This window comes from Coregonus clupeaformis, unplaced genomic scaffold, assembly GCF_020615455.1.
Source record: "Coregonus clupeaformis isolate EN_2021a unplaced genomic scaffold, ASM2061545v1 scaf0536, whole genome shotgun sequence".
Lineage (NCBI taxonomy): Eukaryota > Metazoa > Chordata > Actinopteri > Salmoniformes > Salmonidae > Coregonus > Coregonus clupeaformis.
The window spans coordinates 1-129,932 of record NW_025533991.1 but is presented as its reverse complement, the minus strand read 5'-3'; the positions used below and the strand labels follow the sequence as shown (position 1 = coordinate 129,932).

The 129,932-nt window shown below is 46.4% G+C and overlaps 1 protein-coding gene and 1 pseudogene across 5 annotated transcripts; both read left to right on the top strand.

The window, feature by feature from the left end:
- The first annotated feature begins 50,742 nt into the window (after nt 1-50,742).
- LOC123485026 lies at nt 50,743-61,058 on the top strand (annotated as a pseudogene).
- A 21,443-nt stretch (nt 61,059-82,501) lies between these two features.
- idh3a (isocitrate dehydrogenase (NAD(+)) 3 catalytic subunit alpha) lies at nt 82,502-117,430 on the top strand. 5 transcript variants are annotated; one of them, XM_045215855.1, is made up of 12 exons: nt 82,502-82,617; nt 83,057-83,139; nt 84,137-84,185; nt 84,361-84,444; nt 84,536-84,650; nt 93,673-93,860; nt 104,935-105,068; nt 107,695-107,797; nt 107,894-107,958; nt 108,128-108,212; nt 116,933-117,085; nt 117,316-117,430. In XM_045215855.1, exons 1-12 carry the CDS (start codon nt 82,594-82,596, stop codon nt 117,397-117,399), a joined length of 1,167 nt encoding a protein of 388 aa, XP_045071790.1. In that variant the 5' UTR covers nt 82,502-82,593; the 3' UTR covers nt 117,400-117,430. The 5 variants fall into 5 exon arrangements, with proteins under 5 accessions (XP_045071790.1, XP_041692664.1, XP_041692667.1 ...); XM_045215854.1 differs by having other exon boundaries at nt 82,514-82,617; nt 83,057-83,125; XM_041836730.2 differs by lacking the exon at nt 84,137-84,185 and having other exon boundaries at nt 82,505-82,617; nt 83,057-83,125.
- Nucleotides 117,431-129,932: the final 12,502 nt, after the last annotated feature.

Below are 129,932 nucleotides of genomic sequence, written 5' to 3'. Positions count from 1 at the left end.
AAGACTGGAGAGAGACTAGAGAGTGACTGGAGAGAGAGTGGAGCGAGAGACTGGAGAGAGATCAGAGAGAGAGAGTGGAGAGAGAGACTGGTGAGTGAGACTGGAGAGAGACTGGAGAGAGAGACTGGTGAGAGACTGTAAAGAGAGACTGGAGATAGAGTGGAGAGTGACTGGAGAGAGAGACTGGGGAGAGACTGGATAGACAGTGGAGAGAAAGACTGGAGAGAGAGACTGGAGAGAGACTGGAGAGAGAGACTGGAGAGAGATTGGAGAGAAAGACTGGGGAGAGAGACTGGAGAGAGTGACTGAAGAGAGTGACTGGAGAGAGAGACTGGATAGAGACTGGAGAGACAGTGGAGAGAGCGAATGTAGAGGGAGACTGGAAAGAGACTGGAGAGTTAGACTGGAGAGAGACTGTAGAGAAAGACTGGAGAGAGACTAGATAGTGACTGGAGAGAGAGTGGAGCGAGAGACTGGAGAGAGATCAGAAAGAGAGTGGAGAGAGAGACTGGTGAGTGAGACTGGAGAGAGAGACTGGTGAGAGACTGTAAAGAGAGACTGGAGATAGACGGGAGAGAGACTGGAGACAGAGACTGGAGATAGAGACTGGGGAGAGATTGTAGAGACAGACTGGAGAGAGACGAGAGAGAGACAGGAGAGACCCTGGAGAGAGAGACACTAGAGATACTGGAGACAGTGACTGTAGAGCGAGACTGGAGAGAGAGACTGGTGAGATACTTTAGAGAGACTGTATTGAGACTGTAGAGAGAGATTGGAGAGAGAGACTGGAAGAGAGTGGAGAGAGACTGGAGAGAGAATGTAAGAGATGCTGTAGAGAGAGAGACTGGGGACAGACTGGAGAGAGACTGGAGAGAGAGAGACTGGAGACAGACTGGAGAGAGACTGGAGAGAGAGAATAGAGAGAGACTGGAGAGAGAGAATGGAGAGAGAGAGACTGGAGAGAGATAGACTGGAGACAGACTGGAGAGAGACTGGAGAGAGAGAATAGAGAGAGACTGGAGAGAGAGACTGGAGAGAGAGAGACTGGAGACAGACTGGAGAGAGACTGGAGAGAGAGAATAGAGAGAGAGACTAGAGAGAGACTGGAGAGAGAGAGACTGGAGACAGACTGGAGAGAGAGAGACTGGAGACAGACTGGAGAGAGACTGGAGAGAGAGAATAGAGAGAGAGACTGGAGAGAGAGACTGAGAGAGACTGGAGAGAGACTGGAGAGAGAGAGACTGGAGACAGACTGGAGAGAGACTGGAGAGAGAGAATAGAGAGAGACTAGAGGCTGGAGAGAGAGACTGGAGACAGACTGGAGAGAGACTGGAGAGAGAGAATAGAGAGAGAGACTGGAGAGAGAGACTGGAGACAGACTGGAGAGAGACTGGAGAGAGAGAATAGAGAGAGAGACTGGAGAGAGAGACTGGAGAGAGAGAGACTGGAGACAGACTGGAGAGAGATAATGGAGAGAGAGAGACTGGAGAGAGAGAGAGAGAGACTAGAGGGAGAGACTAGAGAGAGAGACTGGAGAGAGCATGGAGAGAAACTGGGTAGCACTACGCTGTGCAAGTTGAGAGTTCAGAGAGACTGTTGTTGGGATGCGTGTGCTTCTTTGCAGAGAGTGACTACTGGAATCTTTGTGCTTTTTCCTGAGTGACACAGTGTTGTAACAGTTGTGGCCAAAACTAGGCCAGCTCTACTGTGTGCAAAGAGTGACTCACTAACACGGTCCCTTGTTTCAGTCCCTTGTGGCCAAACACAGGACAATACTGTACAGAAAGAATACTGGGGTGGCTCTTCTCACTCAGAGAGAGAGAGAGAGACTATGGGATGCTTGCTAAGTGATGCAGTCCCTTGTAACAGAAGCGATGTCATGTTGGCTCTCCAGCCAATTATACGCTCAGCTGCCCATGCTGTTGGAGCTTTAAACTCTGTCTGCCAAGGGTGTAATCTCTCTGTTCCCCTGGTAATCTCTCTGTTCCCCTGGTAATCTCTCTGTTCCCCTGTTAATCTCTCTGTTCCCCTGTTAATCTCTCTGTTCCCCTGTTAATCTCTCTGTTCCCCTGGTAATCTCTCTGTTCTCCTGGTAATCTCTATGTTCCCCTGGTAATCTCTATGTTCCCCTGGTAATCTCTCTGTTCCCCTGTTAATCTCTCTGTTCCCCTGGTAATCTCTATGTTCCCCTGGCAATCTCTCTGTTCCCCTGTTAATCTCTCTGTTCCCCTGGTAATCTCTCTGTCCCCCTAGTAATCTATCTGTTCCCCTGTTAATCTCTCTGTTCCCCTGGTAATCTCTCTGTTCCCCTGTTAATCTCTCTGTTCCCCTGTTAATCTCTCTGTTCCCCTGGTAATATCTCTGTCCCCCTAGTAATCTATCTGTCCCCCTGGTAATCTCTATGTTCCCCTGGTAATCTCTCTGTTCCCCTGGTAATCTCTCTGTTCCCCTGGTAATCTCTCTGTTCCCCTGTTAATCTCTCTGTTCCCCTGTTAATCTCTCTGTTCCCCTGGTAATCTCTCTGTTCTCCTGGTAATCTCTATGTTCCCCTGGTAATCTCTCTGTTCCCCTGTTAATCTCTCTGTTCCCCTGGTAATCTCTATGTTCCCCTGGCAATCTCTCTGTTCCCCTGTTAATCTCTCTGTCCCCTGGTAATCTCTCTGTTCCCCTGGTAATCTCTCTGTCCCCCTGGTAATCTCTCTGTTCCCCTGTTAATCTCTCTGTCCCCTGGTAATCTCTCTGTTCCCCTGTTAATCTCTTTGTCCCCTGGTAATCTCTCTGTTCCCCTGGTAATCTCTATGTTCACCTAGTAATCTCTCTGTTCCCCTGTTAATCTCTCTGTTCCCCTGGTAATATCTCTGTTCCCCTGGTAATCTCTCTGTCCCCCTGGTAATCTCTATGTTCCCCTGGTAATCTCTCTGTTCCCCTGTTAATCTCTCTGTTCCCCTGGTAATCTCTCTGTCCCCCTGGTAATCTCGCTGTCCCCCTGGTAATCTCTCTGTTCCCCTGGTAATCTCTCTGTTCCCCTGTTAATCTCTCTGTCCCCCTGGTAATCTCTTTGTCCCCCTGGTAATCTCTCTGTTCCCCTGGTAATATGTCTGTCCCCCTGTTAATCTCTCTGTCCCCCTGTTAATCTCTCTGTCCCCCTGTTAATCTCTCTGTCCCCCTGTTAATCTCTCTGTCCCCTTGGTAATCTCTCTGTCCCCCTAGTAATCTCTCTGTCCCCCTGGTAATCTCTCTGTCCCCCTGTTAATCTCTCTGTCCCCTTGGTAATCTCTCTGTCCCCCTGGTAATCTCCCGGTCCCCCTGGTAATCTCTCTGTCCCCCTGGTAATCTCTCAATCTCTTTGTCTCCCTCTTTGTCTCTCTCTCTCCTCTCCCTTCCCCTCTCTCTCTCAATTCAATTCAATTTCAATTTAAGGGGCTTTATTGTCATGGGAAACATATGTTAACATTGCCAAAGCAAGTGAAATAGATAATAAACAAAAGTGAAATAAACAATAAAAAACATACAAAAGTTCCAAAAGAATAAAGACATTTAAAATGTAATATTATTTATATATACAGTGTCATAACGATGTGCAAATAGTGAAAGTACAAAAGGAAAACAAATAAACATAAATATGGGTTGTATTTACAATGGTGTTTGTTCTTCACTGGTTGCCCTTTTCTTGTGGCAACAGGTCACAAATCTTGCTGCTGTGGTATTTCACCCAATAGATATGAGAGTTTATCAAAATTGGATTTGTTTTCAAATTCTCTCTCTCTCTCTCTCTCTCTCTCTCTCTCTCTCTCTCTCTCTCTCTCTCTCTCTCTCTCTCTCTCTCTCTGTCTCTGTCTCTGTCTCTCTCTCTCTCTCTCTCTCTCTCTCTCTCTGTCTCTCTCTCTCTCTCTCTCTCTCTCTCTCTCTCTCTCTCTCTCTCTCTCTCTCTCTCTCTCTCTCTCTCTCTCTCTCTCTCTCTGTCTCTCTCTCTGTCCCTCTCTGTCTCCCTCTCTCTCTCTCTCTCTCTCTCTCTCTCTCTCTCTCTGTCTCTGTCTCTGTCTCTGTCTCTGTCTCTGTCTCTGTCCCTCTCTGTCTCTCTCTCTCTCTCTCTCTCTCTCTCTCTCTCTCTCTCTCTCTCTCTCTCTCTCTCTCTCTCTCTCTCTCTCTCTCTCTCTCTCTCTCTCTCTCTCTCTCTCTCTCTCTCTCTCTCTCTCTCTCTCTCTCTCTCTCTCTCTCTCTCTCTCTCTCTCTCTCTCTCTCTCTCTCTCTCTCTGTCTCTCTCTCTCTCTCTCTCTCTCTCTCTCTCTCTCTCTCTCTCTCTCTCTCTCTCTGTCTCTCTCTCTCTCTCTCTCTCTCTCTCTCTCTCTCTCTCTCTCTCTCTCTCTCTCTCTCTCTCTCTCTCTCTCTCTCTCTCTCTCTCTCTCTCTCTCTCTGTCTCTCTCTCTCTGTCCCTCTCTGTCTCCCTCTCTCTCTCTCTCTCTCTCTCTCTCTCTCTCTCTGTCTCTGTCTCTGTCTCTCTCTCTCTCTCTCTCTCTCTCTCTCTCTCTCTCTCTCTCTCTCTCTCTCTCTCTGTCTCTCTCTCTGTCCCTCTCTGTCTCTCTCTCTCTCTCTCTCTCTCTCTCTCTCTCTCTCTCTCTCTCTCTCTCTCTCTCTCTCTCTCTCTCTCTCTCTCTCTGTCTCTCTCTCTCTCTCTCTCTCTCTCTCTCTCTCTCTCTCTCTCTCTGTCTCTCTCTCTCTCTCTCTCTCTCTCTCTGTCTCTCTCTGTCCCTCTCTGTCTCTCTCTCTGTCCCTCTCTGTCTCTCTCTCTCTCTCTCTCTCTCTCTCTCTCTCTCTCTCTCTCTCTCTCTCTCTCTCTCTCTCTCTCTCTCTCTCTCTCTCTCTCTCTGTCTCTCTCTCTCTGTCCCTCTCTGCTCTCTCTCTCTCTCTCTCTCTCTCTCTCTCTCTCTCTCTCTCTCTCTCTCTCTCTCTCTCTCTCTCTCTCTCTCTCTCTCTCTCTCTCTGTCTCTCTCTCTCTCTCTCTCTCTCTGTCTCTCTCTCTGTCCCTCTCTGTCTCTCTCTCTCTCTCTCTCTCTCTCTCTCTCTCTCTCTCTCTCTCTCTCTGTCTCTCTCTCTCTCTCTCTCTCTCTCTCTCTCTCTCTCTCTCTCTCTCTCTCTCTCTCTCTCTCTCTCTCTGTCTCTCTCTCTCTCTCTCTCTGTCTCTCTCTGTCTCTCTCTCTCTCTCTCTCTCTCTGTCTCTCTCTCTGTCCCTCTCTCTCTCTCTCTCTCTCTCTCTCTCTCTCTCTCTCTCTCTCTCTCCCTCTCTGTCTCTCTCTCTCTCTCTCTCTCTCTCTCTCTCTCTCTCTCTCTCTCTCTCTCTCTCCTCTCTCTCTCTCTCTCTCTCTCTCTCTCTCTCTCTCTCTCTGTCTCTCTCTCTCTCTCTCTCTCTCTCTCTCTCTGTCTCTCTCTCTCTCTCTGTCTCTCTCTCTCTCTCTCTCTCTCTCTCTCTCTCTCTCTCTCTCTCTGTCTCTCTCTCTCTCTCTCTCTCTCTCTCTCTCTCTCTCTCTCTCTCTCTGTCTCTCTCTCTCTCTCTCCAATGAAAAATGAACAGTGAACATTACACTGAGCATTACACACAGTATGGCGGTATGAAGATGGCGGTGCAGAATGCCTCATGAGAAATCGCAATATTCATTTTTTCTAAAAGTATGTCACGCCCTGACATAGAGATCTCTAGTTGGTTTGGTCAGGGTGTGAATATCTAGTATGTGAATATCTATGTGATTTTCTAGAATGTGTATTTCTATGTTGTCCGGGTGTGGTTCCTAATCAGAGGCAGCTGTCGATCGTTGTCTCTGATTGGGGATCATTCTTAGGCAGCCATGTTGCCTACCTGTTGTGGGATCTTGTTTCTGTGTGTTTGGCTTGTTTATGTGTAGCCCATTAGAACTTCACGTTACGTTGCTTTTGTTGTTTTGTTCTGTGTTTCTATAATAAACGACTATGTACGCATATCACGCTGCACCTTGGTCCAATCCTTTACACGACGAACGTGACAAAGTAGCACTACACTGATCCATTTACTCATTGGCAATAACATTCAAGCTGGATAATAACCCCCTTGTTACTGGAGGGGGTCGCAGTTCCGGAGCGACCCACTAGGTGTCATCCTTAGGCACCTCCTCACTCACAGTCTGGACTAATCATCATCCTATTGGTGTCACCTGGGTCTACCTGTTCACCTGTGTCTACCTGTTCACCTGTGTCTACCTGTTCACCTGTGTCTACCTGTTCACCTGTGTCTCCCTGTTCACCTGTGTCTCCCTGTTCACCTGTGTCTCCCTGTTCACCTGTGTCTACCTGTTCACCTGTGTCTCCCTGTTCACCTGTGTCTCCCTGTTCACCTGTGTCTCCCTGTTCACCTGTGTCTCCCTGTTCACCTGTGTCTACCTGTTCACCTGTGTCTACCTGTTCACCTGTGTCTACCTGTTCACCTGTGTCTACCTGTTCACCTGTGTATTTATGCCCTCACTTCCCTGTGTTCCCTTGCTCAGTTTTCTCTGCTAGTTTCTCTATGTCCAGCAGTACTACTCAGTGTCTGATCAGAGACCTGTGTACAGGTACTTGAGAAGTGTTCTCCCTGTTTCGTTATTTGTTTCTGTCTTAGGTAGTATTTCGTATTTTGGCTGTCAGACGGTTTTTTGGAGACTTATTTGCTCCAGCCTTTCTTTTATCGTGATAAGTCCATTATTTTGTATTTTGGCTTCGTGACCACCAGTAAAGATCCTAGTTTCACCATCTCTGCCTACTGCCTACTGTCTATCCTGCACCGCACCTGGGTCACACAAGTATCAAAAGGGAAAATAAATAAATATATATATATATGGGTTGTATTTACAATGGTGTTTGTTCTTCACTGGTTGCCACTTTTCTTGTGGCAACAGGTCACAAATATCTCTCGCTCTGTCTCTCTCTCCATCTCTGTCTCTGTCTGTCGCTTTCTCTCAATTCAATTCAATTTAAATTCAAAGGGATTTATTGGCATGGGAAATGAAGGTTACATATGTAACCACGGTTATGTGAGCTTTATGGATCACTCAAATATATTGGTATCACTCCGCTGCGGAGGGATACATCCGAGGTGAGGATTTACAGATTTACTCCTGTGTACACCTGTGTCACGGCTGGGGTACGCCCATATATACAGTTGAAGTCGGAAGTTTACATACACCTTAGCCAAATACATTTAAACTCAGTTTTTCACAATTCCTGACATGTAATCCTAGTTAAAATTCCCTGTCTTATGTCAGTTAGGATCACCTTTTTATTTTAAGATTGTGAAATGTCAGAATAATAGTAGAGTGAATGATTTATTTCATATTTTATTTATTTCATCACATTCCCAGTGGGTCAGAAGTTTACATACACTCAATTAGTATTTGGTAGCATTGCCTTTAAATTGTTTTAACTTGGGTCAAATGTTTTGGGGAGCCTTCCACAAGCTTCCCACAATACATTGGGTGAATTTTGGCCCATTCCTCCTGACAGAGCTGGTGTAACTGAGTCAGGTTTGTAGGCGTCCTTGCTCGCAAACGCTTTTTCAGTTCTGCCCACAAATGTTCTATAGGATTGAGGTCAGGGCTTTGTGATGGCCACTCCAATACCTTGACTTTGTTGTCCTTAAGCCATTTTGCCACAACTTTGGAAGTATGCTTGGGGTCACTGTCCATTTGGAAGACCCATTTGCGACCAAGCTTTAACTTCCTGACTGATGTCTTGAGATGTTGCTTCAATATATCCACATAATGTTCCTTCCTCATGATGCCATCTATTTTGTGAAGTGCACCAGTCCCTCCTGCAGCAAAGCACCCCCACGGCATGATGCTGCCACCCCCGTGTGTCACGACTTTGGCCGAGGCTGCCTCCCCTCCTTGTTCGGGCAGGCTTCGGCGTGATTGTTTATTGTGAAGGTTAGTGAACCTCGGTGGAGCGCGTGTATTTTGTTAGATGGGAGTATTTTCCCGTGTGCCTGTTTTGTGCCCTGGAGTGTGTTTGACGCAGTTCGGCGTAAACCTGTATTTTGCGGATTAAAGCCTGTTATTCTGTGATTTACCCTCCTGCGCCTGACTCCTTCATCACCACCACATCACACCGTGCTTCACGGTTGGGATGGTGTTCTTCGGCTTGCAAATCCCCCCTTTTCCTCCAAACATAACGATGGTCATTATGGCCAAACAGTTCTATTTTTGTTTCATCAGACCAGAGGATATTTCTCCAAAATGTACGATCTTTGTCCCCATGTGCAGTTACAAACCGTAGTCTGGCTTTTTTATGGCGGTTTTGGAGCAGTGGCTTCTTCCTTGCTGAGTGGCTTTTCAGGTTATGTTGATATAAGACTCGTTTTACTGTTGATATAGATACTTTTGTACCTGTTTCCTCCAGCATCTCCACTATCTTCACAAGGTCCTTTGCTGTTGTTCTGGGATTGATTTGCACTTTTCGCACCAAGGTACGTTCATCTCTCGGAGACAGAACACGTCTCCTTCCTGAGCGGTATGACGGCTGCGTGGTCCCATGGTGTTTATACTTGCGTACTATTGTTTGTACAGATGAACGTGGTACCTTCAGGTATTTGGAAATTGCTCCCAAGGATGAACCAGACTTGTGGAGGTCTACCATTTTTTTTCTGAGGTCTTGGCTGATTTCTTTTGATTTTCCCATGATGTCAAGCAAAGAGGCAATGAGTTTGAAGGTAGGCCTTGAAATACATCCACAGGTACACCTCCAATTGACTCAAGCCATGACATCATTTTCTAGAATTTTCCAAGCTGTTTAAAGGCACAGTCAACTTAGCGTATGTAAACTTCTGACCCACTGGAATTGTGATACAGTGAATTATAAGTTAAATAATTTGTCTGTAAACAATTGTTGGAAAAATTACTTGTGTCATGCACAAAGTAGATGTCCTAACCAACTTGACAAAACTATAGTTTGTTAACAAGAAATGTGTGGAGTGGTTGAAAAACGAGTTTTAATGACACCAACCTAAGTGTATGTAAACTTCCGACTTCAACTGTATCTAGCTAAATAATACCTTCTCTGAACAAGTCTGTCTGATAGGAACGGAACAGAAGGAAAGAGAGATATATGATCTGTGGGCAGGTGGTTAATGTGAGGCTGGACTGGAGTAGCTCCTATAGAGAGAGCAGAATGCCAGAGGCGCCACTTACCGGAGGATCTCTTTCCGTGTGAAGAAGGTGCAGTCCTATGAGGAAAAGAAGAAAAGCATTATAGTGTTTTTCATTGGTTTACATTGAGGTCAAATATTGTTAAGAGCAGCACGCTATCGTAGCCCATACTTAGCACTTATGTGAGAATGAAATAGACTACAGAAAAAATGTATTTATTTGACCTAAATCAACCCTAAGGTCTTGGGAGTATTAGTATTTATTTGACCTAAATCAACCCTAAGGTCTTGGGAGTATTAGTATTTATTTGACCTAAATCAACCCTAAGGCCTTGGGAGTATTAGTATTTATTTGACCTAAATCAACCCTAAGGTCTTGGCAGTATTAGTATTTATTTGACCTAAATCAACCCTAAGGCCTTGGGATTAGCGCTCCTGAGACAGCCTAATGGACACCCTTCTGTGTAACCTAAATCACCCCCTGCTGTGACACCACTCATGTTTCTCTGGAGTGATGTCACTATAGACCTATAGGTTGTCACCTGTCTCTCGCCAAACAGAACGGTGAGTTGAGCCAGCCAGGGGAAGGAACATGATCAGCTGGTGCTGTGATCATGTCACATGATAGATCCAGATACACCCTACCATCACCTACTAGTCTAGATACAATGTACCATCACCTACTAGTCTAGACACACTGTACCATCACCTACTAGTCCAGATACACTGTACCATCACCTACTAGTCCAGGCACACTGTACCGTCACAGGACAGAGCGATAGGAAGGGAACAGGTCTAGAGAGATGGGAAGGGAACAGGTCTAGAGAGATAGGAAGGGAACAGGACAGAGTGATGGGAAGGGAACAGGACAGAGTGATGGGAAGGGAACAGGATAGAGTGATGGGAACATGGACATCAGAACTGGTGAAATGCTAAAAGGTAACAGTTAAGAACAGCAGAGGAGAGAAGCTTCCAGAGAAGTAACCAGAGTCGGTCCTGGTTAGTGTAACCTAAGGTATCTGAGGTTAGGATTAGGGTTAGTGTTGAGGTATGCATGAGGTATCTTCTGAGGAGGGTAAGGTTTCCAGCCATGCTGCTATCAGACTCCTCTGGCATCCATTATTAAACAGGCCAGTATCACCAGTTAAACCTGTGCAGAATAAGACTGGTTAGGGTTAATGAACAACACAGGCACCCCAGCAAACCAAAATTGGTTCTGTGAAAGTTCCCAGAACATTTAAGTTACAGCAAATGTTCTCATAACACGAATACTGTCCAGTTGTGCTGATGATTATACAATGTTTGTATAAAACATTCACATTTTGTCCGTTCTGTACCTAGAAACCTAATGAGAGCGTTTTGGGAATGTTCTGTGGTGCGTGCTCAGCCCACTCCTGTACTCCCTGTTCACCCATGACTGAGTGGCCAAGCATGCCTCCAACTCAATCATCAAGTTTGCTGACGACACAACAGTGGTAGGCAACTTCGCAGCACCTGAAATAACATCTGTAGTTCTGATCTGATCTGGGGATCTGGGGATCTGGGGATCTGGGGATCTGTGGATCTGATCTGGGGATCTGGGGATCTGATCTGGGGATCTGGGGATCTGATCTGGGGATCTAGGGATCTGATCTGGGGATCTGGGGATCTGTGGATCTGGGGATCTGGGGATCTGATCTGGGGACGCGACCGATAGAATTTGATTTGATTTGGTAGTTGTACAGATGTTGCGCAAAACATTTCAGTGAATGTTAGGAGAACATTCCAAGGATATTTAATTTAAAATATTTCAACAACAAAAAAATAGTGTTTTGTTATCAAAAACATTTTTTCAATGTTTTCGGAATGTTATCATCCTGATGTTAGATAAAACCATTACTAATGTTCTGTGAATGTTCTCGGTTTGCAGTGACTACTGTTACTAGGGAACAACACACAGGTCTTCTCATATGTTAGCACAAACAGAACTATCCCCCAGTCTGGGATACAAAACCCTCCTCCATTTCTCAGCTCTCCAGTTAGACAGCATACCAGATCATAGTGAACACAGCGCCTTCAGAAAGTATTCAGACCCTTTGACTTTTTCCACATTTTGGTAAGTTACAGCCTTACTCTAAAATTGATTAAATAAATAAAAATCCTCAGCAATCTACACACAATACCCCATAATGACAAAGCAAAAACAGGTTTTTAGATTTAAAAAAAAATGTATTACAAATAAAAAACAGAAATACCTTATTTACATAAGTATTCAGACTGTTTGCTATGAGACTCGAAATTGAGCTCAGGTGCATCCTGTTTCCATTGATCATCCTTGAGATGTTTCTACAACTTGATTGGAGTCCACCTGTGGTAAATTCAATTGATTGGACATGATTTGGAAAGGCACACACCTGTCTACATAAGGTCCTACAGTTGACAGTGAATGTCAGAGCAAAAACCAAGCCATGAGGTCGTAGGAATTGTCCGTAGAGCTCCGAGACAGGATTGTTTTGAGGCACAGATCTGGGGAAGGGTACCAAAAAATTTCTGTAGCATTGAAGGTCCCCAAGAACACAGTGGCCTCCATCATTCTTAAATGGAAGAAGTTTGGAACCACCAAGACTCTTCCTAGAGCTGGCCACTCGGCCAAACTGAGCAATCGGGGGAGAAGGGCCTTGGTCAGGGAGGTGACCAAGAACCCAATGGTCACTCTGACAGAGCTCTAGAGTTCTGAAGAGACCTGAAAATAGCTGTGCAGCGACGCTCCCCATGCAACCTGACAGAGCTTGAGAGGATCAGCAGAGAAGAATGGGAGAAACTCCCCAAATACAGGTGTGCCAAGCTTGTAGCGTCATACCCAAGAAGACTTGAGGCTGTAATCGCTGCCAAAAGGGGCTTCAACAAAGTACTGAGTAAAGGGTCTGAATACTTATGTAAATGTCACATTTCCATTTTTCATAAATTAGCAAACATTTCTAAAAACCTGTTTTTGCTTTGTCATTATGGGGTATTGTGTGTAGATTGATGAGTGGGAAAAACAATTTAATCAATTTTGAATAAAGCTGTAACGTAACTAAATGTAAACAAAAGTCTGAATTATTTCCGAAAGCACTATATATAGTAAAACATACAGTATGATATAGGATATATACAGTATGATATAGGATATATACAGTATGATATAGAATATATACTGTATGATATAGGACATATACAGTATGATATAGGATATATACAGTATGATATATACAGTATGATATAGGCTATATACAGTATGATATAGGATATATACAGTATGATATAGAATATATACTGTATGATATAGGACATATACAGTATGATATAGGATATATACAGTATGATATATACAGTATGATAAGGGCTATATACAGTATGATATATACAGTATGGTATATACAGTATGATATAGGATATATATAGTATGATATAGGCTATATACAGTATGATATAGGCTATATACAGTATGATATAGAATATATACAGTATGATATATACAGTATGGTATATAGAGTATGATATAGGCTATATACAGTATGATATATACAGTATGGTATATACAGTATGATATAGGCTATATACAGTATGATATATACAGTATGGTATATACAGTATGATATAGGATATATATAGTATGATATAGGATATATACAGTATGATATAGGCTATATACAGTATGATATAGGATATATACAGTATGCTATAGGATATATACAGTATGATATAGAATATATACATTATGATATAGGATATATACAGTATGATATATACAGTATGAAATATACAGTATGATATATACAGTATGATATGGATACATACAGTATGATATAGGATATATACAGTATGATATAGGATATATACAGTATGATATAGAATATATACAGTATGATATATACAGTATGATATATACAGTATGATATGGATACATACAGTATGAAATATGATATATACAGTATGATGTAGGATATATACAGTATGATTTGGATATATACAGTATGATATAGGCTATATACAGTATGATATAGAATATATACAGTATGATATAGGATATATACAGTATGATATAGGATATATACAGTATGATATGTACAGTATGATGTATACAGTATGATATAGGATATATACAGTATGATATAGGATATATACAGTATGATATAGGCTATATACAGTATGATATGTACAGTATGATATATACAGTATGATATAGGATATATATACAGTATGATATAGGATATATACAGTATGATATATACAGTATGATATGGATACATGCAGTATGATATAGGATATATACAGCATGATATCGGATATATACAGTATGATATAGGATATATACAGTATGATATATGATATATACAGTATGATATAGGATATATACAGTATGATATAGGATATATACAGTATGATATATACAGTATGATATAGGATATATACAGTATGATACAGTATGATATATACAGTATGATATAGGATATATACAGTATGATATATACAGTATGATATATACAGCAACTCCAGTGTATATTTGGCCTTGTGTTGTAGGTTATTGTCCTGCTGACAGGTGAATTTGTCTCCCAGTGTCTGTTGGAAAGCAGACTGAACCAAGTTTTCCTCTAGGTTTTACCTGTGCTCAGCTCTATTCCGTTTCTTGTTACCCCCCCAAAAAACTCCCTAGTCCCTGCCGATGACAAGCATACCCATAACATGATGCAGCCACCACCATGCTTGAAAATATGAAGAGTGGTACTCAGTGATGTGTTGTGTTGGATTTGCCCCAAACATAAAGCTTTGTTTTCAGGACATAAAGTTAATTTCTTTGCAACATATTTTGCAGTTTTACTTTAGTGCCTTATTATTGCAAACAGGATGCATGTTTTGGAATATGTTTTATTCTGTACAGGATTCCTTATTTTCCCTCTGTCCTTTAGGTTAGTATTGTGGAGTAACTACAATGTTGTTGATCCATCCTCAGTTTTCTCCTATCACAGCCATTAAACTCTGTAACTGTTTTAAAGTCACCATTGGCCTCTGAGTGATTTCCTTCTTCTCCAGAAACTGACTTAGGGCGCCTGTATCTCTGTATTGACTGGGTGTATTGATACACCATCCAAAGTGTAATTAATAACTTCACCATGCTCAAATGGATTTCAATGTCTGCTTTTTTTTTTACCCATCTACCAATAGGTGCCCTTCTTTGCGAACCATTGGAAAATGTCTCTGGTCTTTGTGGTTGACGAAGAAATGTGCCCATGCTACAAACTGTTAATACAGGACTAGTAAAGGCCCAGTGTTACAGACTGCTATATAGGTCCACTAATACAGGACTAGTAAAGGCCCAGTGTTACAGACTGCTATATAGGTCTGTTAATACAGGACTAGTAAAGGACCAGTGTTACAGACTGCTATATAGGTCCACTAATACAGGACTAGTAAAGGCCCAGTGTTACAGACTGCTATATAGGTCTGTTAATACAGGACTAGTAAAGGCCCAGTGTTACAGACTGCTATATAGGTCTGTTAATACAGGACTAGTAAAGGCCCAGTGTTACAGACTGCTATATAGGTCCACTAATACAGGACTAGTAAAGGCCCAGTGTTACAGACTGCTATATAGGTCCACTAATACAGGACTAGTAAAGGCCCAGTGTTACAGACTGCTATATAGGTCTGTTAATACAGGACTAGTAAAGGCCCAGTGTTAGAGACTGCTATATAGGTCTGTTAATACAGGACTAGTAAAGGCCCAGTGTTACAGACTGCTATATAGGTCTGTTAATACAGGACTAGTAAAGGTCCAGTGTTACAGACTGCTATATAGGTCTGTTAATACAGGACTAGTAAAGGCCCAGTGTTACAGACTGCTATATAGGTCCACTAATACAGGACTAGTAAAGGACCAGTGTTACAGACTGCTATATAGGTCCACTAATACAGGACTAGTAAAGGACCAGTGTTACAGACTGCTATATAGGTCCACTAATACAGGACTAGTAAAGGCCCAGTGTTACAGACTGCTATATAGGTCTGTTAATACAGTACTAGTAAAGGACCAGTGTTACAGACTGCTATATAGGTCCACTAATACAGGACTAGTAAAGGCCCAGTGTTACAGACTGCTATATAGGTCTGTTAATACAGGACTAGTAAAGGCCCAGTGTTACAGACTGCTATATAGGTCTGTTAATACAGGACTAGTAAAGGCCCAGTGTTACAGACTGCTATATAGGTCCACTAATACAGGACTAGTAAAGGCCCAGTGTTACAGACTGCTATATAGGTCCACTAATACAGGACTAGTAAAGGCCCAGTGTTACAGACTGCTATATAGGTCTGTTAATACAGGACTAGTAAAGGCCCAGTGTTAGAGACTGCTATATAGGTCTGTTAATACAGGACTAGTAAAGGCCCAGTGTTACAGACTGCTATATAGGTCTGTTAATACAGGACTAGTAAAGGCCCAGTGTTACAGACTGCTATATAGGTCTGTTAATACAGGACTAGTAAAGGCCCAGTGTTACAGACTGCTATATAGGTCCACTAATACAGGACTAGTAAAGGACCAGTGTTACAGACTGCTATATAGGTCCACTAATACAGGACTAGTAAAGGACCAGTGTTACAGACTGCTATATAGGTCCACTAATACAGGACTAGTAAAGGCCCAGTGTTACAGACTGCTATATAGGTCCACTAATACAGGACTAGTAAAGGCCCAGTGTTACAGACTGCTATATAGGTCTGTTAATACAGGACTAGTAAAGGCCCAGTGTTACAGACTGCTATATAGGTCCACTAATACAGGACTAGTAAAGGCCCAGTGTTACAGACTGCTATATAGGTCCACTAATACAGGACTAGTAAAGGCCCAGTGTTACAGACTGCTATATAGGTCTGTTAATACAGGACTAGTAAAGGACCAGTGTTGCAGACTGCTATATAGGTCTGTTAATACAGGACTAGTAAAGGCCCAGTGCTACAGACTGCTATATAGGTCTGTTAATACAGGACTAGTAAAGGCCCAGTGTTACAGACTGCTATATAGGTCTGTTAATACAGGACTAGTAAAGGCCCAGTGTTACAGACTGCTATATAGGTCTGTTAATACAGGACTAGTAAAGGCCCAGTGCTACAGACTGCTATATAGGTCTGTTAATACAGGACTAGTAAAGGCCCAGTGTTACAGACTGCTATATAGGTCTGTTAATACAGGACTAGTAAAGGCCCAGTGTTACAGACTGCTATATAGGTCTGTTAATACAGGACTAGTAAAGGCCCAGTGTTACAGACTGCTATATAGGTCTGTTAATACAGGACTAGTAAAGGCCCAGTGTTACAGACTGCTATATAGGTCTGTTAATACAGGACTAGTAAAGGCCCAGTGTTACAGACTGCTATATAGGTCTGTTAATACAGGACTAGTAAAGGCCCAGTGTTACAGACTGCTATATAGGTCCACTAATACAGGACTAGTAAAGGCCCAGTGTTACAGACTGCTATATAGGTCCACTAATACAGGACTAGTAAAGGACCAGTGTTACAGACTGCTATATAGGTCCACTAATACAGGACTAGTAAAGGACCAGTGTTACAGACTGCTATATAGGTCCACTAATACAGGACTAGTAAAGGCCCAGTGTTACAGACTGCTATATAGGTCTGTTAATACAGGACTAGTAAAGGCCCAGTGTTACAGACTGCTATATAGGTCCACTAATACAGGACTAGTAAAGGACCAGTGTTACAGACTGCTATATAGGTCCACTAATACAGGACTAGTAAAGGCCCAGTGTTACAGACTGCTATATAGGTCTGTTAATACAGGACTAGTAAAGGACCAGTGTTACAGACTGCTATATAGGTCTGTTAATACAGGACTAGTAAAGGCCCAGTGTTACAGACTGCTATATAGGTATGTTAATACAGGACTAGTAAAGGCCCAGTGTTACAGACTGCTATATAGGTCCACTAATACAGGACTAGTAAAGGACCAGTGTTACAGACTGCTATATAGGTCTGTTAATACAGGACTAGTAAAGGCCCAGTGTTACAGACTGCTATATAGGTCTGTTAATACAGGACTAGTAAAGGACCAGTGTTACAGACTGCTATATAGGTCCACTAATACAGGACTAGTAAAGGCCCAGTGTTACAGACTGCTATATAGGTCCACTAATACAGGACTAGTAAAGGCCCAGTGTTACAGACTGCTATATGGTCTGTTAATACAGGACTAGTAAAGGCCCAGTGTTACAGACTGCTATATAGGTCCACTAATACAGGACTAGTAAAGGCCCAGTGTTACAGAATGCTATATAGGTCCACTAATACAGGACTAGTAAAGGACCAGTGTTACAGACTGCTATATAGGTCTGTTAATACAGGACTAGTAAAGGCCCAGTGTTACAGACTGCTATATAGGTCTGTTAATACAGGACTAGTAAAGGCCCAGTGTTACAGACTGCTATATAGGTCTGTTAATACAGGACTAGTAAAGGCCCAGTGTTACAGACTGCTATATAGGTCCACTAATACAGGACTAGTAAAGGACCAGTGTTACAGACTGCTATATAGGTCCACTAATACAGGACTAGTAAAGGACCAGTGTTACAGACTGCTATATAGGTCCACTAATACAGGACTAGTAAAGGCCCAGTGTTACAGAATGCTATATAGGTCCACTAATACAGGACTAGTAAAGGCCCAGTGTTACAGACTGCTATATAGGTCTGTTAATACAGGACTAGTAAAGGACCAGTGTTACAGACTGCTATATAGGTCCACTAATACAGGACTAGTAAAGGCCCAGTGTTACAGACTGCTATATAGGTCTGTTAATACAGGACTAGTAAAGGACCAGTGTTACAGACTGCTATATAGGTCCACTAATACAGGACTAGTAAAGGCCCAGTGTTACAGACTGCTATATAGGTCTGTTAATACAGGACTAGTAAAGGACCAGTGTTACAGACTGCTATATAGGTCCACTAATACAGGACTAGTAAAGGCCCAGTGTTACAGACTGTTATATAGGTCCACTAATACAGGACTAGTAAAGGACCAGTGTTACAGACATCTATATGGGTCCTCTAATACAGGACTAGTAAAGGACCAGTGTTACAGACTTCTATATAGGTCCAGTAATACAGGACTAGTAAAGGCCCAGTGTTACAGACTGCTATATAGGTCTGTTAATACAGGACTAGTAAAGGCCCAGTGTTACAGACTGCTATATAGGTCCACTAATACAGGACTAGTAAAGGACCAGTGTTACAGACTGCTATATAGGTCCACTAATACAGGACTAGTAAAGGCCCAGTGTTACAGACTGCTATATAGGTCTGTTAATACAGGACTAGTAAAGGACCAGTGTTACAGACTGCTATATAGGTCTGTTAATACAGGACTAGTAAAGGCCCAGTGTTACAGACTGCTATATAGGTCCACTAATACAGGACTAGTAAAGGACCAGTGTTACAGACTGCTATATAGGTCCACTAATACAGGACTAGTAAAGGCCCAGTGTTACAGACTGCTATATAGGTCTGTTAATACAGGACTAGTAAAGGCCCAGTGTTACAGACTGCTATAGGTCTGTTAATACAGGACTAGTAAAGGACCAGTGTTACAGACTGCTATATAGGTCTGTTAATACAGGACTAGTAAAGGCCCAGTGTTACAGACTGCTATATAGGTCCACTAATACAGGACTAGTAAAGGCCCAGTGTTACAGACTGATATATAGGTCTGTTAATACAGGACTAGTAAAGGCCCAGTGTTACAGACTGCTATATAGGTCTGTTAATACAGGACTAGTAAAGGCCCAGTGTTACAGACTGCTATATAGGTCCACTAATACAGGACTAGTAAAGGCCCAGTGTTACAGACTGCTATATAGGTCTGTTAATACAGGACTAGTAAAGGACCAGTGCTACAGACTGCTATATAGGTCTGTTAATACAGGACTAGTAAAGGCCCAGTGTTACAGACTGCTATATAGGTCTGTTAATACAGGACTAGTAAAGGACCAGTGTTACAGACTGCTATATAGGTCTGTTAATACAGGACTAGTAAAGGCCCAGTGTTACAGACTGCTATATAGGTCCACTAATACAGGACTAGTAAAGGCCCAGTGTTACAGACTGCTATATAGGTCTGTTAATACAGGACTAGTAAAGGCCCAGTGTTACAGACTGCTATATAGGTCTGTTAATACAGGACTAGTAAAGGCCCAGTGTTACAGACTGCTATATAGGTCTGTTAATACAGGACTAGTAAAGGCCCAGTGTTACAGACTGCTATATAGGTCCTCTAATACAGGACTAGTAAAGGCCCAGTGTTACAGACTGCTATATAGGTCCACTAATACAGGACTAGTAAAGGCCCAGTGTTACAGACTGCTATATAGGTCTGTTAATACAGGACTAGTAAAGGACCAGTGTTACAGACTGCTATATAGGTCCACTAATACAGGACTAGTAAAGGCCCAGTGTTACAGACTGCTATATAGGTCTGTTAATACAGGACTAGTAAAGGCCCAGTGTTACAGACTGCTATATAGGTCCACTAATACAGGACTAGTAAAGGCCCAGTGTTACATACTGCTATATAGGTCTGTTAATACAGGACTAGTAAAGGCCCAGTGTTACAGACTGCTATATAGGTCCACTAATATAGGACTAGTAAAGGACCAGTGTTACAGACTGCTATATAGGTCCACTAATACAGGACTAGTAAAGGCCCAGTGTTACAGACTGCTATATAGGTCTGTTAATACAGGACTAGTAAAGGCCCAGTGTTACAGACTGCTATATAGGTCTGTTAATACAGGACTAGTAAAGGACCAGTGTTACAGACTGCTATATAGGTCCACTAATACAGGACTAGTAAAGGCCCAGTGTTACAGACTGCTATATAGGTCTGTTAATACAGGACTAGTAAAGGCCCAGTGTTACAGACTGCTATATAGGTCCACTAATACAGGACTAGTAAAGGCCCAGTGTTACAGACTGCTATATAGGTCCACTAATACAGGACTAGTAAAGGACCAGTGTTACAGACTGCTATATAGGTCCACTAATACAGGACTAGTAAAGGCCCAGTGTTACAGACTGCTATATAGGTCTGTTAATACAGGACTAGTAAAGGCCCAGTGTTACAGACTGCTATATAGGTCTGTTAATACAGGACTAGTAAAGGCCCAGTGTTACAGACTGCTATATAGGTCCACTAATACAGGACTAGTAAAGGCCCAGTGTTACAGACTGCTATATAGGTCCACTAATACAGGACTAGTAAAGGACCAGTGTTACAGACTGCTATATAGGTCTGTTAATACAGGACTAGTAAAGGCCCAGTGTTACAGACTGCTATATAGGTCCACTAATACAGGACTAGTAAAGGCCCAGTGTTACAGACTGCTATATAGGTCTGTTAATACAGGACTAGTAAAGGCCCAGTGTTACAGACTGCTATATAGGTCCACTAATACAGGACTAGTAAAGGCCCAGTGTTACAGACTGCTATATAGGTCCACTAATACAGGACTAGTAAAGGCCCAGTGTTACAGACTGCTATATAGGTCTGTTAATACAGGACTAGTAAAGGCCCAGTGTTACAGACTGCTATATAGGTCCACTAATACAGGACTAGTAAAGGACCAGTGTTACAGACTGCTATATAGGTCTGTTAATACAGGACTAGTAAAGGCCCAGTGTTACAGACTGCTATATAGGTCCACTAATACAGGACTAGTAAAGGCCCAGTGTTACAGACTGCTATATAGGTCCACTAATACAGGACTAGTAAAGGCCCAGTGTTACAGACTGCTATATAGGTCTGTTAATACAGGACTAGTAAAGGCCCAGTGTTACAGACTGCTATATAGGTCCACTAATACAGGACTAGTAAAGGCCCAGTGTTACAGACTGCTATATAGGTCTGTTAATACAGGACTAGTAAAGGACCAGTGTTACAGACTGCTATATAGGTCCACTAATACAGGACTAGTAAAGGCCCAGTGTTACAGACTGCTATATAGGTCTGTTAATACAGGACTAGTAAAGGACCAGTGCTACAGACTGCTATATAGGTCTGTTAATACAGGACTAGTAAAGGCCCAGTGTTACAGACTGCTATATAGGTCTGTTAATACAGGACTAGTAAAGGACCAGTGTTACAGACTGCTATATAGGTCTGTTAATACAGGACTAGTAAAGGCCCAGTGTTACAGACTGCTATATAGGTCCACTAATACAGGACTAGTAAAGGCCCAGTGTTACAGACTGCTATATAGGTCTGTTAATACAGGACTAGTAAAGGCCCAGTGTTACAGACTGCTATATAGGTCTGTTAATACAGGACTAGTAAAGGCCCAGTGTTACAGACTGCTATATAGGTCTGTTAATACAGGACTAGTAAAGGCCCAGTGTTACAGACTGCTATATAGGTCCTCTAATACAGGACTAGTAAAGGCCCAGTGTTACAGACTGCTATATAGGTCCACTAATACAGGACTAGTAAAGGCCCAGTGTTACAGACTGCTATATAGGTCTGTTAATACAGGACTAGTAAAGGACCAGTGTTACAGACTGCTATATAGGTCCACTAATACAGGACTAGTAAAGGCCCAGTGTTACAGACTGCTATATAGGTCTGTTAATACAGGACTAGTAAAGGCCCAGTGTTACAGACTGCTATATAGGTCCACTAATACAGGACTAGTAAAGGCCCAGTGTTACAGACTGCTATATAGGTCTGTTAATACAGGACTAGTAAAGGCCCAGTGTTACAGACTGCTATATAGGTCCGCTAATACAGGACTAGTAAAGGACCAGTGTTACAGACTGCTATATAGGTCCACTAATACAGGACTAGTAAAGGCCCAGTGTTACAGACTGCTATATAGGTCTGTTAATACAGGACTAGTAAAGGCCCAGTGTTACAGACTGCTATATAGGTCTGTTAATACAGGACTAGTAAAGGACCAGTGTTACAGACTGCTATATAGGTCCACTAATACAGGACTAGTAAAGGCCCAGTGTTACAGACTGCTATATAGGTCTGTTAATACAGGACTAGTAAAGGCCCAGTGTTACAGACTGCTATATAGGTCCACTAATACAGGACTAGTAAAGGCCCAGTGTTACAGACTGCTATATAGGTCCACTAATACAGGACTAGTAAAGGACCAGTGTTACAGACTGCTATATAGGTCCACTAATACAGGACTAGTAAAGGCCCAGGGTTACAGACTGCTATATAGGTCTGTTAATACAGGACTAGTAAAGGCCCAGTGTTACAGACTGCTATATAGGTCTGTTAATACAGGACTAGTAAAGGCCCAGTGTTACAGACTGCTATATAGGTCCACTAATACAGGACTAGTAAAGGCCCAGTGTTACAGACTGCTATATAGGTCCACTAATACAGGACTAGTAAAGGACCAGTGTTACAGACTGCTATATAGGTCTGTTAATACAGGACTAGTAAAGGCCCAGTGTTACAGACTGCTATATAGGTCCACTAATACAGGACTAGTAAAGGCCCAGTGTTACAGACTGCTATATAGGTCTGTTAATACAGGACTAGTAAAGGCCCAGTGTTACAGACTGCTATATAGGTCCACTAATACAGGACTAGTAAAGGCCCAGTGTTACAGACTGCTATATAGGTCCACTAATACAGGACTAGTAAAGGCCCAGTGTTACAGACTGCTATATAGGTCTGTTAACACAGGACTAGTAAAGGCCCAGTGTTACAGACTGCTATATAGGTCCACTAATACAGGACTAGTAAAGGACCAGTGTTACAGACTGCTATATAGGTCTGTTAATACAGGACTAGTAAAGGCCCAGTGTTACAGACTGCTATATGGGTCCACTAATACAGGACTAGTAAAGGCCCAGTGTTACAGACTGCTATATAGGTCCACTAATACAGGACTAGTAAAGGCCCAGTGTTACAGACTGCTATATAGGTCTGTTAATACAGGACTAGTAAAGGCCCAGTGTTACAGACTGCTATATAGGTCCACTAATACAGGACTAGTAAAGGCCCAGTGTTACAGACTGCTATATAGGTCTGTTAATATAGGACTAGTAAAGGACCAGTGTTACAGACTGCTATATAGGTCCACTAATACAGGACTAGTAAAGGCCCAGTGTTACAGACTGCTATATAAGTCTGTTAATACAGGACTAGTAAAGGACCAGTGTTACAGACTGCTATATAGGTCTGTTAATACAGGACTAGTAAAGGACCAGTGTTACAGACTGCTATATAGGTCCACTAATACAGGACTAGTAAAGGCCCAGTGTTACAGACTGCTATATAGGTCTGTTAATACAGGACTAGTAAAGGACCAGTGTTACAGACTGCTATATAGGTCTGTTAATACAGGACTAGTAAAGGACCAGTGTTACAGACTGCTATATAGGTCCACTAATACAGGACTAGTAAAGGCCCAGTGTTACAGACTGCTATATAGGTCTGTTAATACAGGACTAGTAAAGGCCCACTGTTACAGACTGCTATATAGGTCCACTAATACAGGACTAGTAAAGGCCCAGTGTTACAGACTGCTATATAGGTCTGTTAATACAGGACTAGTAAAGGACCAGTGTTACAGACTGCTATATAGGTCTGTTAATACAGGACTAGTAAAGGCCCAGTGTTACAGACTGCTATATAGGTCCACTAATACAGGACTAGTAAAGGCCCAGTGTTACAGACTGCTATATAGGTCTGTTAATACAGGACTAGTAAAGGCCCAGTGTTACAGACTGCTATATAGGTCCACTAATACAGGACTAGTAAAGGCCCAGTGTTACAGACTGCTATATAGGTCCACTAATACAGGACTAGTAAAGGCCCAGTGTTACAGACTGCTATATAGGTCCACTAATACAGGACTAGTAAAGGCCCAGTGCTACAGACTGCTATATAGGTCTGTTAATACAGGACTAGTAAAGGCCCAGTGCTACAGACTGCTATATGGGTCCACTAATATAGGACTAGTAAAGGACCAGTGTTACAGACTGCTATATAGGTCTGTTAATACAGGACTAGTAAAGGCCCAGTGTTACAGACTGCTATATAGGTCCACTAATACAGGACTAGTAAAGGACCAGTGTTACAGACTGCTATATAGGTCCACTAATACAGGACTAGTAAAGGACCAGTGTTACAGACTGCTATATAGGTCCACTAATACAGGACTAGTAAAGGCCCAGTGTTACAGACTGCTATATAGGTCTGTTAATACAGGACTAGTAAAGGCCCAGTGTTACAGACTGCTATATAGGTCTGTTAATACAGGACTAGTAAAGGACCAGTGTTACAGACTGCTATATAGGTCCACTAATACAGGACTAGTAAAGGCCCAGTGTTACAGACTGCTATATAGGTCTGTTAATACAGGACTAGTAAAGGACCAGTGTTACAGACTGCTATATAGGTCTGTTAATACAGGACTAGTAAAGGACCAGTGTTACAGACTGCTATATAGGTCTGTTAATACAGGACTAGTAAAGGCCCAGTGTTACAGACTGCTATATAGGTCCACTAATACAGGACTAGTAAAGGCCCAGTGCTACAGACTGCTATATAGGTCCACTAATACAGGACTAGTAAAGGCCCAGTGTTACAGACTGCTATATAGGTCCACTAATACAGGACTAGTAAAGGACCAGTGTTACAGACTGCTATATAGGTCCACTAATACAGGACTAGTAAAGGACCAGTGTTACAGACTGCTATATAGGTCTGTTAATACAGGACTAGTAAAGGCCCAGTGTTACAGACTGCTATATAGGTCCACTAATACAGGACTAGTAAAGGCCCAGTGTTACAGACTGCTATATAGGTCCACTAATACAGGACTAGTAAAGGACCAGTGTTACAGACTGCTATATAGGTCTGTTAATACAGGACTAGTAAAGGCCCAGTGTTACAGACTGCTATATAGGTCCACTAATACAGGACTAGTAAAGGCCCAGTGTTACAGACTGCTATATAGGTCTGTTAATACAGGACTAGTAAAGGACCAGTGTTACAGACTGCTATATAGGTCTGTTAATACAGGACTAGTAAAGGACCAGTGTTACAGACTGCTATATAGGTCTGTTAATACAGGACTAGTAAAGGACCAGTGTTACAGACTGCTATATAGGTCTGTTAATACAGGACTAGTAAAGGACCAGTGTTACAGACTGCTATATAGGTCTGTTAATACAGGACTAGTAAAGGCCCAGTGTTACAGACTGCTATATAGGTCCACTAATACAGGACTAGTAAAGGACCAGTGTTACAGACTGCTATATAGGTCCACTAATACAGGACTAGTAAAGGCCCAGTGTTACAGACTGCTATATAGGTCCACTAATACAGGACTAGTAAAGGACCAGTGTTACAGACTGCTATATAGGTCTGTTAATACAGGACTAGTAAAGGCCCAGTGTTACAGACTGCTATATAGGTCCACTAATACAGGACTCGTAAAGGCCCAGTGCTACATACTGCTATATAGGTCCACTAATACAGGACTAGTAAAGGCCCAGTGTTACAGACTGCTATATAGGTCCTCTAATACAGGACTAGTAAAGGCCCAGTGCTACATACTGCTATATAGGTCCACTAATACAGGACTAGTAAAGGCCCAGTGTTACAGACTGCTATATAGGTCCACTAATACAGGACTAGTAAAGGCCCAGTGTTACAGACTGCTATATAGGTCTGTTAATACAGGACTAGTAAAGGCCCAGTGTTACAGACTGCTATATAGGTCCACTAATACAGGACTAGTAAAGGCCCAGTGTTACAGACTGCTATATAGGTCTGTTAATACAGGACTAGTAAAGGACCAGTGTTACAGACTGCTATATAGGTCCACTAATACAGGACTAGTAAAGGACCAGTGTTACAGACTGCTATATAGGTCCACTAATACAGGACTAGTAAAGGCCCAGTGTTACAGACTGCTATATAGGTCTGTTAATACAGGACTAGTAAAGGCCCAGTGTTACAGACTGCTATATAGGTCTGTTAATACAGGACTAGTAAAGGACCAGTGTTACAGACTGCTATATAGGTCCACTAATACAGGACTAGTAAAGGCCCAGTGTTACAGACTGCTATATAGGTCTGTTAATACAGGACTAGTAAAGGACCAGTGTTACAGACTGCTATATAGGTCTGTTAATACAGGACTAGTAAAGGCCCAGTGTTACAGACTGCTATATAGGTCTGTTAATACAGGACTAGTAAAGGCCCAGTGTTACAGACTGCTATATAGGTCCACTAATACAGGACTAGTAAAGGCCCAGTGCTACAGACTGCTATATAGGTCCACTAATACAGGACTAGTAAAGGCCCAGTGTTACAGACTGCTATATAGGTCCACTAATACAGGACTAGTAAAGGACCAGTGTTACAGACTGCTATATAGGTCCACTAATACAGGACTAGTAAAGGACCAGTGTTACAGACTGCTATATAGGTCTGTTAATACAGGACTAGTAAAGGCCCAGTGTTACAGACTGCTATATAGGTCCACTAATACAGGACTAGTAAAGGCCCAGTGTTACAGACTGCTATATAGGTCCACTAATACAGGACTAGTAAAGGACCAGTGTTACAGACTGCTATATAGGTCTGTTAATACAGGACTAGTAAAGGCCCAGTGTTACAGACTGCTATATAGGTCCACTAATACAGGACTAGTAAAGGCCCAGTGTTACAGACTGCTATATAGGTCTGTTAATACAGGACTAGTAAAGGCACCAGTGTTACAGACTGCTATATAGGTCTGTTAATACAGGACTAGTAAAGGACCAGTGTTACAGACTGCTATATAGGTCTGTTAATACAGGACTAGTAAAGGACCAGTGTTACAGACTGCTATATAGGTCTGTTAATACAGGACTAGTAAAGGACCAGTGTTACAGACTGCTATATAGGTCTGTTAATACAGGACTAGTAAAGGCCCAGTGTTACAGACTGCTATATAGGTCCACTAATACAGGACTAGTAAAGGACCAGTGTTACAGACTGCTATATAGGTCCACTAATACAGGACTAGTAAAGGCCCAGTGTTACAGACTGCTATATAGGTCCACTAATACAGGACTAGTAAAGGACCAGTGTTACAGACTGCTATATAGGTCTGTTAATACAGGACTAGTAAAGGCCCAGTGTTACAGACTGCTATATAGGTCCACTAATACAGGACTCGTAAAGGCCCAGTGCTACATACTGCTATATAGGTCCACTAATACAGGACTAGTAAAGGCCCAGTGTTACAGACTGCTATATAGGTCCTCTAATACAGGACTAGTAAAGGCCCAGTGCTACATACTGCTATATAGGTCCACTAATACAGGACTAGTAAAGGCCCAGTGTTACAGACTGCTATATAGGTCCACTAATACAGGACTAGTAAAGGCCCAGTGTTACAGACTGCTATATAGGTCTGTTAATACAGGACTAGTAAAGGCCCAGTGTTACAGACTGCTATATAGGTCCACTAATACAGGACTAGTAAAGGCCCAGTGTTACAGACTGCTATATAGGTCTGTTAATACAGGACTAGTAAAGGACCAGTGTTACAGACTGCTATATAGGTCCACTAATACAGGACTAGTAAAGGACCAGTGTTACAGACTGCTATATAGGTCCACTAATACAGGACTAGTAAAGGCCCAGTGTTACAGACTGCTATATAGGTCCACTAATACAGGACTAGTAAAGGCCCAGTGTTACAGACTGCTATATAGGTCTGTTAATACAGGACTAGTAACGGCCCAGTGTTACAGACTGCTATATAGGTCTGTTAATACAGGACTAGTAAAGGCCCAGTGTTACAGACTGCTATATAGGTCTGTTAATACAGGACTAGTAAAGGCCCAGTGTTACAGACTGCTATATAGGTCCACTAATACAGGACTAGTAAAGGCCCAGTGTTACAGACTGCTATATAGGTCTGTTAATACAGGACTAGTAAAGGCCCAGTGTTACAGACTGCTATATAGGTCCAGTAATACAGGACTAGTAAAGGACCAGTGTTACAGACTGCTATATAGGTCCACTAATACAGGACTAGTAAAGGCCCAGTGTTACAGACTGCTATATAGGTCCACTAATACAGGACTAGTAAAGGCCCAGTGTTACAGACTGCTATATAGGTCCACTAATACAGGACTAGTAAAGGCCCAGTGTTACAGACTGCTATATAGGTCCACTAATACAGGACTAGTAAAGGCCCAGTGTTACAGACTGCTATATAGGTCCAGTAATACAGGACTAGTAAAGGCCCAGTGTTACAGACTGCTATATAGGTCCACTAATACAGGACTAGTAAAGGCCCAGTGTTACAGACTGCTATATAGGTCCACTAATACAGGACTAGTAAAGGCCCAGTGTTACAGACTGCTATATAGGTCCACTAATACAGGACTAGTAAAGGACCAGTGTTACAGACTGCTATATAGGTCTGTTAATACAGGACTAGTAAAGGCCCAGTGTTACAGACTGCTATATAGGTCCACTAATACAGGACTAGTAAAGGCCCAGTGTTACAGACTGCTATATAGGTCTGTTAATACAGGACTAGTAAAGGCCCAGTGTTACAGACTGCTATATAGGTCTGTTAATACAGGACTAGTAAAGGACCAGTGTTACAGACTGCTATATAGGTCCACTAATACAGGACTAGTAAAGGCCCAGTGTTACAGACTGCTATATAGGTCCACTAATACAGGACTAGTAAAGGCCCAGTGTTACAGACTGCTATATAGGTCCAGTAATACAGGACTAGTAAAGGCCCAGTGTTACAGACTGCTATATAGGTCCACTAATACAGGACTAGTAAAGGCCCAGTGTTACAGACTGCTATATAGGTCCACTAATACAGGACTAGTAAAGGACCAGTGTTACAGACTGCTATATAGGTCCACTAATACAGGACTAGTAAAGACCCAGTGTTACAGACTGCTATATAGGTCTGTTAATACAGGACTAGTAAAGGCCCAGTGTTACAGACTGCTATATAGGTCCACTAATACAGGACTAGTAAAGGCCCAGTGTTACAGACTGCTATATAGGTCTGTTAATACAGGACTAGTAAAGGCCCAGTGTTACAGACTGCTATATAGGTCTGTTAATACAGGACTAGTAAAGGCCCAGTGTTACAGACTGCTATATAGGTCCACTAATACAGGACTAGTAAAGGCCCAGTGTTACAGACTGCTATATAGGTCTGTTAATACAGGACTAGTAAAGGACCAGTGTTACAGACTGCTATATAGGTCTGTTAATACAGGACTAGTAAAGGACCAGTGTTACAGACTGCTATATAGGTCTGTTAATACAGGACTAGTAAAGGCCCAGTGCACTGCTTTTGTGAGAATATTTTTTTGGGGGGCTATATTTTGTTGGAGTTTTCAGCGGGTGCCTCAGCACCCCTACTTCCCACGGCTTTTCTTCTAGCAGACAGTTATCTATTCTTCTAGCAGACAGTTATCTATTCTTCTAGCAGACAGTTATCTATTCTTTTAGCAGACAGTTATCTATTCTTCTAGCAGACAGTTATCTATTCTTCTAGCAGACAGTTATCTATTCTTCTAGCAGACAGTTATCTATTCTTCTAGCAGACAGTTATCTATTCTTCTAGCAGACAGTTATCTATTCTTTTAGCAGACAGTTATCTATTCTTCTAGCAGACAGTTATCTATTCTTCTAGCAGACAGTTATCTATTCTTCTAGCAGACAGTTATCTATTCTTCTAGCAGACAGTTATCTGTTCTTCTAGCAGACAGTTATCTATTCTTCTAGCAGACAGTTATCTATTCTTCTAGCAGACAGTTATCTGTTCTTCTAGCAGACAGTTATCTATTCTTCTAGCAGACAGTTATCTATTCTTCTAGCAGACAGTTATCTATTCTTCTAGCAGACAGTTATCTATTCTTCTAGCAGACAGTTATCTATTCTTCTAGCAGACAGTTATCTATTCTTCTAGCAGACAGTTATCTGTTCTTCTAGCAGACAGTTATCTATTCTTCTAGCAGACAGTTATCTATTCTTCTAACAGACAGTTATCTATTCTTCTAGCAGACAGTTATCTATTCTTTTAGCAGACAGTTATCTATTCTTCTAGCAGACAGTTATCTATTCTTCTAGCAGACAGTTATCTATTCTTCTAGCAGACAGTTATCTATTCTTTTAGCAGACAGTTATCTATTCTTTTAGCAGACAGTTATCTATTCTTTTAGCAGACAGTTATCTATTCTTCTAGCAGACAGTTATCTATTCTTCTAGCAGACAGTTATCTATTCTTCTAGCAGACAGTTATCTATTCTTCTAGCAGACAGTTATCTATTCTTTTTAGCAGACAGTTATCTATTCTTTTTAGCAGACAGTTATCTATTCTTTTTAGCAGACAGTTATCTATTATTTTAGCAGACAGTTATCTATTCTTCTAGCAGACAGTTATCTATTCTTCTAGCAGACAGTTATCTATTCTTCTAGCAGACAGTTATCTATTCTTTTAGCAGACAGTTATCTATTCTTTTAGCAGACAGTTATCTATTATTTTAGCAGACAGTTATCTATTCTTCTAGCAGACAGTTATCTATTCTTCTAGCAGACAGTTATCTATTCTTCTAGCAGACAGTTATCTATTCTTTTTAGCAGACAGTTATCTATTCTTCTAGCAGACAGTTATCTATTCTTCTAGCAGACAGTTATCTATTCTTTTAGCAGACAGTTATCTATTCTTCTAGCAGACAAGATATCTATTCTTCTAGCAGACAGTTATCTATTCTTTTTAGCAGACAGTTATCTATTCTTCTAGCAGACAGTTATCTATTCTTCTAGCAGACAGTTATCTATTCTTCTAGCAGACAGTTATCTATTCTTCTAGCAGACAGTTATCTATTCTTTTTAGCAGACAGTTATCTATTCTTTTAGCAGACAGTTATCTATTCTTCTAGCAGACAGTTATCTATTCTTCTAGCAGACAGTTATCTATTCTTCTAGCAGACAGTTATCTATTCTTCTAGCAGACAGTTATCTATTCTTTTAGCAGACAGTTATCTATTCTTTTAGCAGACAGTTATCTATTCTTTTAGCAGACAGTTATCTATTATTTTAGCAGACAGTTATCTATTCTTCTAGCAGACAGTTATCTATTCTTCTAGCAGACAGTTATCTATTCTTCTAGCAGACAGTTATCTATTCTTTTAGCAGACAGTTATCTATTCTTTTAGCAGACAGTTATCTATTATTTTAGCAGACAGTTATCTATTCTTCTAGCAGACAGTTATCTATTCTTCTAGCAGACAGTTATCTATTCTTCTAGCAGACAGTTATCTATTCTTTTAGCAGACAGTTATCTATTCTTCTAGCAGACAGTTATCTATTCTTCTAGCAGACAGTTATCTATTCTTTTAGCAGACAGTTATCTATTCTTCTAGCAGACAAGATATCTATTCTTCTAGCAGACAGTTATCTATTCTTTTAGCAGACAGTTATCTATTCTTCTAGCAGACAGTTATCTATTCTTCTAGCAGACAGTTATCTATTCTTCTAGCAGACAGTTATCTATTCTTCTAGCAGACAGTTATCTATTCTTTTAGCAGACAGTTATCTATTCTTCTAGCAGACAGTTATCTATTCTTTTAGCAGACAGTTATCTATTCTTCTAGCAGACAGTTATCTATTCTTCTAGCAGACAGTTATCTATTCTTCTAGCAGACAGTTATCTATTCTTCTAGCAGACAGTTATCTATTCTTCTAGCAGACAGTTATCTATTCTTCTAGCAGACAAGTTATCTTAGCAAAGTGCTGTGTGTTCTTTATTAAAGAGAGGGACAAAGCAAAACAGCTATTTACCTGACATGACCTTGCTACATGTAACCACTCTACCATTATAATATAAGCCCTTGCTTTTTAGCGTGGGGGAGTTATCCAGCCTTGCAGTAGACCTACAGATCTATAACATACCCTGGGTTGGAAAAACTGATAGGTAGCTTTTCCCTATGCATTACAAAGTAGCTAAATGGTATAAGATATTTTAATATGAAGCAAACTGTCAATCTGAGCAGTAAACTCAGCAAAAAAAGAAATGTCCTCTCACTGTCAACTGCGTTTATTTTCAGCAAACTTAACATGTGTAAATATTTGTATGAACATAACAAGATTCAACAACTGAGACATAAACTGAACAAGTTCCACAGACATGTGACTAACATAAATGGAATAATGTGTCCCTGAACAAAGGGGGGGGGGTCAAAATCAAAAGTAACAGTCAGTATCTGGTGTGGCCACCAGCTGCATTAAGTACTGCAGTGCATCTCCTCCTCATGGACTGTACCAGATTTGCCAGTTCTTGCTGTGAGATGTTACTCCACTCTTCCACCAAGGCACCTGCAAGTTCCCTGACATAGGCGACGTTGTTGCCAGTGATGTCTGGTGAGTACCTGCCTTACAACAGGCCTACAAGCCCTCAGTCCAGCCTCTCTCAGCTTATTGCGGACAGTCTGAGCACTAATGGAGGGATTGTGCGTTCCTGGTGTAACTTGGGCAGTTGTTGTTGCCATCCTGTACCTGTCCCGCAGGTGTGATGTTCGGAAGTACCAGTCTTGTGCAGGTGTTGTTACACGTGGTCTGCCACTGCGAGGATGATCAGCTGTCCGTCCTGTCTCCCTGTAGCGCTGTCTTAGGCGTCTCACAGTACAGACATTGCAATTTATTGCCCTGGTCACATCTGCAGTCCTCATGCCTCCTTGCAGCATGCCTAAGGCATGTTCACGCAGATGAGCAGGGACCCTGGGCATCTTTCTTTTGGTGTTTTTCAGAGTCAGTAGAAAGGCCTCTTTAGTGTCCTAAGTTTTCATAACAGTGACCTTAATTGCCTACCGTCTGTAAGCTGTTAGTGTCTTGACGACCGTTCCACAGGTGCATGTTCATTAATTGTTCATGGTTCATTGAACAAGCATGGAAAACAGTTTTTAAACCCTTTACATTGAAAATCTGTGAAGTTATTTGGATTTCTACGAATTATCTTTTATAGACAGGTTCCTGAAAAAGGGAAGTTTCTTTTTTTGCTGAGTTTATATGTATTTGAAGCTGACCTATGTGTCCTTATTTATAGAAGCCTATGTGAAAACTAGATGCTGTCTCATAGGCAAGTTAAGTGAGCAGGAGTATTTCATAATATCCTTCCTAATATTTGTGTCCACAATCGAAAATAGGACTTTCTTCTCTATAGGGTAAAAGAAGCAATACATTACATAACCCAATGCATTGCTGTGTTATTAAGCATTTTCATAAACTGGTATATATATTTTTCATTACATCAATGATTGATCTACATTTATTCTGGAGGGACAACAACAGGTTGATAATTTTCATCATTGATCACAGCGGAATTTCTGAACATAAAGATGCATTGCAATGATCAAACTACATGGCAAAATAAATGTAAAAATGTGTCCGCACGTACGGGCTCTTTCTTACCTGGTAAGCATCTAGCTGTTCATCAGTAAATATCGTTTGCTTATTACCCATCTTAGTCTAGTAATTTTCCTCTTGTACAGATTCATCACATTGGAAGTTCGATACGTTTTCTCAATTCTAGTCATTTAGGGCATTTACACGACGTGATCAGACTATAATTACGACTCCGCATAGATGTTCAGTGTCCAAAGAATTACAAGCTCTGAAAGAGTTGGTGTATTCGAGGGAGATGTTGTAATCCATAAATACTCCGAAAAAAAGTATTGAAATGCAGAAGAAGTAGAAAAAGGAGGACAATGCTCAGTGCTGTCAGTTGTTGAAGCAGCAGAAGTAGCCTACAGACAGACAGAAGTCCGAATAGGTCCGAAACTCAGAAGCTGCCGACGCATTCGGCCGTTTCAGTTTCAGCACCGGCTGCTGTCCACCAACGATGAGAGAATGAAACCGACAACAACATATAGCTACCACCAGGTGGCGGCTGTCTCACACCCACGCAAGCGATGAAAATTCAGAGAACACCTTTCATTCTGACCTAAATATTGTTCCTGTTTCATCTGCAGAAAAGCTAAATCGTACTTTCCCCATGTATTAGTAGAATTCCAAGATATCATTCGTAGCCTCCGTTTTCTAGTTCCAGAAAGTGGCCGTGAATTGACAGCGTGTGTTGAAAAAACATTTACGATTTGCGTGAAATATCTGTGTAAACTCCTTGGAATTATAATCTGTGTGTGTCACTGAAAAGGCTTATACCCCATTTCATGGGTGCACACTCCATACGTAAGGCTGTGCAGTCCAGTATGAATGTCCAATACACACAATAGACTGACTGAGGAGGTAATTTGCCACAGTCAAAGTCCTGCAATAAGAGCTATGACGCTATTTGTGTAAACTCTTTGACATTTCTAATCTGTGTGTGTCACTGAAAAGGCTGATACCCCATTTCATGGGTGCACACTCCATAAGTAAGGCTGTGCAGTGCATATATGTATTCCCAAAAAGTTATTATGCAGTCTAATACATCCACAGTGGGATTTGAACTGTTTAAAAAATATTTTTGTTTATTGTCAAATTAATTAATTATTGTATTTATTTTTTAAGTTATGTAACAACATTCCGACCTTGTTTAGCATTATCTAATCCAAATATGCCATTAGTCCACTATGGATCCGTTTGAAACTGGGCCTTTTATTTTGAAGGCGAACCGCAAATTCCAATGTTGCGGCTAATCCTTATTGTGGCTATTTTCGCACAGGTCATGACTTCTGGGAGTCTTCTTCCACAGAGTCAGGTCACAGAGTTTCTAAATCCAGAGGCGCAACATCTTGAGACTTCCGGGAACGCTTTGGAAACAGACAGAACGGCCCAGGCTGGGGTTTGGGAAGTGAAAAAAGGATTCCTTATAGTTGTTAATTTTCTCGAAATCTAAAGGCACAACCTAGATTCGAGACAATGTCTTAAGTAGTTGATCATGTTATTACTCCAACCTCGTGAAAGTGACAAACTGACACGTTTTCATTTTCGTCAAAAACAACTTTATATCGAAGGAGTGCCTTTGATTTGACGTGTTTCTACGCATGACATCGCCATGACATCGCCTACAAGTGTGATCGGGGGATATGTATTGGACTTTTAGCCTATCTTCATACTGTACTGTCTTTGGTCAGGTCAACGTTTTTTTATTTGGATTTCGCATATTGGAACACAATAATACAATGTATTGTGTTTCGCTTCGGTTATAACTGAGTAGCTTCGTAGTATGCGGATTCCTTTGTGGCATTGTTAGCCACCGTGCTATGCTAAAACCCTAACTGAGCTCTGTACTGGCTAGCAAGCATAACTTACCGGCAAATATTTTCTATAATTGTTCTGTGATACCGTCGTCAGCTGTCCTGCAAAATTAAGGACCGATTACAATTTCCCTCAAAATTCCCAAAGAAATCATTATCCAGTTCTATGTTCAGTACAATACATGAGCTAACTAACCTAGCTATAGAAGGATGGATTCAAAGAGAGACATGAAAGATCAAGGTAAGTTCATAGATGGCTGGCTACTCCGTGGTAGCCTGCTGACGTTATGCTACTGCACCACCATCAGATAAGCCAAGCAAGCTAAGGTATTTCGTTTACATTAGCTAGCTACTGTACATTTGCTGAACCATCATGGACTTAAAACAACATGTTCTTGGTTAACGTTAGTTCAATATTATGCCATCAGGGATATATTCGTCCACCGTCACTCATTGATCATTCATTAATTCCTCTGTCTTTGCTTGGTAATTTTGTTACATTTAACCAAGCTACCTGCTACCTACGCCCCCGAGTCAGAATAGTCACCACTCTCTTCTGGAGCCATTACATTCAGTTAGCTAGAAAGCTAAATAGTTAAGAGACATCACTTGTTGAGGAATCAACAGCAGCCACAGGGTATGAAGACAGATGGGTAGATATCAAGTCAATTGAATAAGTACATTTCCATTTCATAATGTAAAATGGTATGTCTGGCACACCAATGCCAACACAAGGACAATCACGAATAACTCCTCTGAGGAATATTCAGATTTCGCACAGCTGCCCCCCTACGACCTGTTAGAGAGATGGAATGGTTGGGACCCCTCAGACACCGAGTGTACGTCCCAAATGGCACCCTATTCCCTATATAGTACACTACTTTAGACCAGAGCCCTATGACACCCTATTCCCTATATAGTGCACTACTTTAGACCAGGGCCCTATGACACCCTATTCCTTATATAGTGCACTACTTTAGATCAGGGCCCTATGACACCCTATTCCCTATATAGTGCACTACTTTAGACCAGAGCCCTATGACACCCTATTCCTTATATAGTGCACTACTTTAGATCAGGGCCCTATGGCACCCTATTCCCTATATAGTACACTACTTTAGACCAGAGCCCCTATGACACCCTATTCCCTATATAGTGCACTACTTAGATCAGGGCCCTATGACACCCTATTCCTTATATAGTGCACTACTTTAGACCAGAGCCCTATGACACCCTATTCCTTATATAGTGCACTACTTTAGATCAGGGCCCTATGACACCCTATTCCCTATATAGTGCACTACTTTACACCAGAGCCCTGTGGACCCTGGTTATAAGTAGTGCACTGCATAGGGTTTAGGGTGCTATTTTGGAAGCAGGCCTATTGGTTCTCCCCTGCTGATTCATTTAGACAATGTGACAACTCACAGTGAGACAACTCAGGCAAGGGTCAGGCTTCCTAGGATGTAGCTGTCTGGTGGCTACAGACAGAGAGGAACCTAATACAGTCACAGTAGCAGACAGAGGAACCTAATACAGTCACAGTAGCAGACAGAGGAACCTAATACAGTCACAGTAGCAGACAGAGGAACCTAATACAGTCACAGTAGCAGACAGAGGAACCTAATACAGTCACAGTAGCAGACAGAGGAACCTAATACAGTCACAGTAGCAGACAGAGGAACCTAATACAGTCACAGTAGCAGACAGAGGAACCTAATACAGTCACAGTAGCAGACAGAGGAACCTAATACAGTCACAGTAGCAGACAGAGGAACCTAATACAGTCACAGTAGCAGACAGAGGAACCTAATACAGTCACAGTAGCAGACAGAGGAACCTAATACAGTCACAGTCACAGTAGCAGACAGAGGGAACCTAATACAGTCAGAGTAGCAGACAGAGGAACCTAATACAGTCACAGTAGCAGACAGAGGAACCTAATACAGTCACAGTAGCAGACAGAGGAACCTAATACAGTCACAGTAGCAGACAGAGGAACCTAATACAGTCACAGTAGCAGACAGAGGAACCGAATACAGTCACAGTAGCAGACAGAGGAACCTAATACAGTCACAGTAGCAGACAGAGGAACCTAATACAGTCACAGTAGCAGACAGAGGAACCTAATACAGTCACAGTAGCAGACAGAGGAACCTAATACAGTCACAGTCACAGTAGCAGACAGAGGAACCTAATACAGTCACAGTAGCAGACAGAGGGACCTAATACAGTCACAGTAGCAGACAGAGGAACCTAATACAGTCACAGTAGCAGACAGAGGGACCTAATACAGTCACAGTAGCAGACAGAGGAACCTAATACAGTCACAGTAGCAGACAGAGGAACCTAATACAGTCACAGTAGCAGACAGAGAGGAACCTAATACAGTCACAGTAGCAGACAGAGGAACCTAATACAGTCACAGTAGCAGACAGTCTGTATAACCCTGTTTAGTAGTAGCACCCTGTTCCTTAGATCATGCAGGCAGGACAGCGCAGTAGCAGTGTTCTGACTCGGAGTGTTGTGGGATATTATTATTAAAATGAGTGCAAACTAAAGACGTGGTTTGCCACCTCGTTCATGGCTAAGCAGAAGAGACAGAGGCCTTGGTTCCTCAGAATCTCAGCCTCATGCAGCTGCTACTTCTGCAGTAATGACTAAGACTCATTGACTGCAACCCAAATGGCCCCCTCTTCCCTCTGGGCCCTGGTCTAAAGTAGTGCACTATGTAGGGAATAGGGTGCCATTTGGGACTCAGCCGAGGGGTTAGATGTCCATACCTTCCTACGCGCCTGTGCCATCCTGGGCCATCCTGGGCCATCCTGTGCCATCCTGGGCCATCCTGGGCCATCCTGTGCCATCCTGGGCCATCCTGGGCCATCCTGTGCCATCCTGTGCCATCCTGGGCCATCCTGGGCCATCCTGTGCCATCCTGGGCCATCCTGGGCCATCCTATGCCATCCTGGGCCATCCTGGGCCATCCTGGGCCATCCTGGGCCATCCTGTGCCATCCTGGGCCATCCTGGGCCATCCTGGGCCATCCTGTGCCATCATGTGCCATCCTGTGCCATCCTGGGCCATCCTGTGCCATCCTGTGCCATCCTGTGCCATCCTGGGCCATCCTGTGCCATCCTGTGCCATCCTGTGCCATCCTGGGCCATCCTGTGCCATCCTGTGCCATCCTGGGCCATCCTGGGCCATCCTGTGCCATCCTGGGCCATCCTGTGCCATCCTGTGCCATCCTGGGCCATCCTGTGCCATCCTGGGCCATCCTGGGCCATCCTGGGCCATCCTGGGTCATCCTGGGCCATCCTTTTTACGTTTTTAGAACGTAAAAAAAGTCCCAAAAAACGGCACTTACCAGAATGCTAACAAAATGCTAACAAGTACTAAGGTATCCTCATAGCAGATGCTAGGTAAATGGTAATGAGCGCATGCAAACATTTACTATTAAGACAGACAACCCAGCTCATAAAGTTATGCAAATATCTCAAAACGCAGCACAAAACACATATTAGACAGCAGGGATCTTAATCCAGTAGGGGATTGTCTTTGCTGCTCTTACCAACACGCTTGAGCTTGCAAGCTAACGTTAGCCACTTAGCTAACATTAGCAATTTAGCAAAACCCAGCTGGAGAGAATTTATTTGGCTTAGATAATTAAATTAATAGTTATAAGATATATAGCTGGCAAACATCAGGATAATTGTAAGTGTAACTTGATCACCTCACCTTGTGCTTCTTTGTAAACACACGTGACTGGCTCAAACTGCTGTTTTGGGAAACTGGTACTGGTAAACTTGAAAAATAATCTAACAGGCGAAATGATGAACGCGATCTGCTTGGTCTATTATCTAGTGCACAAATTGACTGCAGGTATTGGAAAATCATACTGATGGGATTTTATACGGTATACTGCCCAACCCTATAACTAACCCACTTGGACAACAGGAACACCTACATGAGAATGCTGTTCATTGACTACAGCTCAGTGTTCAACACCGTAGTGCCCTCGAAGTTCATCACTAAGCTAAGGTCCCTGGGACTAAACACCTCCCTCTGCAACTGGATCCTGGACTTCCTGACGGGCCACCCCCAGGTGGTAAGGGTAGGCAACAAGACATCCGCCACGCTGACCCTCAACACAGGGGCCCCTCAGGGGTGCGTGCTCAGTCCCCTCCTGTACTCCTTGTTCACCCATGACTGCATGGCCAAGCACGACCCCAACACCATCATTAAGTTTGCCGACGACACGACAGTGGTAGGCCTGATCACCGACAACGATGAGACAGCCTATAGGGAGGAGGTCAGAGACCTGGCCGTGTGGTGTTTCAGGAAGACAAAGGAGCTGATCGTGGACTACAAGAAAAGGAGGACCGATCACACCCTCATTCACATCGAACGGGGCAGTAGTGGAGCGGGTTGAGAGCTTCAGGTTCCTCAGTGTCCACATCACTAAGGATCTATCATGGTCCACACACACCAACACAGTTATGAAGAGGGCACAACGATGCCTCTTCCCCCTCAGTAGGCTGAAAAGATTTGGCATGGGCCCTCAGATCCCCAAACATTTCTACAGCTGCACCATTGAGAGCATCTTGACTGGCTGCATCACCGCCTGGTATGGAACTGCTCTGCCTCCGACCATAAGGCAATACAGAGGGTACCTGCACTGACTCTCTTGCACTGACTCTATGCACACACACTGGAGTCTACCTACACACTCACACACACTGGAGTCTACCTACACACTCACACACACTGGAGTCTACCTACACACTCACACACACTTACACGGACACTCCAACACACACACACACACACTACATACACCCACACACACATAACATGCACACACATGCATACTGACGCCACACTCACAAACACTTTCACAGTCAACATATACGCTGCTGCTAGTCTCTTTAACCCTACCCACCTATATGTGCAGGGCATGCCTTCAGAAAGTATTCACGCCCCTTGACTTTTATTGTGTAACAGGCAGCCTGATTTTAAAATGGATTACATTTAGATTTTTTTTTAACTGGCATACACACAATACCCCATAATGTCAAAGTGGAATTATGTTTTTCTAAATTTCAACAAATTAATAAAAAATGAAACGCTGAAAAATCTTGAGTCAATAAGTATTCAACCCCCTTTGTTAAGTTCACGAGTAAAAATGTACACAAGTCACATAATAAGTTGTATGTGCAATAATAGTGTTTAACATTATTTTTTAATGACTACCTCATCTCTGTACCCCACACATACAATTATCTGTAAGGTCCCTCAGTTGAGCAGTGAATTTCAAACACAGATTCAACCATAAAGACCAGGGAGGTTTTCCAATGACTCACTATTGGTAGATGACAAAAACCAAAATAACCCTGAATAACCCTTTGAGCATGGTGAAGTTATTCATTACACTTTGGATGGTGTATCAATACACCCAGTCCTTCCTAAATCCGTTGCCGAAGAGGAAAAAAACCACTCAGGGTTTTCACCATGGGTTCTAAGCTATATGGAATCTCAGGGTTTTCACCATGGGTTCTAAGCTATATGGAATCTCAGGGTTTTCACCATGGGTTCTAAGCTTTATGGAATCTCAGGGTTGTCTCCATGGGTTCTAAGCTATATGGAATCTCAGGGTTGTCTCCATGGGTTCTAAGCTATATGGAATCTCAGGGTTTTCACCATGGGTTCTAAGCTTTATGGAATCTCAGGGTTGTCTCCATGGGTTCTAAGCTATATGGAATCTCAGGGTTTTCACCATGGGTTCTAAGCTATATGGAATCTCAGGGTTGTCTCCATGGGTTCTAAGCTATATGGAATCTCAGGGTTTTCACCATGGGTTCTAAGCTATATGGAATCTCAGGGTTTTCACCATGGGTTCTAAGCTATATGGAATCTCAGGGTTGTCTCCATGGGTTCTAAGCTATATGGAATCTCAGGGTTGTCTCCATGGGTTCTAAGCTATATGGAATCTCAGGGTTTTCATGGGTTCTAAGCTATATGGAATTTGGTATTTTGGCCCATTCCTCCATGCAGATCTCCTCTAGAGCAGTGATGTTTTGTGACTGTCGCTGGCCAACACAGACTTTCAACTCCCTCCAAAGATGTTCTATGGGGTTGAGATCTGGAGACTGGCTAGGCCACTCCAGGACCTTGGAAAGCTTCTTTACGAAGCCACTCCTTCGTTGCTCATTTGTCTGCCACGTTTCATCTTCAATGCCCTTGCTGATGGAAGGAGGTTTTCACTCAAAATCTCACGATACATGGCCCCATTCATTCTTTCCTTTACACGGATCAGTCGTCCTGGTCCCTTTGCAGAAAAACAGCCCCAAAGCATGATGTTTCCACCCCCCATGCTTCACAGTAGGTATGGTGTTCTTTGGATGCAACTCAACATTCTTTGTCCTCCAAACACGACAAGTGTTTGGCTTAAGCAGGGGGACACGTCTGGCACTGCAGGATTTGAGTCCCTGGCAGCATAGTGTGTTACTGATGGTAGGCTTTGTTACTTTGGTCCCAGCTCTCTGCAGGTCATTCACTAGGTCCCCCGTGTGGTTCTGGGATTTTTTGCTCACCGTTCTTGTGATTATTTTGACCCCACGGGGTGAGATCTTGCGTGGAGCCCCAGATCGAGGGAGATTATCAGTGGTCTTCCATTTCCTAATAATTGCTCCCACAGTTGATTTCTTCAAACCAAGCTGCTTACCTATTGCAGATTCAGTCTTCCCAGCCTGGTGCAGGTCTACAATTTTGTTTCTGGTGTCCTTTGACAACTCTTTGGTCTTGGCCATAGTGAAGTTTGGAGTGTGAATGTTTGAGGTTGTGGACAGGTGTCTTTTATACTGATAACAAGTTCAAACAGGTGCCATTAATCCAGGTAACGAGTGGAGGACAGAGGAGCCTCTTAAAGAAGAAGTTACAGGTCTGTGAGAGCCAGAAATCTTGCTTGTTTGTAGGTGACCAAATACTTATTTTCCACCATCATTTGCAAATAAATTCATAAAAAATCCTACAATGTGATTTTCTGGAGAAAAAAAATCTCATTTTGTCTGTCATAGTTGACGTGTACCTATGATGAAAATTACAGGCCTCTCTCATCTTTTTAAGTGGGAGAACTTGCACAATTGGTGGCTGACTAAATACTTTTTTCCCCCACTGTATTTAGGGCAGCAGCCTCTAAGGTGCAGGGTTGAGTAACCGGGTGGTAGCCGGCTAGTGATGGCTATTTAACAGTCTGATGGCCTTGCGATAGAAGCTGTTTTTCATTCTCTCGGTCCCAGCTTCTGGATGATAGCGGGGTGAACAGTCAGTGGCTCGGGTGCTGTAGGTGTCCTGAAGGGCAGGCAGTGTGCCCCCGGTCAGCTTTTCACCTTCTCCACTGCGGTCCTGTCGATGTGGATGGGGGCGTGCTCCCTCTGCTGTCTCCTGAAGTCCACGATCAGCTCCTTCGTTTTGTTGACGTTAAGAGAAAGGTTATTTTCCTGGCATCACTCCGCCGTCTGTAGCGTCCGAATGGTTTGGACTACAAACTAGTTAAACTATTAACTATTACCCCTCTATGGAAGGATGATACTCTCACGAACACAATGGTTTTCTCTGTTTTTCTCTACGACCCCCACAAGCGTTTTGGGACTCGTCTGAAGTCGGTACAGCCGATCTGCTAACTTCTGTCTGTAGCGTCCGAACAGTTTGGGCTAATTGCAGCAAGCCCCCCCAAAAGGGGTCTTTAAATTCAAAATCAAATAGCAAAATGATCCTTGGTACCTTCTTACGAGATTCCATATAGCTTAGAACCCATGGAGACAACCTGAGATTCCATAAAGCTTAGCCCATGGAGACAACCCTGAGATTCCATAAAGCTTAGAACCCATGGGAGACCCCCTGAGATTCCATAAAGCTTAGTACCATGGAGACAACCCGAGATTCCCATAAAGACTTAGAACCCATGGAGACAACCCTGAGATTCCACATAGCTTAGAACCCATGGATACTCCTGAGATTCCATAAAGCTTAGAACCCATGGTGAAGCTTTATGGAATCTCAGGGTTTTCACCATGGGTTCTAAGCTATATGGAATCTCAGGGTTTTCACCATGGGTTCTAAGCTATATGGAATCTCAGGGTTGTCACCATGGGTTCTAAGCTTTATGGAATCTCAGGGTTTTCACCATGGGTTCTAAGCTTTATGGAATCTCAGGGTTTTCACCATGGGTTCTAAGCTTTATGGAATCTCAGGGTTTTCACCATGGGTTCTAAGCTTTATGGAATCTCAGGGTTTCACCATGGGTTCTAAGCTATATGGAATCTCAGGGTTGTCTCCATGGGTTCTAAGCTTTATGGAATCTCAGGGTTGTCTCCATGGGTTCTAAGCTTTATGGAATCTCAGGGTTGTCTCCATGGGTTCTAAGCTTTATGGAATCTCAGGGTTTTCACCATGGGTTCTAAGCTTTATGGAATCTCAGGGTTGTCTCCATGGGTTCTAAGCTATATGGAATCTCAGGGTTGTCTCCATGGGTTCTAAGCTTTATGGAATCTCAGGGTTGTCTCCATGGGTTCTAAGCTTTATGGAATCTCAGGGTTGTCTCCATGGGTTCTAAGCTATATGGAATCTCAGGGTTTTCACCATGGGTTCTAAGCTTTATGGAATCTCAGGGTTGTCACCATGGGTTCTAAGCTTTATGGAATCTCAGGGTTGTCTCCATGGGTTCTAAGCTTTATGGAATCTCAGGGTTGTCACCATGGGTTCTAAGCTTTATGGAATCTCAGGGTTGTCACCATGGGTTCTAAGCTTTATGGAATCTCAGGGTTGTCTCCATGGGTTCTAAGCTTTATGGAATCTCAGGGTTTTCACCATGGGTTCTAAGCTTTATGGAATCTCAGGGTTTTCACCATGGGTTCTAAGCTATATGGAATCTCAGGGTTGTCTCCATGGGTTCTAAGCTTTATGGAATCTCAGGGTTTTCACCATGGGTTCTAAGCTTTATGGAATCTCAGGGTTGTCTCCATGGGTTCTAAGCTTTATGGAATCTCAGGGTTTTCACCATGGGTTCTAAGCTTTATGGAATCTCAGGGTTGTCTCCATGGGTTCTAAGCTATATGGAATCTCAGGGTTGTCTCCATGGGTTCTAAGCTTTATGGAATCTCAGGGTTGTCTCCATGGGTTCTAAGCTTTATGGAATCTCAGGGTTTTCACCATGGGTTCTAAGCTTTATGGAATCTCAGGGTTTTCACCATGGGTTCTAAGCTATATGGAATCTCAGGGTTTTCACCATGGGTTCTAAGCTATATGGAATCTCAGGGGTTGTCACCATGGGTTCTAAGCTTTATGGAATCTCAGGGTTTTCACCATGGGTTCTAAGCTTTATGGAATCTCAGGGTTTTCACCATGGGTTCTAAGCTTTATGGAATCTCAGGGTTTTCACCATGGGTTCTAAGCTTTATGGAATCTCAGGGTTTTCACCATGGGTTCTAAGCTATATGGAATCTCAGGGTTGTCTCCATGGGGTTCTAAGCTTTATGGAATCTCAGGGTTTTCACCATGGGTTCTAAGCTTTATGGAATCTCAGGGTTGTCTCCATGGGTTCTAAGCTTTATGGAATCTCAGGGTTTTCACCATGGGTTCTAAGCTTTATGGAATCTCAGGGTTGTCTCCATGGGTTCTAAGCTATATGGAATCTCAGGGTTGTCTCCATGGGTTCTAAGCTTTATGGAATCTCAGGGTTGTCTCCATGGGTTCTAAGCTTTATGGAATCTCAGGGTTGTCTCCATGGGTTCTAAGCTATATGGAATCTCAGGGTTTTCACCATGGGTTCTAAGCTTTATGGAATCTCAGGGTTGTCACCATGGGTTCTAAGCTTTATGGAATCTCAGGGTTGTCTCCATGGGTTCTAAGCTTTATGGAATCTCAGGGTTGTCACCATGGGTTCTAAGCTTTATGGAATCTCAGGGGTTGTCACCATGGGTTCTAAGCTTTATGGAATCTCAGGGTTGTCTCCATGGGTTCTAAGCTTTTATGGAATCTCAGGGTTTTCACCATGGGTTCTAAGCTTTATGGAATCTCAGGGTTTTCACCATGGGTTCTAAGCTATATGGAATCTCAGGGTTGTCTCCATGGGTTCTAAGCTTTATGGAATCTCAGGGTTTTCACCATGGGTTCTAAGCTTTATGGAATCTCAGGTTGTCTCCATGGGTTCTAAGCTTTATGGAATCTCAGGGTTTTCACCATGGGTTCCTAAGCTTTATGGAATCTCAGGGTTGTCTCCATGGGTTCTAAGCTATATGGAATCTCAGGGTTGTCTCCATGGGTTCTAAGCTTTATGGAATCTCAGGGTTGTCTCCATGGGTTCTAAGCTTTATGGAATCTCAGGGTTTTCACCATGGGTTCTAAGCTTTATGGAATCTCAGGGTTGTCTCCATGGGTTCTAAGCTTTATGGAATCTCAGGGTTGTCTCCATGGGTTCTAAGCTTTATGGAATCTCAGGGTTGTCTCCATGGGTACTAAGCTTTATGGAATCTCAGGGTTGTCTCCATGGGTTCTAAGCTATATGGAATCTCGTAAGAAGGTACCAAGGATCATTTTGCTATTTGATTTTGAATTTAAAGACCCCTTTTGGGGGGCTTGCTGCAATTAGCCCAAACTGTTCGGACGCTACAGACAGAAGTTAGCAGATCGGCTGTACCGACTTCAGACGAGTCCCAAAACGCTTGTGGGGGTCGTAGAGAAAAACAGAGAAAACCATTGTGTTCGTGAGAGTATCATCCTTCCATAAAGGGGTAATAGTTAATAGTTTAACTAGTTTGTAGTCCAAACCATTCGGACGCTACAGACGGCGGAGTGATGCCAGGAAAATAACCTTTCTCTAACGTCAACAAAACGAAGGAGCTGATCGTGGACTTCAGGAGACAGCAGAGGGAGCACGCCCTATCCACATCGACAGGACCGCAGTGGAGAAGGTGAAAGCTGACCGGGGGCACACTGCCTGCCCTTCAGGACACCTACAGCACCCGAGCCACGACTGTTCACCCCCGCTATCATCCAGAAGCTGGGACCGAGAGAATGAAAAACAGCTTCTATCGCAAGGCCATCAGACTGTTAAATAGCCATCACTAGCCGGCTACCACCCGGTTACTCAACCCTGCACCTTAGAGGCTGCTGCCCTAAATACAGTGGGGGAAAAAAGTATTTAGTCAGCCACCAATTGTGCAAGTTCTCCCACTTAAAAAGATGAGAGAGGCCTGTAATTTTCATCATAGGTACACGTCAACTATGACAGACAAAATGAGATTTTTTTTCTCCAGAAAATCACATTGTAGGATTTTTATGAATTTATTTGCAAATGATGGTGGAAAATAAGTATTTGGTCACCTACAAACAAGCAAGATTTCTGGCTCTCGCAGACCTGTAACTTCTTCTTTAAGAGGCTCCTCTGTCCTCCACTGCTACCTGGATTAATGGCACCTGTTTGAACTTGTTATCAGTATAAAAGACACCTGTCCACAACCTCAAACATTCACACTCCAAACTTCACTATGGCTAAGACCAAAGAGCTGTCAAAGGACACCAGAAACAAAATTGTAGACCTGCACCAGGCTGGGAAGACTGAATCTGCAATAGGTAAGCAGCTTGGTTTGAAGAAATCAACTGTGGGAGCAACTATTAGGAAATGGAAGACCACTGATAATCTCCCTCGATCTGGGGCTCCACGCAAGATCTCACCCGTGGTCAAAATAATCACAAGAACGGTGAGCAAAATCCCAGAACCACAGGGGGAACTAGTGAATGACCTGCAGAGAGCTGGGACCAAAGTAACAAAGCCTACCATCAGTAACACACTATGCTGCCAGGGACTCAAATCCTGCAGGTGCCAGACGTCTCCCCCCTTTACGCCAAACACTTGTCGTGTTTGGAGGACAAAGAATGTTGAGTTGCATCCAAAGAACACCATACCTACTGTGAAGCATGGGGGGTGGAAACATCATGCTTTGGGGCTGTTTTTTCTGCAAAGGGACCAGGACGACTGATCCGTGTAAAGGAAAGAATGAATGGGGCCATGTATCGTGAGATTTTGAGTGAAAACCTCCTTCCATCAGCAAGGGCATTGAAGATGAAACGTGGCAGACAAATGAGCAACGAAGGAGTGGCTTTGAAGAAGCATTTCAGGTCCTGAGTGGCTAGCCAGTCTCCAGATCTCAACCCTCATAGAACATCTTTGGAGGGAGTTGAAAGTCTGTGTTGGCCAGCGACAGTCACAAAACATCACTGCTCTAGAGGAGATCTGCATGGAGGAATGGGCCAAAATACCAGCAACAGTGTGTAAAACCAACGTTTGACCTGTGTCATTGCCAACAAAGGGTATATAACAAAGTATTGAGGAATTTTTGTTATTGACCAAATACTTATTTTCCACCATATTTAGCAAATCAATTCATTAAAAATCCTACAATGTGATTTTCAGGATTTTTTTTCCTCATTTTGTCTGTCATAGTTGACGTGTACCTATGATGAAAATTACAGGCCTCTCTCATCTTTTTAAGTGGGAGAACTTGCACAATTGGTGGCTGACTAAATACTTTTTTTCCCCACTGTACATAGACATGGAATCACTGGCCACTTTAATAATGGAACACTGGTCACTTTAATAATGTTTACATACTGCTTTACTCATTTCATATGTATATATACTGTATTCTATTCTACTGTATTTTAGTCAATGCCACTCCGACATTGCTCGTCCTAATATTTATATATTTCTTAATTCCATTCTTTTACTTTTAGATTTGTGTGTATTGTGAATTGTTAGATACTACTGCACAGTTGGAGCTAGGAACACAAGCATTTCGCTTACACCCACAATAACATCTGCTAAATATGCTGAACAATAACATTTTATTTTAATTAGATTTTGTGAGAAGACCTATTTTTGGGATGTCTCATGGTCTGACAAACATCGTCGCATCTAGCTTAAACTGACATATCTCTAGCTTAAACTGACAGATATCTCTCTCTCTCTCTCTCTCTCTCCTCTCATATATATATATATATATATATATATATATATATATAATCTTAAACTTCTCTAGCTTAAACTGATCCATCATCTAGATCTCTAGCTTAAACTGACAGATATCTCTAGCTTAAACTGACAGATATCTCTAGCTTAAACTGACAGATATCTCTCTCTCTCTATATATATATATATATCTCTAGCTTAAACCGACAGATTTTTATGGGGATGTTTTTGTTATGCTAATTAGAGTTCCGCAGGGGCGTGGACATCGACTATAGAGGGTTAAGATAAGCAGAGTAAGAAGTTTACATCACTATTGCATAATCTGCCTACTGCCTTAATCAGTTAAAATCCAATTATTCCTGTGCATGGAAACAATTCTAAATTGATTAAATTGTTTTGTGGTGGCTTACATTTATGAATTTTATTTTATTTTATATTACATACTGATGCTATATGTCACATTAAGAACTCTGCCCATTTACAAGACAATCATCAACAACCAATTTGACAGAGCTTGAAGAATTTTGAAAAGAATAATGGGCAAATGTTGTAATCCAGGTGTGGAAAGCTCTTAGAGACTTACCCAGAAAGACTCACAGCTGTAATCGCTGCCAAAGGTGCTTCTACAAAGTACTGACTCAGGGGTGTGAATACTTATGTAAATGAGATATTTTTGTATTTCATTTTCAATAAATGTGTAAAAATGTCTAAAAACATGTTTTCAAATCAAAATCAAAATCGGATCAAATGTTATTTGTCACATACACGTGTTTAGCAGATGTTATTGCGGGTGTAGCCAAATGCTTGTGCTTCTAGCTCCGACAGTGCAGTAATATCTACCAAGTAATATCTAACAATTTCACAACATATACCCAATACACACAAAACTAGTAAGGAATGGGATTTAAGAATATATACAGTGGGGAAAAAAAGTATTTAGTCAGCCACCAATTGTGCAAGTTCTCCCACTTAAAAAGATGAGAGAGGCCTGTAATTTTCATCATAGGTACACGTCAACTATGACAGACAAAATGAGGGAAAAAAAATCCAGAAATCACATTGTAGGATTTTTTATGAATTTATTTGCATTTGGTTGACAGAGAGTTAGATAGCTGGGAGATGGGCCTGGCTCGAGGCTAGCTCAAGGCTCACTGAGGTTAGCTTCACGACAGTGGTGATTAGCCAACAATGACAACAGCCATTCAATTGCAGCTAGCTAGTTGCGATGGTCCGGTGTTAAGGTCCAGTGATTCAGTGATTCTGGCAGAAAATCCGATATTCTCTGGCTCGATAGCGCGATGTGCAGACTGGCCGACAATTGAGCTGGCTGGTAGGTAGTGCCACGGCCACAGACAATGGTGAAGACCGCTAACAGTGGGTAATAGCAAGTAGCTAGTTAGCTGGCTAGTTTCAACCAGAGGTTCTGGATAAAAATATATGAAGAAACAACAGAATCTGTTCCACATTGGGTGAGGCCGGTTGCAGAAAAGTATATTTAGTTAAAGGATGGAAAGTGAGATTGAGAAATATATACAAAAAAGACAAAAAACTGGATATTTACACGAGGACACTACAGAAAACACGACCGCACTGCTACGCCATCTTGGAATCAATATTGTGTGTAGATGGGTGAGGAAAAAATATTTAATCCATTTAGAATTGGGCTGTAAGTCGAGGGGTATGAATACTTTCTAAGGCACTGTAGATACCCTCAATTACCTCCTACCTGCACATTGACTCAGTACTGGTACTCCTGTATATAGCCATGTAATTACCTGGTACCCATGCAAATCGACTCAGTACTGGTACTCCCTGTATATAGCCATGTTATTACCTGGTACTCCTGTATATAGCCATGTAATTACCTGGTACCCATGCAAATCGACTCAGTACTGGTACTCCCTGTATATAGCCATGTTATTTTCTACTCCCTGTATATAGCCATGTTATTTTTACTTGTTATTTTTATTCATTATTCACTGTGTCACTATTTCAATTTTTTTAATTTAAAAAAATATCTAATTTTTAACTCTGCATTGTTGGAAAAGGAGCCGTAAATAAGCATTTCACAGTTAGTCAACACCTGTTGTCCACGAAGCATGTGACAAATAAAATATGATTTGATTTTAAGAATAAAAGAGGTGTTCCAGTGCAGACATCCTCTCTTTCGCCTCACTCACCTCTTCTTCTTCTTCTTCTCCTTCTCCTTCTCCTTCTCCTTCTTCTTCTTCTGCTTCTTCCAGAATCAGAAAGAGTCTCCAAGGTGACGAGCTGTGCTACTGAAGTCCCGGACCGGAGAGTTTGATCTGGAATCTATTCTGTTCCTGAAGCTCAGAGGTCTTGGTAAGATCAGATGACATCATCAGCTTCTAATCTTTCTCTCTAGATAATAATACAAGACAGAAGTAATACTTCTAGCTTCGTCTTGGTCATGATTGAGGCTTGCTAGCTTGTTGTTTAACCAGCAGGGCTGTCTTATGTCTGGGTTCTCCAGGGATCTATGATCTAGGCTGTATCGGGAGTGTGTCAATCTGGAGAGACTGGATCTGTCTGGTAACAACATCACTAACCTGGGTCCTCTCTCTCTCTGAGACTCACTAAAGATTCTCAATGTGTCAGCCAACAGGATCTCTAACTTAGGTACAGATTATTACCGTACAGATACTCAATGTGAAACTGTCATGGGATGCATTTGCTTCACTGTTTGCGTAGTGTTGGTAGCCCACTGTTTGATGGTATGTAAACAGTGTCCCTCTAGCCTAAATGTCTTTCTGATTGGTCTGTTTTTAGAAGCCATTTCCATCTGTGATGGTTTACAGAGCCTAAATGTGGCTGGGAACCTCATATCCAGGTAAACATGTATTTACTATGTAATCCATACTGTGGACAGGAACAGTGTCTAATAACAGGTCTATTAACAGGTCTATTAACAGGTATATTAACAGGTATATTAACAGGTCTATTAACAGGTCTATTAACAGGTCTAATAACAGGACAGGTCTAATAACAGGTCTAATAACAGGTCTATTAACAGGTCTATTAACAGGTCTAATAACAGGTCTATTAACATGTCTATTAACAGGTCTATTAACAGGTCTATTAACAGGTCTAATAACAGGACAGGTCTATTAACAGGTCTATTAACAGGTCTAATAACAGGTCTATTAACAGGTCTAATAACAGGTCTATTAACAGGTCTAATAACAGGTCTATTAACAGGTCTAATAACAGGTCTATTAACAGGTCTATTAACAGGTCTAATAACAGGTCTATTAACAGGTCTATTAACAGGTCTAATAACAGGACAGGTCTATTAACAGGTCTAATAACAGGTCTAATAACAGGTCTATTAACAGGTCTAATAACAGGTCTATTAACAGGTCTAATAACAGGTCTATTAACAGGTATATTAACAGGTCTATTAACAGGTCTATTAACAGGTCTAATAACAGGACAGGTCTATTAACAGGTCTATTAACAGGTCTATTAACAGGTCTAATAACAGGTCTAATAACAGGTCTATTAACAGGTCTATTAACAGGTCTATTAACAGGTCTATTAACAGGTCTATTAACAGGTCTATTAACAGGTCTAATAACAGGTCTATTAACAGGTCTATTAACAGGTCTATTAACAGGTCTATTAACAGGTCTATTAACAGGTCTATTAACAGGTCTAATAACAGGTCTAATAACAGGTCTATTAACAGGTCTATTAACAGGTCTAATAACAGGTCTATTAACAGGTCTATTAACAGGTCTAATAACAGGACAGGTCTAATAACAGGTCTATTAACAGGTCTAATAACAGGTCTATTAACAGGTCTATTAACAGGACAGGTCTAATAACAGGTCTATTAACAGGTCTAGGACCTCGGCGTTACTCTTGACCCTGATCTCTCTTTTGACGAACATATCAAGACTGTTTCAAGGACAGCTTTTTTCCATCTACGTAACATTGCAAAAATCAGAAATGTTCTGTCCAAAAATGATGCAGAAAAATTTATCCATGCATTTGTTACTTCTAGGTTAGACTACTGCAATGCTCTACTTTCCGGCTACCTCGGATAAAGCACTAAATAAACTTCAGTTAGTGCTAAATACGGCTGCTAGAATCCTGACTAGAACCAAGAAATGGATCATATTACTCCAGTGCTAGCTTCCCCCTACACTGGCTTCCTGTTAAGGCAAGGGCTGATTTCAAGGTTTTACTGTTAACCTATAAAGCGTTACATGGGCTTGCTCCTACCTATCTTTCCGAGTTGGTCCTGCCGTACATACCAATACGTACGCTACGGTCACAAGACGCAGGCCTCTAATTGTCCCTAGAATTTCTAAGCAAACAGCGGGAGGCAGGGCTTTCTCCTATAGATCTCCATTTTTATGGAACAGTTTGCCTACCCATGTGAGAGACGCAGACTCGGTCTCAACCTTTAAGTCTTTACTGAAGACTTATCTCTTCAGTAGGTCATATGATTGAGTGTAGTCTGGCCCAGGAGTGTGAAGGTGAACGGAAAGGCTCTGGAGCAACGAACAGCCCCCTTGCTGTCTCTGCCAGGCCGGTTCCCCTCTCTCCACTGGGGTTCTCTGCCTCTAACCCTGTTACAGGGGCTGAGTCACTGGCTTGCTGGTGCTCTTTCATGCCGTCCCTAGGAGGGGTGCGTCACTTGAGTGGGTTGAGTTACTGACGTGATCTTCCTGTCTGGCTTGGCGCCCCCTTGGTTTGTGCTGTGGTGGAGACCTCTGTGGGCTATACTCGGCCTTGTCTCAGGATTGTAAGTTGGTGGTTGAGGATATCCCCTCTGGTGGTGCGGGGGGCTGTGCTTTGGCAGAGTGGGTGGGGTTATATCCTTCCTGTTTGGCCCTGTCCGGGGTTTCTTCGGATGGGGCCACAGTGTCTCCGGACCGCTCCTGTCTCAGCCTCCAGTATTTATGCTGCAGTAGTTTATGTGTCGGGGGCTGGGGTTAGTTGGTTATACCTGGAGTATTTCTCCTGTCTTATCCAGTGTCCTGTGTGAATTTAAGTATGCTCTCTCTAATTCTCTCGTTTCTCTCTTCTCTCTGAGAACCTGAGCCCTAGGACCATACGTCAGGACTACCGGGCATGCTGACACCTTGCTGTCCCCAGTCCGCCTGGCCTTGCTGCTATTCCAGTTTCAACTGTTCTGCCTGCGGTTACGAAACCCCTACCTGTCCCAGACCTGCTGTTTTCAACTCTTAATGATCGGCTATGAAAAGCCAACTGAGAGACCTGAGCCCTAGGACCATACGTCGGGACTACCGGCCGTGGTGACTCCTTGCTGTCCCCAGTCCGCCTGGCCTTGCTGCTATTCCAGTTTCAACTGTTCTGCCTGCGGTTATGGAACCCCTACCTGTCCCAGACCTGCTGTTTTCAACTCTTAATGATCGGCTATGAAAAGCCAACTGAGATTTATTCCTGATTATTATTTGACCATGCTTGTCACTTATGAAAATTTTTTGAACATCTTGGCATGGTTCTGTTATAATCTCCACCCCGGCACAGCCAGAAGAGGACTGGCCACCCCTCATAGCCTGGTTCCTCTCTAGGTTTCTTCCTAGGTTTTGGCCTTTCTAGGGAGTTTTTCCTAGCCACCGTGCTTCTACACCTGCATTACTAGCTGTTTGGGGTTTTAGGCTGGGTTTCTGTACAGCACTTCGAGATATTAGCTGATGTAAGAAGGGCTATATAAAATAAAATTGATATTAACAGGTCTAATAACAGGACAGGTCTAATAACAGGTCTATTAACAGGTCTATTAACAGGTCTATTAACAGGTCTAATAACAGGTCTAATAACAGGTCTATTAACAGGTCTATTAACAGGTCTAATAACAGGTCTAATAACAGGTCTATTAACAGGTCTAATAACAGGTCTATTAACAGGTCTATTAACAGGTCTATTAACAGGTCTAATAACAGGTCTATTAACAGGTCTATTAACAGGTCTATTAACAGGTCTAATAACAGGTCTAATAACAGGTCTATTAACAGGTCTATTAACAGGTCTATTAACAGGTCTATTAACAGGTCTATTAACAGGTCTATTAACAGGTCTATTAACAGGTCTATTAACAGGTCTAATAACAGGTCTATTAACAGGTCTATTAACAGGTCTAATAACAGGTCTATTAACAGGTCTATTAACAGGTCTAATAACAGGTCTATTAACAGGTCTATTAACAGGACAGGTCTAATAACAGGTCTATTAACAGGTCTTAGCAGTGGGTTAGCAGTGGGTTAGCAGTGGGTTAGCAGTGGGTTAGCAGTGGGTTAGCAGTGGGCTAGCAGTGGGTTAGCAGTGGGTTAGCAGTGGGTTAGCAGTGGGCTAGCAGTGGGTTAGCAGTGGGTTAGCAGTGGGTTAGCATTGGGTTAGTATTGGGTTAGCAGTGTATGTGCACATTCTTAAAATGTGAATGCTCTGGTAAACATAATTTGTATGCATTACATTTGCAAATAAACTAAATGTATTGTCTTAACCTCTCACTGTAGAATGATCAGTCTAGAGACTGTTTGAGGTATTAAAAGTTGTCTGTTTTTAATTATCAACAGCATTGACAACATCCACTGCCTTCAGTCGTTGAGGAAGCTGGAGAATATTCGCCTGAAAGACAACACCTATAACTACACCAACCCAGGTCAGTCATCCCATTACATTTAGGTGGTTTTTTAATTACTAATGCTTGAAGTACAGATGGTTTAATAATGTGTTGTTTTTGTTTTTCAGTCTGTAAGAACTCATCGTACAGAAACATTCTGCTGGAGATGTTCCCTAACATCAGAGTGTTGGATGGTGAGACATTTATATTAATAACATTCTGCTGGAGATGTTCCCTAACATCAGAGTGTTGGATGGTGAGACATTTATATTAATAACATTCTGCTGGAGATGTTCCCTAACATCAGTGTTGGATGGTGAGACATTTATATTAATAACATTCTGCTGGAGATGTTCCCTAACATCAGAGTGTTGGATGGTGAGACATTTATATTAATAACATTCTGCTGGAGATGTTCCCTAACATCAGTGTTGGATGGTGAGACATTTGTATTAATAACATTCTGCTGGAGATGTTCCCTAACATCAGTGTTGGATGGTGAGACATTTATATTAATAACATTCTGCTGGAGATGTTCCCTAACATCAGTGTTGGATGGTGAGACATTTATATTAATAACATTCTGCTGGAGATGTTCCCTAACATCAGAGTGTTGGATGGTGAGAACATTTATATTAATAACATTCTGCTGGAGATGTTCCCTAACATCAGTGTTGGATGGTGAGACATTTATATTAATAACATTCTGCTGGAGATGTTCCTAACATCAGAGTGTTGGATGGTGAGACATTTATATTAATAACATTCTGCTGGAGATGTTCCCTAACATCAGAGTGTTGGATGGTGAGACATTTATATTAATAACATTCTGCTGGAGATGTTCCCTAACATCAGTGTTGGATGGTGAGACATTTGTATTAATAACATTCTGCTGGAGATGTTCCCTAACATCAGAGTGTTGGATGGTGAGACATTTATATTAATAACATTCTGCTGGAGATGTTCCCTAACATCAGTGTTGGATGGTGAGACATTTGTATTAATAACATTCTGCTGGAGATGTTCCCTAACATCAGTGTTGGATGGTGAGACATTTATATTAATAACATTCTGCTGGAGATGTTCCCTAACATCAGAGTGTTGGATGGTGAGACATTTATATTAATAACATTCTGCTGGAGATGTTCCCTAACATCAGAGTGTTGGATGGTGAGACATTTATATTAATAACATTCTGCTGGAGATGTTCCCTAACATCAGAGTGTTGGATGGTGAGACATTTATATTAATAACATTCTGCTGGAGATGTTCCCTAACATCAGTGTTGGATGGTGAGACATTTATATTAATAACATTCTGCTGGAGATGTTCCCCTAACATCAGAGTGTTGGATGGTGAGACATTTATATTAATAACATTCTGCTGGAGATGTTCCCTAACATCAGAGTGTTGGATGGTGAGAACATTTATATTAATAACATTCTGCTGGAGATGTTCCCTAACATCAGAGTGTTGGATGGTGAGACATTTATATTAATAACATTCTGCTGGAGATGTTCCCTAACATCAGTGTTGGATGGTGAGACATTTGTATTAATAACATGCTTCAATAGAGGTTTTAAAGTCCAGTGTTTGTCAAGTTACAATGATCTGTCCTGCTCACTGTTGTGTTTTAGGTGAAAGAGTGGTTGGACGTGGGAGCGATTTATATCAATTATGCAAAGACATTGATGAAACTATCAAAGGTATTTCTTACTAGCTTGCAACTATTTTACATTTTCAGAACAGAGAAGAACTAGATTGGACTTTTGAGCAGCCAAATGTATTGAAATGGAGTGACCATATGGTCTTTGCTGAAGGTATATTTGAAAACTGTAAAATAGTGTTTGACCCAGAATGTCCTCTTATGTCCCTGTTCAGATGGTTTCTATAGGAATGGCCAGCTACCAGAGCTGCCTGACTGTAAGCCCTGGGTCGACAACGACTTCTGGGAGATCAAGAGATCCAACAACGCCATTATAGACGAGGCCTACAAACAATTCAATGGTGAGAATACGTCCATATTGTGTTATTATAAATGTTACATACATTAACGTTACATGAATATTAAATAGACTGTACTTAACTGGAACTAATACAATAATGTACGTTTGAATAGCTTCCCATCTTCCTAATGGGTCATTCCACTCAAAAAGCACAAGAAAGTGGATTTCGAGCACCCCACCATCTCAGATTGTTCTGACATTTTTTCTGTTTTTAGAAACAGATAAGATTAGCATTCCTGCAACATTCTTTTGTTTAAATATTATTTGATCTCTGAAAAATTAAGCTAATTGATTGCACCCAAATTCACCATTTTAATTTATAGGATTCATATAATATTCAATAAATATAGTACCTAACATCCAATTTGGACCAAACATTTTTCTAACAATGAGTTAGAGTAAAAAAATAGATAAGTTACAAAAATGAAAATGAAAAAAAGAAAAAAAAGAAATAATTAAAGAGCAGCAGTATTGTTTCTTCATCCAATGTAATGTATTGGGGGGGACAGCACCATCTAGCAGTCAGAACCTTGTAATAATATGGAGCTGCTGCTTGGAGTATTGTTTCTTCATCCTATGTAATGTATTCTCAGTGAATTTGGTGGTTTTTTTTCCCCCCCTGTTCAGAGAAATTAGTCATTGAAGTTATTAGGTTTATGTCCATTCCTACATCCTGATATTACAAGGTTCTGACTGCTAGATGGTGCTGTCCCCCTCCCCATGTTAAAGGGATAGTTCACCCACATGACAAAAACACGTTGGTTTCCTCACCCTGTCAGCAGTCTATGGACAAGGTATGACAGCAATCCATGGTTCGGTTTAGTTGTTTACTGTTTCAAATGCTAACATTTTAGCATTTGTGGCACTAATCCAATGCAAGTCAATGGTACCTACACTGAGCATACAAAACATTATGAACACCTGCTCTTTCCATGACAGACTGAACAGGTGAATCCAGGTGAAAGCTATTATCCCTTATTGATGTCACCTGTTAAATCCACTTCATCGGTGTAGATGAAGGGGAGGAGACAGGTTGAGACATGGATTGTGTATGTGTGCCATTCAGAGGGTGAATACTAGGGGTGTGTAGAACATGGTCCTCTGTAGAACACGGTCCTCTGTAGAACACGGTCCTCTGTAGAACACGGTCCTCTGTAGAACACGGTCCTCTGTAGAACACGGTCCTCTGTAGAACAGGGTCCTCTGTAGAACATGGTCCTCTGTAGAACATGGTCCTCTGTAGAACATGGTCCTCTGTAGAACATGGTCCTCTGTTGAACATGGTCCTCTGTAGAACATGGTCCTCTGTAGAACATGGTCCTCTGTTGAACATGGTCCTCTGTAGTACATGGTCCTCTGTAGAACATGGTCCTCTGTAGAACATGGTCCTCTGTAGAACAGGGTCCTCTGTAGAACATGGTCCTCTGTAGAACATGGTCCTCTGTAGAACAGGGTCCTCTGTAGAACATGGTCCTCTGTAGAACATGGTCCTCTGTAGAACATGGTCCTCTGTAGAACATGGTCCTCTGTAGAACATGGTCCTCTGTAGTAGGGCTGTGCCGACATGGTCATACTCATATTCCTAATTGTATCCGTAAATTGACAGTTGATAGTCGGATCGGATGATACTCTGAAACATCTTAAGTGTTTTAATATGCCTAAGTAGATGTTCGCAAAATACCTCCCTGCACGTTCTCACTGCAAAAAAAGCTGCAGATTAGAGCAGCGCGGCTGAGGGGTTAGGGGGTGTAGCCTGTGTGTCCTCAACTTGCAGCCAAGTCAAGTCAGCCAAGTTAGCTGTCACTCACTGGATTTAACAGGTGACAGCAATAAGGGATTGGAGCTTTCACCTGGATTCACCTGGTCAGTCTATGTCATGGAAAGAGCAGGTCTTCTTAATGTTTTGTATATTCAGTGTAGGTACCATTGACTTGCATTGATTTGTGCCACAAATGCAAAAAAGTTAGCATTTGAAACAGTACAACTACAATGACTAATTTCTTGAACAGGGGAAAAAAACATCACCAAATTCACTGAGAATACATTACATAGGATGAAGAAACAATACTCCAAGCAGCAGCTCCATACAGTGCCTTGCAAAAGTATTCATCCCCCTTGGCATTTTTAAAATTTTTGTTGCATTACAACCTGTAATTTAAATTGATTTTTATTTGGATTTCATGTAATGGACATACACAAAATAGTCCAAATTGGTGAAGTGAAATTAAAATAATAACTTGTTTCAAAAAATTCTAAAAAATAAATAACGGAAAAGTGGTGCGTGCATATGGATTCACCCCCTTTGCTATGAAGCCCTAAATAAGATCTGGTGCAACCAATTACCTTCAGAAGTCACATAATTAGTTAAATAAAGTCCACTTGTGTGCAATCTAAGTGTCACATGATCTCAGTATATATACACCTGTTCTGAAAGGCCCCAGAGTTTGCAACACCACTAATCAAGGGGCACCACCAAGCAAGTGGCACCATGAAGACCAAGGAGCTCTCCAAACAGGTCAGGGACAAAGTTGTGGAGAAGTACAGATCATGGTTGGGTTATAAAAAAATATCTGAAACTTTGAACATCCCACGGAGCACCATTAAATCCATTATAAAAAAATGGAAAGAATATGGCACCACAACAAACCTGCCAAGAGAGGGCCGCCCACCAAAACTCACGGACCAAGGAGGGCATTAATAATTTTGGGGGTGGAAAATTTACCAAGGGGGGTGAATAATTTCACAAGCCACTATACTACTTGTCAGACATAGAGAACTGATACTGTATACTCGTTGTTGGGGTGGTGTTGGAGTGGAATGTGGGGGGGTCCTTAAGTGGCTTTACTTTGGATTCCTCATGTCTAACTCATTGTAAGAAAAATATTTGGTCCAAATTGGATGTTAGGTATGATATTTATTGAATATTATATGAATCCTATAAATTAAAATGCCCAATTTGGGTGCAATCAATTAGCTTAATTTCTCAGAGATCTAATTATATTCCAACAAAATAATGTTGCAGGAATGCTAATCTTATCTGTTTCTAACTACAGAAATGATTTCAGAACAATCTGATATGGTGGGTGTCATGGCTTGCTGAAATGACACGGAACGACTCTGATGCCTGATTTAGGTTTTGACGATCTTGGAGAAAATGTAACTAACTAACTAAACAATCTGATCATTCTGGTCTCCCTACAGATGTGCTTCATGAATGCAGACTGCTAAACAACAGAGCAGCACATGTGATCTCACAGACAGAGAGATCTCTGAGCCTCAAGAACCAGCCAAAGCAGTATGCTGTTTAAAATACAGTTTAAAATGGGCACTAAAGCAGTACGCTGTTTAAAAAACAGTTTAAAATGGGCACTAAAGCAGTACGCTGTTTAAATGCTGTTTAAAATGGGCACTAAAGCAGTACGCTGTTTAAATGCTGTTTAAAATGGGCACTAAAGCAGTACGCTGTTTAAATGCTGTTTAAAATGGGCACTAAAGCAATACGCTGTTTAAATGCTGTTTAAAATGGGCACTAAAGCAGTACGCTGTTTAAATGCTGTTTAAAATGGGCACTAAAGCTGTACGCTATTTAAATGCTGTTTACAACAGGCAACATTGATTGTGAAGTGTGTTTGTGATATGTGTTACTTACATGAAGCAATGTCATGGCTTCATGTATAGTTGTGTTTGTATTAAAGATGTTGTTTTATATCTGAATGCTTGACCCAGCACCCGTGCCAGAACCTTCACATACTCAGAGTTACTCTTGTCTTGTGTAGGCAACATTGAGCCTTCTAAACCCTTGAGTCTTGTCTTGTGTAGGCAACATCGAGCCTTCTAAACCCTTGAGTCTTGTCTTGTGTAGGCAACATTGAGCCTTCTAAACCCCTGAGTCTACCTACTGAGTCCTGTGTAGCCTACAGAGGGTACAGGCTAGCCTGGAGGCTACAGACCACTACCCGTGAGTCCTGTGTAGCCTACAGAGGGTACAGGCTAGCCTGGAGGCTACAGACCACTACCCCTGAGTCCTGTGGAGCCTACAGAGGGTACAGGCTAGCCTGGAGGCTACAGACCACTACCCCTGAGTCCTGTGGAGCCTACAGAGGGTACAGGCTAGCCTGGAGGCTACATACCACTACCCCTGAGTCCTGTGTAGCCTACAGAGGGTACAGGCTAGCCTGGAGGCTACAGACCACTACCCCTGAGTCCTGTGGAGCCTACAGAGGGTACAGGCTAGCCTGGAGGCTACAGACCACTACCCTGAGTCCTGTGTAGCCTACAGAGGGTACAGGCTAGCCTGGAGGCTACATACCACTACCCCTGAGTCCTGTGTAGCCTACAGAGGGTACAGGCTAGCCTGGAGGCTACAGACCACTACCCCTGAGTCCTGTGGAGCCTACAGAGGGTACAGGCTAGCCTGGAGGCTACAGACCACTACCCCTGAGTCCTGTGTAGCCTACAGAGGGTACAGGCTAGCCTGGAGGCTACAGACCACTACCCCTGAGTCTGTGTAGCCTACAGAGGGTACAGGCTAGCCTGGAGGCTACAGACCACTACCCCTGAGTCCTGTGGAGCCTACAGAGGGTACAGGCTAGCCTGGAGGCTACAGACCACTACCCCTGAGTCCTGTGGAGCCTACAGAGGGTACAGGCTAGCCTGAGGCTACAGACCACTACCCCTGAGTCCTGTGTAGAGGGTACAGGCTAGCCTGGAGGCTATAGACCACTACCCCTGAGTCCTGTGTAGCCTACAGAGGGTACAGGCTAGCCTGGAGGCTACAGACCACTACCCCTGAGTCCTGTGGAGCCTACAGAGGGTACAGGCTAGCCTGGAGGCTACAGACCACTACCCTGAGTCCTGTGTAGCCTACAGAGGGTACAGGCTAGCCTGGAGGCTACAGACCACTACCCCCTGAGTCCTGTGGAGCCTACAGAGGGTACAGGCTAGCCTGGAGGCTACAGACCACTACCCCTGAGTCCTGTGTAGAGGGTACAGGCTAGCCTGGAGGCTATAGACCACTACCCCTGAGTCCTGTGTAGCCTACAGAGGGTACAGGCTAGCCTGGAGGCTACAGACCACTACCCCTGAGTCCTGTGTAGCCTACAGAGGGTACAGGCTAGCCTGGAGGCTACAGACCACTGCCCATGAGTCCTGTGGAGCCTACAGAGGGTACAGGGCTAGCCTGGGAGGCTACAGACCACTACCCCTGAGTCCTGTGGAGCCTACAGAGGGTACAGGCTAGCCTGGAGGCTACAGACCACTACCCCTGAGTCCTGTGTAGCCTACAGAGGGTACAGGCTAGCCTGGAGGCTACAGACCACTACCCCTGAGTCCTGTGTAGCCTACAGAGGGTACAGGCTAGCCTGGAGGCTACAGACCACTACCCCTGAGTCCTGTGTAGAGGGTACAGGCTAGCCTGGAGGCTACAGACCACTACCCCTGAGTCCTGTGGAGCCTACAGAGGGTACAGGCTAGCCTGGAGGCTACAGACCACTACCCCTGAGTCCTGTGTAGCCTACAGAGGGTACAGGCTAGCCTGGAGGCTACAGACCACTACCCCTGAGTCCTGTGTAGCCTACAGAGGGTACAGGCTAGCCTGGAGGCTACAGACCACTACCCCTGAGTCCTGTGTAGAGGGTACAGGCTAGCCTGGAGGCTACAGACCACTACCCCTGAGTCCTGTGGAGCCTACAGAGGGTACAGGCTAGCCTGGAGGCTACAGACCACTACCCCTGAGTCCTGTGGAGCCTACAGAGGGTACAGGCTAGCCTGGAGGCTACAGACCACTACCCCTGAGTCCTGTGTAGCCTACAGAGGGTACAGGCTAGCCTGGAGGCTACAGACCACTACCCCCTGAGTCCTGTGGAGCCTACAGAGGGTACAGGCTAGCCTGGAGGCTACAGACCACTACCCCCTGAGTCCTGTGTAGCCTACAGAGGGTACAGGCTAGCCTGGAGGCTACAGACCACTACCCCTGAGTCCTGTGTAGCCTGCAGAGGGTACAGGCCCAGCCTGGAGGCTACAGACCACTACCCCTGAGTCCTGTGGAGCCTACAGAGGGTACAGGCTAGCCTGGAGGCTGTAGACCACTACCCCTGAGTCCTGTGGAGCCTACAGAGGGTACAGGCTTGCCTGGAGGCTACAGACCACTACCCCTGAGTCCTGTGTAGCCTACAGAGGGTACAGGCTAGCCTGGAGGCTACAGACCACTACCCCTGAGTCCTGTGGAGCCTACAGAGGGTACAGGCTAGCCTGGAGGCTACAGACCACTACCCCTGAGTCCTGTGGAGCCTACAGAGGGTACAGGCTAGCCTGGAGGCTACAGACCACTACCCCTGAGTCCTGTGTAGCCTACAGAGGGTACAGGCTAGCCTGGAGGCTACAGACCACTACCCCTGAGTCCTGTGGAGCCTAAGAGGGTACAGGCTAGCCTGGAGGCTACAGACCACTACCCCTGAGTCCTGTGGAGCCTACAGAGGGTACAGGCTAGCCTGGAGGCTACAGACCACTACCCCTGAGTCCTGTGTAGCCTACAGAGGGTACAGGCTAGCCTGGAGGCTACAGACCACTACCCCCTGAGTCCTGTGTAGAGGGTACAGGCTAGCCTGGAGGCTACAGACCACTACCCTGAGTCCTGTGGAGCCTACAGAGGGTACAGGCTAGCCTGGAGGCTACAGACCACTACCCCTGAGTCCTGTGGAGCCTACAGAGGGTACAGGCTAGCCTGGAGGCTACAGACCACTACCCCTGAGTCCTGTGGAGCCTACAGAGGGTACAGGCTAGCCTGGAGGCTACAGACCACTACCCCTGAGTCCTGTGGAGCCTACAGAGGGTACAGGCTAGCCTGGAGGCTACATACCACTACCCTGAGTCCTGTGTATGCCTACAGAGGGTACAGGCTAGCCTGGAGGCTACAGACCACTACCCTGAGTCCTGTGGAGCCTACAGAGGGTACAGGCTAGCCTGGAGGCTACAGACCACTACCCCTGAGTCCTGTGCTTAGCCTACAGAGGGTACAGGCTAGGCCTGGAGGCTACAGACCACTACCCCTGAGTCCCGTGTGGAGCTACAGAGGGTACAGGCTAGCCTGGAGGCTACAGACCACTACCCCTGAGTCCTGTGAGCCCACAGAGGGCGACAGGCTAGCCTGGAGGCTACAGACCACTACCCCTGAGTCCTGTGTAGCCTACAGAGGGTACAGGCTAGCCTGGAGGCTACAGACCACTACCCCCTGAGTCCTGTGTAGCCTACAGAGGGTACAGGCTAGCCTGGAGGCTACAGACCACTACCCCTGAGTCCTGTGTAGCCTACAGAGGGTACAGGCTAGCCTGGAGGCTACAGACCACTACCCCTGAGTCCTGTGGAGCCTACAGAGGGTACAGGCTAGCCTGGAGGCTACAGACCACTACCCCTGAGTCCTGTGTAGCCTACAGAGGGTACAGGCTAGCCTGGAGGCTACAGACCACTACCCCTGAGTCCTGTGGAGCCTACAGAGGGTACAGGCTAGCCTGGAGGCTACAGACCACTACCCCTGAGTCCTGTGTAGCCTACAGAGGGTACAGGCTAGCCTGGAGGCTACAGAACCACTACCCCTGAGTCCTGTGTAGCCTACAGAGGGTACAGGCTAGCCTGGAGGCTACAGACCACTACCCCTGAGTCCTGTGGAGCCTACAGAGGGTACAGGCTAGCCTGGAGGCTACAGACCACTACCCCTGAGTCCTGTGTAGCCTACAGAGGGTACAGGCTAGCCTGGAGGCTACAGACCACTACCCCTGAGTCCTGTGTAGCCTCAGAGGTACAGGCTAGCCTGGGAGGCCACAGACCACTACCCTGAGTCCTGTGGAGCCTACAGAGGGTACAGGCTAGCCTGGAGGCCAGTCAGACACTGACTCACCCCTGAGTCCTGGGAGTCTACAGAGGGCACAGGCTAGCCTGGAGGCTACAGACCACTACCCCTGAGTCCTGTGTAGCCTACAGAGGGTACAGGCTAGCCTGGAGGCTACAGACCACTACCCCTGAGTCCTGTGTAGCTACAGAGGGTACAGGCTAGCCTGGAGGCTACAGACCACTACCCCTGAGTCCTGTGGAGCCTACAGAGGGTACAGGCTAGCCTGGAGGCTACAGACCACTACCCCTGAGTCCTGTGGAGCCTACAGAGGGTACAGGCTAGCCTGGAGGCTACAGACCACTACCCCCTGAGTCCTGTGTAGCCTACAGAGGGTACAGGCTAGCCTGGAGGCTACAGACCACACCCCTGAGTCCTGTGTAGCCTACAGAGGGTACAGGCTAGCCTGGAGGCTACAGACCACTACCCCTGAGTCCTGTGTAGCCTACAGAGGGTACAGGCTAGCCTGGAGGCTACAGACCACTACCCCTGAGTCCTGTGGAGCCTACAGAGGGTACAGGCTAGCCTGGAGGCTACAGACCACTACCCCTGAGTCCTGTGGAGCCTACAGAGGGTACAGGCTAGCCTGGAGGCTACAGACCACTACCCTGAGTCCTGTGTAGCCTACAGAGGGTACAGGCTAGCCTGGAGGCTACAGACCACTACCCCTGAGTCCTGTGGAGCCTACAGAGGGTACAGGCTAGCCTGGAGGCTACAGACCACTACCCCTGAGTCCTGTGTAGCCTACAGAGGGTACAGGCTAGCCTGGAGGCTACAGACCACTACCCCTGAGTCCTGTGGAGCCTACAGAGGGTACAGGCTAGCCTGGAGGCTACAGACCACTACCCCTGAGTCCTGTGTAGAGGGTACAGGCTAGCCTGGAGGCTATAGACCACTACCCCTGAGTCCTGTGTAGCCTACAGAGGGTACAGGCTAGCCTGGAGGCTACAGACCACTACCCCTGAGTCCTGTGTAGCCTACAGAGGGTACAGGCTAGCCTGGAGGCTACAGACCACTACCCCTGAGTCCTGTGTAGCCTACAGAGGGTACAGGCTAGCCTGGAGGCTACAGACCACTACCCTGAGTCCTGTGGAGCCTACAGAGGGTACAGGCTAGCCTGGAGGCTACAGACCACTACCCCTGAGTCCTGTGTAGCAGAGGGTACAGGCTAGCCTGGAGGCTACAGACCACTACCCCTGAGTCCTGTGTAGCCTACAGAGGGTACAGGCTAGCCTGGAGGCTACAGACCACTACCCTGAGTCCTGTGTAGCCTACAGAGGGTACAGGCTAGCCTGGAGGCTACAGACCACTACCCATGAGTCCTGTGGAGCCTACAGAGGGTACAGGCTAGCCTGGAGGCTACAGACCACTACCCCTGAGTCCTGTGGAGCCTACAGAGGGTACAGGCTAGCCTGGAGGCTACAGACCACTACCCCTGAGTCCTGTGTAGCCTACAGAGGGTACAGGCTAGCCTGGAGGCTACAGACCACTACCCCTGAGTCCTGTGTAGCCTACAGAGGGTACAGGCTAGCCTGGAGGCTACAGACCACTACCCCTGAGTCCTGTGTAGCCTACCAGAGGGTACAGGCTAGCCTGGAGGCTACAGACCACTACCCCTGAGTCCTGTGGAGCCTACAGAGGGTACAGGCTAGCCTGGAGGCTACAGACCACTACCCCTGAGTCCTGTGTAGCCTACAGAGGGTACAGGCTAGCCTGGAGGCTACAGACCACTACCCCTGAGTCCTGTGTAGCCTACAGAGGGTACAGGCTAGCCTGGAGGCTACAGACCACTACCCCTGAGTCCTGTGTCTACAGAGGGTACAGGCTAGCCTGGAGGCTACAGACCACTACCCCTGAGTCCTGTGGAGCCTACAGAGGGTACAGGCTAGCCTGGAGGCTACAGACCACTACCCCTGAGTCCTGTGGAGCCTACAGAGGGTACAGGCTAGCCTGGAGGCTACAGACCACTACCCCTGAGTCCTGTGTAGCCTACAGAGGGTACAGGCTAGCCTGGAGGCTACAGACCACTACCCCTGAGTCCTGTGGAGCCTACAGAGGGTACAGGCTAGCCTGGAGGCTACAGACCACTACCCCTGAGTCCTGTGTAGCCTACAGAGGGTACAGGCTAGCCTGGAGGCTACAGACCACTACCCCTGAGTCCTGTGTAGCCTACAGAGGGTACAGGCTAGCCTGGAGGCTACAGACCACTACCCCTGAGTCCTGTGGAGCCTACAGAGGGTACAGGCTAGCCTGGAGGCTATAGACCACTACCCCTGAGTCCTGTGGAGCCACAGAGGGTACAGGCTAGCCTGGAGGCTACAGACCACTACCCCTGAGTCCTGTGTAGCCTACAGAGGGTACAGGCTAGCCTGGAGGCTACAGACCACTACCCCCTGAGTCCTGTGGAGCCTACAGAGGGTACAGGCTAGCCTGGAGGCTACAGACCACTACCCCTGAGTCCTGTGGAGCCTACAGAGGGTACAGGCTAGCCTGGAGGCTACAGACCACTACCCCTGAGTCCTGTGTAGCCTACAGAGGGTACAGGCTAGCCTGGAGGCTACAGACCACTACCCTGAGTCCTGTGGAGCCTACAGAGGGTACAGGCTAGCCTGGAGGCTACAGACCACTACCCCTGAGTCCTGTGGAGCCTACAGAGGTACAGGCCAGCCTGGGAGGCTACAGACCACTACCCTGAGTCCTGTGGAGCCTACAGAGGGTACAGGCTAGCCTGGAGGCTACAGACCACTACCCCTGAGTCCTGTGGAGCCTACAGGGTACAGGCTGGCCTGGAGGCTACAGACCACTACCCCTGAGTCCTGTGGAGCCTACAGAGGGTACAGGCTAGCCTGGAGGCTACAGACCACTACCCCCTGAGTCCTGTGGAGCCTACAGAGGGTACAGGCTAGCCTGGAGGCTACAGACCACTACCCCTGAGTCCTGTGTAGCCTACAGAGGGTACAGGCTAGCCTGGAGGCTACAGACCACTACCCCTGAGTCCTGTGGAGCCTACAGAGGGTACAGGCTAGCCTGGAGGCTACAGACCACTACCCCTGAGTCCTGTGGAGCCTACAGAGGGTACAGGCTAGCCTGGAGGCTACAGACCACTACCCCTGAGTCCTGTGTAGCCTACAGAGGGTACAGGCTAGCCTGGAGGCTACAGACCACTACCCCTGAGTCCTGTGGAGCCTACAGAGGGTACAGGCCAGCCTGGAGGCTACAGACCACTACCCCTGAGTCCTGTGGAGCCTACAGAGGGTACAGGCTAGCCTGGAGGCTACAGACCACTACCCCTGAGTCCTGTGGAGCCTACAGAGGGTACAGGCTAGCCTGGAGGCTACAGACCACTACCCCTGAGTCCTGTGGAGCCTACAGAGGGGTACAGGCTAGCCTGGAGGCTACAGACCACTACCCCTGAGTCCTGTGGAGCCTACAGAGGGTACAGGCTAGCCTGGAGGCTACAGACCACTACCCCTGAGTCCTGTGTAGCCTACAGAGGGTACAGGCTAGCCTGGAGGCTACAGACCACTACCCCTGAGTCCTGTGTAGCCTACAGAGGGTACAGGCTAGCCTGGAGGCTACAGACCACTACCCCTGAGTCCTGTGTAGCCTACCAGAGGGTACAGGCTAGCCTGGAGGCTACAGACCACTACCCCCTGAGTCCTGTGGAGCCTACAGAGGGTACAGGCCAGCCTGGAGGCTACAGACCACTACCCCCTGAGTCCTGTGGAGCCTACAGAGGGTACAGGCTAGCCTGGAGGCTACAGACCACTACCCCTGAGTCCTGTGTAGCCTACAGAGGGTACAGGCTAGCCTGGAGGCTACAGACCACTACCCCTGAGTCCTGTGGAGCCTACAGAGGGTACAGGCTAGCCTGGAGGCTACAGACCACTACCCCTGAGTCCTGTGTAGCCCAGAGGGTACAGGCTAGCCTGGAGGCTACAGACCACTACCCCTGAGTCCTGTGGAGCCTACAGAGGGTACAGGCTAGCCTGGAGGCTACAGACCACTACCCCTGAGTCCTGTTAGCCTAAGGGTACAGGCTAGCCTGGAGGCTACAGACCACTACCCTGAGTCCTGTGTAGCCTACAGAGGGTACAGAGCTAGCCTGGAGGCTACAGACCACTACCCCTGAGTCCTGTGTAGCAAGGGTACAGGCTAGCCTGGAGGCTACAGACCACTACCCCCTGAGTCCTGTGGAGCCTACAGAGGGTACAGGCTAGCCTGGGAGGCTACAGACCACTACCCTGAGTCCTGTGGAGCCTACAGAGGGTACAGGCTAGCCTGGAGGCTACAGACCACTACCCCCTGAGTCCTGTGGAGCCTACAGAGGGTACAGGCTAGCCTGGAGGCTACAGACCACTACCCCTGAGTCCTGTGGAGCCTACAGAGGGTACAGGCTAGCCTGGAGGCTACAGACCACTACCCCTGAGTCCTGTGTAGCCTACAGAGGGTACAGGCTAGCCTGGAGGCTACAGACCACTACCCCTGAGTCCTGTGTAGCCTACAGAGGGTACAGGCTAGCCTGGAGGCTACAGACCACTACCCCTGAGTCCTGTGGAGCCTACAGAGGTTACAGGCTAGCGGGGCTACAGACCACTACCCCTGAGTCCTGTGTAGCCTACAGAGGGTACAGGCTAGCCTGGAGGCTACAGACCACTACCCCCTGAGTCTGTGTAGCCTAGCAGAGGGTACAGGCTAGCCTGGAGGCTACAGACCACACCCTGAGTCCTGTGTAGCCTACAGAGGGTCAGGCTAGCCTGAGGCTACAGACCACTACCCCTGAGTCCTGTGTAGCCTACAGAGGGTACGGCTAGCCTGGAGGCTACAGACCACTACCCCCGAGTCCTGTGGAGCCTACAGAGGGTACAGGCTAGCCTGGAGGCTACAGACCACTACCCCTGAGTCCTGTGTAGCCTACAGAGGGTACAGGCTAGGCCTGGAGGCTACAGACCACTACCCCTGAGTCCTGTGGAGCCTCAGAGGGTGCCTGGAGGACTCAGACCACCCCCTGAGTCGTGTGTGGCAGGCTAGCCTGGAGGCTACAGACCACTACCCCCTGAGTCCTGTGGAGCCTACAGAGGGTACAGGCTAGCCTGGGAGGCTACAGACCACTACCCCTGAGTCCTGTGGAGCCTACAGAGGGTACAGGCTAGCCTGGAGGCTACAGACCACTACCCCTGAGTCCTGTGTAGCCTACAGAGGGTACAGGCTAGCCTGGAGGCTACAGACCACTACCCCTGAGTCACCGTGGAGCCTCGGTGCAGGCTAGCCTGGAGGCTACAGACCACTACCCCTGAGTCCTGTGAGCCTACAGAGAGTGCAGGCTAGCCTGGAGCTGTGCAGACCACTACCCCTGAGTCCTGTGTGCCTACAGAGGGTACAGCGCCTGGGCTAACCACATACCCCTGAGTCCTGTGGAGCCTACAGAGGGTACAGGCTAGCCTGGAGGCTACAGACCACTACCCCTGAGTCCTGTGCAGCCTACAGAGGGTACAGGCCAGCCTGGAGGCTACAGACCACTACCCCTGAGTCCTGTGTAGCCTACAGAGGGTACAGGCTAGCCTGGAGGCTACAGACCACTACCCTGAGTCCTGTGTAGCCTACAGAGGGTACAGGCTAGCCTGAGGCTACAGACCACTACCCCTGAGTCCTGTGGAGCCTACAGAGGGTACAGGCTAGCCTGGAGGCTACAGACCACTACCCCGAGTCCTGTGTAGCCTACAGAGGGTACAGGCTAGGCCTGGAGGCTACAGACCACTACCCCTGAGTCCTGTGTGAGCCTACAGAGGGTACAGGCTAGCCTGGAGGCTACAGACCACTACCCCTGAGTCCTGTGTAGCCTACAGAGGGTACAGGCTAGCCTGGAGGCTACAGGACCACTACCCCTGAGTCCTGTGTAGCCTACAGAGGGTACAGGCTAGCCTGGAGGCTACAGACCACTACCCCTGAGTCCTGTGTAGCCTACAGAGGGTACAGGCTAGCCTGGAGGCTACAGACCACTACCCCTGAGTCCTGTGGAGCCTACAGAGGGTACAGGCTAGCCTGGAGGCTACAGACCACTACCCCTGAGTCCCGGTGCAGTGGAAGCTGGCCTGGAGGCTACAGACCACTACCCTAGTCGTGATAGGGCAGGCGTGGCCTGGAGGCTACAGACCACTACCCTGAGTCCTGTGCAGCCTACAGAGGGTACAGGCTAGCCTGGAGGGCTACAGACCACTACCCCTGAGTCCTGTGGAGCCTACAGAGGGTACAGGCTAGCCTGGAGGCTACAGACCACTACCCCTGAGTCCTGTGGAGCCTACAGAGGGTACAGGCTAGCCTGGAGGCTACAGACCACTACCCCTGAGTCCTGTGGAGCCTACAGAGGGTACAGGCTAGCCTGGAGGCTACAGACCACTACCCCTGAGTCCTGTGGAGCCTACAGAGGGTACAGGCTAGCCTGGAGGCTACAGACCACTACCCCTGAGTCCTGTGGAGCCTACAGAGGGTACAGGCTAGCCTGGAGGCTACAGACCACTACCCCTGAGTCCTGTGTAGCCTACAGAGGGTACAGGCTAGCCTGGAGGCTACAGACCACTACCCCTGAGTCCTGTGTAGCCTACAGAGGGTACAGGCTAGCCTGAGGGCTACAGACCACTACCCTGAGTCCTGTGTAGCCTACAGAGGGTACAGGCTAGCCTGGAGGCTGCAGACCACTACCCCTGAGTCCTGTGGAGCCTACAGAGGGTACAGGCTAGCCTGGAGGCTACAGACCACTACCCCTGAGTCCTGTGTAGCCTACAGAGGGTACAGGCTAGCCTGGAGGCTACAGACCACTACCCCCTGAGTCCTGTGTAGCCTACAGAGGGTACAGGCTAGCCTGGAGGCTACAGACCACTACCCCTGAGTCCTGTGTAGCCTACAGAGGGTACAGGCTAGCCTGGAGGCTACAGACCACTACCCCTGAGTCCTGTGTAGCCTACAGAGGGTACAGGCTAGCCTGGAGGCTACAGACCACTACCCCTGAGTCCTGTGGAGCCTACAGAGGGTACAGGCTAGCCTGGAGGCTACAGACCACTACCCCTGAGTCCTGTGTAGCCTACAGAGGGTACAGGCTAGCCTGGAGGCTACAGACCACTACCCCTGAGTCCTGTGTAGCCTACAGAGGGTACAGGCTAGCCTGGAGGCTACAGACCACTACCCCTGAGTCCTGTGGAGCCTACAGAGGGTACAGGCTAGCCTGAGGCTACAGGACCACTACCCCCTGAGTCCTGTGTAGCCTACAGAGGGTACAGGCTAGCCTGGAGGCTACAGACCACTACCCCTGAGTCCTGTGGAGCCTACAGAGGGTACAGGCTAGCCTGGAGGCTACAGACCACTACCCCTGAGTCCTGTGTAGCCTACAGAGGGTACAGGCTAGCCTGGAGGCTACAGACCACTACCCCTGAGTCCTGTGTTAGCCTACAGAGGGTACAGGCTAGCCTGGAGGCTACAGACCACTACCCCTGAGTCCTGTGGAGCCTACAGAGGGTACAGGCTAGCCTGGAGGCTACAGACCACTACCCCTGAGTCCTGTGGAGCCTACAGAGGGTACAGGCTAGCCTGGAGGCTACAGACCACTACCCCTGAGTCCTGTGTAGCCTACAGAGGGTACAGGCTAGCCTGGAGGCTACAGACCACTACCCTGAGTCCTGTGTAGCCTACAGAGGGTACAGGCTAGCCTGGAGGCTACAGACCACTACCCTGAGTCCTGTGGAGCCTACAGAGGGTACAGGCTAGCCTGGAGGCTACAGACCACTACCCCTGAGTCCTGTGGAGCCTACAGAGGGTACAGGCTAGCCTGGAGGCTACAGACCACTACCCCTGAGTCCTGTTGTAGCCTCACAGAGGGTACAGGCTAGCCTGGAGGCTACAGACCACTACCCCTGAGTCCTGTAGCCTACGAGGGTACAGGCTAGCCTGGAGGCTACAGACCACTACCCCTGAGTCCTGCGGAGCCTACAGAGGGTACAGGCTAGCCTGGAGGCTACAGACCACTACCCCTGAGTCCTGTGGAGCCTACAGAGGGTACAGGCTAGCCTGGAGGCTACAGACCACTACCCCCTGAGTCCTGTGTAGCCTACAGAGGGTACAGGCTAGCCTGGAGGCTACAGACCACTACCCCTGAGTCCTGTGTAGCCTACAGAGGGTACAGGCTAGCCTGGAGGCTACAGACCACTACCCCTGAGTCCTGTGGAGCCTACAGAGGGTACAGGCTAGCCTGGAGGCTACAGACCACTACCCCCTGAGTCCTGTGTAGCCTACAGAGGGTACAGGCTAGCCTGGAGGCTACAGACCACTACCCCTGAGTCCTGTGGAGCCTACAGAGGGTACAGGCTAGCCTGGAGGCTACAGACCACTACCCTGAGTCCTGTGGAGCCTACAGAGGGTACAGGCTAGCCTGGAGGCTACAGACCACTACCCCTGAGTCCTGTGGGCCTACAGAGGGTACAGGCTAGCCTGGAGGCTACAGACCACTACCCCTGAGTCCTGTGGAGCCTACAGAGGGTACAGGCTAGCCTGGAGGCTACAGACCACTGCCCCTGAGTCCTGTGTAGCCTACAGAGGGTACAGGCTAGCCTGGAGGCTACAGACCACTACCCCTGAGTCCTGTGTAGCCTACAGAGGGTACAGGCTAGCCTGGAGGCTACAGACCACTACCCCTGAGTCCTGTGGAGCCTACAGAGGGTACAGGCTAGCCTGGAGGCTACAGACCACTACCCCTGAGTCCTGTGGAGCCTACAGAGGGTACAGGCTAGCCTGGAGGCTACAGACCACTACCCCTGAGTCCTGTGTAGCCTACAGAGGGTACAGGCTAGCCTGGAGGCTACAGACCACTACCCCTGAGTCCTGTGGAGCCTACAGAGGGTACAGGCTAGCCTGGAGGCTACAGACCACTACCCCTGAGTCCTGTGTAGCCTACAGAGGGTACAGGCTAGCCTGGAGGCTACAGACCACTACCCCTGAGTCCTGTGTAGCCTACAGAGGGTACAGGCTAGCCTGGAGGCTACAGACCACTACCCCTGAGTCCTGTGTGAGCCTACAGAGGGTACAGGCTAGCCTGGAGGCTACAGACCACTACCCCCTGAGTCCTGTGTAGCCTACAGAGGGTACAGGCTAGCCTGGAGGCTACAGACCACTACCCCTGAGTCCTGTGTAGCCTACAGAGGGTACAGGCTAGCCTGGAGGCTACAGACCACTACCCCTGAGTCCTGTGGAGCCTACAGAGGGTACAGGCTAGCCTGGAGGCTACAGACCACTACCCCCTGAGTCCTGTGTAGCCTACAGAGGGTACAGGCTAGCCTGGAGGCTACAGACCACTACCCCTGAGTCCTGTGAGCCTACAGAGGGTACAGGCTAGCCTGGAGGCTACAGACCACTACCCCTGAGTCCTGTGGTAGCCTACAGAGGGTACAGGCTGGCCTGGAGGCTACAGACCACTTCCCCTGAGTCCTGTGTAGCCTACAGAGGGTACAGGCTAGCCTGGAGGCTACAGACCACTACCCCTGAGTCCTGTGGAGCCTACAGAGGGTACAGGCTAGCCTGGAGGCTACAGACCACTACCCCTGAGTCCTGTGTAGCCTACAGAGGGTACAGGCTAGCCTGGAGGCTACAGACCACTACCCCTGAGTCCTGTGTAGCCTACAGAGGGTACAGGCTAGCCTGGAGGCTACAGACCACTACCCCTGAGTCCTGTGGAGCCTACAGAGGGTACAGGCTAGCCTGGAGGCTACAGACCACTACCCCTGAGTCCTGTGTAGCCTACAGAGGGTACAGGCTAGCCTGGAGGCTACAGACCACTACCCCTGAGTCCTGTGTAGCCTACAGAGGGTACAGGCTAGCCTGGAGGCTACAGACCACTACCCCTGAGTCCTGTGTAGCCTACAGAGGGTACAGGCTAGCCTGGAGGCTACAGACCACTACCCCTGAGTCCTGTGTAGCCTACAGAGGGTACAGGCTAGCCTGGAGGCTACAGACCACTACCCCTGAGTCCTGTGTAGCCTACAGAGGGTACAGGCTAGCCTGGAGGCTACAGACCACTACCCCTGAGTCCTGTGGAGCCTACAGAGGGTACAGGCTAGCCTGGAGGCTACAGACCACTACCCCTGAGTCCTGTGGAGCCTACAGAGGGTACAGGCTAGCCTGGAGGCTACAGACCACTACCCCTGAGTCCTGTGGAGCCTACAGAGGGTACAGGCTAGCCTGGAGGCTACAGACCACTACCCTGAGTCCTGTGTAGCCTACAGAGGGTACAGGCTAGCCTGGAGGCTACAGACCACTACCCCTGAGTCCTGTGTAGCCTACAGAGGGTACAGGCTAGCCTGGAGGCTATAGACCACTACCCCCTGAGTCCTGTGGAGCCTACAGAGGGTACAGGCCAGCCTGAGGCTCCAGACCCACCACTGAGTCCTGTTGTGTAGCCTACAGAGGGTCAGGCTGCAGCCTGGAGGCTACAGACCACTACCCCTGAGTCCTGTGAGCCTACAGAGGGTACAGGCTAGCCTGGAGGCTACAGACCACTACCCCTGAGTCCTGTGGAGCCTACAGAGGGTACAGGCTAGCCTGGAGGCTACAGACCACTACCCCTGAGTCCTGTGTAGCCTACAGAGGGTACAGGCTAGCCTGGAGGCTACAGACCACTACCCCTGAGTCCTGTGTAGCCTACAGAGGGTACAGGCTAGCCTGGAGGCTACAGACCACTACCCCTGAGTCCTGTGAGCCTACAGAGGGTACAGGCTAGCCTGGAGGCTACAGACCACTACCCCTGAGTCCTGTGTAGCCTACAGAGGGTACAGGCTAGCCTGGAGGCTACAGACCACTACCCCTGAGTCCTGTGGAGCCTACAGAGGGTACAGGCTAGCCTGGAGGCTACAGACCACTACCCCCTGAGTCCTGTGTAGCCCAGAGGGTACAGGCTAGCCTGGAGGCTACAGACCACTACCCCTGAGTCCTGTGTAGCCTACAGAGGGTACAGGCTAGCCTGGAGGCTACAGACCACTACCCCTGAGTCCTGTGTAGCCTACAGAGGGTACAGGCTAGCCTGGAGGCTACAGACCACTACCCCTGAGTCCTGTGGAGCCTACAGAGGGTACAGGCTAGCCTGGAGGCTACAGACCACTACCCCTGAGTCCTGTGGAGCCTACAGAGGGTACAGGCTAGCCTGGAGGCTACAGACCACTACCCCTGAGTCCTGTGTAGCCTACAGAGGGTACAGGCTAGCCTGGAGGCTACAGACCACTACCCCTGAGTCCTGTGTAGCCTACAGAGGGTACAGGCTAGCCTGGAGGCTACAGACCACTACCCCTGAGTCCTGTGAGCCTACAGAGGGTACAGGCTAGCCTGGAGGCTACAGACCACTACCCCTGAGTCCTGTGTAGCCTACAGAGGGTACAGGCTAGCCTGGAGGCTACAGACCACTACCCCTGAGTCCTGTGTAGTACGGTACAGGCTAGCCTGGAGGCTACAGACCACTACCCCTGAGTCCTGCGTAGCCTACAGAGGGTACAGGCTAGCCTGGAGGCTACAGACCACTACCCCTGAGTCCTGTGGAGCCTACAGAGGGTACAGGCTAGCCTGGAGGCTACAGACCACTACCCCTGAGTCCTGCGTAGCCTACAGAGGGTACAGGCTAGCCTGGAGGCTACAGACCACTACCCTGAGTCCTGTGTAGCCTACAGAGGGTACAGGCTAGCCTGGAGGCTACAGACCACTACCCCTGAGTCCTGTGGAGCCTACAGAGGGTACAGGCTAGCCTGGAGGCTACAGACCACTACCCCTGAGTCCTGTGTAGCCTACAGAGGGTACAGGCTAGCCTGGAGGCTACAGACCACTACCCCTGAGTCCTGTGGAGCCTACAGAGGGTACAGGCTAGCCTGGAGGCTACAGACCACTACCCCTGAGTCCTGTGGAGCCTACAGAGGGTACAGGCTAGCCTGGAGGCTACAGACCACTACCCCTGAGTCCTGTGTAGAGGGTACAGGCTAGCCTGGAGGCTACAGACCACTACCCCTGAGTCCTGTGGAGCCTACAGAGGGTACAGGCTAGCCTGGAGGCTACAGACCACTACCCCTGAGTCCTGTGTAGAGGGTACAGGCTAGCCTGGAGGCTACAGACCACTACCCCTGAGTCCTGTGGAGCCTACAGAGGGTACAGGCTAGCCTGGAGGCTACAGACCACTACCCCTGAGTCCTGTGTAGCCTACAGAGGGTACAGGCTAGCCTGGAGGCTACAGACCACTACCCCTGAGTCCTGTGGAGCCTACAGAGGGTACAGGCTAGCCTGGAGGCTACAGACCACTACCCCTGAGTCCTGTGTAGCCTACAGAGGGTACAGGCTAGCCTGGAGGCTACAGACCATTACCCCTGAGTCCTGTGGAGCCTAACTACCCCTGAGTCCTGTGAAGAGACTTCTTATCAACCTGAGTCCTGTGTAGCCTACAGGCTCCAGATCCAACCAACTCTGTGGGTTCAGACCAATTGTCTTACGTCAGATAGCGTGACGATTCCGCCTATCATCTGTTGAGGGACGAGCGTTGCGTAGGAGTGACGCCACCTGACGTAAGACAATGCGTTCAGACGTGGATCCATACTGACACCACTCAGGTGCCACTAGGTGTTTACTGTGCTCTCTATGCCCAGTGCGGTGCGTTGGTGATGCTGATTCATGCTGCTATTACAATACAACTTAGTCACTTATTACTAGAGCATTTGGACATGTTGTAAACCTAGCGACATTATCAAAGCTTTTCCATATTGCACTGCGTCTTGATCATTGATGGGGAAGGGTTTGTCCCATGTTCTATTATGCTGACACTGGGAGTGCTGCTTATGTAATGAATTAAAGTGTGCGCTACTTGGTTTCATTGAGTTGTTTCTACTTGTTTTGATACCATTAATAAGGTCAACAATGGCAGTACATGAAAAATAAACTATATCTGTTATTAAAATGACTAATAAACAGATATAACTGCTGGTTTTGTTCCAGACCTTTTATTGATGCTGTTGTTGGGGATTGACTCACAGGTTAGGGTTAGGGTTAGGGTTAGGGTTAGGGTTAGGGTTAGGGTTAGGGTTAGGGTTAGGGTTAGGGTTAGGGTTAGGGTTAGGCTTGTCACACACACACAGCTAGCTGCTACAGCATGCTGATTAACTAGCTCAGGAGAAGATGGCTGCCGTTTTACAGCCCTCTAACCAATTGTACTATTATGTGTGTTTTTCCGCGTTATTTGTAATTTATTTTGTACATAATGTTTCTGCCATCGTCTCTTATAACTAAAAAGAGCTTCTGGATATCAGGACAGCGATTACTCACCTCGTATTGGACAAAGATTTTTTCTTCAACGAGGCGGCCGCGAAGGATATCCTACAGACACCCGACAAGGCCCAAATCCCTGTCATTCGCATGAGAAAGAGACAGAGATATCGTGGACGTAGATCGGGGTGCCTTGTAAGGATCCAACGGTGAGCGAGTAAACTGCCTCTTCCATCAATCCTATTAGCCAATCTTCAATCATTGGATAATAAATTAGATGACCTAAGATCAAGCTTATCCTACCAACGGGATATTAAAAACTGTAATATCTTATGTTTCACCGAGTCGTGGCTGAACGACGACATGGACAACATACAGCTAGCGGGCTATACGCTACATCGGCAGGATAGAACGGCTGACTCCAGTAAGACAAGGGGTGGCGGTCTGTGTATATTTGTAAACAACAGCTGTTGCACAAAATCAAATACTAAGGAAGTCTCGAGGTTTTGCTCGCCTGAGGTAGAGTATCTTATGATAAGCTGTAGACAACACTATTTACCAAGAGAGTTTTCATCTATATTTTTCATAGCTGTCTATTTACCACCACAAACCAATGCTGGCATTAAGATTGCACTGAATGAGCGGTATAAGGCCATAAGTCAACAGGAAAACGCTCATCCAGAGGCAGCGCTCCTGTACCGGCACTTGTCATCTCCCGTCTGGATTACTGCAACTCGCTGTTGGCTGGGCTCCCTGCCTGTGCCATTAAACCCCTACAACTCATCCAGAACGCTGCAGCCCGTCTGGTGTTCAACCTTCCCAAGTTCTCTCATGTCACCCCGCTCCTCCGCACACTACACTGGCTTCCAGTTGAAGCTCGCATCTGCTACAACACCATGGTGCTTGCCTACGGAGCTGTGAGGGGAACGGCACCTCCTTACCTTCAGGCTCTGATCAGTCCCTACACCCAAACGAGGGCACTACGTTCATCCACCTCTGGCCTGCTAGCTCCCCTACCTCTACGGAGGCACAGTTCCCACTCAGCCCAGTCAAAACTGTTCGCTGCTCTGGCACCCCAATGGTGGAACAAGCTCCCTCACGACGCCAGGACAGCGGAGTCACTCACTACCTTCCGGAGACATTTGAAACCCTACCTCTTTAAGGAACACCTGGGATAGGATAAGTAATCCTTCTACACCCCCCCTTACCCCACCCCCAAAACATTTTTATATATATATTAGTTTTTATTGTAAAGTGGTTATCCCACTGGCTATAAGGTGAATGCACCAATTTGTAAGTCGCTCTGGATAAGAGCGTCTGCTAAATGACGTAAATGTAAATGTAAATGTAGTGGCCGGGGACTTTAATGCAGGGAAACTTAAATCCGTTCTACCTAATTTCTAACAGCATGTTAAATGTGCAACCAGAGGAAAAAAAACTCTAGACCACCTTTACTCCACACACAGAGACGCATACAAAGCTCTCCCTCGTCCTCCATTTGGCAAATCTGACCATAACTCTATCCTCCTGATTCCTGCTTATAAGCAAAAACTAAAGCAGGAAGCACCAGTGACTCGGTGAATAAGGAAGTGGTCAAATCATGCAGATGCTAAGCTACAGGACTGTTTTGCTAGCACAGACTGGAATATGTTCCGGGATTCTTCTGATAGCATTGAGGAGTACACCACATCAATCACTGGCTTCATCAATAAGTGCATCGATGATGTCGTCCCCACAGTGACCGTACGTACATACCCCAACCAGAAGCCATGGATTACAGGAAACATCCGCACTGAGCTAAAGGGTAGAGCTGCCGCTTTCAAGGAGCGGGACTCTAACCCGGATGCTTATAAGAAATCCTGCTATGCCCTCCGACGAACCATCAAACAGGCAACGAGTCAATACAGGACTAAGATTGAATCGTACTACACCGGCTCTGACGCTCGTCGGATGTGGCAGGGCTTGAAAACTATTACAGACTACAAAGGGAAGCACAGCCGCGAGCTGCCCAGTGACACAAGACTTCCAGACGAGCTAAACCACTTCTATGCTCGCTTCGAGGCAAGCAACACTGAAGCATGCATGAGAGCACCAGCTGTTCCGGATGACTATGTGATCACGCTCTCCGTAGCCGATGTGAGTTAGACTTTTAAGCAGGTCAACATTCACAAGGCCGCAGGGCCAGACGGATTACCAGGACGTGTATTCCGAGCATGTGCTGACCAACTGGCAAGTGTCTTCACTGACATTTTCAACATGTCCCTGACTGAGTCTGTAATACCAACATGTTTCAAGCAGACCACCATAGTCCCCGTAACCAAGGACTCTAAGATAACCTGCCTAAATGACTACCGACCCGTAGCACTGATGTCTGTAGCCATGAAGTGCTTTGAAAGGCTGGTCATGGCTCACATCAACACCATTATCCCAGAAACCCTAGACCCACTCCAATTTGAATACCGCCCAACAGATCCACAGATGACGCAATCTCTATTGCACTCCACACTGCCCTTTCCCACCTGGACAAGAGGAACACCTACGTGAGAATGCTATTCATTGACTACAGCTCATCATTCAACACCATAGTGCCCTCAAAGCTCATCACTAAGCTAAGGATCCTGGGACTAAACACCTCCCTCTGCAACTGGATCCTGGACTTCCTGACGGGCCGCCCCAAGATGGTAAGGGTAGGTAACAACACATCTGCCACACTGATCCTCAACACGGGGGCCCCTCAGGGGTGCGTGCTCAGTCCCCTCCTGTACTCCCTGTTCACCCATGACTGCATGGCCAGGCACGACTCCAACACCATCATTAAGTTTGCCGACGACACAACAGTGGTAGGCCTGATCACCGACAACGATGAGGCAGCCTATAGGGAGGAGGTCAGAGACCTGGCCGTGTGGTGCCAGGATAACAACCTCTCCCTCAACGTGACCAAGACAAAGGAGATGATTGTGGACTACAGGAACAAAAAGAGGACTGAGCACTCCCCCATTCTCATCGACGGGGCTGTAGTGGAACAGGTTGAGAGCTTCAAGTTCCTTGGTGTCCACATCACCAACGAACTATCATGGTCCAAACACACCAAGACAGTCGTGAAGACGGCACGACAAAGCCTATTCCCCCTCAGGAGACTGAAAATATTTGGCATGGGTCCTCAGATCCTCAAAATATTCTACAGCTGCACCATCGAGAGCATCCTGACTGGTTGCATCACCGCCTGGTATGGCAACTGCTTGGCCTCTGACCGCAAGGCACTACAGAGGGTAGTGCGTACGGCCCAGTACATCACTGGGGCCAAGCTTCCTGCCATCCAGAACCTCTATACCAGGCGGTGTCAGAGGAAGGCCCTCAAAATTGTCAAAGACTCCAGCCACCCTAGTCATAGACTGTTCTCTCTGCTACCGCACGGCAAGCGGTACCGGAGTGCCAAGTCTAGGTCCAAAATACTTCTCAACATCTTCTAACCCCAAGCCATAAGACTCCTGAACAGCTAATCATGGCTACCCGGACTATTTGCACTGCCCCCCCACCCCATCTTTTTATGCTGCTGCTACTCTGTTAAGTAAGTATTTATGCATAGTCACTTTAACTCTACCCACATGTACATATTACTTCAACTACCTCAACTAGCCGGTGCCCCCGCACATTGACTCTGCACCAGTACCCCCCTGTATATATAGCCTCCCTACTGTTATTTTATTTTACTTCTGCTCTTTTTTTCTCAACACTTTTTTGTTGTTTTATTCTACTTTTTTATTAAAAATAAATGCACTGTTGGTTAAGGGCTGTAAGTATGCATTTCACTGTAATGTCTGCACCTGTTGTATTCGGCGCATGTGGCCAATACAATTTGATTTGATTTGAGTTGTCCCTCTTGTGGTGAATACTGGTGTTTCTCAATTTTCATACCCCTGTTATTTTTATAAGAAAAAAATGACAATTATCTCAATATTCAATGGCATGTACAGTGTATAATTGAGGCCTATGTGTGTAGAAAATGCATTGACAGCAGTTAAATAGGCCTTACCTAGTGATGCCCTTACATGTCCCATGTTGCCAGATTGAAGAACATTATTGAGTTGGGATCCAGCTGGACACTGAACTTGAAAGACATTGGTTGGAGTGAGATGGGATACATTAGATACAATATAATAATACAACAGTCCATCATTATTAGCTACATTAAACAACTGGAATACATATTGCATTGCATTACAATGTGTCCACCTACTGTAAACCAATATGTAGCCTCCTGTTTGAAAAACATGATTCTGTAACAGTTGATGGTGATGCTCTGCTTGCCAGTGTAGGCAGGCAGCAGCACTATAGTGCGTAACAGACAGAAAGGATGGCTGGAGCATGGAGATCAACGGTAAGCTCCAAGTTGTTGGTATTTTGAGAAGCAGGGATTTGTACCAACTATACAATCTAGCCAGCTATATCATTTATAACATATTGTAATGTAGAGTGGCTGAGAGAAAGTCAGACAAGACGGGCACGTCGTTAATGCCCTTCACCACTGCCTCCGACAGCTAGCCACCAACTGGCTAAACTGCTTTTTGATAGCATGTTAGAGAACTAGCTGACTAGCTAATACGTCAACGGTATAACAATACTAACGAGTAACTTGTCTAACTTTTAGCTAACTAAACGTCACACAGAAAAGTGCATTTGTGTGATGTAGTTTGCTAGCTAGGTAGTTAGCTTGCTAACCATCCAATAGAAGTAAAGTAGAGACTTGCTAGCTAGTGAGATGAAATGTCAGTTTGCACTATCTAGCTAACGTTACTTACATTTACAACCCATTACAGATACTAAACCTACTGGAAAAAATGGGTTTACGGATCACTGACAAGAATAACATTACCAAGTCTCATGAAGTAAGCTTTACATTGATACCTAGCTAATGTTAGCTAGCTTGCCCTAGCAAAGTTAGCTAACTTGCTAACACTTGCTTGCCAGTTCCCAAAAAGCGAATCTGCAATGGACATTGTCTTTATAAATAAATGCTACTAAATGTGATATTTTGCGAGGACTGCTTCTGTTGATAGCTAGCTAGCTAAGTATTGATGGGTAGGCTTGGCTTGCTCCAATTTGCAGTACAAATCTGGCCACAAGGTCACCTCAGTATGGGGAGCAGCAGTATGGCTTGGTATATCCCCTGTAGCTCAGTGGGTAGAGCATGGCGCCTGCAACGCCAGGGTTGTGGGTTCGTTTCCCACGGGGGGCCAGTATGAAAATGAATGCACTCACAAACTGTAAATCGCTCTGGATAATAGCGTCTGCTAAAATGACTAAAATGTAAATGTATTCTGAGACCCCCTCAGGCCCAATGCTCAGGCCCCTGGCTTTTAAATGTCAAGGTAGCACAGCCGTTCACTTATTAATCTGATTGGGGAGTTGTTGTAGTTATTGTCATCCTTGATTAACCGGCCAACTGCTATTGTATAGGCCAACTTCTAAACAAGTTGATTTTGAAATGACCTGGATGTAGCTAGCTAGCCTATTTAGGGAAACGTATGCCCTGCTTCTTGATGCAAAGTGATGTGGCCCCTCTATTGCAAAATGTCCTTCACAGATCTGCTGTCCCTCTCCCACCCAACCAACTGTCTCCATAGATCCTGATTGCACATTCACAGATCCTCTCTCTAACCCTAACCTCCTCCCATCTCTGCATGTCCCCTAACATGATCCATGTTCCCAAGTCATTTACACCACAGCCTTCTGATTGCAAGATAACATCAGATATACTGTATTAGTCCATGCCAGATGGCTTTTATCATGTTTATCTTCAATACAGAGGCTAACTGATTTAACCCACCAAGCATCTTTGTATTTGAACTGTGTATCTAAGATGTAACTGTGATTGTTATCCCTTTCCCCTTCTGTAGGGGTGCCATGAAGGCCCAGACCCCTCAACCCAAAACCTTCTCCAGGGGTGTGAGTGTCTTTTACAGGACAGTGTTTTGTCCCAGGATGGTTTGTCTTGTCTAGGTGTTACAGAGAGGCAACAACCGTCTATTTGAACAATGTTGTAGGCCTGTGTATACAGATAACCTAAGCCAATTTGTACGTCCTTGGAAGTAGCATAATGGGTTTCCGTTTCTTCTCACAGATGCAGACCGTGACTTTAATCCCGGGGGATGGGATCGGTCCTGAGATCTCCGCTGCTGTTATGAAGATATTTGAAGCAGCTAAAGTAAGAAGCAATGTTTGACTATTTCTGTCTTAATACTGACCATGACATGCTGTAGGCCTTGCTCTCAGTTCTCTCTCTCTCTCTCCCCCAGGCTCCTATCCAGTGGGAGGAGAAGAACGTTACAGCCATCAAGGGACCGGGGGGGAAGTGGATGATTCCTCCTGAAGCTAAAGAATCCATGGACCAGAACAAGATCGGCCTGAAAGGTACCAACTGATCTCCTGTTCCCAATATAGACCAGGGCCAACACTGTCGTGTTGCACAGTATACCCAAACTACTGCTATACCTACTCAACTACTAACATTAAGTAGCCCTATTTTGAGATGTGAGATATCACAATCTGTTTCAATAATGACATGAATGGAGGAGGTCTTTATTCCAGTGAGAAGGCAAACACCGCCATGTATTGTTTTGCTCAACCTAGATCGAGGCACAGACACGGTCTCAATGGGGAAAGCTGAGCTGACTACACTGACTGTGCTAGTGGCAGACTCCACTAAGCTGTCAGGCTGGCTAACAGCCTGCTGCCTGGCCTGCACTCTGTCTCATTGGGCTGGCTAACAGCCTGCTGCCTGGCCTGCACCCTGTCTCATTGGGGAGGCTAACAGCCTGCTGCCTGGCCTGCACCCTGTCTCATTGGGGAGGCTAACAGCCTGCTGCCTGGCCTGCACCCTGTCTCATTGGGGAGGCTAACAGCCTGCTGCCTGGCCTGCACCCTGTCTCATTGGGCTGGCTAACAGCCTGCTGCCTGGCCTGCACCCTGTCTCATTGGGGAGGCTAACAGCCTGCTGCCTGGCCTGCACCCTGTCTCATTGGGGAGGCTAACAGCCTGCTGCCTGGCCTGCACCCTGTCTCATTGGGGAGGCTAACAGCCTGCTGCCTGGCCTGCACCCTGTCTCATTGGGGAGGCTAACAGCCTGCTGCCTGGCCTGCACCCTGTCTCATTGGGCTGGCTAACAGCCTGCTGCCTGGCCTGCACCCTGTCTCATTGGGCTGGCTAACAGCCTGCTGCCTGGCCTGCAGCCTGTCTCATTGGGGAGGCTAACAGCCTGCTGCCTGGCCTGCACCCTGTCTCATTGGGCTGGCTAACAGCCTGCTGCCTGGCCTGCACCCTGTCTCATTGGGCTGGCTAACAGCCTGCTGCCTGGCCTGCACCCTGTCTCGTTGGGCTGGCTAACAGCCTGCTGCCTGGCCTGCACCCTGTCTCATTGGGGAGGCTAACAGCCTGCTGCCTGGCCTGCACCCTGTCTCATTGGGCTGGCTAACAGCCTGCTGCCTGGCCTGCACCCTGTCTCATTGGGGAGGCTAACAGCCTGCTGCCTGGCCTGCACCCTGTCTCATTGGGGAGGCTAACAGCCTGCTGCCTGGCCTGCACCCTGTCTCATTGGGCTGGCTAACAGCCTGCTGCCTGGCCTGCACCCTGTCTCATTGGGGAGGCTAACAGCCTGCTGCCTGGCCTGCACCCTGTCTCATTGGGGAGGCTAACAGCCTGCTGCCTGGCCTGCACCCTGTCTCATTGGGGAGGCTAACAGCCTGCTGCCTGGCCTGCACCCTGTCTCATTGGGGAGGCTAACAGCCTGCTGCCTGGCCTGCACCCTGTCTCATTGGGGAGGCTAACAGCCTGCTGCCTGGCCTGCACCCTGTCTCATTGGGAGGCTAACAGCCTGCTGCCTGGCCTGCACCCTGTCTCATTGGGGAGGCTCAAACAGCCTGGTGCCTGGCCCCTGCACCCTGTCTCATTGGGAGGCTAACAGCCTGCTGCCTGGCCTGCACCCTGTCTCATTGGGGAGGCTAACAGCCTGCTGCCTGGCCTGCACCCTGTCTCATTGGGGAGGCTAACAGCCTGCTGCCTGGCCTGCACCCTGTCTCATTGGGGAGGCTAACAGCCTGGTGCCTGGCCTGCACCCTGTCTCATTGGGGAGGCTAACAGCCTGCTGCCTGGCCTGCACCCTGTCTCATTGGGGAGGCTAACAGCCTGCTGCCTGGCCTGCACCCTGTCTCATTGGGCTGGCTAACAGCCTGCTGCCTGGCCTGCACCCTGTCTCATTGGGCTGGCTAACAGCCTGCTGCCTGGCCTGCACCCTGTCTCATTGGGCTGGCTAACAGCCTGCTGCCTGGCCTGCACCCTGTCTCATTGGGCTGGCTAACAGCCTGCTGCCTGGCCTGCACCCTGTCTCATTGGGGAGGCTAACAGCCTGCTGCCTGGCCTGCACCCTGTCTCATTGGGGAGGCTAACAGCCTGCTGCCTGGCCTGCACCCTGTCTCATTGGGGAGGCTAACAGCCTGCTGCCTGGCCTGCACCCTGTCTCATTGGGCTGGCTAACAGCCTGCTGCCTGGCCTGCACCCTGTCTCATTGGGCTGGCTAACAGCCTGCTGCCTGGCCTGCACCCTGTCTCATTGGGGAGGCTAACAGCCTGCTGCCTGGCCTGCACCCTGTCTCATTGGGGAGGCTAACACCTGCTGCCTGGCCTGCACCCTGTCTCATTGGGAAGCTGAACAGCCTGCTGCCTGGCCTGCACCCTGTCTCATTGGGGCTGGCTAACAGCCTGCTGCCTGGCCTGCACCCTGTCTCATTGGGCTGGCTAACAGCCTGCTGCCTGGCCTGCACCCTGTCTCATTGGGCTGGCTAACAGCCTGCTGCCTGGCCGCACCCCCTGTCTCATTGGGCTGGCTAACAGCCTGCTGCCTGGCCTGCACCCCCTGTCTCATTGGGCTGGCTAACAGCCTGCTGCCTGGCCTGCACCCTGTCTCATTGGGCTGGCTAACAGCCTGCTGCCTGGCCTGCACCCTGTCTCATTGGGGGCTAACAGCCTGCTGCCTGGCCTGCACCCTGTCTCATTGTCGGGAGGCCCGTTAACACCCTCCTGCTGCCTCAGCAGGCCAGGCTTGGTCCTGTAGCACCCCTCCAGCTAGGTTGGAGTCCATCACTCCTCAGCAGGCCAGGCTTGGTCCTGTAGCACCCCTCCAGCTAGGATGGAGTCCGTCACTCCTCAGCAGGCCAGGCTTGGTCCTGTAGCACCCCTCCAGCTAGGATGGAGTCCATCACTCCTCAGCAGGCCAGGCTTGGTCCTGTAACACCCCTCCAGCTAGGATGGAGTCCGTCACTCCTCAGCAGATGAGAGCACCCCATACAGGCTAGAACACCTTTACAAGACGATACCGGTAGCTTCCATCTTTAATTCTAGGCTAACTTTCCTGCTAGCGTTCCTGCTTGCTAGCTGACAGCAGAATTCACTACCCTAGTACTTTGTTTGTGATATGCAAACCATAATGCAAAATATGCTGATTTCAAAGCTGATTGTCACCAAAAACTTTATTCATTCACTTCGTCTCCCTCGCCACCAAAAACGAATTCTCTAGATTCCATAATCACAAAGTCAGGTTCGTGTGAATGACATCATTCGTTTCTTAAAGAGAGCACCCCCTTTTTTTAAATTAAGAGATTGCTTCTTCAAATCAAATCTAATCTAATTTTATTTGCCACATGCGCCGAATACAACAAGTGTAGACCTTACAGTGAAATGCTGACTGACAAGCCCTTAACCAACAATGCAGTTTTTAAGAAAATATAAAAAAGTGTTAAGTAAAAAATAGGAAATAATTAAAGAGCAGCAGTGAAATAAAATAACAGTAGCGAGGCTATATACAGGGGGTACCGGTACAGAGTCAATGTGAAATAACAGTAGGGAGGCTATATACAGGGGGTACCGGTACAGAGTCAATGTGAAATAACTGTCACGATCGTCTTGACGAGAAGGAGTAGACCAAGGCGCAGCGTGTGAAATAAACATGACTTTATTTAATTAAAGCACGAAAACCAAAACAAAACACGATCGAGAAGTCCACAGTAACACTGACTGAACACGGAACAAAAACCCACAAACACAAGGTGAACACAGACAGTTTAAATATGGCTCCCAATCAGAGACAACGAGCCAACAGCTGACACTCGTTACCTCTGATTGGGAGTCACTCAAACAAAGAAATACAACAACCTAGAAATAGACACAACAGAACTACCAACATAGAAATAAACACATAGAATGCACACACCCTGGCTCAACATAATGAGTCCCAGAGCCAGGGTGTGACAGTACCCTCTAAAGGCGCGGACTGCGACCGCGCCTCAACTAACAAAACAGGGGAGGGCTGGGCGGGCATACCTCCTCGGTGGCGGTTCTGGCTCCGGCCTTGACCACCACCCTTCAATACACCCCCCAATGCGCCCCTGGTCCAGTCTGGCCCCGCCGGCTGGAGCAGGACTGGACTTAACAGGAGCGGTCCTTTCCAGGCTGTCGACTCGCACCCCTGGCTTGGTGCGTTGAGGAGGAATGGGCCTTACCAGGCTGACGACTCGCACCCCTGGCTTGGTGCGTGGAAGAGAGACGGGCCGGACCGGGCTGGCGACGCGCACCGTAGGTTTGGTGCGAGTGGCAGGAACAGGCCGGGTCGGGCTGGCGACGCGCACCGTAGACTTGGTGCGGGTGGCAGGAACAGGCCGGACCGGGCTGGCGACGCGCACCGTAGGTTTGGTGCGAGTGGCAGGAACAGGCCGGTCGGGCTGGCGACGCGCACCGTAGACTTGGTGCGGGTGGCATGAACAGGCCGGACCGGGCTGGCGACGCCGCACCGTAGGTTTGGTGCGAGTGGCAGGAACAGGCCGGGTCGGGCTGGCGACGCGCACCGTAGACTTGGTGCGGGTGGCAGGAACAGGCCGGACCGGGCTGGCGGCGCGCACCGTAGGTTTGGTGCGAGTGGCAGGAACAGGCCGGGTCGGGCTGGCGACGCGCACCGTAGACTTGGTGCGGGTGGCAGGGACAGGCCGGACCGGGCTGGCGACAGCGCACCGTAGACTTGGTGCGGGTGGCAGGAACAGGCCGGACCGGGCTGTGGAGACGGATAGGAGGCCTGGAGTGAACAGCGGCCACCACCCGTCCTGGCTGAATGCCTACCCTCACACACTCTGTGTGAGGCATCCGCACAGGACGTACAGGGCGGTGTACCCCTGGCCTGGTGGCCTCCTGGATTCGCCCCATCTTTGCCTCCGTCGTCCATGCCGTGTGCCCCCCGCTAAAAATTTATTGGGGTTGCCTCTCGACCCTCCGACGCTGCTCCCACGTCCAGGTTGCCTGTTCCTGGACACGCTGCTTGGTCCTGGTATGGTGGGTTTTTCTGTCACGATCGTCTTGACGAGAAGGAGTAGACCAAGGCGCAGCGTGTGAAATAAACATGACTTTATTTAATTAAAGCACGAAAACCAAAACAAAACACGATCGAGAAGTCCACAGTAACACTGACTGAACACGGAACAAAAACCCACAAACACAAGGTGAACACAGACAGTTTAAATATGGCTCCCAATCAGAGACAACGAGCCAACAGCTGACACTCGTTACCTCTGATTGGGAGTCACTCAAACAAAGAAATACAACAACCTAGAAATAGACACAACAGAACTACCAACATAGAAATAAACACATAGAATGCACACACCCTGGCTCAACATAATGAGTCCCAGAGCCAGGGTGTGACAATAACAGTAGTGAGGCTATATACAGGGGGTACCGGTGCAGAGTCAATGGGAAATAACAGTAGAGAGGCTATATACAGGGGGTACCGGTACAGAGTCAATGTGAAATAACAGTAGAGAGGCTATATACAGGGGGTACCGGTGCAGAGTCAATGGGAAATAACAGTAGGGAGGCTATATACAGGGGGTACCGGTACAGAGTCAATGGGAAATAACAGTAGAGAGGCTATATACAGGGGGTACCGGTACAGAGTCAATGTGAAATAACAGTAGGGAGGCTATATACAGGGGGTACCGGTACAGAGTCAATATGTAATAACAGTAGGGAGGCTATATACAGGGGGGTACCGGTACAGAGTCAATGGGAAATAACAGTAGGGAGGCTATATACAGGGGGTACCGGTACAGAGTCAATGTGAAATAACAGTAGAGAGGCTATATACAGGGGGTACCGGTGCAGAGTCAATGGGAAATAACAGTAGGGAGGCTATATACAGGGGGTACCGGTACAGAGTCAATGTGTAATAACAGTAGGGAGGCTATATACAGGGGGTACCGGTACAGAGTCAATATGTAATAACAGTAGGGAGGCTATATACAGGGGGTACCGGTACAGAGTCAATGGGAAATAACAGTAGGGAGGCTATATACAGGGGGTACCGGTACAGAGTCAATGGGAAATAACAGTAGGGAGGCTATATACAGGGGGGTACCGGTACAGAGTCAATATGTAATAACAGTAGGGAGGCTATATACAGGGGGTACCGGTACAGAGTCAATGGGAAATAACAGTAGGGAGGCTATATACAGGGGGTACCGGTACAGAGTCAATGTGTAATAACAGTAGGGAGGCTATATACAGGGGGTACCGGTACAGAGTCAATGAGAAATAACAGTAGGGAGGCTATATACAGGGGGTACCGGTACAGAATCAATGGGAAATAACAGTAGGGAGGCTATATACAGGGGGTACCGGTACAGAGTCAATGTGTAATAACAGTAGGGAGGCTATATACAGGGGGTACCGGTACAGAGTCAATGAGAAATAACAGTAGGGAGGCTATATACAGGGGGTACCGGTACAGAATCAATGGGAAATAACAGTAGGGAGGCTATATACAGGGGTACCGGTACAGAGTCAATGAGAAATAACAGTAGGGAGGCTATATACAGGGGGTACCGGTACAGAATCAATGGGAAATAACAGTAGGGAGGCTATATACAGGGGGTACCGGTACAGAATCAATGGGAAATAACAGTAGGGAGGCTATATACAGGGGGTACCGGTACAGAATCAATGGGAAATAACAGTAGGGAGGCTATATACAGGGGGTACCGGTACAGAATCAATGGGAAATAACAGTAGGGAGGCTATATACAGGGGTACCGGTACAAAGTCAATATGCGGGGCACCGGTTAGTCGAGGTAATTGAGGTAATAATTATGCAAATGTTGCTGATCAGTACATTAAAATAATATGTTCTCCTGCCAGTTCTGATTGGCTGGGATTGTTTGTCATTTGAAATCAGCCATAACATGCTCTATAACTCAATGCATCCACACTCCTATTGAATATGCATTCACCTGTATTGTGGACCTAGGCTTTATCAATAGAGATTTACCATTCAAATAAATGATTACCATTATGTTATGTAGTTTTGATTGGTAAAACAAACAAGTCAAATTGATTGTAAGATTGATTCATCAATGCATACATGGCAGTTTTTTTTTACATAGAAATGTTCAAATGTAATGATATTGAACTGAAAAGATCCCCATTGATTGAACAGCAGTAACTGGGTGTATCAGTCTAGATCAAGTCACTGGCTAAGACGCCTTTTTTTAGTTTTGGTATCGTTTTGGTATTTAGTATTGTGATGGTATAGAGTATCGTGATACTAAACCTGATTCAAAATTCTGGTATCGTGACAACACTAGTGCACTATATAGGGAAGCCCTGGTCAAAACTAGTGCACTATATAGGGAAGCCCTGGTCACAACTAGTGCACTATATAGGGAAGCCCTGGTCAACACTAGTGCACTATATAGGGAAGCCCTGGTCAACACTAGTGCACTATATAGGGAAGCCCTGGTCAACACTAGTGCACTATATAGGGAAGCCCTGGTCACAACTAGTGCACCCCACTATATAGGGAAGCCCTGGTCAACACTAGTGCACTATATGGGAAGCCCTGGTCAACACTAGTGCACTATATAGGGAAGCCCTGGTCAACACTAGTGCACTATATAGGGAAGCCCTGGTCACAACTAGTGCACTATATAGGGAAGCCCTGGTCAAAACTAGTGCACTATATAGGGAAGCCCTGGTCAAAACTAGTGCACTATATAGGGAAGCCCTGGTCACAACTAGTGCACTATATAGGGAAGCCCTGGTCAACACTAGTGCACTATATAGGGAAGCCCTGGTCAACACTAGTGCACTATATAGGGAAGCCCTGGTCAACACTAGTGCACTATATAGGGAAGCCCTGGTCACAACTAGTGCACTAAATAGGGAAGCCCTGGTCAACACTAGTGCACTATATAGGGAAGCCCTGGTCAACACTAGTGCACTATATAGGGAAGCCCTGGTCAACACTAGTGCACTATATAGGGAAGCCCTGGTCAAAACTAGTGCACTATATAGGGAAGCCCTGGTCAAAACTAGTGCACTATATAGGGAAGCCCTGGTCAACACTAGTGCACTATATAGGGAAGCCCTGGTCAACACTAGTGCACTATATAGGGAAGCCCTGGTCACAACTAGTGCACTAAATAGGGAAGCCCTGGTCAACACTAGTGCACTATATAGGGAAGCCCTGGTCACAACTAGTGCACTAAATAGGGAAGCCCTGGTCAACACTAGTGCACTATATAGGGAAGCCCTGGTCAACACTAGTGCACTATATAGGGAAGCCCTGGTCAACACTAGTGCACTATATAGGGAAGCCCTGGTCAAAACTAGTGCACTATATAGGGAAGCCCTGGTCAAAACTAGTGCACTATATAGGGAAGCCCTGGTCACAACTAGTGCACTATATAGGGAAGCCCTGGTCAACACTAGTGCACTATATAGGGAAGCCCTGGTCAAAACTAGTGCACTATATAGGGAAGCCCTGGTCAAAACTAGTGCACTATATAGGAAGCCCTGGTCAACACTAGTGCACTATATAGGGGAAGCCCTGGTCAACACTAGTGCACTATATAGGGAAGCCCTGGTCAACACTAGTGCACTATATGGGAAGCCCTGGTCAACACTAGTGCACTATATAGGGAAGCCCTGGTCAACACTAGTGCACTATATAGGGAAGGCCTGGTCAACACTAGTGCACTATATAGGGAAGCCCTGGTCAACACTAGTGCACTATATAGGGAAGCCCTGGTCAAAACTAGTGCACTATATAGGGAAGCCCTGGTCAACACTAGTGCACTAAATAGGGAAGCCCTGGTCAACACTAGTGCACTATATAGGGAAGCCCTGGTCAACACTAGTGCACTATATAGGGAAGCCCTGGTCAACACTAGTGCACTATATAGGGAAGCCCTGGTCAACACTAGTGCACTAAATAGGGAAGCCCTGGTCAACACTAGTGCACTATATAGGGAAGCCCTGGTCAACACTAGTGCACTATATAGGGAATAGGGTGCATCCCTGGTGGTCAGGTGCCAGGTGTTTGACCTCTAGTTGACCCGCAGGCCCTCTGAAGACGCCCATCGCGGCCGGCCACCCCTCAATGAACCTGCTGCTGAGGAAGACCTTTGACCTGTATGCCAACGTGCGTCCCTGCATGTCCATCGAGGGCTACAAGACCCCCTACAACGACGTGGACCTGGTCACCATCAGAGAGAACACTGAGGGAGAGTACAGTGGTATTGAGCACACGGTGAGGTCCATGGACAACATCCCCTATGTATTATGTCATGCTTAAATAGTTTTTTTTCCCCTCATCAATCTACACACAATACCCCATAATGACAAAGCAAAACAGGTTTTTAGATTATTATTTTTTTTACAAACAAAACAATTCTATAAAAAAGGAAATCACATTTACATAAGTATTGTGACCCTTTAATCAGTACTTTTGTTGAAGCACCTTTGGCAGCAATTAAAGCCTTGAGTCTTCTTGGGTATGACGCTACAAGCTTGGCTCACCAGTATTTGGTGAGTTTCTCCCATTCTTCACAGCTATTTTCATGTCTCTCCAGAGATGTTCGATCAGGTTCAAGTCCTGGCTCTGGCTGGGCACCTCAACGACATTCAGAGACTTGTCCCGAAGCCACTCCTGCGTTGACTTGGCTGTGTGCTTAGGGTCATTGTCCTGTTGGAAGGTGAACCTTCGCCCCAGTCTGAGGTCCTGAGCACTCTGGAGCAGGTTTTCATCAAGGATCTCTCTGTACTTGGCTCCGTTCATCTTTCCATCAAGCCTGACTAGTCTCACGGTCCCTGCCGCTGAAAAACATCCCCACAGCGTGATGCTGCCACCACCATGCTTCACCGTAGGGATGATGACAGGTTTCCACCAGACGTGACGCTTAGCATTCAGGCCAAAGAGTTCAATCTTGGTTTTATCAGACCAGAGAATTTTGTTTCTCATGGGCTGAGAGTCCTTTAGGTGCCTTTTGGCAAACTCCAAGCGGGCTGTCATGTGCCGTTTACTGAGGAGCCACTCTACCATAATGGCCTGATTGGTGGAGTGCTGCAGAGATGGTTGTCCTTCTGGAAGGTTCTCCCATCTCCACAGAAGAACTCTGGAGCTCTGTCATACCATCTCTTCACCTCCTGACCAAGGCCCTTCTCCCCGATTGCTCAGTTTGGCCGGGCGGCCAGCTCTTAGGAAGAGTCTTGGTGGTTCCAAACTTCTTCCATTAAAGAATGATGGAGGCCACTGTGTCCTTGGGGACCTTCAATGCTGCAGAAATGTTTTTGTACCCTTTCCCAGATCTGTGCCTCGACACAATCCTGTTTTGGAGCTCTATAGACAATTCCTTCGACCTCATGGCTTGGTTTTTGCTCTGACATGCACTGTCAACTGTAGGACCTTATATAGACAGATGTGTGCCTTTCCAAATCATGTCCAATCAATTGAATTTACCACAGGAGGACTCCAATCAAGTTGTAGAAACATCTCAAGGATGATCAATGGAAACAGGATGCACCTGAGCTCAATTCCGAGTCTCATAGCAAAGGGTCTGAATACTTATGTAAATAAGGTATTTCTGTTTTTTATTTTTTATACATTTGCAAACATTTCTAAAAACCTGTTTTTGCTTCGTCTGTATGGGGTATTGTGTGTAGATTTGATGAGGGAAAAAATATATTTAATCCATTTTAGAATAAGGCTGTAAGGTAACGAAATGTGGAAAAGGTCAAAAGGTCAAGGGGTCAGAATACTTTCCTGTGATATATATAATATTTTAAAAATATATTAAAAAAGGGCTTTATTACAGACTGAAATATTCCTCAGATTTGTTGTTGTAGATGGTTTAGTCCAGAGTATCAGGCTGAGTTGTTGTTGTTGTAGATGGTTTAGTCCAGAGTATCAGGCTGAGTTGTTGTTGTTGTAGATGGTTTAGTCCAGAGTATCAGGCTGAGTTGTTGTTGTTGTAGATGGTTTAGTCCAGAGTATCAGGCTGAGTTGTTATTGTTGTAGATGGTTTAGTCCAGAGTATCAGGCTGAGTTGTTATTGTTGTAGATGGTTTAGTCCAGAGTATCAGGCTGAGTTGTTGTTGTAGATGGTTTAGTCCAGAGTATCAGGCTGAGTTGTTGTTTTGTTTTAGATGGTGTAGGCCAGAGTAACAGGCTGATTTTGTTGTTGTAGATGGTGTACCCCAGAGTATCAGGATGTTGCTGTTGTAGTAGATGGTGTAGTCCAGAGTATCAGGCTGATTTGTTGTGGTTGTTGTTGTAGATGGTGTGGTCCAGAGTATCAGGCTGATTTGTTTTGCTGACTTCAAAATGGCCAGAGTCGCGCCCCTCCTCAAGAAACCAACACTCAACCCCTCTGACCTCAAAAACTTCAGACTGGTACCAAAACACTTGAGCGTACTGTCTCTGATCAACTTTCTCGTTATCTCTCTCAGAACCATCTTCTTGACCTTTTATTCATTTTATTTTTATTTAACCTTTATTTAACCAGGTAAGCCAGTTGAGAAGAAGTTCTCATTTACAACTGCGACCTGGCCAAGATAAAGCAAAGCAGTGCGATAAAAACAACAACACAGAGTTACATATGGGGTAAACAAAACATAAAGTCAAAAAATACAACAGAAAATATATATACAGTGTGTGCAAATGTAGTAAGTTATGGAGGTAAGGCAATAAATAGGCTATAGTGCAAAATAATTACAATTAGTATTAACACTGGAATGCTAGATGTGCAAGAGATTATGTGCAAATAGAGATACTGGGGTGCAAAAGAGCAAAATAAATAACAATATGGGGATGAGGTAGTTGGGTGGGCTAATTTCAGATGGGCTGTGTACAGGTGCAGTGATCGGTAAGGTGCTCTGACAACTGATGCTTAAAGTTAGTGAGGGAGATAAGAGTCTACAGCTTCAGAGATTTTTGCAATTCGTTCCAGTCATTTGCAGCAGAGAACTGGAAGGAATGGCGGCCAAAGGAGGTGTTGGCTTTGGGGATGACCAGTGAGATATACCTGCTGGAGCGCAGACTACGGGTGGGTGCTGCTATGGTGACCAATGAGCTAAGATAAGGCGGGGATTTGCCTAGCAGTGATTTATAGATGGCCTGGAGCCAGTGGGTTTGGCGACGAATATGTAGTGAGGACCAGCCAACAAGAGCGTACAGGTCACAGTGGTGGGTAGTGTATGGGGCTTTGGAGACAAAACGGATGGCACTGTGATAGACTACATCCAATTTGCTGAGTAGAGTGTTGGAGGCTATTTTGTAAATGACATCGCCGAAGTCAAGGGTCGGTAGGATAGTCAGTTTTACGAGGGCATGTTTGGCAGCATGAGTGAAGGAGGCTTTGTTGCGAAATAGGAAACCGATTCTAGATTTAACTTTGGATTGGAGATTCTTAATGTGAGTCTGGAAGGAGAGTTTACAGTCTAGCCAGACACCTAGGTATTTGTAGTTGTCCACATACTCTAGGTCAGACCCGTCGAGAGTATTGATTCTAGTCGGGTGGGCGGGTGCCAGCAGCGTTCGATTGAAGAGCATGCATTTAGTTTTACTAGTGTTTAAGAGCAGTTGGAGGCTACTGAAGGAGTGTTGTATGGCATTGAAGCTCGTTTGGAGGTTTGTTAACACAGTGTCCAATGAAGGGCCAGATGTATACAAAATGGTGTCATCTGCGTAGAGGTGGATCTGAGAGTCACCAGCAGCAAGAGCGACATCATTGATATACACAGAGAAAAGAGTCGGCCCAAGAATTGAACCCTGTGGCACCCCCATAGAGACTGCCATAGGTCCAGACAACAGGCCCTCCGATTTGACACATTGAACTCTATCTGAGAAGTAGTTGGTGAACCAGGCGAGGCAGTCATTTGAGAAACCAAGGCTATTTAGTCTGCCAATAAGAATGCGGTGGTTTACAGTCGAAAGCCTTGGCCAGGTCGATGAAGACGGCTGCACAGTACTGTCTATTATCGATCGCGGTTATAATATCGTTTAGTACCTTGAGCGTGGCTGAAGTGCACCCATGACCAGCTCGGAAACCGGATTGCATAGCGGAGAAGGTACGGTGGGATTCCAAATGGTCGGTGATATGTTTGTTAACTTGGCTTTCAAATACTTTCGAAAGGCAGGGCAGGATGGATATAGGTCTGTAACAGTTTGGATCTAGAGAGTGTCACCCCCTTTGAAGAGGGGGATGACCGCGGCAGCTTTCCAATCTCTGGGGATCTCAGACGTTACGAAAGAGAGTTTGAACAGGCTAGTAATAGGGGTTGCGACAATTTCGGCGGCTAGTTTTAGAAAGAAAGGGTCCAGATTGTCTAGCCCAGATGATTTGTAGGGGTCCAGATTTTGCAGCTCTTTCAGAACATCAGCTGTCTGAATTTGTTTGAAGGAGAAGCGGGGGGGGGCATGGGCAAGTTGCAGAGTTGGTGGCCGGGGTAGTGGTAGCCTGGTGGAAAGCATGGCCAGCCGTAGCAAAATGCTTGTTGAAATTCTCATTATTGTAGATTTATCGGTGGTGATAGTGTTTCCTAGCCTCAGTGCAGTGGGCAGCTGGGAGGAAGTGCTCTTATTCTCCATGGACTTTACAGTGTCGCAAAACGTTTTGGAGTTAGTGCTACAGGATGCAAATTTCTGTTTGAAAAAGTTAGCCTTTGCTTTCCTGACTGCTTGTGTATATTGGTTCCTAACTTCCCTGAAAAGTTGCATATCGCGGGGGCTATTTGATGCTAATGCAGTACGCCACAGGATGTTTTTGTGCTGGTCAAGGGCAGTCAAGTCTGAGGAGAACCAGGGGCTATATCTGTTCTTAGTTCTGTATTTTTTGAATGGGGCATGTTTATTTAAGATTGAGAGGAAAGCACTTTTATAGAACAACCAGGCATCCTCTACTGACGGAATGAGATCTATATCCATCCAGGATACCCGGGCCAGGTCAATTAGGAAGGCCTGCTCGCTAAAGTGTTTTAGGGAGCGTTTGACAGTGATGAGGGGTGGTCGTTTGACCGCGGACCCGTTACGGACGCAGGCAATGAGGCAGTGATCGCTGAGATCCTGGTTGAAGACAGCGGAGGTGTATTTAGAGGGTAAGTTAGTCAGGATGATATCTATGAGGGTACCCATGTTTACGGATTTAGGGTTGTACCTGGTAGGTTCGTTGATAATTTGTGTGAGATTGAGGGCATCTAGTTTAGATTGTAGAATGGCCGGGGTGTTAAGCATATCCCAGTTTAGGTCACCAAGCAGTACGAACTCTGAGGATAAATGGGGGGCAATCAATTCACATATGGTGTCCAGGGCACAGCTGGGGGCTGAGGGGGGTCTGTAGCAAGCGGCAACAGTGAGATACTTATTTCTGGACTGGTGGATTACAAGCTCAAACTGTTTGGGCACAGACCTGGATAGTATGATAGAGCTCTGCAGGCTATCTCTACAGTTGGCAGTTCTATCTAGACGGAAAATGTTATAGTTGGGGATAGAAATTTCAGAATTTATGGTGGCCTTCCTAAGCCAGGATTCAGACACTGCTAGAACATCAGGGTTGGCGGAGTGTGCTAACGCAGTGAATAACTCAAACTTAGGAAGTAGACTTCTGATATTAACATGCAAGAAACCAAGGCTTTTGCAATTACAGAAGTCAACAAATGATAGCGCCTGGGGAGTAGGAGTGATACTGAGGTCTTCTAGTGCGTTGGGTACATAGAATAAAGGGGGCAGATTTCCGGGCGTTGTAGAAAAGATTCAGGGCATTATGTACAGACAAGGATATGGAAGGATATGAGTAAAGTGGAGGTAAACCTAAGCGTTGGGTAACAGTGAAAGAGATAGCATCACTGGAGGCACCGATTGAGTCGGTCTCCGCGTGTATGGGGGTTGGACAAAGGAGCTATCTAAGGCAGGTTTAGCTGGGCTGGGGGATCTACAGTGAAATAGTACAATTAGAAATAACCGAAACAGCTATAAGCAAGGCATATTGATTTTTTATTTATTTTTTATTTTTTTGTCATTTAGCAGACGCTCTTATCCAGAGCGACTTACAGGGGCAATTAGGGTTAAGTGCCTTGCTTAAGGGCACATCGACAGATTTTTCACCTAGTCGGCTCAGGGATTAGAACCAGCAACCTTTCGGTTACTGGCACAACGCTCTTACCCACTAAGCTACCTGCCACCCTATTGACATGGGAGAGAGGCATAAAGCAATCACAGGTGTAATTTGAGAGCTAAGACAACAGCTGGTAATGACGACACAGTTTGGCCTGAGGCTAAACATAAACAGGATGCGGTACCGTATAAAGGAACAGTCCAGCAGGCATCAGCTGTATAGCTGAGTTATCATAAGGTCTGGTGAACAGCAATAGGATAGTTCGGAGGTAGTTCGGGGCTGCTAAAGCACTAGCGAGCAAGAGGCCACGGCTAGCGTGTGCTAGCGGGCCGGGGCTAGCAGATGGAATCTTCGTGGTCGACGTCGTAACGGGAAGCCTGTTCTAACCACATCAGATGATTTCGTCGGCAGACCAGTTGTGTAGGATCGGTGGACTCCGTTTCAACACTAGGTGGTCCCGTCCGGTTGACAGAGAGGTAGATAGCCGGGAGATGGGCCTAGCTCAGGATGATTAGCCAAACCACAACGTCCATTTTGTTGCAGCTAGCTGGTAGCGATGAATCCGGAGTTAAAGGTCCAGTGATTCAGTGATTCCGGCAGAAAAACTGATATGTTCTGGGTCGATAACGCGCTGTGCAGACTGGCCGAATAATAGTCCAGGCTAGAGCTGGCTGGTAGGTGGTGCAGGCCACGGACAATGGTGAAAAACCGCTAACGGTAGCTAATAGCAAGTAGCTAGTTAGCTGGCTACTCCCGTCCGGTAGACCAAGAGGTAGATAGCCGGGATGTGGGCCTGGCTCTAGGCTAGCTCGAGGCTAACTGGTGCTTGCATCAGGGGCAGTGGTGATTAGCCAAATAGCAACATCCATTCGGTTGCGGCTAGCTAGTTGCGATCCGGTGATTAATGTCCAGTGATTAAATTATTCCGGCAGAAAAATCCAATGTTCTGGGTGAAATACCGCTAACTGTTGCTAATAGCAAGTAGCTAGTTAGCTGGCTAGCTAGTTTCAACTGGAGATTCTAGATAAAAGGTAAGTCAATAATAGAATCCGTTCCACATTGAGTAAGGCGGGTTGCAGGAAAGTATATTTTGTAGAAGGATGAAAAGTCTGATAGGGAAATATGTACGAAAAATACAAAAAAACAGGGTATTTACAGGCTATTTACAGACACACGACAAAAACAGGACTGCACGACTACGCCATCTTGGATATGACCCTAACCAGTCAGGCTTCAAGACGGGTCTGTCAACCGAGACTGCTCTCCTCTGTGTCACGGAGGCTCTCCGCACTTCCAAAGCTGACTCTCTCTCCTCTGTTCTCATCCTCTTAGATCTATCCGCTGCCTTCGACACCGTGTACCATCAGATCCTCCTCTCCACCCTCTCAGGCTCTGCACACTCTTGGATTGCATCCTACCTGCCAGGCCGCTCCTACCAGGTGACGTGGAGAGGATCTGTGTCTGCACCACATACTCTCACTACTGGTGTTCCCCTGGACTCGGTTCTAGGCCCTCTCCTCTTCCCTCTATACACCAAGTCACTCTGCTCTGTCATATCCTCAAATGGTCTCTCCTATCATTGCTATGCAGATGACACTCAACTACTTTTCTCCTTCCCCCTTCTAACACCCAGGTGGTGATACGCAATTCTGCATGCATGCCTGGCAGATATCTCAGCTTGGATGTCGGCCCACCTCCTCGAGCTCAACCTCGACAAGTCTGAGCTGCTCTTCCTCCCAAGACCTCTCCATCACGGTTGACAAATCCACTGTGTCCCCCTCCCAGAGTGCAAAGAACCTTGGCGTGACCCTGGACAACACCCTGTCGTTCTCTGCAAACATCAGAGCAGTGACCCGCTCCTGCAGGTTCATGGTCTACAACATCCGTAGAGTACGACCCTACCTCACACAGGAAGCGGTCCTAATCCAGGTACTTGTCCTCTCCAGTCTGGATTACTGCAACTCGCTGTTGGCTGGGCTCCCCGCTTGTGCCATCAAACCCCTGCAACTTATCCAGAACGCTGCAGCCGACCTGGTGTTCAACCTTCCCAAGTTCTCCTATGTCACCCCACTCCTCTGCACACTCCACTGGCTTCCAGTCTAAGCTCACATCCACTACAAGACCATGGTACTTACCTACCCCAGCACTCCGTTCTGCCTCCTCTGGTCTCTTGACCCTCACCTCCCACGGGACAGCAGCATGGAATTTGACTGCTTTCATGGCTCTTGAACGCCGGTGTGGCGGTAATATGGTCAACGCAACAGCCCCACCCACCACCTCAAGCTCAACCTCGACAAGACTGAGCTGCTTCCTCCCGGGGAAGGCCTGCCTGCTCCAAGACCTCTCCATCACGGTTGACAACTCCACGGTGTCCCACTCCCAGAGTGCAAAGGACACCTTGTTGTTCTCTGCAAATATCAAAGGAGTGACTCGCTCCTGCAGGTTCATGCTCTACAACATCCGTAGAGACCAGAGGTGGTGAGTACCCCACTACCTCACACAGGAAGCGGTGCAGGTCATAATCCAGGAACTTCTGCTCCCTACCTTCAGGCTATGCTCAAACCCTACAACCCAACCCGAGCACTCCGTTCTGCGACCTCTGGTCTCTTGGCCGTCCCACCCCTACGGCAGGGCAGCTTGCGCTCAGTCTGCGACCTCTGGTCTCTTGGCCGTCCCACCCCTACGGCAGGGCAGCTTGCGCTCAGTCTGCCACCTCTGGTCTCTTGGCCGTCCCACCCCTACGGCAGGGCAGCTCCCCCTCAGTCTGCCACCTCTGGTCTCTTGGCCGTCCCACCCCTACGGCAGGGCAGCTCCCACTCAGCCCAGTCCAAGCCCTTCTCTGTCCTAGCACCCCAATGATGGAACCAGCTTCCCCCTGAAGTTAAGGACAGCAGAGTCCCTGGCCATGTTCTGAAAACATCTGAAACCCCGCCTCTTCAAAGAGTATTTTTATTTTTATTTAACCTTTATTTAACCAGGTAAGAAGCCAGTTGAGAACAAGTTCTCATTTACAACTGCGACCTGGCCAAGATAAAGCAAAGCAGTGCGATAAAAACAACAACACAGAGTTGCATATGGGGTAAAACAAAACATAAAGTCAAAAATACAACAGAAAATATACACTGCTCAAAAAAATAAAGGGAACACTAAAATAACACATCCTAGATCTGAATGAATGAAATAATCTTATTAAATACTTTTTTCTTGACATAGTTGAATGTGCTGACAACAAAATCACACCAAAATTATCAATGGAAATCAAATTTATCAACCCATGGAGGTCTGGATTTGGAGTCACCCTCAAAATTAAAGTGGAAAACCACACTACAGGCTGATCCAACTTTGATGTAATGTCCTTAAAACAAGTCAAAATGAGGCTCAGTAGTGTGTGTGGCCTCCACGTGCCTGTATGACCTCCCTACAATGCCTGGGCGTGCTCCTGATGAGGTGGCGGATGGTCTCTTGAGGGATCTCCTCCCAGACCTGGACTAAAGCATCCGCCAACTCCTGGACAGTCTGTGGTGCAACGTGGCGTTGGTGGATGGAGCGAGACATGATGTCCCAGATGTGCTCAATTGGATTCAGGTCTGGGGAACGGGCGGGCCAGTCCATAGCATCAATGCCTTCCTCTTGCAGGAACTGCTGACACACTCCAGCCACATGAGGTCTAGCATTGTCTTGCATTAGGAGGAACCCAGGGCCAACCGCACCAGCATATGGTCTCACAAGGGGTCTGAGGATCTCATCTCGGTACCTAATGGCAGTCAGGCTACCTCTGGCGAGCACATGGAGGGCTGTGCGGCCCCCCAAAGAAATGCCACCCCACACCATGACTGACCCACCGCCAAACCGGTCATGCTGGAGGATGTTGCAGGCAGCATAACGTTCCCCACGGCGTCTCCAGACTCTGTCACGTCTGTCACGTGTGCTCAGTGTGAACCTGCTTTCATCTGTGAAGAGCACAGGGCGCCAGTGGCGACAGACACAGCAAACCATCTTGCCACAGCTTGCATTGATGTGCCATCCTGGATGAGCTGCACTACCTGAGCCACTTGTGTGGGTTGTAGACTCCGTCTCATGCTACCACTAGAGTGAAAGCACCGCCAGCATTCAAAAGTGACCAAAACATCAGCCAGGAAGCATAGGAACTGAGAAGTGGTCTGTGGTCACCACCTGCAGAACCACTCCTTTATTGTGGGTGTCTTGCTAATTGCCTATAATTTCCACCTGTTGTCTATTCCATTTGCACAACAGCATGTGAAATGTATTGTCAATCAGTGTTGCTTCCTAAGTGGACAGTTTGATTTCACAGAAGTGTGATTGACTTGGAGTTACATTGTGTTGTTTAAGTGTTCCCTTTATTTTTTTGAGCAGTGTATATACAGAGTGTGCAAATGTAGCAAGTTATGGAGGTAAGGCAATACATTTTAAGGAATCCCACACCACCCCCCCCTCATACCCACTCCTCCCCCCCAATTTGTTTAGCCTTTTGTAAACTAACACTCACACTAGTAGATGGTGTGGTCCAGAGTATCAGGCTGATTTGTTGTTGTGGTTGTTGTTGTAGAAGGTGTAGTCCAGAGTATCAGGCTGATTTGTTGTGGTTGTTGTTGTAGATAGTAGATGATGTGGTCCAGAGTATCAAGCTGATTTGTTGTGGTTGTTGTTGTAGATAGTAGACGGTCTAGTCCAGAGTATCAGGCTGATTTGTTGTGGTTGTTGTTGTAGATAGTAGATGGTCTAGTCCAGAGTATCAGGCTGATTTGTTGTTGTGGTTGTTGTTGTAGATGATGTGGTCCAGAGTATCAGGCTAATTTGTTGTGGTTGTTGTTGTAGAAGGTGTAGTCCAGAGTATCAGGCTGATTTGTTGTGGTTGTTGTTGTAGATAGTAGATGGTGTAGTCCAGAGTATCAGGCTGATTTGTTGTGGTTGTTGTTGTAGATAGTAGATGGTGTAGTCCAGAGTATCAGGCTAATTTGTTGTGGTTGTTGTTGTAGAAGGTGTAGTCCAGAGTATCAGGCTGATTTGTTGTGGTTGTTGTTGTAGATAGTAGATGGTGTGGTCCAGAGTATCAGGCTGATTTGTTGTTGTGGTTGTTGTAGATAGTAGATGGTGTAGTCCAGAGTATCAGGCTGATTTGTTGTGGTTGTTGTTGTAGATAGTAGATGGTGTAGTCCAGAGTATCAGGCTGATTTGTTGTGGTTGTTGTTGTAGATAGTAGATGGTGTGGTCCAGAGTATCAAGCTGATCACTGAAGACGCCAGTAGAAAAATTGCTGAGTACGCCTTTGAATATGCCAGGAACAACCAGCGAGCCAGCGTCACCGCCGTGCACAAGGCCAACATTATGTAAGTCTTGTTTCTATACTTACTCTTCCTGTCTGTACAATGTCTTGTTGCTCTACTGTATTTCTATACTTACTCTTCCTGTCTGTACAATGTCTTGTTTCTCTACTGTATTTCTATACTTACTTTTCCTGTCTGTAAAATGTCTTGTTGCTCTACTGAAAAATGAGGCGAATGGTGTTCTCCGCTTTCTGTCTCTAGCGTCCCCCCCTCACCCCCGGCTTAGACGAGGCTTACACACACTACATACGCTCACACAGTCACACTTCACATACGCTGCTGCTACTCTGTTTATTATCTATCCTGATTGACTAGTCACTTTTACCCCTACCTACATGTACATATTACCTCAACTACCAACACTGCTGCTCCTCTGTTTATTATCTATCCTGATTGGCTAGTCACTTTTACCCCTACCTACATGTACATATTACCTCAACTACCAACACTGCTGCTCCTCTGTTTATTATCTATCCTGATTGGCTAGTCACTTTTACCCCTACCTACATGTACATATTACCTCAACTACCAACACTGCTGCTACTCTGTTTATTATCTATCCTGATTGAATAGTCACTTTTACCCCTACCTACATGTACATATTACCTCAACTACCAACACTGCTGCTACTCTGTTTATTATCTATCCTGATTGACTAGTCACTTTTACCCCTACCGACATGTACATATTACCTCAACTACCAACACTGCTGCTCCTCTGTTTATTATCTATCCTGATTGACTAGTCACTTTTACCCCCTACCTACATGTACATATTACCTCAACTACCAACACTGCTGCTCCTCTGTTTATTATCTATCCTGATTGACTAGTCACTTTTACCCCTACCTACATGTACATATTACCTCAACTACCAACACTGCTGCTACTCTGTTTATTATCTATCCTGATTGACTAGTCACTTTTACCCCTACCGACATGTACATATTACCCTCAACTACCAACACTGCTGCTACTCTGTTTATTATCTATCCTGATTGACTAGTCACTTTTACCCCTACCTACATGTACATATTACCTCAACTACCAACACTGCTGCTACTCTGTTTATTATCTATCCTGATTGGCTAGTCACTTTTACCCCTACCGACATGTACATATTACCTCAACTACCAACACTGCTGCTACTCTGTTAATTATCTATCCTGATTGGCTAGTCACTTTTACCCCTACCTACATGTACATATTACCTCAACTACCAACACTGCTGCTATCTGTTTATTATCTATCCTGATTGAATAGTCACTTTTACCCCTACCTACATGTACATATTACCTCAACTACCAACACTGCTGCTACTCTGTTTATTATCTATCCTGATTGACTAGTCACTTTTACCCCTACCTACATGTACATATTACCTCAACTACCAACACTGCTGCTACTCTGTTTATTATCTATCCTGATTGACTAGTCACTTTTACCCCTACCGACATGTACATATTACCTCAACTACCTCGTACCCCTGCACATTGACTCAGTACTGGTACTCCCTGTATATAGCCATGTTATTACCTGGTACTTCATGTATATAGCCATGTTATTACCTGGTACTCCCTGTATATAGCCATGTTATTACCTGGTTCTCCCTGTATATAGCCATGTTATTACCTGGTACTTCCTGTATATAGCCATGTTTTTACCTGGTACTTCCTGTATATATCCATGTTAGTACCTGGTACTTCCTGTATATAGCCATGTTATTACCTGGTACTCCCTGTATATAGCCATGTTATTACCTGGTACTTCCTGTATATAGCCATGTTATTACCTGATACTTCCTGTATATAACCATGTTGTTACCTGGTTCTCCCTGTATATTGCAATTTTATTACCTGGTACTTCCTGTATATATCCATTTTATTACCTGGTGCTTCCTGTATATAGCCATGTTATTACCTGATACTTCCTGTATATAGTCATTTTATTACCTGGTACTTCCTGTATATAGCCATGTTATTACCTGATACTTCCTGTATAAAGCCATGTTATTACCTGATACTTCCTGTATATAGCCATTTTATTACCTGGTACTTCCTGTATATAGCCATGTTATTACCTGGTACTTCCTGTATAAAGCCATGTTATTACCTGATACTTCCTGTATATAGCAATTTTATTACCTGGTACTTCCTGTATAAAGCCACTTTATTACCTGGTACTTCCTGTATATAGCCATTTTATTACCTGGTACTCCCTGTATATAGCCATGTTATTACCTGGTACTTCCTGTATATAGCCATGTTATTACCAGGTACTTCCTGTATATAGCCATGTTATTACCTGGTACTTCCTGTATATAGCCTTGTTATTACCTGCTACTTCCTGTATATAGCCATGTTATTACCTGCTACTTCCTGTATATTGCCTTGTTATTGTTTTACTAGTTCCTTTTTTATTTAGCTAATATTTGTCTTACTTTTTAACTCTGCACTGTTGGGAATGGGCTCGTAAGGAAGCATTTCACTGTAAAGTTTACAACTGTTTACAACTTTTTTTTCAGTACTCAAAATTATTTTCATGAGAGTACTGGAACACTGACATTATTTCAAATGCCCATCTCTAATAGCAATGTTGTAGTTGATGAGTTTGTCTCCGTCTCCTGACAGGCGTATGTCAGACGGGTTGTTCCTGAGGAAGTGCAGAGAGGTGGCGGAGAAATACAGGGACATCAAGTTCACCGAGATGTACCTGGATACGGTCTGTCTCAATGTAGGTACCCAGGTCTAGACTTCTTCTCCTTGACTTACATCGAGGCTGCATATCAACTGTAGTATTATGTACTGTATCCATTCTCTTGTTCTACAGATGGTGCAGGATCCCACTCAGTTTGATGTGCTGGTCATGCCCAACCTGTACGGAGACATCCTGAGGTGAGATGGTGTCTTGAATAACAGGATATAACTAATGGTTTCGAAACATGAACTGCTCCACCCACATTCATAACTTTGTCTTGTATATGGGTGTGAAACTGATTGATCCCTGTTCGATCCTTTGCGATCTGTTTATGTAGGAGGATATTACAGTGTTTGTGTTTTTCAGTGATCTGTGTGCTGGGCTGATCGGAGGTCTTGGGGTGACTCCTAGTGGAAATATTGGTGCCAACAATGTCGCCATCTTTGAATCGGTAGGTATGAAGGTCTAATTACTGTGGATTTTAAAGATTGTGTAGTTAATGTGAAGGTAGCTTTAATGTGATGCTCCTGGCCCAGTTTGGCCCATGATACAGCACCAGACATACCAATCCTGGATATGACCAACCCTACCGCTCAGTGGCTAGTTGTATTAACATCCTGGATATGACCAACTCTACCGCTCAGTGGCTAGTTGTATTAACATCCTGGATATGACCAACCCTACCGCTCAGTGGCTAGTTGTATTAACATCCTGGATATGACCAACCCCTACCGCTCAGTGGCTAGTTGTAGTAACATCCTGGATATGACCAAGCCTACCGCTCAGTGGCTAGTTGTATTAACATCCTGGATATGACCAACCCTACCGCTCAGTGGCTAGTTGTATTAACATCCTGGATATGACCAAGCCTACCGCTCAGTGGCTAGTTGTATTAACATCCTGGATATGACCAAGCCTACCGCTCAGTGGCTAGTTGTATTAACATCCTGGATATGACCAACCCTACCGCTCAGTGGCTAGTTGTATTAACATCCTGGATATGACCAACCCTACCGCTCAGTGGCTAGTTGTATTAACATCCTGGATATGACCAACCCTACCGCTCAGTGGCTAGTTGTATTAACATCCTGGATATGACCAAGCCTACCGCTCAGTGGCTAGTTGTATTAACATCCTGGATATGACCAACCCTACCGCTCAGTGGCTAGTTGTATTAACATCCTGGATATGACCAACCCTACCGCTCAGTGGCTAGTTGTATTAACATCCTGGATATGACCAAGCCTACCGCTCAGTGGCTAGTTGTATTAACATCCTGGATATGACCAACCCTACCGCTCAGTGGCTAGTTGTATTAACATCCTGGATATGACCGAGCCTACCGCTCAGTGGCTAGTTGTATTAACATCCTGGATATGACCAAGCCTACCGCTCAGTGGCTAGTTGTATTAACATCCTGGATATGACCAACCCTACCGCTCAGTGGCTAGTTGTATTAACATCCTGGATATGACCAACCCTACCGCTCAGTGGCTAGTTGTATTAACATCCTGGATATGACCAAGCCTACCGCTCAGTGGCTAGTTGTATTAACATCCTGGATATGACCAAGCCTACCGCTCAGTGGCTAGTTGTATTAACATCCTGGATATGACCAACCCCTACCGCTCAGTGGCTAGTTGTATTAACATCCTGGATATGACCAAGCCCTACCGCTCAGTGGCTAGTTGTATTAACATCCTGGATATGACCAACCCTACCGCTCAGTGGCTAGTTGTATTAACATCCTGGATATGACCAAGCCTACCGCTCAGTGGCTAGTTGTATTGAGTACAGGCTTAACTGAATGACAGAGAGAATATAATAAGGAATTGTTTTGAATGGTTTGGGGTAGGCCTCATCTCAGGAATGCTCCTCAGAGCCAGATGCTGATGACTGGTTACACTATGCTGGGAAGTCTGTGTACGTCTACCCAGCCACGCATGCCGTAATGCTACCGAGCCTTAGACCCAGGAAGATATGGGCACCTGCCCAAGTCCCGGCCCAATACTGACCTGCTGATTGTTACGCTGATTTGTTTAGAAGAAATGTTACGCATGATGTTAAGTAGAACCCAAACACATATATAATGTAATGAGATTTGTCAAATATGAGACGGTTTGCTGCTTTAAAGACAGTCGTGCGATGGGGATGCATGCCAAAAGGTGTCTGACCCTGCTTTAAAGACAGTCGTGCGATGGGGATGCATGCCAAAAGGTGTCTGACCCTGCTTTAAAGACAGTCGTGCGATGGGGATGCATGCCAAAGACAGTCGTGCGATGGGGATGCATGCCAAAGACAGTCGTGCGATGGGGATGCATGCCAAAGACAGTCGTGCGATGGGGATGCATGCCAAAGACAGTCGTGCGATGGGGATGCATGCCAAAGACAGTCGTGCGATGGGGATGCATGCCAAAGACAGTCGTGCGATGGGGATGCATGCCAAAAGACAGTCGTGGCGATGGGGATGCATGCCAAAGACAGTCGTGCGATGGGGATGCATGCCAAAGACAGTCGTGCGATGGGGATGCATGCCAAAGACAGTCGTGCGATGGGGATGCATGCCAAAGACAGTCGTGCGATGGGGATGCATGCCAAAAGGTGTCTGACCCAACAGTCGGGTGTAATATGAATGACCTCCACATACATGCGTGTCATTGGAAACTCGCCAACTAAATTAGCTATTGATTGCTACGGTAAGCAGCCATTGCTGAGAAGAAGTCAAACTGATTGGGCCTAACAAGTGGAGCATAGCCCGCCACATACAGTGAGGGAAACAAGTATTTGATCCCCTGCTGATTTTGTACGTTTGCCCACTGACAAAGACATGATCAGTCTATAATTGTAATGGTAGGTTTATTTGAACAGTGAGAGACAGAATAACAACAACAAAAATCCAGAGAAATGCATGTAAAAAATGTTATGAATTGATTTGCATTTAATGAGGGAAAAGTATTTGACCCTGCAAAACATGATTTAGTTGGGCAATCACAGAGGTCAGACGTTTCTGTAGTTGAGCCACCAGGTGCACACATCTCAGGAGGGATTTTGTCCCACTCCTCTTTGCAGATCTTCTCCAAGTCATTACGGTTTCGAGGCTGACATTTGGCAACTCGAACCTTCAGCTCCCTCCACAGATTTTCTATGGGATTAAGGTCTGGAGACTGGCTAGGCCACTCCAGGACCTTAATGTGCTTCTTCTTGAGCCACTCCTTTGTTGCCTTGGCCGTGTGTTTTGGGTCATTGTCATGCTGGAATACCCATCCACGACCCATTTTCAATGCCCTGGCTGAGGGAAGGAGGTTCTCACCCAAGATTTGACAGTACATGGCCCTGTCCATCGTCCCTTTGATGCGGTGAAGTTGTCCTGTCCCCTTAGCAGAAAAACACCCCCAAAGCATAATGTTTCCACCTCCATGTTTGACGGTGGGGATGGTGTTCTTGGGGTCATAGGCAGCATTCTTCCTCCTCCAAACACGGCGAGTTGAGTTGATGCCAAAGAGCTCCATTTTGGTCTCATCTGACCACAACACTTTCACCCAGTTCTCCTCTGAATCATTCAGATGTTCATTGGCAAACATTAGACGGGCCTGTATATGTGCTTTCTTGAGCAGGGGGACCTTGCGGGCACTGCAGGATTTCAGTCCTTCACGGCGTAGTGTGTTACCAATTGTTTTCTTGGTGACTATGGTCCCAGCTGCCTTAAGATCATTGACAAGATCCTCCCGTGTAGTTCTGGGCTGATTCCTCACCGTTCTCATGATCATTGCAACTCCACGAGGTGAGATCTTGCATGGAGCCCCAGGCCGAGGGAGATTGACAGTTATTTTGTGTTTCTTCTATTTGCGAAAAATCACACCAACTGTTGTCACCTTCTCACCAAGCTGCATGGTCTTGTAGCCCATTCCAGCCTTGTGTAGGTCTACAATCTTGTCCCTGACATCCTTGGAGCGCTCTTTGGTCTTGGCCATGGTGGAGAGTTTGGAATCTGATTGATTGATTGCTTCTGTGGACAGGTGTCTTTTATACAGGTAACAAGCTGAGATTAGGAGCATTCCCTTTAAGAGTGTGCTCCTAATCTCAGCTCGTTACCTGTATAAAAGACACCTGGGAGCCAGAAATCTTTCTTATTGAGAGGTGGTCAAGTACTTATTTCCCTCATTAAAATGCAAATCAATTTATAACATTTTTGGCATGCATTTTTCTGGATTTTTGTTGTTGTTATTCTGTCTCTCACTGTTCAAATAAACCTACCATTAAAATTATAGACTGATCATGTCTTTGTCAGTGGGCAAACGTACAAAATCAGCAGGGGATCAAATACTTTTTCCCCTCACTGTAGTTGCTGGAGAGTGATGGTGGAATTATACCTAATGTAGCTGTAGTGGTCACTGCTCCAGTTCTGAGCGAAAGACCAGTGGAACATAGAGGGGAAAGACCTTTATATTACTTAAGAAAGCAGAGGAAGGAAACAGGTTTGAATAGGAGGGATGAATAGAGCATGATGAGGAGCAGAGCAGGGTTGAGTGTGAAGATATATTAGCACAAAGCAAGAGAAAGGACAAGTCTAAGTGTGATCTATCATGATAGTACCCCAGGAACTCCATTTAGAATGTTACTGTGAGCTATCATGATAGTACCCCAGGAACTCCATTTAGAATGTTACTGTGATCTATCATGATAGTACCCCAGGAACTCCATTTAGAATGTTACTGTGAACTATCATGATAGTACCCCAGGAACTCCATTTAGAATGTTAGTGCAAACTATTTGTATTTATTATGGATAGTATTTGTATTTGTATTTATTATGGATCCCCATTAGTTCCTGCCAAGGCAGCAGCTACTCTTCCTGGGGTTTATTATGGATCCCCATTAGTTCCTGCCAAGGCAGCAGCTACTCTTCCTGGGGTTTATTATGGATCCCCATTAGTTCCTGCCAAGGCAGCAGCTACTCTTCCTGGGGTTTATTATGGATCCCCATTAGTTCCCTGCCAAGGCAGCAGCTACTCTTCCTGGGGTTTATTATGGATCCCCATTAGTTCATGCCAAGGCAGCAGCTACTCTTCCTGGGGTTTATTATGGATCCCCATTAGTTCATGCCAAGGCAGCAGCTACTCTTCCTGGGGTTTATTATGGATCCCCATTAGTTCCTGCCAAGGCAGCAGCTACTCTTCCTGGGGTTTATTATGGATCCCCATTAGTTCCTGCCAAGGCAGCAGCTACTCTTCCTGGGGTTTATTATGGATCCCCATTAGTTCCTGCCAAGGCAGCAGCTACTCTTCCTGGGGTTTATTATGGATCCCCATTAGTTCCTGCCAAGGCAGCAGCTACTCTTCCTGGGGTTTATTATGGATCCCCATTAGTTCCTGCCAAGGCAGCAGCTACTCTTCCTGGGGTTTATTATGGATCCCCATTAGTTCCTACCAAGGCAGCAGCTACTCTTCCTGGGGTTTATTATGGATCCCCATTAGTTCCTGCCAAGGCAGCAGCTACTCTTCCTGGGGTCCAGCAAAATTAAGGCAGTTATACAATGTTATATAACATTATTACAACACTACATATCTACAATACAAAATGTATAATACCACCATACAACAATATTACGATGTACAGTGGCTTGCGAAAGTATTCACCCCCTTTGGCATTTTTCCTATTTTGTTGCCTTACAACCTGGAATTAAAATTTATTTTTTGGGGGTTTGTATCATTTGATTTACACAACATGCCTACCATTTTGAAGATGCAACATATTTTTTATTGTGAAACAAACAAGAAATTAGACCAAAAAAATGCATAGCTATTCACCCCCCAAAAGTAAATACTTTGTAGAGCCACCTTTTGCAGCAATTACAGCTGCAAGTCTCTTGGGGTATGTCTCTATAAGCTTGGCACATCTAGCCACTGGGATTTTTGCCCATTCTTCAAGGCAAAACTGCTCCAGCTCCTTCAAGTTGGATGGGTTCCGCTGGTATACAGCAATCTTGAAGTCATACCACAGATTCTCAATTGGATTGAGGGCTTTGACTAGGCCATTCCAAGACATTTCAATGTTTCCCCTTAAACCACTCGAGTGTTGGTTTAGCAGTATGCTTAGGGTCATTGTCCTGCTGGAAGGTGAACCCCCGTCCCAGTCTCAAATCTCTGGAAGACTGAAACAGGTTTCCCTCAAGAATGTCCCTGTATTTAGCGCCATCCATCATTCCTTCAATTCTGACCAGTTTCCCAGTCCCTGCCGATGAAAACCATCCCCACAGCATGATGCTGCCACCACCGTGCTTCACTGTGGGGATGGTGTTCTCGGGGTGATGAGAGGTGTTGGGTTTGCGCCAGACATATCGTTTTCCTTGATGGCCAAAAAGCTCAATTTTAGTCTCATCTTACCAGAGTACCTTCTTCCATATGTTTGGGGAGTCTCCCACATGCCTTTTGGCGAACACCAAACGTGTTTGCTTATTTTTTTCTTTAAGCAATGGCATTTTTCTGGCCACTTTTCCGTAAAGCCCAGCTCTGTGGAGTGTACGGCTTAAAGTGGTCCTATGGACAGATACTCCAATCTCTGCTGTGGAGCTTTGCAGCTCCTTCAGGGTTATCTTTGGTCTCTTTGTTGCCTCTCTGATTAATGCCCTCCTTGGTCTGTGAGTTTTGGTGGGCGGCCCTCTCTTGGCAGGTTTGTTGTGGTGCCATATTCTTTCCATTTTTTAATAATGGATTTAATGGTGCTCCGTGGGATGTTCAAAGTTTCGGATATTTTTTTATAACCTAAACCTGATTTGTACTTCTCCACAACTCTGTCCCTGACCTGTTTGGAGAGCTCCTTGGTCTTCATGGTGCCGCTTGCTTGGTGGTGCCCCTTGCTTAGTGGTGTTGCAGACTCTGGGGCCTTTCAGAACAGGTGTATATATACTGAGATCATGTGACAGATCATGTGACATTTAGATTGCACACAGGTGGACTTTATTTAACTAATTATGTGACTTCTGAAGGTAATTGGTTGCACCAGATCTTATTTAGGGGCTTCATAGCAAAGGGGGTGAATACATATGCACAAACCACTTTTCCGTTATTTATTGTTTTGAATTTTTTGAAACAAGTTTTTTTTTTTTTTTTCACTTCACCAATTTGGACTATTTTGTGTATGTCCATTACATGAAATCCAAATAAAAATCAATTTTAATTACAGGTTGTAATGCAACAAAATAGGAAAAACGCCAAGGGGGATGAATACTTTTGCAAGGCACTGTACGTGTGTGTGTGTGTGTGTGTGTGTGTGTGTGTGTGTGTGTGTGTGTGTGTGTGTGTGTGTGTGTTGTTCACAGTTGAAGTCGGAAGTTTACAGCAGAACGCTTAGGAGTGAGGCTAGTGATTTAAGGTGAAAAGACCAGATCAGAAACCCTAAATCAAACTCCTGTAAGTCGCTCTGGATAAAATATGCCATGGATAGTGGAATGAGCTGATCTAAATGAGCAACAATTCCTAAGCAGAAATGCCCTCCGAAGCGCAGGCTGAAGCCTGAGGTAACATTATAACCACTACTATATAAATACCTGCTATCTTGATGAGTGAGATAGGAAGCGATGTGAATGAGTTTACTAGATTTAATGAAAAGTGACAATCCATTCAGACCAGCCTTACTGATTTAAACTTTTTGTACAGTGCATCCGGAAAGTATTCAGACCCCTTCACTTTTTCCACATTTTATTACGTTAGTCTTATTCTAAAATGGATTCAATAAATCTACACACAATACCCCATAATGACAAAGCAAAAATAGGTTTTTAGAAATATTTGCTAATTTAGTATTTAGACCCTTTTCTATGAGACTCGAAATTGAGATGTTTCTACAACTTGATTGGAGTCCACCTGTGGTAAATTCAATTGATTGGACATGATTTGGAAAGGCACACACCTGTCTAGATAAGATCCCACAGTTGACGGTGCATGTCAGAGCAATAACCAAGCCATGAGGTCGAAGGAATTGTTCGTAGAGCTCCGAGACAGGATTGTGTCGAGGCACAGATCTGTGGAAGGGTACCAAAAAATGTCTGCAGCATTGAAGGTCCCCAAGGCCTCCATCATTATTTAATGGAAGAAGTTTGGAACCACCAATTCTCTTCATAGAGCTGGCCGCCCGGCCAAACTGAGCAATTGAGGGAGAAGGGCCTTGGTCAGGGAGGTGACCAAGAACCCGATTGTCACTCTGACAGAGCTCCAGAGTTCCTCTGTGGGGATGGGAGAACCTTCCAGAAGGACAACCATATCTGCAGCACTCCACCAATCAGGCCTTTATGGTAGAGTGGCCAGACGGAAGCCTCTCCTCAGTAAAAGGCACATGACAGCCCGCTTGTAAAGGACTCTCAGACCATGAGAAACAAGATTCTCTGGTCTGATTAAACCAAGATTGAACTCTTTGGCCTGAATGCCAAGCGTCACGTCTGGAGGAAACCTGGCATCATCCCTACCTTGAAGCATGGTGGTGGCAGCACCATGCTGTGGGAATGTTTTTCAGCGGCAGGGATTGAGCGACTAGTCAGGATCGAGGGAAAGATGAACGGAGCAAAGTACAGAGAGATCCTTGATGAAAACCTGCTCCAGAACGATCAGGACCTCAGACTGGGGTGAAGGTTCACCTTCCAACAGGACAACGACCCTAAGCACACAGTCAAGACAACGCAGGAGTGGCTGCGGAACAAGTCTCTGAATGTCCTTGAGTGGCCCAGCCAGAGCCCGGACTTGAACCCGATCGAACATCTCTGGAGATACCTGAAAATAGTTTTGCAGTGACTCTCCCCATCCAAGCTGACAGAGCTTGAGAGAATCTGCAGAGAAGAATGGGAGAAACTCCCCAAATACAGGTGTGCCAAGCTTGTAGCGTCATACCCAAAAAAAACTTGAGGCTGTAATCGCTGCCAAAGGTGCTTCAACAAAGTACTGAGTAAAGGGTCTGAATACTGTAAATGTTATATTTCAGTTCTTTATTTTTAATACATTTGTAAAAATTTCTAAAAACCTGTTTTTGCTTTGTCATTATGGGGTATTGTGTGTAGATTGATGAGGGAAAAATTTAATCAATTTTAGAATAAGGCTGTAACTTAAGAAAATGTGGAAAAGGTGAAGGGGTCAGAATACTTTCCGAAGGCGCTGGAGATCATGTTAATATGTTGTTGCTATAGGTCCATGGGACGGCCCCTGATATAGCCGGTCTAGACTTGGCCAATCCTACGGCTCTGCTGCTCAGCGCTGTGATGATGCTGCGTCACATGGGCTTGCACGACTACGGCAAAAAGATCGAGACCTCCTGCTTCGACACCATCAGAGACAAGAAGGTCTGATACCGCACTCTTATTCTGAAATCACTGCCTGTCTCTCTGCTAACACACTCTTATTCTGAAATCACTGCCTGTCTCTCTGCTAACACACTCTTATTCTGAAATCACTGCCTGTCTCTCTGCTAACACACTCTTATTCTGAAGTTATAGGGATGTTACTGCACCCTTATTCTGAAGTTTTTTAATAATGAAGTGCCTAATCTCATGTATTTGTCCTTTCGCCTCAGGTTCTGACGAGAGATCTGGGGGGGAATTCTAAATGTTCTGAGTTCACAGCTGAGATCTGCCAGAGAGTACAAGACATGGACTGAGAGATGCTGCCTGGTCTGAGTACTAACCAAATTATACCAGCTGGTCGTGACGAGATTATCAGAGTTCAGGAGAGTTCCTGAGAAAACCGAATCAAACCCAACTTTAGCCTGGTCTGTTTAGCTAACATTCCACTCCTTATGCTCCGTGTCATTGCCAAACATTGTACAAGGAGTGGAACATTAGCTTAACACTGGTAACCAGACTAACCTAACTACTCATAGTTCTGATAACTTCTACAATTCTACTCTAAATGTATAACAACCTATGGAAGCAAATAACTCCAAAGTTAAAACTTCCGTTTTTTTTTTTTTTTTACAAAACAGAAAATCACTGTATTAAAACTGTGGTCAAATGGTTCCTGTATGTATATGTGAGATGTAGTTCATTCTTAAAGAACTGCTCTAATATAAAGATGCTCTATATATTTATTGACTGGTTTGGGCCGATGATTCATTTTCTCATACCTTGTTGATTGTTGCGATTTGGTCTGTGGCTGCTGGTTTCACAATTACACCATATTAAAGTTACTGATATTTTGAACAAAGTCTCCTGTTGGTTTGTTCATTATGTAATGCTTGGCCTTCTGTACATTCACTATGTAATGCTTGGCCTTCTGTACATTCATTATGTAATGCTTGGCCTTCTGTACATTCATTATGTAATGCTTGGCCTTCTGTACATTCACTATGTAATGCTTGGCCTTCTGTACATTCATTATGTAATGCTTGGCCTTCTGTATATTCACTATGTAATGCTTGGCCTTCTGTACATTCATTATGTAATGCTTGGCCTTCTGTACATTCATTATGTAATGCTTGGCCTTCTGCACATTCATTATGTAATGCTTGGCCTTCTGCACATTCATTATGTAATGCTTGGCCTTCTGTATATTCATTATGTAATGCTTGGCCTTCTGTACATTCATTATGTAATGCTTGGCCTTCTGTATATTCATTATGTAATGCTTGCATTTCTATGAGTGTACTAGGGTTACTATAATAATAGCATATCCCATTTCACAGATGCTTATTATGCATGCAGACATATGAGTGGCCCCAGTGGGAATTCAAGCGCCATGCTCTACCAACTGAGCCCCACAGGTTAGACTGGGGCTCTATTCAATCTAGAAAACTGAAGCGTTACAGATTCCGCAAAACTAATTCAAAGGTAATTTCCAACTGAGCTGACATATGCAGCCTTTACCAGTAGTCTACTGAACGTAGCCATGGTAACATTACCAGTAGTCTACTGAACGTAGCCATGGTAACATTACCAGTAGTCTACTGAACGTAGCCATGGTAACATTACCAGTAGTCTACTGAACGTAGCCATGGTAACATTACCAGTAGTCTACTGAACATAGCCATGGTAACATTACCAGTAGTCTACTGAACATAGCCATAGTACAGTGGGGGAAAAAAGTATTTAGTCAGCCACCAATTGTGCAAGTTCTCCCACTTAAAAAGATGAGAGAGGCCTGTAATTTTCATCATAGGTACACGTCAACTATGACAGACAAAATGAGAATTTTTTTTCCAGAAAATCACATTATAGGATTTTTAATGAATTTATTTGCAAATGATGGTGGAAAATAAGTATTTGGTCAATAACAAAAGTTTCTCAATACTTTGTTATATACCCTTTGTTGGCAATGACACAGGTCAAACGTTTTCTGTAAGTCTTCACAAGGTTTTCACACACTGTTGCTGGTATTTTGGCCCATTCCTCCATGCAGATCTCCTCTAGAGCAGTGATGTTTTGGGGCTGTCGCTGGGCAACACGGACTTTCCACTCCCTCCAAAGATTTTCTATGGGGTTGAGATCTGGAGACTGGCTAGGCCACTACAGGACCTTGAAATGCTTCTTACGAAGCCACTCCTTCGTTGCCCGGGCAGTGTGTTTGGGATCATTGTCATGCTGTTTTCACTCAAAATCTCACAATACATGGCCCCATTCCTTTTTTCCTTTACACGGATCAGTCGTCCTGGTCCCTTTGCAGAAAAACAGCCCCAAAGCATGATGTTTCCACCCCCAAGCTTCACAGTAGGTATGGTGTTCTTTGGATACAACTCAGCATTCTTTGTCCTCCAAACACGACAAGTTGAGTTTTTACCAAAAAGTTCTATTTTGGTTTCATCTGACCATATGACATTCTCCCAATCCTCTTCTGGATCATCCAAATGCACTCTAGCAAACTTCAGAAGGGCCTGGACATGTACTGGTTTAAGCAGGGGGACACGTCTGGCACTGCAGGATTTGAGTCCCTGGCGGCGTAGTGTGTTACTGATGGTAGGCTTTGTTACTTTGGTCCCAGCTCTCTGCAGGTCATTCACTAGGTCCCCCCGTGTGGTTCTGGGATTTTTGCTCACCGTTCTTGTGATCATTTTGACTCCGCGGGGTGAGATCTTGCGTGGAGCCCCAGATCGAGGGAGATTATCAGTGGTCTTGTATGTCTTCCATTTCCTAATAATTGCTCCCACAGTTGATTTCTTCAAACCAAGCTGCTTACATATTGCAGATTCAGTCTTCCCAGCCTGGTGCAGGTCTACAATTTTGTTTCTGGTGTCCTTTGACAGCTCTTTGGTCTTGGCCATAGTGGAGTTTGGAGTGTGACTGTTTGAGGTTGAGGACAGGTGTCTTTTATACTGATAACAAGTTCAAACGGGTGCCATTAATACAGGTAACGAGTGGAGGACAGAGGAGCCTCTTAAAGAAGAAGTTACAGGTCTGTGAGAGCCAGAAATCTTGCTTGTTTGTAGGTGACCAAATAATTATTTTCCACCATAATTTGCAAATAAATTCATTAAAAATCCTACAATGTGATTTTCTGGAGAAAAAAAATCTCATTTTGTCTGTCATAGTTGACGTGTACCTATGATGAAAATTACAGGCCTCTCTCATCTTTTTAAGTGGGAGAACTTGCACAATTGGTGGCTGACTAAATACTTTTTTTCCCACTGTAACTTTACCAGTATTCTACTGAACATAGCCATGGTAACATTACCAGTAGTCTACTGAACGTAGCCATGGTAACTTTTCCAGTATTCTACTGAACGTAGCCATGGTAACATTACCAGTAGTCTACTGAAGTAGCCATGGTAACATTACCAGTAGTCTACTGAACGTAGCCATGGTAACATTACCTGTAGTATACTGAACGTAGCCATGGTGTCAAGGGGTGCTGAAGGTGGGTGTGGTGCATGAATCAAGCGCAGGACGCAGAAGCTCAGTCCAAAAGACTTTAGTGCAATATTCACGTAGAAAATAAGCACAATAAGCCCGAAGGCGAAATAACGGCGCACACAGGCGTCAAACAAACGGCGCACTAACATGTGCGAAAAACCTCTCCAAAACACTGGAAGGAAGTACGTAGCTCCAACACGAAACAGAAGAGCAATCACACACAAAGACAAACACACACAACGAGAACTAAATAGGACACTAACGAGGACTAACAAGACACAGGTGTACAACATCAAGACAAAACCAAACGAACATGAAACATAGATCGGTGGCAGCTAGTACTCCGGGGACGACGACCGCCAAGCCTGCCCGAACCAGGAGGAGGAGCAGCCTCGGCCGAAACCGTGACAGTACCCCCCTTGACGCGCGGCTCCAGCCGTGCGCCGACCCCGGCCTCGGGGACGACCAGGAGGACGCGGAGCAGGGCGCGCGGGATGGTCCCGGGTGGAACTCCGACAGGAGAGATGGGTCTAGGATGTCCCTCCGCGGCACCCAGCACCGCTCCTCCGGGCCGTACCCTCCCACTCCACGAGATACTGGAGACCCCCCATCCGGCGTCTTGAGTCCAAGATGGACCGAACGGTGTGCGCCGGAGCCCCCTCGATGTCCAGTGGGGGCGGAGGAGTCTCCCCTATCTCATTGTCCTGGAGTGGACCAGCTACCACCGGCCTGAGAAGAGACACATGGAACGAGGGGTTAATATTCTTATACTCAACAGGTAGATGTAACCTATAACACACCTCGTTCAATCTTCTCAGGACTTTAAAGGGGCCCCACAAACCGCCGACCCAGCTTCCGGCAGGGCAGGCGGAGGGGTAGGTTTCTGGTAGAGAGCCAGACTCGATCTCCGGGTGCGTACACCGGCCCCTCACTGCGGTGGAGATCGGCGCTCGCCTTGTGACGAAGGGACGGCCCACTGCAGGTGGACGTGGGCAGCGTTCCACGTCTCTTCCGAGCGCCTCATCCAATCATCCACCGCAGGGGCCTCGATCTGGCTCTGCTGCCAAGGTGCCAGAACCGGCTGGTAACCTAACACACATTGGAAGGGAGTTAGGTTGGTAGAGGAGTGGCGGAGAGAGTTCTGGGCCATCTCGGCCCAGGGAATGTACCGTGCCCACTCCTCCGGCCGGCCCCTGGCAATACGACCTCAGAAACCTACCCACATCCTGGTTGACACGTTCTACCTGCCCGTTACTCTCCGGGTGGTACCCTGAGGTAAGGCTAACCGAGACCCCCAAACGCTCCATGAATGCTCTCCAAACACGGGAGGTAAACTGGGGGCCTCGATCAGACACTATATCCTCGGGTACCCCGTAATGCCGGAAGACGTGGGTAAATAGGGCCTCAGCGGTCTGTAGGGCAGTAGGAAGACCCGACATAGGGAGAAGACGACAGGCCTTAGAGAACCGGTCCACAACGACCAGGATGGTGGTATTCCCCTGAGAGAGGGGAAGGTCTGTCACAAAATCCACCGAGAGGTGGGACCATGGTCGTTGTGGAACGGGCAGGGGTTGTAACTTACCCTGGGCAGATGTCGGGCGCCTTACACTGGGCGCACACCGAGCAGGAGGAGACATAAACCCTCACATCCCTAGCCAAAGTGGGCCACCAGTATTTAGTGCTAAGGCAATGCACTGTCCGGCCAATACCCGGATGTCCTGAAGAGGGTGACGTGTGAGCCCAGTAAATGAGTCGATCCCGAATCTCGAGCGGAACGTACTTCCGACCCTCAGGACACTGTGGAGGGCTGGGGTCGGTGACGCAACGCTCGCTCGATTCGGCATCGACCTCCCACACCACCGGTGCCACAAGGCAAGACTCCGGTAGTATGGGAGTGGGCTCAACGGACCTCTCCCCGTGTCATACCGCCGGGACAGCGCATCTGCCTTACCATTCTGGGACCCAGGGATGTACGTGATTTTAAATACGAACCTGGTGAGAAACATACTCCATCGAGCCTGGCGAGGGTTCAGTCTCCTCGCTGCCCGGATGTACTCCAGGTTCCGATGGTCAGTCAAAATGAGGAAAGGGTGTTGAGCCCCCTCAAGCCAATGCCTCCACACCTTAAGGGCTTGAACTACAGCTAACAGCTCCCTGTCCCCAACGTCATAGTTACGCTCCGCCGGGCTGAGCTTTTTTGAGTAAAAAGCACAGGGGCGGAGTTTAGGTGCTGCACCTCTTTGACAGTGGTTGGGGTTTGCCAATTACGCACAGCGGACACACGATCCACCTCCATTCTCACCCCTGACGCGGACAACCGATAACCCAAAAAGGAGACCGACTCCTGGAAAAACAGACATTTCTCTGCCTTGACATATAGGTCGTGCTCCAACAGCCTCCTCAATACACGACGCACCAGGGTTATATGCTCGGCTAGACGAGTACACCAGAATGTCATCAATGTACACGACCACCCCTTGTCCCTGCATATCCCGGAAAATGTCATCTACGAAGGATTGGAAGACTGATGGAGCATTCATCAACCCATATGGCATGACGAGATATTCGAAATGACCTGACGTGGTACTAAACGCTGTCTTCCATTCGTCGCCCTCCCTAATGCGCACCAAGTTATACGCGCTCCTGAGATCCAATTTTGTGAAAAACTGCGCTCCATGCAATGACTCTGTCATGGTCGCAATCAGAGGGAGTGGATAACTGTATTTCACAGTAATCTGATTGAGACCACGGTAATCAATGCACGGGCGCAACCCTCCATCTTTCTTCTTCACAAAAAAAAACTTGAGGAGGCGGGAGAAGTGGAGGGCCGAATGTATCCCTGTCTCAAAGATTCGGCTATGTAAGTCTCCATAGCTTTTCTCTCCTCTTGAGACAAAGGATACACGTGGCTCCATGGGAGCGCTGCTCCTGCCTGGAGATCAATCGCACAATCCCCCTGTCTATGAGGAGGCAACTGCGTCGCCCTAGTTTTACTAAACACGAGAGCTAAATCCCCATATTCAGGCGGAATGTGCAGTGCGGGCACTTGGTTTGGACTTTCCACCGAAGTCGCCCCCACGGAAACACCCAGACATCGCCCCTCGCACTGAGCAGACCACCCATCGAGAGCCCTCTGTTGCCACGAAATAGCAGGGTTATGGGTGCTTAACCAGGGAATTCCCAGCACCACTGGGTACGCCGGAGAGTCGATCAGATACAGCTGTATAGTCTCTTCATGACCCCCCTGCGCACACATCCTAAGTGGTGCTGTGATCTCCCTAATCAACCCCGAACCCAACGGGCGGCTATCTAAGGCATGAACGGGAAAAGGTTTGTCAACAGGTAGGAGAGGGATCCCTAAATCTAAATAAAACTTCCGATCAACAAAATTCCCAGCTGCGCCTGAATCTACTAGCGCCTTATGCTGGGAATGAGGTGCAACCTGTGGAAAACACACAGGTATACAAAAGTGCGCAACAGAAAGCTCTGGGTATGTGGGACGTCTACTCACCTGGGAGGCCCCCCCAGTGCGTGGCCTGTTGTCTTCTCCCCCGGAGAACCCTCCCCAGCACCTGGCCGCAGTGTGCCCTCCACGACCGCACTTGGTGCAGGAGACAGGCCCCCTCTGGCTCCTCCTCCTCCTTTCTCTAGCGCCGGCACCCCCAAGCTCCATAGGGCTCGGCTCGGAGGTGCCGGAGGGCGGAATGGACGGACCCCCCTCGGGACGTCCACGGGTGGCCAGCAGGGTGTCCAGACGGATGGACATATCGACCAACTGGTCGAAGGTGAGATGGGTATCCCTGCAGGCCAACTCACGTTGAACGTCCTCCCGTAGGCTACATCGAAAATGGTCGATGAGGGCCCGTTCATTCCACCCTGCGTCCGCCGCTAGAGTCCGGAGCTCTAGAGCAAATGCCTGTGCGCTCCTCCTCCCCTGTCTCAGGTGGACTAGACGCTCCCCCGCTAGCTCCAACACGAAACAGAAGAGCAATCACACACAAAGACAAACACACACAACGAGAACTAAATAGGACACTAACGAGGACTAACAAGACACAGGTGTACAACATCAAGACAAAACCAAACGAACATGAAACATAGATCGGTGGCAGCTAGTACTCCGGGGACGACGACCGCCGAAGCCTGCCCGAACCAGGAGGAGGAGCAGCCTCGGCCGAAACCGTGACACATGGTAACATTACCAGTAGTCTAGTGAACGTAGCCATGGTAACATTACCAGTAGTCTACTGAACGTAGCCATGGTAACATTACCAGTAGTCTACTGAACGTAGCCATGGTAACATTACCATTTACATTTACATTTTCGTCATTTAGCAGACGCTCTTATCCAGAGCGACTTACAAATTGGTGCATTCATCTTATAGCCAGTGGGATAACCACTTTACAATGTGTATTATTATTATTATTATTAATTTTTTTTTTTTTGGGTGGGGTAAGGGGGGGTAGAATAATTACTTTATCCTATCCCAGGTATTCCTTAAAGAGGTGGGGTTTCAAGTGTCTCCGGAAGGTGGTGAGTGACTCCGCTGTCCTGTTGTTGTGAGGGAGCTTGTTCCACCATTGGGGTGCCAGAGCAGCGAACAGTTTTGACCTGGCTGAGCGGGAACTGTGCTTCTGTAGAGGTAGGGGAGCCAGCAGGCCAGAGGTGGATGAACGCAATGCCCTCGTTTGGGTGTAGGGTCTGATCAGAGCCTGAAGGTACGGAGGTGCCGTTCCCCTCACAGCTCCGTAGGCAAGCACCATGGTCTTGTAGCAGATGCGAGCTTCAACTGGAAGCCAGTGGAGTGTGCGGAGGAGCGGGGTGACGTGAGAGAACTTGGGAAGGTAGAACACCAGACGGGCTGTGGCATTCTGGATGAGTTGTAGGGGTTTAATGGCACAGGCATGGAGCCCAGCCAACAGCGAGTTGCAGTAATCCAGACGGGAGATGACAAGTTCCTGGATTAGGACCTGTGCCGCTTCCTGTATAAGGCAGGGTCGTACTCTCCGAATGTTGTAGAGCATGAACCTACAGGATCGGGTCACCCCCTTGATGTTAGCGGAGAACGACAGGGTGTTGTCCAGGGTCACGCCAAGGCTCTTCGCACTCTGGGAGGAGGACACATCGGAGTTGTTAACCGTGATGGCGAGATCATGGAACGGGCAGTCCTTCCCCGGGAGGAAGAGCAGCTCCGTCTTGCCGAGGTTCAGCTTGAGGTGGTGATCCGTCATCCACACTGATATGTCTGCCAGACATGCAGAGATGTGTTTCGCCACCTGGTAATCAGAAGGGGGAAAGGAGAAGATTACATTTTACATTTTAGTCATTTAGCAGACGCTCTTATCCAGAGCGACTTACAGGAGCAATTAGGGTTAAGTGCCTTGCTCAAGGGCACATTTACGTCATTTAGCAGACGCTCTTATCCAGAGCGACTACAAATTGGTGCATTCACCCTATAGCCAGTGGGATAACCACTTTACAATTATACTATATATTTTTTTTGGGGGTAGAAGGATTTGGGAAGGTTGAACACCAGACAGGCTGCGGCATTCTGGATGAGATCCGTCATCCATACTGATATGTCGGCCAGACATGCAGAGATGCGATTCGCCACCTGGTTATCAGAAGGGGGAAAGGAGAAGATTAGTTGTGTGTCGTCTGCGTAGCAATGATAGGAGAGACCATGTGAGGATATGACAGAGCCAAGTGACTTGGTGTATAGGGAGAAAAGGAGAGGGCCTAGAACTGAGCCCTGGGGGACACCAGTGGTGAGAGCACGTGGTGCGGAGACAGCTTCTCGCCACGCCACTTGGTAGGAGCGACCGGTCAGGTAGGACGCAATCCAGGAGTGAGCCGCGCCGGAGATGCCCAGCTCGGAGAGGGTGGAGAGGAGGATCTGATGGTTCACTGTATCAAAGGCAGCAGACAGGTCTAGAAGGACAAGAGCAGAGTTGTGTGTCGTCTGCGTAGCAATGATAGGAGAGGCCATGTGAGGATATGACAGAGCCAAGTGACTTGGTGTATAGCGAGAATAGGATAGGGCCTAGAACTGAGCCCTGGGGGACACCAGTGGTGAGAGCACGTGGTGCGGAGACAGATTCTCGCCACGCCACTTGGTAGGAGCGACCGGTCAGGTAGGACGCAATCCAGGAGTGAGCCGCGCCGGAGATGCCCAGCTCGGAGAGGGTGGAGAGGAGGATCTGATGGTTCACAGTATCAAAGGCAGCAGACAGGTCTAGAAGGGCAAGAGCAGAGGAGAGAGAGTTAGCTTTAGCAGTGCGGAGAGCCTCCGTGACACAGAGAAGAGCAGTCTCAGTTGAATGACCAGTCTTGAAACCTGACTGGTTTGGATCAAGAAGGTCATTCTGAGAGAAATAGCAAGAGAGTTGGCTAAAGACGGCACGCTTAAGAGTTTTGTAGAGAAAAGAAAGAAGGGATACTGGTCTGTAGTTGTTGACATCAGAGGGATCGAGTGTTGGTTTTTTTTGAGAAGGGGTGCAACTCTCGCTCTCTTGAAGACGGAAGGGACATAGCCAGCGGTCAAGGATGAGTTGATGAGCGAGGTGAGGTAAGGGAGAAGGTCACCGGAGATGGTCTGGAGAAGAGAGGAGGGGATAGGGTCAAGCGGGCAGGTTGTTGGGCGGCCGGCCATCACAAGTCGCAAGATTTTATCTGGAGAGAGAGGGGAGAAAGAAGTCAAAGCATAGGGTAGGGCAGTGTGAGCAGGACCAGCAGTGTCATTTGACTTAACAAACGAGGATCGGATGTCGTCAACCTTCTTTTCAAAATGGTTGACGAAGTCATCCACAGAGAGGGAGGAGGAGGGGGGGGGGATTCAGCAGGGAGGAGAATGTGGCAAAGAGCTTCCTGGGGTTAGAGGCAGATGCTTGGAATATAGAGTGGTAGAAAGTGGCTTTAGCAGCAGAAACAGATGAAGAAAATGTAGAGAGGAGGGAGTGAAAAGATGCCAGGTCCGCAGGGAGTCTAGTTTTCCTCCATTTCCGCTCGGCTGCCCGGAGCCCTGTTCTGTGAGCTCGCAATGAGTCATCAAGCCACAGAGCAGGAGGGGAGGACCGAGACGGCCGGGAGGATAGGGGACATAGAGAGTCAAAGGATGCAGAAAGGGAGGAGAGGAGGGTTGAGGAGGCAGAATCAGGAGATTGGAGGGAGAAGGATTGAGCAGAGGGAAGAGATGACAGGATGGAAGAGGAGAGAGTAGCGGGAGAGAGAGAGCGAAGGTTGCGACGGCGCATTACCATCTGAGTAGGGGCAGAGTGAGTAGTGTTGGAGGAGAGCGAGAGAGAAAAAGGATACAAAGTAGTGGTCGGAGACATGGAGGGGAGTTGCAGTGAGATTAGTAGAAGAACAGCATCTAGTAAAGATGAGGTCAAGCGTATTGCCTGCCTTGTGAGTAGGGGGGACGGTGAGAGGGTGAGGTCAAAAGAGGAGAGGAGTGGAAAGAAGGAGGCAGAGAGAAATGAGGCAAAGGTAGACGTAGGGAGGTTGAAGTCACCCAGAACTGTGAGGGGTGAGCCATCCTCAGGAAAGGAACTTATCAAGGCGTCAAGCTCATTGATGAACTCTCCAAGGGAACCTGGAGGGCGATAAATGACAAGAATGTTAAGATTGAATGGGCTAGTGACTGTGACAGCATGGAATTCAAATGAGGAGATGGACAGATGGGTCAGGGGAAAAATAGAGAATGTCCACTTGGGAAAGATGAGGATTCCTGTGCCACCACCCCGCTGACCAGATGCTCTCGGGGTATGCGAGAACACATGGTCAGACGAGGAGAGAGCAGTAGGAGTAGCAGTGTTTTCAGTGGTAATCCATGTTTCCGTCAGCGCCAAGAAGTCGAGGGACTGGAGGGTAGCAGGCTGAGATGAACTCTGCCTTGTTGGCAGCAGAACGGCAGTTCCAGAGGCTGCTTGAGACCTGGAACTCCACGTGGGTGGTGCGTGCAGGGACCACCAGGTTAGAGAGGCAGCAGCCACGCGGTGTGAGGCGTTTGTATAGCCTGTGCGGAGAGGAGAGAACAGGGATAGACAGAGGCATAGTTGACAGGCTACAGAAAATGGCTACAATAATGCAAAGGAGATCGGAATGAAATGAACTAAACATCTGGGAAAGGAGAGAGCGGGGCCTCCCTCACTTACGTTTCACTGAAACACCTAAATATAAAACTCTCCCAACTTCCACCTCAGAAACTATACTTGTTGTAAACTACAGCGGTTCAATGTTTTCTAGGAATAGACTAACTTAGTTTATTCAGCTAGCTAACTTGGTACAGTATTCTTCCGTGAAAATCGTCCAGGGCACCTAGTCATATGACGCCACAGCCAACTAGCATGCCGGACTCCAACAACACGGTTTAGCACCAATACTCGGCCACAACAAACCACCAGTGTGTCAACACGCCAAGCAGATAATTTGTGTCCGTGTCTAACATTGTGGATTAGTCCCGACAGCTTGAGCGAGTCCGTCGTCAACTTATTCAGCCAGTTAGTTAGCTAGAATAGTTAGCATACTAGCTAGCCATTGCTTTCAGACAACGAAGCAACCCCTACTCCCACGGCACGAACACAAAGAGAGAGCCAAGCTAACGTTAACTAGTCACCCATGTCCCGAATTCCCTTGAACGACTCTGGCTACCAGTATGTAAAAACAAAACACAAATGTAGGTTATAACTTACCCCTAGCAGCTACTGTTAGCTAGCCAATTGCAAAGCTAGCCACTGAATTGACTCAGCCAGTTCGCGTCTGTTCGCTAGGTCGTTCCAGCCATTGTTTAGTAGCTATCCAGGTAGCAACAAGCTAGCTACATTTCGAGCACAGTAGCCACTTACTACCTAACGTTAACACTTCAGACAATGAGGTTAGAAAAACAGCTGAATGGTAGGCATTATTGTATGTAATTATTGTAGGCAGCTAGCTGGCGTAATTACAGGCACTCTCAGGCGTGAAACAACTATCCACAGTTGCTAATAGTTACCAGTAGCCACCCGCTAGCTAGTCCATGTAGTGGGTTAGCTAGCTTCGTGCTTCACCGGGCTCAGCCGAATACAATACTAACCTACAATAATTACATACAACAACCCACGATAACTACCTACAATACCTAACTACAATCTAAATACATAGTTTAAGCCTTACTCGACAAAGCCCAAACTATGTATATAAGCCATATGAGCCAAGCTTACCTCCCGCCAGAGAGAGACACAACCTCACCCGACACTCACTACCCGACGACCTCACCCAACACTCACTACCCGACGACCTCACCCGACGACGGCGCTCTACAAGTACCAGTAGTCTACTGACTGGTTAATAACTCCTCTCTACCACACT

What these genes read in the sequence shown, in the direction of transcription:
- idh3a (XM_045215855.1), top strand. Translation starts at nt 82,594, where the DNA reads ATGGCTGGAGCATGGAGATCAACG. An exon ending in TGGATACGGTCTGTCTCAAT is followed by an intron (nt 107,798 to 107,893) that starts GTAGGTACCCAG and finishes CTTGTTCTACAG; the next exon opens with ATGGTGCAGGATCCCACTCA. An exon ending in ACACCATCAGAGACAAGAAG is followed by an intron (nt 117,086 to 117,315) that starts GTCTGATACCGC and finishes CTTTCGCCTCAG; the next exon opens with GTTCTGACGAGAGATCTGGG.